Genomic DNA, 116,961 nt, shown 5'->3' with positions numbered 1-116,961 from the left:
GTAGCCGTTTTAATGTTGCCTTCTGTTAATGCTTTTCTTTCAGATTTTTTTTCCCCCATTTCAAGGTGGACCCTTGATTTTTACAGAGGGTGTTACAATCCTTGATTGGCTGGCATGGGATGATCGTCAGTTAATTCAGGTCACCTTTGACTTACTGGAAATAAAAGCTGGCCAAGATAAGTCTTCCGTCTATCTTCCATGCCACGTGACATCTATTTATTAGTGATCATTGTGTCTTGGTTATGTTATGTTAAATAAATAATTTTATATTCAAGTGTCTTTTAAGTGTAAAACAAACACATAAAGCCTTTCCTACTCTCTGTTTTGCTGCTGTCTTTTGCAGACTGATCTCTGCATTTGCAAAAACAAATGCAAGTACTAATTGCTATATTGTAATGTATTGTTTTACTGAATGTAATATTGAACAATATTACATTGAACAATATTACAATGTAACCATCTCCTGGTGGCTGCTTTCACCAGTATAAGTCACAAAAGTCTAATTGTCACAATCTAGTTTCTTGAAATGAAAGTGGGTTCACTGTACTGTGTGATGCTATCGTGTCAATGTGGCTCAAAATCTCTGAGGAATGTTTCTACCACCTTGTTAAATTTATCCCATAAAGAATTAAGGCAGATCTGAGTCAAAAGGGATCCAAAAATTGTGCCTAGTAACGTGTCTGCTGAGTGTATATTTAACTGTGTTCTAATATGTGGTGTAAAAAGTCTTCATTGGATCATTTTTCAATAAGAAAGACACTACAAATAAAGGAGGTTCTCTGGGATTTCAGAGTCAGGAGTGATGGAGTAAAGCTCCTCATAGTTATAATACATGTCTGCAGTCTTGTTCAAGGTTTCCAGGTTATTTAAAGTCTAACAGCAACTGTATCTCCAAGAACGTTGCATTATAAAACCAAACATCATTTAGGTATGAACTGTGTGTCAGTTACGACAATTACAACTGGCATCTAAAGTCAATAGAGTATCTTCAAAGAATGGAACAGTTTGTATTTACTTTACTAAACAGAGGTATGGTAACAAAGACAAATAATGTGAAATGACTCACTGGAAATTTCTGATTATCAAGTCAGTCCAGACTGTAAAAATAAAAACAACCACATAGCAAAAAGTAACAGAGTTCAACAGAGTAAAATCATACCAGACATGAGCAACAATATTCTAGGATAACAGATAACATGTAACAAATGTGTTAGGACCATGACCCATTTCTGACATTTTGGAATATTTATTCCATATTCTCTTTTTTTATTTATTTATTTTTTTTTCTTACAAATACTTTAAGGAATGTGTGCAAAATTACAGATATGCAAAATGGGATATCAAATCTGTAGAAGCTTCCCATCACTTCAATAACTCAAGTATTAGCAGTTTCAATCCCAGTATCTTTTTTTAAAACATGTATTTAGGTTAGGGTTTTGTTTTTTTTTTATAATCTGTCCAAAATAAAAGCATCACATTTTTTACTGTCGACTGACTTTATTTTTCTCATAAAGTTCTGGCAGCTTGCAACACAACATTTAACACTTTACAGACACATAAAACTGTGTTGATGCATTTCATCTCTGTATATACACACGTGACAGTGGCAGGATCACATGACAAGGTATTTGTTTATTCATGTGCGTACAAGCTGCTGTGGACAACATGCAGGATTAGTCCGTGAGTCTGCACTGGCTTTGCAAAGTAACATCACTGCACAGTTCAGGGCTTAGTGATGTGAACTTCACTGGTGCCACTACCATTTGTGGTTGTGGTGATGATGTACTGTGTGGTAGCTTGCTGATTCGTCGGCTGCTGCTCCAGTGGTTCGGTGTGTGTCTGGGTTGTGCTCTGAGGAAGAGTCTGTTTCGTCTCAAGCTCAGTCTGACCCTCAGAGATCACGTAGTGTGTCTGTTGGGATGATAACATTTCAAGTTATACAATAAATCTTTTTTCTTTTTCCTTTGACTAGGAAAAAGCAGGTTTCAAGTTTCCGCCTCCTATTTTTACCGCATATTTACGTAATCCAGCTTTTAACTGTAAATTATGAAGCATCATCTACTGTTAAGCAACACTTTCAAGTATGGAGCACTGAATATAAAAACATATGCTCATTGTGTAGTACAAAGCCAAATTCAACTGTCATTTTCATCTAACAAATATCAAATTCACTCACCGTTTTCACCTGGTTGCTGCTGACTCCAGATACAGGAGTGCTAGCCTCAGCTATCACATACTGTGCATGAGGTAGTGTCATCATCTGGATTTCAGACGCTGGAAGAACAGGAATATATGATTTTGACTGGTAATCACAGAGCACAGAAGCATCAAAACATACGGCACGTGACTGGTTATGGTACTTACAGTAGCCTCGGTAGTTCCAGTTTCCTGGAATGTAAGCGTGCTGCACCGTCCCCTGCTGCTGGGGGCTGCTTGTCTGGAGGGTGTGGCTCTGGGCTAAAGTGACAGGAGTCAGTTGGGCAGGGCTCAACTCTTGACTAGTCTGCTGGGAGGTGGGGCTGAGGGGCTGACCAGTAACCTGAAAATCAGAAAAAGAGATTCGCGATTAACATTATGGTGCTTACAGGGTTTCGCTAATATGCAGAAAGAAACCTTATTACCCAAATACACTTAAGTTTCAAAACGACTGTTTTAAATGAGTCCTCAAATACAATAACTAATTACTCTAGCTTAAAATTATCCCCAGAGTCAGTGTGGGTTCACCTGGGTGGCACCTTGTCCAGAGCTTGAGGGCTCAGTAACCTGAATGTGTTGCACCTGGATTGGGTGCTGACTGTAACCATGAGGGTCGTGTAGCTGGTTCACATCTACTGTCGGGTGCTGGGAATGTGGGGAAGAAGCCTGGAAAACAGATAATATTACTTATACATAACTGATACATAGCAAACACTGTAACTATTTTGCTTGCATAGTTTCACACACAAAGACTGAAAGGTTCTTTAGAAGCAAAAACTACAACTAAAAGCAGCAATTTTCCAGAATTTTCACAGTAGCTGGTAGTTTTGCAGCTCTAATTACAAACTCAAAAACCACAAAGAAAGTAACAAAAGCTTCAAAATTGCTAGTTTGAACCCTTAAATTAACAAGGTCAACTTAATTAGATAATGAGAGAAAATTCTTCTTTTGATCAGGTAACCATATATAAGCTTCATTTCTGGAACTAGACATGAGTTTACACCAGCATGTTGGCAGTTTATGGAACACCTGCATTCTTTTAGGCAGCATCCTATCGAGATTATCAGCTTCCTAAGCATCTATGAACTTTTTAAATAATGTAGATTAGACTTTCATGCTTACCGGCGCTACCTGGACCACCTGAAGTTGAATGTGCTGTGGCTGGGACAAAGTACCTCCTGCCTGGGAGACAGGAATGTACTGGATCCTCTGGTAATCCCCCTGAGCTGTTCTATAGTCTGTGGTTAGTGTTTGAGAAAGTTCTGTCATAGCCTGGGTCAACAGATCTGTGGTCTGTGAAGAAAAGAAAATCCATACATTGAATATTATGAAATTTCCTATAGGCAAACTTTTCATTTATCCATGTTAAGGCAATATCCTCCTTATGTTTTTGTTTTTTCTTTTCTTACCACTACAGCCTCCGCTGTGGTACCATCTGTACTGATGACTGCAGGAGTGCTACTGATCACTGCTGTAGTCGGGATGGTGTTGGCTAGCTGAGCAAACTCTGGATGCTTTTTCCTGATATGTTGAACCATCTTAGTCTAAGAGAAAAAAAAAGCACACCTTATTGTGATTTCTACAAACAATCTCTATGGTAACAAATTTCTTCTTTGATAAAACTTCACTTGCCTTGCTGCTGTACTGTTTGGAGCAGTGTGGACAGCAGACTGGTGCAGTAGCAATGGTACCTGTCAGCTGTGTGTGTGTGCTCAACATAGGGTCTGGCTCACCAGGAGCAGCTGGGCGTAACTTACGGATGCTGGGAGGCAATTCTGCCCCTGGATGGTTTTTCAGTATGTGAGCTTTTCTCTTACTGGCACTCTTGTACACCTGCAGAGATCAGTTCATTTGATAGATTTAGGTCCCTTTGACACTAAATACAAACAAACTGGCACCAATTAATATCTGGCGCTTGACCAAGTGGGACTTGGTACACCTGGCATGTACTCATTGATAAAACAAAGGCAATAATGAGGTGTAGTTATTGGCGTTAGCTCCAGTTAAGAGTGATTAAAAATGACACAGAGGTGGACGCATGAAGTTATTTTAGTTGTTGTTTCCCATGGCAACGCCTATTAAGCGCCAAACAAACATATTTAGACATGTAACCGATGATATATTGGAAAACTAAGAACATAAAACACCTCTGCTGGTAGTGAAAGAAGAATTATCCAATAATTTGTTGTTTTTGGTTTAAAAACTCAATTTATATGAGACTGAAAGCTGATTACTTGCCATCAGAAACAAACTGATGTGACCTGCCCTCTGACAACCCAGACAGGATCCAGCCCCTCCACAACCACGATTTGATAAATGCATAGATGGACAACAGGCTATACTTTAAAATAAACAAATCAGTCCATCCCCAAGCTCCCTGTGGACAGAAAGGGGGGGATTAACAAACCTTGTCACAGTACTGGCAGAAGTAGTCCCTGTTGGGCTTGATAATTGGCAGCGTTAGCTCAGGCACGTCATCAATACGCATCTCTGGATGACGCTTGGACAAATGATTAACCTGTAACCAGAAGAATAAGAGTCACGACCACTGGAATTCAATATCAGGTTAAAATCTCTCCGTGAGTTGTAGCTCACCAGCATTCCTCTGCGTCTGAATCCCATCATGCACACTCTGCATTTGAACATGAAGCTCTCAAAGTCAGTGGTGGGGACCTTTAGTTTGAGGGTTTTGGAGCGGTGGATCCGGTCAGCCTTCTTGGCCTCTCTGTCAGGATTGTGCATCCGCTGCATGTGCTCCCGCAGCTTATCTTTTCTCTTATTATGACAAAAAAAAATGTCAGATTAGAACACATAACTATAAACTAACCTTATCAAGTGTTATCTCTCAATGCTGTTCCTTTTAATCTTACCTTGAACTGTTTGCCACATGTTGAGCACAGGAAGTCCTTGCGGTCAGAGTGGCGCAACATGTGCAAACGCAGCTTGTCAGGTCGACAGAAGGCCTTGTCACAGTCTGGGCACTGGAAGTTCTTCTCTGAATGGAAGCAGCGGATGTGCTTCTTTACCTAAAGAAAGGCATAGTTTGTGGTCTGGAACTGAGTGTTGTTATGTCTGTAAAGACATCTGAAACCTCATAACAGCATTAAACGTTTTAGTCACAAAAACATCAATGTTCTTGGAAATGGGCCATCTTTAACCTTGACCTACTAATTGAAGAAAACATTCAGCTTTAAATCCACCTGTTTAGAGCTGCTTGTAAGGAGAATTAAAAAACAAAAAAACATGAGGCTATTTCAAATAGCTTTATAGACTAATATGGCTTAATTCATAAACCTTTTTTTTGTTTATTCTTTGCAAACCATAGACATGAAAGTAGGTCCGATCAACATGTTTAGTGACTATGCCCATGAAACCAAAAGCTGTACCTGATTTAAATTTGACTGCCCCCTTAAAGGTTTTCTCTTTCTGCAGCAACAACCTGCTCTGGATGCTCTACACTTGTATCAATACCTGAAGGTCTCATTCTGACACCTTGTAATTTCACTCAGGACCTCAAACTCAAGTAAAGGAACAATTATGAAATTCTCTGTCAAACCGACCCGACCTTCCTGTCGAAGAAAATCACCAGTGATGAGGTCTGAGTGTGAAAGCACAGACAAAACCACAGATTTCACGCCTAAAATGGGCTCAGGTAACTGGAATGAAACTTATATAGCACCTTTCTACATAATTTGAGCACTCAAAACACTTGCCGTCTTTGTACGGACCGGCATTGTTCTCCTTCGTTTTGTACATGACTTTTTGGGAGGCAAAGAAAAAGCAAGAATTTATTGGAACCGGAGAAAGAACGTTTTGCGGTGCTGCAAATGCTTGCATTTGATGCGGTACTTTGATTGTTTTGCCACGAGTTCCCGGCATGCAATGCACGAAAGTCACGTGGTCTGTCAATCTCTATTCAGTCAAACATCCATACAGCACTTTTATCTTTTTAAATCTAGCATTCACACACATGCACACACCGTGGGAGCGAATATTTAGTGAAAATAACCTTCTTTCTCTACCTTGTCTTCAAAATAAAATTCTAGCAGGAGCAAGTCGTAGGAACTGTAGCCAAAGTTAAAAGCAGGTGGAGTCTGATTTTTTTTTTTCCATCTTACCTTGTATGACAAAAGACTTTTTTAAACAAGAACAGAAAAATATTTCAGGTACAAGGTCAGAGCTGTACAACTGTTGGTCAGCTAAAATGTCACATGTTAGCTAAGGTCATGTCCAACAAATTCTGTTAGCCCTGAAGGCTAGCTGTTAGCTCATTTAAAAATCACTGTTTCACTAACCTGGATGAAATCACTAAATGTCTTCTTGCACGTAGGACAAGCAAAGAAGCCATCCACAGCATGGACGCCTACATGGTCTTTGAGGAGGTCCAGCCTTTCAAAAGTTTCTGGGCACAGGAGACAAGAATAGGAGCGATTCTCTGTGTGTACCAGGAGATGATCATCCAGGGCCGAATCAGTCGTGAAGCTCTTGCTGCAAATGTGGCAGGAAAAGGTGTAGGCTTCCCGACCATGGACTCGCAGGTGCTGTTCCAGCTTGTCTTTGTCCCGGAAGGCCTTCCCACAGTTTGTGCATTTAAAAGGACGGAAACTCTTCCTGATAAAAAGGTGCTGCAGCGCTGCATTCTGCAAAAGAGAGAGACAGAGATCTACTAGCAGATACCTCAGCAATGTTTTCTGAAATCAGCTAAGACACACAAAGAGGCTGACAGATGCAGTGGAGTGTGTCAAAGGAGGGTATCTCCTGAGAAAAACATTAAACTATGGAAAATGACAAAAGGAATCCCTGAACCTTGTGTTTTTCAGTCATCCTCCAGGTTCCACCTACCTGCACATCCATCTGTGAGGGAAGCAGGCATTGAGGAAGAGAGACACACTGTTGTAAAGCAAGCATGGGCACTATGGCACCACATAAGCTAAATGAAAAGGTAAATGTTGCCTTTAAGCAGACAGAATCTCCAGTTTTACCCGTATTCTCTTGGCACGACGCATGTCTTGCGATGTGAGATGAGCATCTGATTGGACACTCTGTGCCGGATCCTCCTTTAATGGAATAGGCAGGTCTGTACTGGGGGGCGGCGCTACAGACTCTGGAACGGGTTCCCCAGCAGGAGGTATAAGCTGACTCTCTGTCTCTATCCCGACCTCCCCTTCTGACTCTATCTCCACCACCTTGAGCCCATTCTGAGCTCCCTCTGCATGGTCTTCCACTGGTTTCTCTGTCAATTCGAGCATTTCCTAATAAAAAGATAAAGGGGATATTGTCATTTAGTCTTCCTACTCATCATTTCCCTATTTAGCATTTTTTGACTAATGTTATGATTTGATGAGTTAACATTTTAGTTCTTTTACTTTGCTCTAAGACAAAAGTACAAACGACTTTTCTCATCAAACAACTATTTTATGCATTAGGATTTCAAATGATTGCTTCATAATATCTTAATCTGTAACTTTCCAAAGAATCACTTTGTCTAAATTATCTCGAATCAGTGTTAAATCTTGACCTACTCCATTAATCAGCACAGCATGTATTAATGCGCCACTTACTGTTGTCTTCTCTCCACCAGTATCTACTGGTGGATCCAAACGTATAAATTTAGGTGGGCGTCCAGGTCGTCTTCCTGTCCCGAACCTCTTCCTGCCTCTTCCTCGGCCCCGGCCTCTAGACCTGTGCGATTTGAACAACAGTGAAGACGTGATCGGGGCTGAATGCATTAAAAATAAAAAGAACAATTTGAGATAAGGTGATAAAAAAAAAGTTTTACCTGGTAACAGAGTTTAATTTGTCATCGTGCATATTGAGATGTTGCTGCAGTTGTTCAGAGCTCACAAAGCGACGATTACACTCATAACAAGGCCAGTTCTTCTCTTGCTCCCGAAGCACTGTAGAAACAGGAGAAAGTGAGAAACAGAAGGAACCACGACAAAAACAATAACACATCACCTTTCTGATAGTTTAATACTTCAGATTAAAATAAGCAGGACAGAGGCATGGTGTTAATATTAAGAACAGTAAGGACGGAGTGCTGAGACAAACCTTTTCTCTCTTCTTCTGTAACATCATGAATTTTTTGATTTACAAACTCTGCATATGATGCTGCATACCAGACCTGCAATGGAAAATCTCATTAAAAAGACAGACTCCAGTGGTTTCTTTAGATATCCTTCATGTTTTTCACACTCTATTAGTTCTGGTTTGCGGCCTCTTAAAGCAGTTAAATCAAACTCAAATGAATGCATTCTGCTCTGAACAACACTGACCTTTAGCTCTTGCTTGGGTTGGATATTCTTGATAGTTGTGTAAAATATCTCTGAGCCATACTGGTAGGCCACCAAGTTCTGCTCTAGGTGATTCTGAGCAGGTCTCACAAACATCATCCAGTTGCAACTGTCCTCATCAGAAAGGTCCAACCACATGTCATTAGACTTCTCTCCATCCTTCTCTGCATCCAGCAGACACACCTTAGTAAAAAAAAGAAAGACAGATCACCAATCCAGTTTAAATCTCTGCTTAGGAGCTGTTTATATAGACATAAAAACTTTGTGGTATCCTGTATTTTCCCAGAATTCTCACTTACATTTTTTTCTTCCATAGAACAGTGCAAGAAAATACAATTAAATAAATATTGTAAATAGCAGTGCTGTGCAGCAATTACTTACTTTCAAGTGAATGTAGTGGTCCTGCAACTCACTCTGTGGAACCAGTGGCCCCTCCACAGGACCAAATTGTGTGCGCTTTGGGATGCGTCTCTTAGAAAACACTCCGCCCAGGAAGCGGTCAATGTACAGGACCAGAGGAAGACTGGCTCTTGCTTTGGACATCACCGGCCGGTTGGGGATGGGGTGGAGAGGACCGTGCTTCAGACAAACTGAGGGGTTTGCAATATTACACTCCTCGCACCCTGACAGAACACAATAAAAGAGCAAAGTCACCACTAATAGGTATAAAAAAATCTAACTGAAAACATTTTAAGGAAACTCACTTTCACTAAAATCTAAAAAGGCATTTTGGCAACCCGTATGAGGAAGCATAACCATAACATTGGACTTTTATTGACAACACTTAACTTACAGAGGTTGTGAGGGTTAAATGATTGAGGCTGATGCAGTTCCCAGTCGTCCATCTCAGAGTCTTCATCCTCATCTTCATCAGAATCGTCTGTTGAGTCTGTGGCCCCAAGAGGACTAGAAGGAGGGTCTGCGATGTCACCCATGGAGGTGAGAGAATTGGACACAGACAACTGCTCCTGTGGGAGGGGTGGAGGGGGGATTCCAAACAATGTAACAACATTCTTTGATCACGTAGTCATTTTAAAGTCAGGAAACATTTTTCTATATTCTTTTTGAGGGACTGATGCTGAAATGAAAATGTTAGCTAGTGAGATTTCTCAGGATGATTTTTGTTGCTAATCCATCATATGTCATTATTTATGCAGTGCAGTATGTCAGTAGAAAAAGAAAGACTGCATGCATCTGGTTACAGCAATAACTGGTAATGGAATTACAAAATAATGTTTCTGCTTGAATTTGTCAATTAGAAAGATGAAGCTCATCATTCATGAAACAGTTTGTGCTTGTGTTTCCCTACTTTGTACCTGAATGGATGTTAAAAACAAAAGCAGACAAAGGCTATTTACTTGTTTGAAAAGCTAAACAGCTCCACACAAACAATGCATCCTCACCTGGGAAACCGGCTCCAGGATAGCTTGTGGCGCATCTGCTACATTACTGAGAACATGCAGATTGGCTGCATTCATGTTCTGCCCGCCAGGCAGTAGCACTGTGACCTATAAACGACATTTAATTGGTTAAGGGTTCTCTAAAAACAATGTGGTGCAAAAGAGAGCAGGTAATTTGACAATAGCTGATAAACTCACCTGTTGAGTTGTACCGTCCTGCTGAATGTAAGCCACTTGTGGCTGATCAGCAAATACGGTCTGAAAGAACAATGAGGTGAGTATGTGGTACTTTGCAGTGAATAATGTTGTCAGCACATGACCTAAGTGAACAGGCCGCCATCCATCCACTGCCTGAAACCATCTGTTTTAGTTCCAGTTCCCCTCCTTTTATTTCAACCTTCTTTAACTTTAAACAGTTGGCTTGTTTGTCTGTTTTATCCATATTAGGAATATCTGTCCAAATTGACACCAGAGCCAAGACATGAAAAAAAATACCTGATACCTGAACTTTTGGCTCATAGAGAATATTTGGACATCAACAACATTACTTGAAACTTTGGCTATATCGAATGTGGCCAAAGTATAATTATAATTATTATTTTTTGCAAACTGTCTTATATAAGTCATGAAGAATCGCTCTCATAAAACAGGAGCCTAGTTAACACACAACACATTGTGTCCTGTTTGTATTAAACACCAAACACTGCCTGCCTAACAGGGCATATCGTCCTACTTACACATGGCATGTTCATGCCTAAAATGTCAGATAAAAATATCTCTCCTCTGAATAAGATCCCATCTTACCTGAGTGCCATCTGCAGGGTGTATGTAGACCAGTGTGTGCTCTGCAGACTCTACCGAGGTATAGGAGTTTCCATCTGCTGTATAAACCACCTGCTGCTGTCCTCTGTCTGCCTGATCCCCACTGTACACTATTTGGGCCACAGTGCCACCTTCAAAATGCACCTGCAACATGTGTATACATAACACAAAAGCTTTGAACCATCTGCAGCAATATTACATCCGATTTGATGAGCAGGAAACATTTATTTAGATGGGTCACTCTTTTCCATAAAAGTAAATGGTGAATTGACGATTTAGCAGCCACCTGTGCCAGCTGACAGAAAGTGGGTGTGTGCAAAAGATCAATTGTTAACATGCTTAAATTATTATTATTACACATCTTGCATCTTTTCAGTTTGTATGACTCTGCTGTAGCTGTTCAGACAAATCAAATAAGACGGTGGACCTGTGTGCCGTTGCTTGAGTCACTGTTAACAGTCTGACTCCACACTGCTGAGGGTTCCTGCTTGGTCTCCATGGCAGCAAGGTGCCAGGCCTTTCACCACAACGATAACTTCCCTCCTTAGACAGCCACGGTGTCTGCAATCCACAGAGATAAGAGGATTTGTGTTATTTTAATTAAAATAACAAAACATAACGATAAATAGAATAGCTAATACAGAAGGGGAGACGCTCATGTCATTGGTAGTTTGACGTCTAAAATCATAGACTAGCATTCAGAATTACATTTTTTGCAGTTTTTTTTTTTCTACAGAAATGTTAATATTGTTAAGTATATTTATGAATGGGTGTCTGTCACACCTTCATCGATGTCATATTATACTTGTTGTATTAGTAGCTGTGAAGCTGCAACAATGGAGTACTGCAGTAGCCACTTTTGGGCTACATGGAAAAAGATACGAGCCCATAGGCCGTTTGAAGCTGAAATTTTGGCTCGCCAGACAGCGTTTCGCTCGGGTGACAGAGCATGCAAGCCAAAATAAAGGCAGCATGTTTCTTCGTGCACAGAAAGGACACACAAGACTCTCAGCGGGGGTACGAGGGAAAAGGCGGTTTGCCGGCAAGGCCGCCCGGAAAACTGTGTCTAAATACAACCGCACATCGGCACAAAAACCACGGTGAAAAATCATGTCTCGGTAAAGTCATTCAGAAATCTACTTGGTATAATCAATATTAGATTCAATTCCCCCCTATTTTAACCCCGCAGGTTCTCAGTCCCAACCGGACCATACCACAAAAACCAGTGCTGTAGAAACCCGGGCATATACTGCACTGCTACATTAGCATTACGCTCATATAGTCCCAATGTAAGGCCGCACTTTGAGACAAACATAACTTGTCAAGCTGAATGACATGGACCACATTTTACATTTTTTAGGAACATTGGTTTTGAAGCGCTAAGGGCCTGAATTATTTGGGTAGACCCACCCGTCCCCCATTTCTAGTTGAGTCCAGCCCTTCAAGTCTACTGTGAACAAGGAAGAACAGGCTCCATTTTGGGTGGGACTAACAACAACGGCTACATCTGAAGAGGCCTACAGAAAAAAATACATTTTGTACCGATTTAGCTACGCTTAAACAATCCGCACATTTAATGTACAGTAACGGAGAGACTACGAAGCGATCGAGCTACAGAACGGGTCGTTAATCAGTCCCGGGTTTTCTTTAATTTTCTGGAAAACGTACAAGTTGTTCTTACCTCAGAATGGTAGCTGCAGAGATGGCCGCATTGCATATATTAACATAATCTGCCTGGTAACTCGCAAGCTCGTGGTTTCTGATTGGCAGTTAGTTACTTAAGAACAGGCGGGTGTGTTAGTTTAAGACGTTATTTTAACAAAATGTTTTTTGTATTCAGAGGACATATAAATTATTTTAAAATAAACACTGATGTTATAGTTGTAACTTCCTTTCGTTCTAGTTATAACATTTCAGTTTTAGCAGTTCATTTATAGCCAATCAAAAAATTATACCCTGTGGTCATCCAATTATATTTAATCACATCTACAGAGGCGATTCGCAACCTTTCAAAGTTGTGGTAACATTTTTACCACATCCATATGTGGAATATACAAATAAATCTCTTTATTTGTACATATAAATATTTTTTATGTCTATTAAAGAGTGGAGTTGTGACTTAAATACCACTGGAAGCACTACTGGTCGATTCCCTGTCGTGGACGCGTAGAAAGTAACGATCATCAAGTCAATTTAGCTGTAATACAGATTTATTTCCGGTACTTCCGGTTGTTACTGTTTTGGCCTGAAAAGGTCCGATGTCCACCTGCAACAGCGTATCTTTTCTATGTGCTAATTCTTAGTTTCACACAATTCTATTACTAATGTCTGAGTGTCTTTTGAAGCTGATTACCGGAACAATGAAATGCCTGTTTTTCTTGCAATGATGTTGCAGAATCAGAATACTTTATTTATTCCTACGTAAGTTATGTGATTACAGTTGCTGCAAAACAATAAGAACAGTAACAGATTAAATGAAGTTTAATAATACAATATAGTACAAAGTTAAATAATAATAAAAGAAATAGCTCTAATATATATAAATAGCTCAATTATAAGTATCCAGAATATTATAGGGATTGAATATGTATATTGCTCTTATAGTTGTAATGCTAGTGCCCTTAGATCTCCACTAGAGAGAGCCAAATACTCCTGGTAGAGGTTTTTCATGTTTATCTCGCTTTTAATGCAGTATTAAAATTATTTATTCTAGTATGATACTACTGGGTTTGCGATCCAGTAACGTTTGTAACCTTCAAGAAATTAGGCCACCACAGTGGTTGCTTTGTTTGATTGCTATAAAAGTAGATTTGCCATCACTTCAATCAAGTGCAATATAAACAATCATTGATTCTTGCACTTCAGTCTATGCTCAATCACCCACCATTTGTCATTTCCTGTTATTTTTTGTTTGTTTGTTTTACAAAACCATTAAGAGAACTTTGAGTGTTTGAACAGAAGGCCATCCATAATTGTGAAATGCAGCAATTTAGGAAAGACTTGAGCTCCTCATTCAGATAACAGCCTGGAGTAAGTATATGAGCAAGATTGTCAGTGGAATAACCTCACTGCAGAAAAATATTACGACTTTGCCTTTTATGGTGGAGCCGCTGCACAGAATAGACTGTAAAAGATATGTGAAACCCTGCTTTGTGTGTTTTGAAGAGCATTCAAATGACTTTTATTGAGGAAAACCATCTCGTACCTATTCGAAAAAGTACAGCAACAGGGAGATTGGCTAGAACTGATCTGAAGCAAGAAACTTCAAGATGAGTTTCTCACTGTCCTCAAGTGGTTTGGCTGAAACCCAGACTGAAACACTGAGTATCTGTGAATAAACCTGGTGATGCTTCCTAGTATGCTTAAGAGAATCTGCCAACAAGAATGAGAAATCATCTAAATCAAGGGTGTCAAACATAAAGCCCAGTGGCCAGAACGGAATCCAATTTAGTCCACTAGGTTGGCTTTAGGAAATGTGAAGCAAGGCATAAATGTTTAACTTTTAACTGTATTTTCATAAGTTTTACAGCTTTGGCTTCTGATAAACACTTCCCTCATTGCCATTCATACTATCCCAAAGTAAATGAGTAATATATAAACAGGGAAATCACAGAAAACTTCCTGTTTTTTCACATCTGTTATTTATATATATATATATATATATTCACTGGTTCAGGCCACTTAAAATCAAAGTGTATGTGACCCACAGTATGAAATGAGTTTGACATCCATGATCTAAATCTTACTTGTAATGCCTACCCAGGAAGTTATAATGACTGCTAGATTGACTTCATGGGTCTGATTATATTTGACATCAAGTCCACAACACAAACCCACTAGATCCTGCTGATTTCATGTAATGAATGAGTACTAAATACTTAACTGGGGGAAACTGACACTTTGTTGTGAGTTTGGTTACTTCATACTGAGACAATTCCTTAAACCTCTGAAATGTAACTCCACAGTTCACGTTGGATTTTGAATGCCTTCAGATAACTAATTAATTAACAGGTAGCATTACATTCAAGTGAACTTATTTTATACAGCCAAAGCAATTTTTTATTAAATAAATAATTTTAAAACAACAACAACAAAGTAAACATGTCATTTGTTGCATTCTCATTGGACTATATTAACTGGCAAGCCGAAACAGGAAATTAATTATCTCTCTTTTTTTCTGGATGTATTTTTACTCAGGTATCTGGGGATCAAACTGACACATACCAAAATTAATCTAAACATATGCAAATTAGAATTGCTCTGACACATCTAACAACTGATGTTATAAAAATTAATAACCGATCTGTGCATGCTGCCTGGAGCAAAAATCAAATTTACATGAGGCTTTTTTCAATAAACCATCAGAGAGAAATAGAACTGACACTCTAGTAAAACAAACTCAAGTCACAAAACACCCAAGCTGCATGTGTGTGCGACTGTGTGTTTATAATTACCTTATGTAAACAAAGAAAATCTAATTTTCTTCTGTGATGTTATGTTCAAAACTGAGGCATGCTGCTCACATCATTTGCAATCTTGTAAAATAGTCAAAGTCTATTCACTATGTTTGTATACAAATACTATGAACAAGACAAGTATCAACGGGTATCGTTTTAGTGAAAAGTGCTTTTTCCTGAACATGTTCTGTTTAGCTAACAGCCTAAATGAGTAAGTTTTGCCAAATGGACCGTTGAGGAAAGACAGAGATGCCCAAAAGAATCCTGAAAGCTTCTTCAGAGCTTTCAGGTTGAATGTCTCCATAGACCTGGCATCCAGACCTCCACATGTACAAGACTGTTTATTTGTTTGCCATATGATGATGTACTCCTAGCCATGCTCTCTTTCAGCTTCAGTCCCATTCACAACATTACAGCATAACTTTTCTGATTTAAAAAGCTAAAAAAGAAAGCTAAACAAACTAAAGTGATGTTCTTAAATTAGAAATCTAACTAGAAAACTGAACCTTTCATGTATTACTACAGTTCAAGGTTCTGAGATTGAGTTAGTATCTCAGTACAAGTACTTTGAAATTACAATTGATGACTCACTATTGTTTACACCTCACATTAAGCAGCTGGTCAAGAAATATAAACTGAAACTTGGGTTTTACTTTAGAAGAAAGTCCTTTTTCTCATTTGAGGCAAGACAGAGCGTTGTAGTTTCCACGTTTATTATTGGACTTGATTACAGTGATGTTACTTATATGCATGTGTCCAGGGAAGACCTACATATGCTAGTTTCCGTCTATCAAGCGCACTGAGGTTCGTTACAAGTTTTAAAACTCTTATTCACCGCTGAACATTGTATGCATGGGTTGGGTGGATTCAACCACTGGGATATTCTTATCTATAAGGTAATTGTTGGTTTGCCCCCAATTTATTTATACACTTATATTCATCAAAATGTGTGGGAGGTCTTAGGTCCTAAGAGTTATTCATTTTATCTGTTTCAAAGGTTTGCAAATTATATATGCATTATATACACCGTATATATGTGTAGTATTGTTGCATTGTTTTCTTTTAGTTAAGTATGTAAAAGCTTATTCCACTAATCTGTTAAAAATATTAAATCATTGGCATCAGTATGTCAGTAAATGTGTGTAAAAGAATGTGTGTAGAGATTATGTCAAATTATTATTATTATTATGTAAACATTTTAAAGCCAACTGTACTCCACATATGTGGTGCAGTAATAGTAATGCAAACCTGAAGATTCAGATGGGTTAAAATTATGCTTCGGGATTCTGCTCAAGCTTTTAAGACGAATAAAGTACAAGCCAAGTGGTTGTGACCAGTAATGCTGCTACCTTTCATGTTGTGTTCATAAATTTTATGTATACATTTATTATTATAAAAATGCAGCGGTACTGACTTTAAGTGACACATGAAAAAGAAACTCGCCCATATTCCTCGTTTCCGGAAACGTTGGCACAAAAGCTCACTGTCTGAAAAAAAAGTTCGTCTTTAAGTGAAGAAGTCTTATAGCCCACAGCTTACTGCAGATAAATATAGTTAGGTATATTTCATTTAGTAAATGACATTATTCCTCCAATAAGTGTCCCAATATTTTGCGTCAGCTGTTAATTCTAATGTGCTTTATATTTTTGGGTGGATGGTGTTTGCGCGCTAGCCGCCTGATGGCGCAGTGCGCACTGCTCTGGATCAGAGGAACCAGGGGAGGGAGGAGGCAGCAGGGGCAGATCAGCCGCGCCACAGACACACAATCCACATTTCCAGAGGAGAGCGACAGTCAGCCCCCCCTCCAACGTTTTCTGTCGAGCTCGGGTAACAAAACAAGCGAAGCAGGACTCGTCTCGCTCGTCGGGGTCTGATCATCAGATTGTTCCCTGGACTTGATTTGGTCTTTATTCTCTCGGAGGTCACCTTACAGAAATAGCTCACAGGATATAAGTTATTTACAGTAGCATTATCCGAGATCCTGGAAGATGGGTTCGGTCCCAGCGATATCTGTCCTTATTTTGGGCATTGTGGTTCCAACGTTGGCCGGCTACATTGAGGTATGTGAGAAGAAATGTTTCCTGATTTACTGTGTAGGCCTACCAGGTTAGTCTAAGATCCAAAGACCAATGTGGTAGCCTCAAGCAAAAGCTGATTATTTTGCCCTGTCCTCACATGAGGTACTTACGGCTAAGCTTTGCCGATCTTCTAATGAATACACTATGTTACCTTGGTTGATGTGAAATATACTGATAAGACTTTTTCTCTTCCACACTCGGATTCCCACAGGTAGCGGAATGAATTCAGCAGGGAGGAAAGGGTTTATGAAATTTTTGTTACCTGCTTTTTTTATAGTTGCAAATGCTTCGCCTTGTGTTCATACATATTAAAACTACTTAAATATTACTCAGTTTACTTCCTTTAATTCATTCTGATGCACTGATTGCAGTTTATTGGCGAGTTGACCAGCGTGGGGCTCAAATGTCCTATAACGAGAACTATAGCAGGATTTGGTGCAGAGATCAAACGAAAGACAATTGGTGCTTAGTCAGGCATTTAGGGAAACATAGAACCTCTGCACTGGATCACACACAGTCATGCAGCCTGCTGTACGTCATGAATGTATAGACGATATTACAGAAAGGGGTATCCTTTTACCTATGCAGTCTATTTTAATTGTAGCTTTTCCTGTGTCAACAGGATGTCCACCTTTTATAGCAGACTTGAGTTCCTGCTCTATAGAGTGGATAATATATTTAGAAGCACTGAATTACCTCTCAGTAGTTGATATGTTTGACACAAATGGTCCAATTGTTGGTCTCCTTGTTCAAGCACTCACGCTCTCACACTTGCACACTTATCTACGTGATGTCCTATTTTCCTGCTGGCTCACCAAAACTGTGATGCCTGCAGTGTCAGACGTGTGTGTCAGTGGATAACAATGCACCCATTTTCACAGCAAACAGCCCCACCACCCTCCTCCCCCTCAGAGGTTAAGCATAAGTATTGCTGCTTACTGTGGAAGCAGCCATGACAAAACATTTTAACGAGTTATCTTTTCCTGGCACTTGTATTTAGCAGGGAATGTTTCTCTCTCCTGTATTTGCGACCCCCAAAAAAAACCTCGGCCATTTTGAGGCGGTATTGGCTGGCATTGTGTGTGAGGAAATAATGGTTATTATGTCCCCAACAAAATCTATGCTGCTGCACACTCTACAAAGACCTCTCCCCTCTGCAATGATTGCCTCCTCAGTCAGCCTTACTAACCACACGGACGTGCTGATCGATACAGGACAGACTCTCCTGAGATGATTAATGGATGAAATCAATGAATTTCCTGATCAGTCACCCAGATTAAATTCAGAAATTTATGGAAGCTGCTCTGCATCTTGACTGTAATGCACATGCTGAGGATTCCTGTGGTTTAATCGATGGGTGTCCTGGAGGACGGGCCTTTTTTCTTTGTTGGATTATTGCAGTAAAACACTGCATGGACAGAATATGGATATTCATATTTGTTTTTGCACCTGCCTTCTTTGCAAATACACTTTCTTCACAAAGAAAAAGATTTGATATTGAACCAAACTATGCTGCTGTTAGGTAAAACAGAAATAAAAATGCCTTAGAGCTGAAGAAATAAGATGACAAACCCCAAGGGATAAATATTTTACAATGTATTTATTCAATTTATGATCTGACTATTCAGGATCAACATCAGCTCACAGCTCAATTTATTAAGGTAAAATACATATTCACAAAGGTTAGCTTTTTTCTAAGAATTGAGTTGAACACTGAGGTGTATCTAAACAGACACAATAATGAAGTCAAGCTGTTTTTCCCTTTCAATATAAATATCAGTAGTTTGAACCAAGCAGCCATCTTCCTCCTTTTCACTGCTGCTTTTGTTTGCTAGTGGAGTCGCTGGTGTGTGGAGATTGGGCAATGCTAATGAGGTTGTGGACGCACAGCTAAGGTAGCTGAAGCCACTGAGAGCTTCTAAGAATCACTCACTGTTGCTCAGACATGGTTGTTGCCCCTCTCATCCAATACTCACCTTCCATTGTTCCTCATTTCTTTTCAGTTGTGATTGTCAAGCTTCTAAGAATCACACTGACCATTTGTCAGACATGGTTTTCCCCTTTTATCCAGTATTCACCTTCCGTTGTTCCTCATTTTGTTTCTGCTGTGATTGCCAAACTGCTCTCTCATTTTGTAATTCCGCCTTTTCGTGTTTCGGGAGTAGCCTGCTGACTTCAGCTGTGCAAACAGTTTAGTTTTGTTGAATACCTGTGAGAGTGGCAGATTGTGAGCTTTTGTTTCTTCAGCTGTAGGTTAGCTTTCTCATCTGGCCATCTCTGTATTGCAGGGTTTACTGCAGTGAGGTTTGTTTTTTTGTGTGTGTGTGTTTTGTTTTGTTTTTTGACCGTTTCATTTCAGATCCAAAAAACAAGAATCTGGGTTTTTATTTAAATGTCACTCACTTGTGGAGAATCATGAGTGAACAGCTGCATCTTTTCTGGAGATAATTTGGAAATGAGAAGCAGGTTTACCCAGAGAATTACATCACACACAGGCATTCGCCAATATAGCTCCCACTGGATTAATAGAATACAGAATATCAGGAACAGCTATTACATTCAGTACATTTTATTCTCTACTTACTTAGCAAACAGTGATTATCACAACGCACACAGTGTAAAATGTAGTGTTATGCAACACCACATCACATTTTTGTGCCTGTCATTAAAAAATGTTAGTGTTTTCCTTCAAGCTGGCCTGTAGCATCAGATACATCATCATGTTTCTAAGCTCAAGGCAAGACAGAACTTGTATGGAAGAGACAGCAGTGCTAACTCATGCTAGTAGAGTGACTTTGGCAAAACTCTGTTTACAAACATGCATTAGTCAGAATAGCCTTAGAGGAATGGACGAGCAGAGGTAATCGAGAGAAGATTTTTTCCTCTTTCAACAATGTTTTCTCATAAGCCAAAGCCTGTGTGCGTGCTTATAGGCAAGCTGATATTAAAGTGTGCTTTCAAGTGTATTTGCTCTGGATATGGGCTGATAGTGAACAATTGCATGTGAATGACTGCCCCCACTTGGTTGTGATTGTTGGGGCGGGAGCTATGGAGCTGTCGGTTAGCAGGCTTGAATGATTTCCTATGAAGGCCTTTTGTGTGTCCTTGAATAGCCTGAGACAACCCAGGGTGTCCTTACCATACAGAGGGGATCTCGATGCCCAGCAGAAATAAGGACAAAGACTGCTGGCAATGTTTTATCTGGGAGCATTTGCATTTGATAATGATCTGTCAATATAACATAGTGGGTGGTGGAGCACAGTTAAAGCCTTCCATAGGCTGGTGCTTTTCTTTGCTCTGTAAGCTGTAAAGATTGCCTTTTTGACCTCCACGTTCAGCCATGTCAGTCAAGGTGAAGGCGGTGACATGTGCTCCATCAGCAGAGCATCAGCCTCACCCGCCCTTGAATTTGTAGATTAGCACCTAAAACCTTGCTTTCAATTGTTGGGACAGCCCCGTATCCCAAGAATCCTCTTAGTGACAAGAAACACTGGGTGCTTATAGATCTGCAAAGGGAACGGTACTAATCCCAGAAACCCTGTCCCAACACACACTCATACGCTCACTGATTTCACTCGCCCACACAGTGAGACCCTCATTTCCACACCCTGCAGAGGCAAACTGACTTCAAAGTGGCACAGAAAACAGTGAGTCACCTGTGTGTAATATCAGTGGCGTTCGCTCAACACTGAAGTCTGCTCTATGGCTAACAGTAGGAAGGTATGTCTGATTGAATCTAAGCCCTTAATCTCTAACCTTTCATTTCCTCAAAGATACCTTCCTGCCACTCGGTTCATCTAGACTTTTCTGTCTCCGTCTGTCTCTCCGTCTTTCTTTTCACTGCCTGATTCTTGGCTGATTCTTCCTCCAAGCTTGTGCATGTCTCCTGGAGCGATTCCATCGACAGACACACTCGCGGCTCATCCCGAGGATTTAAATAGAGAGGCCTCATCAGGCGAGCCTTGTTCTCACGATGCCAGGCTTTGTCTCCGAGGCTCTGCGTGCGCCCTAATTATCCAAAGTGAGCAGAGTTGTCTTTTTTTCTTTTTTGCAACTGGAAATGTGTCTGCGTGTGGGTGTGTGTTTGTGCACCCGAGTCCTCTTGCAGCTCTGCTCATCACATATTTAGTCAGTTTTTCTCGGTGAGAGATCCTGGGCGATGGGGACTTGGCTCAGAGTCAGTGGGTTCAAATCAAGACACCCATGGCTGCACATCACTTAAGTTGCATCAGGCCCTCTGCCATATGTAGGACAATCTGCACAGCCATAACAATCTACCCCATGTATATGCAGTCAAGGTGAACGGCACTACACCTGTGTCTGTGTATTCTCAACAATAGCCTGGCTCAGCACAGATGCCAAGATGTCAGTTTGTATGCCACAGTGCTCAGGAATGCATAGCCTGAAGTCCAAAGGCCTCACTTTATTGTGCTGTGAGCAGCTCTGTTCCTGTGATAGCACTGAAAGTAACTATACACTGTGGCGAGTTCAGCAGACAAACACATGCCTTTTAATCCGTTTTAAAGGAGCCCTGCCATTTCGGACTTTATTTTTTAATGTAGTTTCTGTTTGACAAAGAGAAGTCAGTCAGTGTGGGCTGGATAAACCCTGTCAACCCCCTACTCGGTTTGAACGTGGGTTTGTGTGTGTTTGTGTGTCCCCGCAGCTCAGTGAGTCACTCTTGCTGCTTGAAATTTTCTTCCCATGAATAAAATATCTGGTGTGCTATCTATGAGTTACAGTGCACTCGTGTCTGTGCTTATGGCCCCACCTGTCTCACCCTTAGTCCCTGCTTGTCCATATGAGAGGAGGACTTTGTCTACTGTCCCCTCCCCTCGCTCCTGGTCTTATTCAGGTGTGCAGATCAATGAGTCATGTGCAGGCGCGAGCGAGGCCTCTGCACTGATTTGTCTGGGGTTTTTTTTTTTCCTCTTTTCTTTTCTTTTTTTACTTGCACACAGTGGGATAAGATAGAGGCAGGCAGCAAAGAATCAAAGAGCCAGTTTAACTGTGTGCCAGGCATTGTTTCCTGCTGTTTGCATGTTCATTTGCATCACAACATGTAAAAGCAAAAATTACTCAAGGGGTGTGTGTTTTGTTTTTTTGGGGGGGTTTTTGCCCCCCCCCCCCCCCCCCCCCTCCCCCCCTCAATCTGTTTGAACCCATCTTCAACTGAGTTTCGTCTCTTGGCAAACAAGAGGAGTGAAATCAGACCTAGTTTTCCAAACTTCAATCATAATTGATGTCTTTTCTTGGATGCCATTTTTCGTTTCTTTATTTGTGTGTGAGAGAGCTTGTGGGCTGGTCTGTTTTTCTTTTTTTGTGTGTGGCTATATTTGTGTCTGTCATTATTTTCCACGGTGTGTGCTTGCAGCATGCTGGGAGGTCATATCTTTTGGTGTGTTGTGTCTTGGTGTCGCATTGAACGTGCTTTGGGGCATGATGGGGATGATCACAGACACAGTGACTGCTCTGTTGTTGTTTTGGGATGGCTTGGGTCCCATTTGATAAGGTTTTTCTCTTAACTTAAACTGCATGCACAGGTATAAGCACAGAGTGCCTTTTTTTGATTGGTTAATGGGGGAAAGGTGGTAGTCTTGTCTTGATAAGCAGGCTGAATGACTGGCAAGCTATTTTGCTGCCATAGTGCTCTGTTTTGCTGAGAGCACTGCACAAATGCTCCACCCGCTGCCAGGGAAAACAGAGCATGCTAGTTCCAGCTCCCTCCCTGTCCGTCTTCCTGCTTACTGGGCTTCCTACATATCTCTTCCCACTTTGCTTCTGTGCCTGTAGTAGAAATGCTATCATCCAAATTGAAACCAAGGACAGCACAGACTTCATCCTTTTCTTTTATCCTTTTTTTGCCCCCTCCCCTCCTCTGTGTGTGTAAAGAGATGAAAATGTCAGAACAGTAAGAGATAGAAGCATTGCAGTGTAACTATATACCCCCAGAGAGAGGCCTGCTTCGGGTGCTTCTGCTTCTGCTGCCGCCGTCGCCATCGCTGGTACTCGAGCTTTGTGACGGCCCTGTTAGCAACCAGTCTGATACAGCACTTTCTCAAGGAGAACGTGGCCAAGGACAAACAGCAGCCCTGTAGGATGCTCCCCTGGGGACTAAGACATAACAAGGGAAGATTGTACCCATAAAAGAGAGAAGGTGAAAAGGGAAAACCTGGCATTGAAGCATGAGATGTATTTTTTCTTTTGATCGAATACAGAAAAACATTTTTCCTTTGAGTTTTGCGCCCCCATAATTATGTGTTCTGCTCCTATATTCATGCACTGCAATTAATTCAGTAATAGTTCTTCATGCATGGTGGAGAGCTACAGGCTGCCGATCCCCTCCCTGCCCTGACAATGGGAATAAATGATAGATTTTTGTGTGTTGTATAGATTAAGGACAGGCTAAAACATGGGAATGTAGTGTAGTTTGGAAATAAGGGAGTATTTCAGGATATTTACATTTAAATATTTTTAGGAATATATGTTTATTTTACAGGGTCAGGTAGGCAAAAGGACAGACTTGTGAATGGGGATTATTTTTCAGTGTTTTTCAATTTTCATTTTGAAGGAATTGAACTTGTCTTTACAAATCATATTTCTTTCACAATGCCCCAATACAGAGGTCGGCAACCTGCGGCTCTTTAGTCCTTATAGTGCGGCTCCGCGTGGTTTGGGAAAATAAATCTGAAGTGTATTTTATTTATGTTAGTTATTTTTTAACTTGTAGTTCTAAATTGGAAGATTATTGTAATATTGAAATATAAAAATTAAATTATATTATATTATTTTTTTTCATCGCTCAAAATAAGCGTCACACTCGCGGAAGCCGGTATACCCGGCGAAACGCCGTGCCTTTATCGAGACTTTCAACCCCAGGTAGGCCAGTTACGGATCTTCGGATCCAAATTATGTCAGCAGCTATTCTCCACCGTGAACTATGTTAAAAACAGACACCGCTCACGTAGAGCTGGGCGATAGAACGATAACGATATGTATCGCGATATAACTTTTTCTCGATAGAAAAATTAACCTATCGCGATAGACCTCGCCGCTCTTGTCCTCTTAAAAAAACAAAAAAAAAAACCCAAAAAAAAACAGCCAATCCAAATTAAGTAGCGCAGAGCCGAACCAATCACAGCCGCAGCGTCACGTCACGTGACTTGTTACGTACAGCACAAGTGCCAAGCCGCACATGTGTATTTGTTTGGGAAGCAGCCAGCCACCGTACCGCCCGGGTAATGGAGGAAATTAGTGTGCCGACTAGAAAAATCAACCGAGCGTGACCGAAGGTTACCGAAGAGAAAACAGATGATGGTTCCAATGCCGGAGAGATTGTCGAACGGAAGAGCCATAGAAGTTCCGTAGTGTGAAGGTATTTCGGCTATTTCAAGTCTGACAAAAAACAGAGTAGCGTGCACTGTAAATTGTGCCGAAAGCAAGTCTGGAAATACAATAAACTGGTGCATGCGTCACACTGTGCGCCGCGTTATTGTTTCGGTGAAATGAATTTCTACAATACTGTTACTGTTAATTCTACTCTCTGCAGTGTTTAAATGCTTACATATACACACAGTTACTGTCCCTCCACACATACGACTCGGTTCTGCTTCTATGCCCCAGCTTTGTTTACTTTTTCCCACCGAGGCTTCTAGACTTCTGATTGGCCAACATTTCTGCACGGTTAGGAATCTAGCGCCACCTGCTGCTTTGGCATGTTCATAGCAGCGTTTTCCTTCATTTCTGCCTTTATGTGTGGACGGGATTATTTTTTAAAACGAAAACGGAAAATCTCCGTTTTCAAAAACACCCGTGTACGTGTGGACGTAGCCTCAGTCTCTGACTGGAAGCGCTAATTCGTCATTCGGCTTTTGTCAGACTAAAGTAACTGTTAAAACTGTTTGAAAAGCTAAGCTATACAACAAGGAGAGATTGAGAATTTCCTTTTAGTTCTCAGTTTATTTGATATTGACAAAAGTTAGTCAATTTTGTCTGTTCTTCTGTAAAACAAACTAAGATTTATTTTTAGAATTAATATTTTGTTTCTAAGTGGAATTGACAATTTAGTCTGTTTCATTTGTTCTATTTTGAAACTTAAACGCTTTAGCGGCTGCCTTTTGTGTATTTTGCAATATTTGCCTTTATTTATCTGAAAAAGTCTCATGTTCCTTAAGTACATCTACCCTGTTGAACTTATTATGGGAAATAAATATTTAAATAAAAACAAGCTGCTGATTATTTCACATTTTACTTGTGAGCAACGGCACATTTAAATCTTACAAATATAGTTATTTGGCTTATATCGTGATAGATATCGTTATCGCCTGAAATGAAAAAAACATATCGTGATATGAAAAAATCTTATATCGCCCAGCTCTACGCTCACGCCTCACAGATGACAGCTTACAGTCCTGCGTAAAGATGAAAGTGACTTCGTACAGCCCCGATTTGCAGACGCTGTGCGCAGAGGTTCAGGAACAGAAGTGTCGTTGTAAACATATCACGGCAGACCCGACGATGTTTGCATGAACATGCTTTTCAGCATCTCTTTATTGACCACTTTTCACACACGGTTGCTGTATGCACACAGCCGGCTGTAGCTTTGCAGCTCACAGCCCGACACATACCAACACAACAGCATAGATAGCACAGACGTTAAGGCGGCGAGGCGTGATTGCGGGTGCCGCTCAGGTGCGTCCATCTCCCCTGCAGCCGCGCTGCCGACCACGCCCCGCCACAACAGTTTTTGTTTGGATCATTTTAGTTCAGCTGGATGTCTTTCCTTTTGTTCTTTAGGAGTTCAAAATGTGTTAATTACATAAATAAAATGTAATTTTCTCTGTAGCACTTCATGGATTTCATAAGCAACACACCTTAGTTGTTCACACAAAGCATAAAGGTAAAAAACAATATATACAGTGTTATCTTCATTTTAGATGTCAAAAAGTATTTGCGGCTCCCAGTGTTTTCTTTTGCGTGGAAACCTGGTCCAAGTGGTTCTTTGGGTGTTAAAGGTTGCTGACCCCTGCCCTAATAAGATGCCTGTTCTGTCAAGCAGTATTCTAGTTTATTTATAATTAAACACAGAAAAGCAGCAGATCCTCATGTTGGTGAAGCTAGCCTTTTTAAACTAAAATTTGCAGTTCATATTCTGTTGGTAAGTTACTCAATTAATCAGCAAATTGTTCCTGCACTGAAAAGTCCCCTGAGCCTATTCATTGCTGCTCACAGTGTGTGTTACTGGGTATTGCTGCATGCTCTGGGCTTGATTTTTAGGAAGTATACTTAGCATTCGGTACCGAACTTTCATCCAGCCAGATCTGATATTAGCCAAGCTTTGACCCTCTTATCATCCTGGTAGTATTTGTCTTTTTAATTCTCCAACCAATGACCAGTATAGGTTTCCATTATCTGTTACAAGAGTTACTATCAGCCCACTGCGAAATGACTCTTGAAGCAACAATGACTGCGCATCAAGCCGTGAATTTAGAAGTGCTGTCAGATCACAAGTTGGAGGACTTTTGTTTGACATTATGTGTAAATTAAATTTTTTTTTGTTAGAGCCATTTCAATTTTATGCATTTCTGGCCTGAAATGGGACTTTTTTTCTTTTTCATTACAAAACTGCAGTTAATGAATGCTTCTGCTGCACACCTCAATCAGCCATTTTGATCTGAGATAAATCCCAATCAAGCACTCTAGAGAATTCCATTAGTTTGATGAGATATGAATATGGCTCCGAGCAGAAATCTGAAATAGTCTGCTGTTTTCAGACAAACCCATTAAAAGTCATTTGATCTTCTGCAGCTAATTATAGAGCCTTGTGAGCTGCTAGCTGCCTTCAGCAAACTCCACCTTCTCCATTCCCCACCTTCCCTCCAACCACTCCCCTCAGTGTTCATCACATCCCATCCTTATGTTTCATATTTAGAATCAGTGCGCTATTATTGAGGTGCTTGGAGCTGACAGGCAGGCTCTGCGGCCCAGTCATGTGAGGGCAAAGAGATTTGTCAGCCTCATACTATTTGTCATTGTGCTGATTTAGATTTGGGATCTCACCCAGACAAGTAGCAGGATACCGCAGCAGGGTTTGACGGGCCGTACACTGCAGGGAAAGGAACAGGAGGTGGCAAAGCAAGGTCAGACAGTTGACAAAAAGCGAGTAGTAGACAGGCTTGGAGATGGATGCTCCTGCTGTGAAGTATGTGCCTTCTCTATAGGGACATGACTGATTAGCTTTTGGCCTCAGCACGTCTCACTAGAGTTATAATCTTCACTAGTCTGATTGAAATCCCTTTGCTCTCCCCCTGCTGAGAGGCCGAGGGAGGGCAGAGCAGAGCTTAATGACAGATAAGCATATCTATATTACATCCATCATGTTCCCCTGGTAAAGATGGCCTCCCTTGCATTGCCTGGAGCTGCGCAGGCTAATACAGACGTGTGGGCTGTGTCTCTGCTCCACTGCTCAGGATCTGCAGGGGAGTAGGAGAGGCAGGGAGCTCTGCAATCAGAGCACAGATTCATTTAAAGTCAGCTTGGGTGGTCATGGGAGAGCGACACTGCATGCCGCGGCCAAAGTCAAACTCAGTCGCCATCCATAGCATGCCTCCAAATAGCAATCAGAGTTAGAGAGAAAAAGAATACAACTTCAGTAAGTGACGAAAAATGAATTTAATATAAAATGTAGGACTTTTAATATTTTCTTTCTCTTGAAAATCCATTTTAACATGAAATCCTCAGGGCTTATGGTACATGTAAATTTGTAATATGAGAATGATGAAGGCTGTCTCGCAGTTCATTGATGATAATGTTCCTGTGAGTAAGATTCAGACTGCTGGTCTGTCAGTGCTCCACATTTGGGAAAATGAACATTTGATATTTTGTATGATAAAATGACTTCATTTGAAAAGTTGTATTTTGTTCTCTAACTTTTGTGACAAAGTGATAGAGAGGAGTCCAATTAACTCAGATCTGGGATTTGCATTTGAACAGCAGTGCTAAAAGTCACAAACATTAAGCTGGTCAGTCTTCAAATACCTTCTGGGTGTCTTCAGGGAAAGTGCTGGAATTTTGTTGGTTGTAAAACCTCTTGGGCTGTTTCATTGTTGTTGACCAGCAACACAACCGCTTTCAGCACCACTGCGCTTGACTAATCAGTGACATTTTAGCATAGCCGACCTCTCCCTGAACTTTTCTGATCCTTTAGAAAGCATGGATGTTTTGGGGTGGTTAATCATTTAGACTTTATTTATAACCAGGTTTGTCAGCTGGAAAGGTCTCTTCTCCTGTGGGGGAGCTCCTGTAGTCAAAATGCTACCATTTGCTATTTACTGGATGTCAGAGTAAAACGGGGCAGGCTACTTGACGTTTGCATTTTTCATTTGGTTTCTTAATACTGAACCCCACAATGTTAAAACTGGCTGTGGCATCAGAGTCAAATCCCTGGTATCACTGGACAGGTCAACAACCGTCTCCTCATACACCGTGAATCTGTAAGCTGCTATCATTTCCTGTTGTCACACATTTTGGAAACATTGCTACATGCCCTTGATCTCCTCCTTTCTCCAGCAGTTTTCTGGCTGCACTCCCGCCCCAGGATGGCCTCACCGCAACTCATGGCTGCATTATAGCGAGCGAATGTGATATTTCCATGTTGCCCTTGAAGCTGCTTGCTGTCAAGGTCGGCTCATGCTGAGCACCGTTCCCCCCGCCAGCCCTCTGATTTAGACACTACACTATGTTCTTCCTCTGCTCTCTTCTCTACTGCACCGCACATTTTGGACAAATTGGCTATTTTATGTCTTACTTTGTTCACTAGAACAGTCCGTCCTTGTGCTTCCTTCACCCGGCTCTCCTCTCAATATACTACTCGTCAATTGCACCTCTCACCTCATAGCTGCTTTTTCCTCCTCACTTCCCCAGTTTCTCTTCTGCTTGCTCAACAATTACATGCTCATTAATTGAGGGAGTTCAGGCAGCTGAGAAAGACATCAGTGACAGGGCTGGAGGCCTTGCTGAGGTACCCTGTTACTGGTTCCTTTATTGACAAGTCTGCCTGCCTGTCTGCCAGCCTCCCTGGTTCTGAGGAGCAGCGGTGTGGTGCTGCATGCTGATGAGCATGAAGTCATCCAGCAGAAAAATGAAAAGGCAAGAGTGGGAGTGACGAAAGGAAGGAAGGATGCAAGGTAGGAAGGAAAGATCCAGTTGTGTTTTCACTCAACTTGGAGGACATGAAAAGAAGAGAAGCTAAAGAAAGTGAAGGAGCACAGGTCATTTTTCCAAAATCCCCTCTCCTCAGCATGAGAGATTAGGTGACTATGCTCTAGCAGACGAGAAGGAGGCACACTCCTGTGTCTAATCCTCCCCTTTTAAACTGCTGAGAGTGCAGTACAAAGTAGGGGAAGAGTCTGCATCCACATAAAGTGGCCTGTAGAAAACACAGGCACATAGTTCAAAACAAGCTGAGCCACGTCTAACAGTTGCCTAAGCTCCAAATCTCCCGTGAAGCCACTTCTGGAGTCCTCCCCACCACCTGCTTTTCCGTGCCTGGTTATCACTTTTAACTGAGCTATCACTTCATAACATGACTTCAAATCCCTCACAAAAAGCCTGCATTAACTCATTAACTTGTCCGCCTTGGTGCCACTAGGCTAACCACACACATGACACTTGCAAACACACAGCCCATCCATGTTTACTCAACTCACTGACTAAAAAGCACTTCCCACACAGGGGCTTTTAATAAATGCGCAGCCGATGGCCAGTTTAATCATGCTAATGTGTATGTTACACCGGACAGCGTGTCGGCTATTTGATCTCCACTGGTTCGCGAGAAAGAGCTGGGAGAAGAATATACAGGGGAGGAAGAATCTGAAGGGAAGGGAAAACATGAGAAAATGGTAAATTTAGCAGTAAGTAACAAGAAGGAAGCAGTTGTGAGGAAAGAAACATTTTTTTTTTTTAGTATAAATCGTATTATTAATGTTGTTATTATTACAACAGAGGAGCCTCCTGTCAAGCCAAGTATATATGCATTCTTTTGACTTAGTGGTGAGGTTAGATGTTATGTCTATTTTAGTCATAAACATCTGGCATAGTGATGTCAAGAATGTAATCCGCTCCAGGACACGTGGATCGTAAGCTGGGATAGAGAGGGCTGAGAGGGTCGCCAGCTCACATGCCTCAAAGAGGGAGTGAGACATACGGACAGAGCGGGAAAAACAGGCCGAGAGGTAAATGTATAGAGATGGCTGAGGGAAGAGGAGATAGGCTAGCAGAGAGTTGTCCAGAGCACTCAAAGTGAAAAGAGATGAAAGGAGGGGGATGAAGGATTGAAGGGATTGCTCATGCTGAGAGCTTTTAGTGGGCAGAAGAGAAGAATGGGTGATTGTGGTGACAGGAGCTCTGCAGAAGAGACACGCATGCTCAGCATACCGCGCAGCTGTGAAGATGCTGCAATAAATTCACCTGAAAATGGACCTCAATCATCGCAGTCCTTGAGTCATTAGTGCAAAAATGAAAAGCAATTATCTTCTTCCTGGAAGAAATGGTTTAAACTCCGGTACATTACTTATGCAATCATGCACCTGTTTAGCTCGCAGCTAAGCAACAAGCTGTGGGTAAAGCCCTCGGTGTAATTATCACTTGATCGTTGCAGCACCAGACTTATTTCCAGTAATTTCTCTAACTTATTTTAATCCATATGCCAACCTTCTGTGCACAAAACATCAAGGATCTTAGACTCTGAATTTTCAGCATGTTTTGCTGTTTTTCACAAAATGATAAATTCTTAAATTCAATTACCTATTTAAAAAAAAACTCAAAGTAAGAATTGTGACTCTTAAGTAGCAATCACCAATTTATAGTCTCTTTATTTCCCATTTTAAAGCTATTGTGACAGCTCATTGCTGTGCTTTACGAGCCAGCCCAGGAGAGACGCAGATCAATTTTTCATGATGGATAATTATTGAAATGGTTTTGCGATAGATGGCAGACTCTGTTTTATTCTCTAATAGTAGCATTCTTCAGCCCTGCCTCTGGCCTTCAGCACCTCTTTGTTGCTGTATTCCCTCCCCGACTTCTCTTGACAGTGATTGGACTAACAAGGAAGCTTTAGTCAGCCCCTTGCAATCACTTGACGTGTTTCTTCCCAAATTTGGCAGCATGCACTGCAAATTCTACTCCCCAAGCAGAATCAAAAGAAATTTGCTTCCTTCCTCCATCTACTGCTCCATTCACTGTGCTCGCTGCCTCCCGCTCATCCACCAGAGAAAAACCAATCTGCTCTGTATGTAGCTAATCTAACCAGGTAGGAGGGAAGACCAAATGCAATATTATGATGGTTGTGGATGGTCCTCAGGCAATGTTTGATAGGGCTGGAGAGGTGAACGGGTTGGAGAAATATTCCAGGGAGATGAATGCCGTCTGAAATCTATGTCAAGAGGGGCTGTGGTGGAAATGGCTCTTCATTTCCCTCCTGCTCTGCTCTGCTCGCCTCGCTTCAGCAGCAGCTCCTGCCCTCACAATGAAAGAATAATAAAACACAGGATGCAGCAGGAATCCTCATGTCAGCCATCAGTAACTGAACAAACGGGCATCTGAACAGCAGCTCAGTGTGTCTGACGTGCCACAGATAACAGCTGAGAGAAAGATGGTGTGACCACACAGCACTGACAGCACTCATGTGAGAAAATGTATTACAGGGGAAGCCTGCGTGAAGATTTAAATGGAGAGGAGTGAAAACCTTTTTCCTGTGATGTCACAGAGTGGACACGTTAATCGTATCCGTGGCCTTTTTTTTTTTCTTTTTTTTTGTCCCTTTGGTTAACCTGTTGGACTCAGGTTATGGATACATGATGCACACTTTGCATGGACTCGTGTTTTTGTCTCTGATACACTTGGACCATCTAACCATACTGTCCATCCATCCATCCATTCGCTTCCGCTTATCCTTTTCAGGGTCGCGGGGGGCGCTGGAGCCTATCCCAGCTGTCATAGGGCGAGAGGCGGGGTACACCCTGGACAGGTCGCCAGTCTGTCGCAGGGCTAACACACAGGGACAGACAACCATTCACGCTGACATTCACTCGCACATTCACACCTAGTGACAATTTAGATTAATCAATTAACCTATCCCCACAAGCTGCATGTCTTTGGACGGTGGGAGGAAGCCGGAGTACCCGGAGAGAACCCACGCAAACACGGGGAGAACATGCAAACTCCACACAGAAAGACCCCGGCCTGATGGAGGAATTGAACTCAGGACCTTCTTGCTGTGCGGCAACAGTGCTAACCACCGTGCCACCGTGCTGCCCATACTGTCTAAAGGCAAATTCTACCTTTGTATTAGTTATTAGTTATCAACTCATGTATGGTGTAGAGAGTCAGACTCAGCATTTCCATGAATGTATCGATCATGTTCATGTGTACAGTAAAGAAACAGGTTGATTTGCAGCAATGCACAATGCAGCCCTGTTATCGATTTCAGTTTGCCAGCACAGCTGGGGGTACTAACACTGTGGGCGTTGGCGATAAAAATTAAAAAAACCCACAAAAATTCATTCTGCATTCAGAAGGCCTTTCACCACGGATTCCCAAATGAATGCAGTGATAGGATAAAATCATCACAGCTGTGAGAACTTCTACAAACCCTTGGCAGTATTTTCTAATCTCAGAGGCACTCAAAGTCTTAGATCTGTTTCTTTAGCCATTTTCCCACATGAACACAGACAATATCAGGAGAATGAAGTCAGCACTTTGTCTGAAGTTGTCCTTTCTCACCTGTAGCACAGAGCAGAAGATAGATCGCTGCAAATAGATTTTCACTACTGCAATTACTTTGATTTAGTTGAGAGGGCTCCCTGGAAAGAGCGTGCAGGAGGCAACACATCATGTCTTCTTGAACCACATGATTACCTTTAGATAGCTGGCAGGATAACACCACAGAGTTTAACGCTGCTTATATTTCCATCCATCCACCTCCCCATATCCACTTAAGGGTTACAGGAGGGTGGAGCTTACCCCAGCTGCCATAGACCTGAGGAAAATGGACACAGAAACGGGGAAAACCCTGACTGTTTTGCAACCTTATTTCCCACAATCCTTCACCCAACCAGTTGGTGCATTCAAACCCAGGACCTTCTTGCTGTGAGGCTAACCACTATGCCACCATGCTGCCTACTCCCTATATTTATTGATGAAATGATGATGTAAATATCACACGGCTCTTACACTACCTACAATAACATCAGGTAACTCACTATATAAACCCACGTTACCTGCTTGTCCTGTAAACATGCCATTGCAGACTGGAATCACTTTGAATACCTTATTTGCAATGTAAATGTCACAGAAGCAGGTTTTTACCTGTTTTAATCAGCTTTCTGGTAGAATTCTTTATCAAGCGAATGAACCTTTAAATCTATTTCACCGTTGTAATCCCACTCTGAGCTCACTGTTGTAACACTTCATCGAATGAAATGCAGTCCTAATGAGGATCGTTTCTCTTGACAAAACAACAGACTCTCATCAAGTTTGTGAGTGTTTATTTTTTTTTCTCTGAATGAGCTCCATTGGTCAGGGCGAGCCTGCAAGACAAGACCCCACTGGCCCACCAACTGGAGCTGCATATAAATAGCCCAGACGCACCTTCTCCCCAGTGAAAAGACTGGAAGGAAAAAAGTACTTTGCTCTAATTAACAGTGTTTTTTTTTTCTTTCCTCTTGGCCTAGTATCTCTCCACTTTTAGCCTTTTAGTCGGCTCTTGTGTCCACAACCTCTTAAAATGAGACGTAGCATAATTACAAGGTAATGATAACAAGGAGCATACAGTTAGGAGTACAGAGATGAGAGTGACAGCACGCAGGCAATATTCTTGTGACAATACGGTGATCCTTTAAGAGAGGAGAGGAAAACAAACATGAGTGAAGTAGATGTCAGCCTTCTTTTTTTGTTAGAGCAGTTTATAGCAAGCAAAGGAGGGGAAAAAGAGAGATGGCATTTGTATGATTGAGCAGTGAGAGGCTGCCATGAAGTTCATCTTGAAGAGATGCATTTTCAGGCTTTGACTGAAAATGTGAAGTGACTATGAAGGCCTACTAATAGGGTCCCAGCTGCTTGACAGTGCTACATTTGGAAATGATATTGAGTGACTGTATATATTAGGAAGCTGCAAAAATGGTCAGAGTACCAGCTAAATCTTAAAATTGGCTGCTAAGCATACAGAGTCTGGGTGAAGCAATGTGGTGATGCTTTTGTGAAAGTCAGCCCGCCTGGGATCTTTTTAACTCTGTGAAAAGTTTAAAGCAGACTGCATTCAGACACAATGGGAATTTGAATTTGCTCTCACTTTGATGGCTGAAGCGATTTTGCAGTCATCGGCTTTTCACCACAAAAAGCCAACAGACAAATACTCTGACTTGCAGGTCCTCCATTTTCACACATGTTCGTCCAGACTAATTTAGTTTCATTCCTGTCAGGGAATCGTACATCAGCATGGAAAGATTTAAAAACATTCTCAACTGGAATGAACATCTGGTAAAAGTCAGATCTTTATGTGCATCCAAATATCTTTTTCCAGTTAAATCACCACATTTGTGGGCAGCTTGGAGGTTTGACAGGTGGTGGTAATGATGTTTTTAGTAAAGTTAATGAGCTAGTTATTCTTCCTTATTTGTATTTGCAACAGCCATTTAATTTAAAATACCCCAGTCCCCCCACGATCCTGAATTGGATAAGCAAAAGGTGGGTGGATGTTTGCTAATGTATGTGAATGTAGTCAAACTCAGCCCTGTTTTGCAACCTTATTTCCCATAATCCTTCACCTCTAAATCGTTTCACATATTGCAGAAATAGTATAACCACACTGTAAACTTGGATAAACACTGACTTTCCCACTGATGCTGCAGTTTTACCTAGAAATTTCTTTTTATATGATAAATAGCAGTGCAGTATATTCAGCACCTGACACAATCCTATACAGCTGTTGCATCGCTTCATTTTGAAGTGCTTGAATTATCAAATCCATTTGTATTTACACCTACTTGTGCTCTAAATGGGCTCTCCTCACAGTTTGACTTGCAGTATCTCAACATCATGACCTCTCATGCTAGAACTATAATAAAAACATTGAAAACACAAAAAAAAAAAAAACTAAATTCCTACCTTTTGCCTGTTTTGGGAGATTTATTCTTCTTCAGTTACCCAGATGGTGTTGATATGAGTGTTTAGTAATTTATTTGTTGTTGCGGCATCACTGTATCTTGTAACAGTGCTATCATGGGCAACATACTGTGACATCTCTAATTTATAAACTGCTTTTATTCGAGTCAGGATAGTTTGGGATTCATTTGTCTTGACAAATTGATCTTTGTCCCTCTAGCGCTACCTTATACTAAATGTAGAAGATTGATGTGGTTACTATGACATCACCAATTGTTTTTAAGGCTTGGAGTTTTTTGCACTTCCACCCTGGCTTTTTTTAAGCCCCCGATGTTGCCACTTGACCATTACTAATAATAACTAATAACTCAGCTAAGATCAATCACTTCATATGTTTGTTTTTTTACCTCTTGAAGTCACAGTGTATGTGGCATGCAGTTGTCCTGAAACTCTAGCACTGTTTAGTATTTACCTCCCCTGATCAGGATTCCTCCCATAAGTCAAGCCGTGACTCACTGTCTGGTAAGTATTTTAGAAGGAACCAGCAGCAGTTGGTGCAGTATTTGCTTGTGGCATTGCTGAACAGACTGACGCACACTGCCATGGCAATGAGTGCACTTTTTTGTTTTGTTTTGTTCAGGAGAGTCCCGAGCACAGATATAGCTTTGTTTACTGTACGTCTGCTCTGTATATGTGTGAACGCCAGGGAAAATGTGCAAAATCCTATAGAGCTGAGGGTCATTTTCATGTTTGCACACAAGGACAGAGTGTTGCTGAATGCACCAAACGGGGCAGAGCAGCTGTTATTGTTGTGTTATCCCCAGTGCCACTCACTCAGCCTTCGCAGCTCTTCTCCCTCTCTGCCACACTGGCTCATATGCCAGTCTCTTGTAACTGTGGCCTCATTCCCTCTTTATCCATTTTTTTTCTCTTTTTTTTTCTTCTGAACCACCCTCTTTTGTCTCTGTCCTGTCGTTCTGTCGCTTCTAATGATCTGTCTCCCTGCTTTCTTCTCCTCGCTCTCCCCTGCTCCACTTCTTCAATCTTTCACCCCATCATTTTCTCCCCTCTTTCTCTTTCTCCTTCTTTTCTTCTCTCTTTCCTCTTGCAGACCCAATGTTCGTCTGTGTGAATAGCTGGGATGCTTTTGTAGATCGTTTCCATAGTGACGAGACATTTGAACAAGTCGTTATTCACGTCCGTTTGCTGTAAGCTGGAGAGAGGCCATGTTATCTCCCCCTGGCATACAGGCAGACCCGCACAGCTCAATCACCACAACTGTTAGCCTGTAACCAGCGAAGTGCGCGTGCTTTAGCTAGAGTTTAATTACAAAAGAGTCTCATTGATGTTTATCTCCGTTAATCAAGCATATCAGCCTTACAGAGCAAGAGATCCGAGTTTCAGCTAAAATCTGGCTCGTTTCAGGAACTGTTAACTTTGTTTTAACATAGAACATGTGGAAGATTAACACCAGTGAACACTTTACTTTGCAGTTAAAAAATAACTTTAAAGTGTTTTGCTATAGTCCACAAAATCTTGGAAGTTGAGTACATCTTAGACCCCTCAAAGTTCTTATCAGTATAAAATATGATGTCATCATGTTTCCAAGAAAACACTCACCAATGAGCCATTAAAATGACACATTTGTAGCAACATATTATTTTAATTTCCCAATAAAAAAATTTATATCCAGAAAACGTGAATATTATGACGGGATATATTATGATCATGATGCCTGGTAGCCACCTACCAATAGACTAAAAATAACGTTGATATAGTAGAGCAGTGTTGCAGAAGGAAAACGGCTCTACTATATCAATGTGGTTTTCACACCCATATTTATTTTCTGTTTATTAATGTAACAAATGTGTAGTAACCCCCTATTTTTGCTAATATTTCATGTTTTGGAGAGTATCGCACTCTGAACAAAATCACTCATGTTGGTCAAAGAGAAGGGTACACTTTGGTCCTCAGTCCATTGCAGAGCTAAAGGCCAATTTAGAACCTCCAGTAAACCTAGCATGGATGTCTTTGGTCTGTGGGACTAAACCAGAGTTCTCAGAAGATCCACACATGCACACTCAAACATGAAAACATACACATCCCAGATGCAAAGCTAGCAGCCAGTCAGACTGCTCAAAATCAGAACCTAACAACTGATTTTGTTAACAACCTAACAACTACCAGAAGGTTCTGAGTTTGAACGTGCTGATCACCTGGGGTTTTTGTGTAGAGTTTGCATGTTGTTGTGGGTTTTTTCCTGTGTTCCACTTTCCTCCCACAGTCCAAAGACATGAATGTTATGGTATTCGGTGGCTTTTTGTGGGAATAACCAAGTTTTTTTTTTTTGTTTTTTTTTTTTTCTTCTTTCTTTCTTTTTTTTTTTATAAAGGATCCAATTCGAATTTCAGCAAGATAAAGGTCAGCAAGCACAAAACCGTCTTCTAGGCCTTTTTTTCCCCCTCTTTTTTTTTTTTTTTTTTTTTAAATCTCAACGCACATGAACCACATTTCTTCAACCTACTTTTACTCCTGTCTCACAGTTTTAAAAAAAAATACTGGGTTAAGTAGTGATTTTAAACTGACTGTAGATGTGAGTCTGTCTCTGTCTTAATCTTGTGCTGAACATATCCGGGCGGAAAGGCTCAGTCATAGTTGGACAAGCTGTTAGAAAATTGGATTGATGATACATCTTGAGTCAGAAAGGTAAAAATTTCCTTATTGCATCTCACTGAGATCAATCATCCTTTGAACTCTCCTTAATTGATCAACTCATTGTCAAATTTGAATCATTTTCCTGGCTCGAGAAATGAAATGCATATGGTTACACGACTGTATTTTTACTCTTTCACACTTTGAAGCAGTCCCACACAGTCTCATTATCAATGGCATGTTCAATCAAGCACAGGTGGAGCATAGAGAATTACTAATAAGCTGACTGTCTTATCTGAGGCTGGGGTTGGGGTTGGTGTGTCATGGATAATTCAAGGGTGTGGTAAGAGTATTTTTCCGCTCCCATGTGACAGTTTGAAGGAGAAGGAAGAGACTTTCCTCTCACGTCCGGTTCAGTCTGGCTGTGAATGATGGGAGGTTAATGAACCATACAGAGGTGACCGCTAGTGATTAGAAGCATTATGTTCGGTCCTCTGTGAAGTATCTCCCTGTCACCTTAAACTCTAACAAACACCGAAAGACACACTCAAGAGCAAAAAAACTTTCCTTGAAAACAATTGTACTTTAGTTTTTTTGTTTTCAAAGTATTTTTTGACTTTTTCAATGTTGAAGAAGAACTTTTTTTTTCACTCGCTCAAACACATGCAGACTTTGTAGTTGGACAAAAGGACACTCATAGAGGAAGATCACAGTGAGTAATGTTTCTGTGTAAGGAGGAGGAAGCAGAAGTGCAACTTTCACATGTTTAGGTTTTGACTTTAGAGGGGAGAATGTCATTAACTGGAATCAACTGTTCCCTGAAATGCAAATGCATTTTTTGCACTGTTGGTTTGGGGCAGTGACTCATAGGGCATTTCCTTCTAGGGTAGTCTCAGGACACTTTAGATGGTGAAGACAAAAGGCCATTTGGCTCAGACAGAGGAGCCAATTTGCATTGCAGTGAGGGTTTGCCCTTTGGATTCCAATTCTACAAACATGACACCTTTTTCCTTTTGTTATTCAGCTTTTACTGTCTACCCTTTGAGGGTGGGAGGTGGCAGAGGTGTTTGGTCAGTAGGAAAATGTCACTGTCACAGTGCTGCTGAAAGTCTCTCCCCCACCTCTCGTCTGTTATCTGTTGTTTGTGTAGTGATGGTGCCAGTGGCTCACGCCCAGCCTTCCCATGGGCTTCACGACTGGCAGGAATCACAGCTACATTTGTGTGTGTGTGTGTGTGTGTGTGTGTGTGTGTGTGTGTGTGTGTGTGTGTGTGTGTGTGTGTGTGTGTGTGTAATATAAATGTTACGTTCTTACTGAAAGAAGTTAGCTTATATATATATATATATATATTGATTTTGATTCCGTGGTTTACACTTCTCATAAAAAACTATTTCCTGTGTTTCTTATTGAATTAAACTTTTGGCAAAACATGACCATAAGACCGAGGGGAAATAGTTGCCAGCTTTTCGGTATAAATAATCAGTAAATTCCAGATAATAAATCAAAGTTTTGTCATTTGTTTTTAATCCCTGAACTGTCACCCACTTCCTGTTAAGTTGTCATATCCATTTTAATAATGTTTTCCTAATCTCAGACTTACTCCTCATGTATTCAGTTTCCTCTAAGCTGCCAACAGTAATTCCTATAACACATGTCATTATTTCTTTTTTATTGTGATAGTCACCTTACTCCAACACAGTGGGCTCAGGTAAACAGCTTAACCCCCCTTTTCTTTGCACACATTAAGCTCATAATCTAAATAGGCAAAACGTAAGCAGGCTGAATGCTCCTCCATACTTCAAATCACTGTCGGCATGAACACGTCTGTGTCCGTTACATTGATTCTTGTCTCGGTCCACAGCGGCACCCAAAGTGAATCGAATGAAGCGCTTTGTTTGGAAAAATATCTGCGTTTATGTCACCGCTGAAATTTCGATCTGTGCAGCATAAGTTGCTCCGTCGATACTTAAACGAGATAAAAATGCCAAAGTCTGTCTCCTTCCTCTTTTCTTCGAGCTAACATTATCCACAGATCCGTCTGTACGAGTGAAATTCTCTGAAAATGTTTTCTTTTCATTAGTCGTGTTCATGGGGGTGTTTTCATGTCTAAATCTGGACACCGAGCAAAGTATTTATTGATCAGTGACTCAAATCACTGCATATTGTTTAAAGGGAAATGAATTATGTTTGCCTTTCAAAGAAAATGCAGTTACAGAAGCAACAAACTAAAGAAACAATAAACAAGCCATACTAACGGCTGTTATAGAAACTAATACAGAAACGTGCTTTAATTGCTCCCCCACACACATTAGCACAATGAAACAATGGCTGCTCAGTCACACATTTTACTGCAAGCAATAAGACATCTCAAATCAATATTACATTTATTATGTTCCTGTATATTGTCCATGTAGGTTTTCCTCCTGTACATGTGAGTGCAGCTTTCTCACTACTGCATATCTTGTTTAAGTATTAAGTCACCAGAGGGAAGGATTATGTGGATTAACGATGCCAGGCATTTCTCTGCAGAGTCACATGGACGCTAAGCATTCTGTGAACATGAGAAATCCTGACTGGTGCCTCGTACTGGAGCTGCTTTTAAAAGGGGGCCAGACTGTGAGAATGGCTTCACCATACCTCTGCCAAAATTAGACCGGTTGCCACCGCTCAGTGAGGCCTGAAAAGTTTATAGAACAGTTGACACTGGAGCTGACTGCAGTGTAGCTGTTTTTATGCACAACATGGGCAGATTACCAGAAACTGTTTATGAGAGAAGCCAGGCTCCACCGTTTATTCGACTGTCTGGTCACGGAGGAAATTTGTGTACAGTTTGTTTTGGCACGTTCAGAGTTTGCACCTCTGTGACTGCTTTGGTGGATCACCTCTGAGGTGCGAACCCTGCTGTTTTGAAGATTATGACTCTTATGTATTCATCTCCCCTTTCCCACTGTTCTCTCAGTGTGTGTCCCAAGCTCACACGCTTTTCATGCATACTGGCCTGACAGGTCAACCTGAGACCACACAACCACACACATACACATACACACAGATTGGATTAGCTTCTTCTGGATTTTGCCCAGATGCTGTGTGGTAGGTCATGTAATAATTGACCCGCACTGGTCCTGCAGGGGCTTACTGAAGCCTCATTAAGGAATGTTTCTTTCTCTTTTCTTTTTTGGGGGGATGTTTTTGTGCCAGCTGTCTTAGCTACACCTTCCTTATTCTCTTATTTCTGCACACAATCTGCATTGTTACCGATATCGGGCTTTATTTAGTCCTTTTCAGAGCTTGCATGGAAAATCATTTTCTCCCTTTCATATCAAACAGTGGGAAAATGTCCTCCACAGACTTGATAATGGCCTGAACTTAAATAATCCATCTCAGTAAATGTAAAGCATTAATCCATTTAGACCGTTTCTGTGACTTGTTGTTATTTCATTTCATGTCATGTCGATTATTTTCAGCATTTCTTGTCATTACATGATAGAAATAGTGGGGCGAAACAGGAAATGTTGGTAAAAAGAGAAGGGAAATGACACAGAGCAAAGAAAATCACCATCAATTATCTTCTAATGACTTATCCTCTGGAGGACAGTTTTTCAGGGCTTTCAGCAAAGACAGTGGATGTCTTTATGTCTTTTCCCATATGCCACAAGTAAGTGCTTATGAATTCAGATACATTTTAAAATGCTACATTATGCATCATTATCAGAAAACACCCGATCATCCTTATTTTCTTCTCCACAGTCCCCGTAGAGAGCATGCTTCTGGTCCCAAAATCTTGTCCCTTGCAAATTTATGTTGATTCATCTTTTACAGAGATTTCACTGCACTTAGGTTCAGCATTTATCTTGTAAATATATTATTTTGAAGTAAAAAGAGAATTAGAAGTGTTTCTCTGTTTCTTTATATTTATGTAACAATACAGCAATAAATAAGTCAAATGTGTACACAATGTATAGCAAACAGTGGTTTAATGTAGACTAGATATAGATGCTTTAACTCGCTCATGTTTTACCCTTCAAACGACAAACACTCTGTTTGTGTAGCTTGGTTCTTAGAGGGCCAGGCTCTAATATCTGTGGTATATTTATCTGTTACGGGAATAAAAAGGAGCATTGTTTGTGTGTTCATTCAGTGTTTCATGCGTTACAGCACAACATGCCCTGCCATGTCTTAGCTTGTTTTATGTGGAACTTGGCTCGGCTCTCAGAGCAGACCAATAAAACATGTTTGTGTGTAGGAGGCGGACTGGGAAAGCGGTGGCACACACACTGGTGTGTGTTTGGAGTAAAGAGTGAAAACGAGCTGAATGATCCTCAACCCACACAGCTTTTGACAAGCGCCTGTCTCTCCTGCGTTCACGCCACCTTCTTTATTGCATTACAGTCTGCGTTGACTTGAGAATAATATTTGAAGCTGGGATATAAGCCAATCGGCGCATGTTTCCTGCTGCTGTTTACCCAATTTGCCTGAGCTTTCCTCTGTCTCACCGCCTCTCCCTTTTTCCAGCTTCCACTCCCTCTCGCCGTCTTTTGTCTCCCCTCTTGCTGAGCTTACGCACAGGAGCAGGTGTTCACACTTACACGATATAACATCTCACGGTGAGTCAGTAATGAGAGATGAGAGGGCTCGATGACTTTTTAGGCGCGGTGGCTTATTTGTCCGTGAGGTGTGTGCCTCAGCAGTTAAAATTACATTCAGATTGTTTTTGTATTTTAGCAGCATAGAGATACACACACACACACACACACACACACACACACACACACACACACACACACACACAATGGTGGTAACGCATGACAAAGAAAATATTTTGTATCGAAGCATATTTCTGTATGCCAACAAAATCTCAAAAGACAGCATGATTTTCAGTGCAGTCCCGTTTGCTCTTCAAAATATGCTGAAGGCTCATCTTTTTTTAATCCCACTTATTAATCTATTATTTCATGTCTCCAGGCAATCTAATCTGTTTTTTCTGTTTGTATAAAGCCTTCAGGTCTAGCGAGCTGAATTAGCAATAACATTACATGAGGATTTTTTTACACCCTGATCATAAATATCAGCAAAAATAATTGACAGTCAAAGGGCTGCTGTACTGTAAAAATTAAAAAATGAAATAGTGGCCTGATCTTCTATTTCATGTTGAATCACATCGAGATTGAAGAACGTAATTAAATATTATTGCATATAACCTCCATTTCGCTGGCCCTCGTGGGTTGACAGAGCACATCGTTCTTGAATGACATAAAGAACTGGAACAATGACACTCCAGTTGTGTGCTTGACTGCTCTGGAAATGACATTCAGATGAGCGACTGTCCAAGGCTGAGTCGCAACCAAACAAAAATTGTCTGTTTCAAAGTTGGACCAAAATGTGCGACATGTTGAATCAAGAACAAAGGAATCTACGTCTCCTGTAGCAGTGTGCATTTCGCCGTGTGTTTTCTAAAGGTGACACGGAAAAGACAGGAACCACAAAGGAGCTAGTTTTCTGTGTGTCACTTCTCGCGCTCTCAGACGCCCTCCATTGCACTGCTCTTTGTGCAGGTCTGGCTCCTAAACTGGCATGTGACTGCAGATTTACCACAGTGGTATTAACTGCCTCCACTCTTCCTACAGTGCTATTGTTGTCTTTGAAGAATTAAATATAAAGTGGGAGTCAAAGGGGTGTCGAGACACACCCAACACTTGTTTTTCAACGGCAACCTTGTAGTTGTAGTCAGGCTGTCACTATCCCCTCTACACCTCTCTGCTCCTGAGGCACTCTGAGAATACCTGAGAAAGCAGGTGGAGAGCAAACAGGCTTAAATTTTTTGTTCAGGTCAATCCTCGCTAGTTGCTGTCTTTTCAACAATTAACAGTTTGTTGGATTTAACAGCGTAAAAATATACATAGTTCACCATGCAAAGTCTACAAAATTTTTCAAATAGAAGAATTTGTTAGGCCAGCAGGTAAAACATTATTATATGTGTGTATAAGTAAACAAAGTGGAAGTAAATTCAAAGAAAAGAAAATGTATATAGTATACAGTACTGTATTTGTTTTTGTAAGCCTCTATCTAGCTACAGTTCAATAACTGTAATAATAACCTAAATCTTAGTGTTCAGTTTTTAACCGTTTGAGATTTGCTGCCGTTTTATTCCTTGTTTGATTGCCTATTTTAGTTCAGAGAGGGAGTATTGGAGCAGGGTAAAGGCATAATCAGGTAGTCTGTGTGGACGGACATGTTTTGAGGATGTGCTTGTTGCTAAATGTGCACGTGTATACTTATGTAGGTATGTGTTGGGCTGGAGCTTTATTCAGTTGATGTGTGTTTGTCTGTGTGCAAGCAGACTGAGCTCTGGTTAACTCTGCAGCTCATCACGCAGCACAGCCAACTGCTGATTACACAGCACTTGTTTTGTCCTCACTCTACTCTGTTCTGCATCCATTGTCAGCCTGGGAGCCTGCACAGAATTAAACAGAGAGCTTTGTCTAACACGCTGTTACTCAAGCGTTGCTCTTCAGCTGTTTTGTCCTTGGCTCAGTGCTACAGCGGCGATACCTCTGCCCACATCTTCTCTGTGTTGAGAACCCAGCAAATGGTCAGAAATGTGTCGCCACTCATTGCCTTGATCTCCCTCTGGGGCTGAAGCGTGTTTACTCAGTCTGATGATATTATGACAATCAAGTGGGCATCAGTTCTGTTCCACTCCCTGTCTGGGGACTCCCTAGTGTCTGCTTTGGGACAGTTTGGCATGCAGACCTACATCGCTTCACTGATTAATATGAGATGCCTGTGCAGTAGCACCACTAGCATCACGTGAACATTAGCAGGATGTGACTTATTGTTTCAATGAGGAGCCGATGACACGACCCATGCTAAACACACACCGAGCCACATGAAAGCCAATTGTGCAACAGATGACTGCACAGTAGCTTTGAATGTGTCCATTTGATATCATAAGAGCTGTTTAGTTATCAAATGAAGGACATGCATCTGGGTGTTTGTGCTTCCTGCTTGCTTAAAGAGGAACTACAGTATATTGTTTAGGAAATCATAACAGAGAAGAGTATACAAAGATAGCAGAAGCTAACAGTTAAGATCAAAGGGTGTGCAAGTAAACAAAGATGGGGAATGGCGTTAGAAGAAAGAAATATTATGGATATATTTCCAGAATATCTTGAAAAACCTGCTTATCTTGTTCTAATATGTCTGCACAGCTGACCTGATGATGCAGAGTGTGTGGATTGTTTACTCTGAAGAATAAATGATCTCTACTTTGTAGAAAGACTTTGGTCCCGGGAGGTCTAGACAATCAAAGCTCTGCCTTCAACTAGGAATGTCCTGGTTTGTGAGGCGTGACGGACTGCAGTTTTTTTCCCCGTCTGATCTCCTGCTCTCTGTGTGAAGCCTCTTAGTTACTCAGTGCACATCAGAGCTAAAAATGTTGTGCACAAATCCAATCAAACCTCCACTTGTTTAACCATCCACCCTGCCAAATATTCCCCAGGTGCAATTAATTTGTCTCCTGTCTGAATCCCTCTGCTCTCTCAGCACTGCAGCAGAGAGTTGGCAGCAGCCAAGACATGCAATACTTCATGTCTTATAAGTTCTGTATTACAGCACATAATCCAAATCTGGTTTATCCGATCAGACTCCATAATGCAGAATGGTGTTTATGAGAGATGGGAGTGGGGCAGACAGCTTCTCAAGTCTGTCAACCAGCTTATTCCCCAGCTTTTATGGGCTTTATGATGACTGAGTGTTTTAACCCTTATTTCTCTCTTTGCTCTTGTCCTTCTGCAGGCACTGGCAGCAAACGCAGGCACAGGGTTTGCCGTGGCCGAGCCACAGGTGGCGATGTTCTGTGGAAAGCTCAACATGCACATCAACATTCAAACCGGCCGCTGGGAACCAGACCCATCTGGGACTAAGAGCTGTGTAAGAACCAAAGACGGTATACTGCAGTACTGCCAGGAGGTAAGACATTGTGACACAGACACGTCTTTATCCTGTCAGTCTCACAGACTTGATGAAACTCATTTACTACTTAGAACGCTCAGTAGCTTCATGAGTTGTCAGTTCATTAAATTAGATGGCTAGGGATGCAACTGTGTGAAAGTGCAAGAAACGTGTTTGAAGTAACAATTGCACGGATTTTTATTTTATTATTATTTTTTTGGATAGTTGTTTTTATATGACTGCAATTAATCAAATTTAATTTCAGAACCACTTTCGGCTTTGAATGATTATTAAAGCTAGATAATCGAGATAAAGCAATTATTTTGCTGCGTTCTGTTTTGCAGTAATTGTTTTGCTTTCCTTTCCATTTACCTCTCAATGAATGTGCCAGACCGTGGCATATTTGGTTTCTTTATTTATTTCTAGCAGTTATTTAGTTGTTTAATTTGAATTATAATTAAAGTTCAGAGAAGTTTTAACAAATTAAGCTTTGCCTGTTAAGTAAAGTCTTTGAGTAGTTGTGTTAAACAATCCTGGTCTCAACACTGACCAAAACAACTGTGATGATGACTTTTGTGATAACTGAGCATGACATTACGTTGCCATTTATCCCCCATTTGTGCCATAGAAACAAGGAAATTTTCTTAAATTCGTGTATTTTTGAACATATATTTTGTCACATTTTCTTTATACTTTTTATACCTAAATAATAAAATAATAATTTCATCATGTCTGGTTGATTTTAAGAGTTTTCGGGTGGCACATGTGTGATGGCTAAACCTGCAGTCTACTGTGTGCTTTTATTCATTTTTCTTGTTCCATTTAGCAGCTTATTGGTGCTGCTGTCAGGAAATATATTAAATGTCATTTACTGAGAGTTAACTGAGAAGAATACTTTGACATTTTTGGATACACGCCTGTTTTCTGTCTGGTGGGGAGTTAGATGAGAGGATCAAACCGATCTCATGTCTGTACAAAAATAAAAAAGCAGTGAATTGGAAAAAAAAACAAGATATCCGGTTTAATAAGTGAACTTTAGAGCTGCTTTCAGGCAGATTTTTGGACAGAGCCAGGCTATTTTCTTTTTTCAGCCTTCTTGCTAAACTAAGATAACCTGCTCGTGGCAAATGAAAATGGTGTCTGTTCAAAACAGCTGGGTTTGCTTCACAGTAGGTTCACAATGAAATAACAAACTTTTGCACAACTTTAGATTATTAAGTATAAATTATTTGTTGAGGACATTTTAGGTTAGGTGGGTGGCATTGAAGACTAAATTGATGTGTACTGAGGGAAATTAGCTACTGTGGTGAGGGGAAAAGCCAATTTTCATTTTTCTGTGATTTGTCACTAGAGAGGCTATAAGGTGTTATTTACACTATGGTGGGTGGCTTTTAAATTCCCAGATCTTGTGACTGTCATTTTCTCAAGCTGCCTCTAAAACGAAGTTTTACACAACATGGATATCCTCACTCTTATTTACTCAGTACTCCTACTATACCTGCTAACCCAGGAGGCTTCTGGAAATGGTGTCATGGTTTATTATGCAGCCATCCAAGGGAAGAAAAAAAAAGCAGGGCTGTACATTTTCAAGCAACCTATCTCAAAAGCTTCAGTTGCATTTACCAATGACATTTTGTTGGCATTTGGGGAAAGTGTAAATCATATGCTCTTTCACGGATGAACAGATGGCATCTAGAGAGTATAAAGTGTGGATTAAAGGATCCTACTGAAGCTCCACTTATCTCACCTTCTCTCTCTCTTTCACACACATCTACACACGGACACACACGTACACAAATGTACGTTCTCTCAGTGCTTAATATTAATTTGGGTCTTCTTCTTCCTGCAGATGTATCCAGAACTCCAGATTACAAATGTGGTGGAAGCCAACCAGCCCATTCGCATTGAGAACTGGTGCAAGAAAGAGAAGAAAGTGTGCAAAGGGCACGCCCATGTTGTAGTGCCTTACAAATGCTTAGGTAAGCTTGTGCACTTATGAGTGGTTCAAGGGTCGGGAGAAATCACTTAGGTGGTAAATAACCCTTCAAATCTAGATGTTCTTCATTTTCCCCCTTTGTCTGTATTATCCATCAGGGTGGAGAAAGATTAGAGTATGATACATCTTAGCCACAGGCAGAGGTGACATAGAGCAATATTGGAGTCTGATTCAGTTGACTAATTCTGGCCTTGAGCTGCAGATTGAGCAGATCCAGGCTGGATGGGAGCTAATGTGTTTCAGAATGGATGGCTTAGGGCCATGAGCCTTTTATTGCTGGGGAGGCTTGTTGAGCAATAAACTGCAATCTTATCCCCCCCTTCCTCAGACAGTGGCCATAAACTCACACAGACACACAGGGTCAGCAAGAGAGGGGTCTGTGAGGAGGCCTACTTTATTACTCCCCATTTCGCCATTCGCCTGCACTGTCATAGACAATGCTCTCTCTCCTCTGTCTCCTGCAGAATCTCTGTAATCAGCAGTGGCAACATGGCTATATTCTGGTTTATTAAATGTCAGATATAGCCCCAGACTATGCAGGCCACATGCCTCTGTGGCCCCTGACTTACAAAAACACAGTACACTCCTGCTACCGCTGAGGATTGCAATAAGATAGAAATGGAGTCTTGAAACTCCTCCCTGTATTTGTCCAGCCATGTCAGGAAGAAAAAATATCTTCCTTCATGCTGCTAACACTTTCCGACATTCTTCCTCTGTCCAAAGGCCTCTTGCTGATTGAGTTGTGCCGCTTTCCAGGATGAAAAAGCCATTAGCACTTGCACTGGACTGTGAAATAGGCTACCATTCAAGAGCATTTTTGGCAAATGCAGAGAGGTGGTTTTGGGGTACTCCATGGGACAGCAAACACACATCCAGAGCGGCTACTTGGTGGCTGAGACGTGAATACAGATGAGAGATTTAGAGGCGGAATCATTTTCCAAAATTTCACTATGGCTTCCTCTCATCTGACATCCAGAGGCTACAATACTTAATAGGACTGTACTTTCACTACAGCTGACTGTTGCACCTGAACTCTTTAAGCATAGTTCAACAGCAGTGAAACTACTTCCATTTGATTAGGCCAATTTCATTACCTCTTCTAGAATAATTAAGGATTCACTCTTGCACATTTTTCGTCATCATTGTTAAAGGGGTGACACTCATGCCCTATCAATTTACAGAGCCCTCTCTGCTGCTCTGCTAAGCTCCAAATGAGGAGCCTCAACTGAGAAAGCAGAGGACAGATGGAGAAGGAGAGATAAACATAAGGTGTTGGTGAGAAGAAGGCTGTTCAGAGGGTTACTGCTTAATTATGTATCAGAATCAGAATCAGAATCAGAATACTTTATTGATCCCTGGGGGAAATTATTTTTTGTTACAGTGCTCCATTTTAAACCAACATTAAGACAAGACAGACAATACGCTAACTAAGAATAGTACAATATATACATATATATACATACATACATACATACATAAGTCACTTATAAATAAATATTTGGAAAAGAAACATGTGTAGTTGTAGCAGCAAACAGTGTGTTAAGTGGATGCGTTGTACAGGGAGATGGCCACAGGCAGGAATGATTTCCTGTGTCGTTCAGTGGTGCTTTTCGGTAATCTCAGTCTCTCACTGAACGAGCTCCTGTGACTGACCAACATGTCATGGAGTGGGTGGGAGGTGTTATCCAACATTGTCTTTATCTTGGACAGCATCCGCCTCTCCGACACCACCTTGAGGGAGTCCAGCTCCATCCCCACAACATTGCTGGCCTTACGGATCAGTTTATTAAGTCTGTTGGCATCTGCGACCCTCAGCCTGCTCCCCCAGCATGCAACAGCATAGAGGATCGCACTGGCCACCACAGACTCATAGAAAATCCTCAGCATTTTCTGGCAGATGTTGAAGGACCTCAGTCGCCTCAAAAAATAGAGACGACTCTGGCCCTTCCTGTAAAGTGCTGTGGTGTTTTTAGCCCAGTCCAGTTTATTGTCAATGTGTACTCCAAGGTATTTATAGTCCTCCACAATGTCAACACTGACCCCCTGGATTGAAACAGGGGTCAAGTGTTTGTATGTAATGGAGCATTTTAGGGGGATTAGTTGGAGGGCTCTGATCATACGCTTCATGACATGCCATGCTTCTGCCACTTCACCGTGGCTCCTCTCTGCAGTCCATTACTTGTCAGGCCTCTCTATCATATCAAATGCAGTAACAAGTGCTTTTAAATTATTCATTGTTTGCAATGTCTGCATAATGTTTCAGAGAAATGGACATCAGAGGTTCCGCCTTTTGTTTGTCAGTGTACTTTAATTATACTAGATTCAAAAAGAAATGAAATGCTCCAAAGGGAGCTGGGCTTTAGCTGGAAGGATTCGATTAAAAGGGCTAGACCTGCACCCATGTCAAATTAATAGGTTTATATGAATAATGCAAGTGCTAAGGAAGAAGCTCAGTGTAAAAGGAGAGAGATGGGTTGTGCTGTAGTCCATCTCTCTCCATGCAAAGGCTCAGAGCCACAATCCCTCCATGTTTCCTGTCCTCAAACAATGGCTCTGCAAATGAATGCGATTTTTGTTCCATGGCGCTTTAATCCCTGCAGCATGATGTCTTTGTCAGACGAGTCAGGATTATTTTAGAGACTTTTTTATTATTATGTCTAGAATGGTAAAAACGGTTATTGCACATGTGTGACTCTGGTGTTTGTTGGCGTGTCTGTTACATAGTGATTAAATTGACTGCAGACTGCATGTTATTGGAGAAAAATATAGGTGCACTCTTTGTATTTGCAAACACTGATTTATTGAGACAACTTTACATTTGCATTTTGGTTTTATAGAACTAGGGGCTTAAATTCTGCTGCCCCTGGTAGCTGTCTCCAATATGGCATCATTTATTTGAGGCATATTAAAGCCTTTTTAAGATACTTTGTAGACTTTTCAGGAGGCATTTTAAAGCGATGTTTAGGTGGGTGGGAAATGTACATAATTGCATAACATTTATGCACATGGCACATTCTTTGCTTTTCCTGTTGACTAAGTCTATTGGTGGAACAAAGGGCAGGATACACAGTGACAAGTTCAGTTGTCGTAACAGATGCTGAGTTGTGCTATTGTGAATACACTGAAAATGTGTACAAAAAAAGCTTGGTGCGCTATCTGTTAGTATTCCATTATGGCTTGAAAAATGTTTTGCAGAGTCAGAAATAAGTCTTCAGGCCATCACAAAACATTTTCTAGGGTCTAAAACCAGTAGTTAAATGAAGTGTTCTTTCCATTATGTGTCATCGAACTCCAGCTACTTCCTGATTTTAGAAATGTCTGGTTCCCTCCCCAAAAAAGCACAATCCAAATGTAAATGACAGGTTAGCCAAGAAATCAAAAATAACTTCACATTAAACGAGCTATATGGCTTAAAATCAGACAAAGCAACAGGTGCATGCATGTATTAATAATATTCCTCTAATTTATTTTAAAATTATGTATTTCAAACTATTTTTGTCCAGGAAACACTCATTTTTTCCATCCATATTTATATTTGAATTTAGGGTGTAGAAATTATCACTGAAATTAATGACAGCAGGTTTCACCTTGAGAGTCCTTGAAACACAAAAGCTATGCGCTATGATTTAGCACCTTGCAGCAGTGAGAGGATCTTCAGTACATGCCTTATATGCATTCGGTGCAGCCAGACCAGGAATTTGACAGTGTTAGCAAGGGCATCTGATAGATGGCAGGTTAAAGGAAAAGTGGATGAATAGAGTATGTGGAGAGGAGGTCACCGAAATAGAAGAGTATGCTCTTATGCTCACACTTGCAACTACACAAACTGATAATGCACAGAAAACACACGGTGCTGGGTTTCTTGCAGTGAGCAAGGCACAGCTGCTCACCGAACACCATCATCCATCACCCACTGCAGTGTGACTGCATACGGCATCTGCTTGAAACCCACTCCACCTCACAACCAGAGAAGCCTCTGAGAGTGAGTGGACGAAATGAAAGCATAAGTAAATGAATCGCTTAGCATCCGGTGGAGAATATATGGAGCTGAGGGTTACAGGGAGTCATATTCGTCCTTGAGCTTCTCAGTTTCTCTGGAAAGGAGGCCAGAGTTAGTAAAGCGGAAGGCAATTTAAATCATTAGCAGCAATGAAATAAAATAAAAGTTGTTCTCCTACAAAGTGAGCAAATGTCATTGTTAGAGCTCTACTTGCTTAAAAGTGGAGGACAGAAATATCAGCAGCAAATCCATAAAAATGAAGGGAGTAATCATGCAGAATGGCCACTTCAAGTGTTTATTTTATAATAATTTTGTTATATTATTGGGCTTGGCTGTTCTATTATTCTACTGTAATGCCCTGTGGAGTCATGACAGAGCTAATTTTTACCCGTTAACAATATATAGAATTGCAGATATATGGGACAGAAATTGAGCTATAAAATGTGGTGAAATAGAAGTAGTGCAAGAACAAGTAATGAGAATAAAGGGTGTAAAATGTTCACAGTGACAGAAGTGTCAAACAAAGCCATGAATCATATCTTCATTGAAAGCCAGAAGACAGATAAAATGTTAAATCAGATGCATTCAGTATTCTGTTGAATAATTTTGTGCCAACCAGCAATTGCACAATTACTTAGATGCAATTGATGTGTCTAAGTAGAGAACCTGGATAAATCTGCTTAATGTGGCTAACCTTAACCATTGGTGGGTATAAAGCAGACGGGGGTCTGAAGGGGGGGTGGTGAGAAGCAGCTGCTGAGTCCTCTACTATTTCAGGCTCTCTTCTCTTCCTATCCTACCCTCTCATTTTCCAAAACACTGCTTTTTCGCCCTCTACCCGCCTGCCTCGCCTCGCCTGTGCTCCAGCAGCCCTGCCTGAGGCCGAGTTTAGGGCGAACCACTAAATGAGCAGTTATAGGACAGCTCCCAGCCCTCATCGTGAAACCTCTAGACCCTGATTTGTGTGCTTTCAGCCCGCGCTCTAAACCTTCTATTCATTGGGCCCTCTTTTTCTTTCCCTGCCTGGCTGCCTGGCTTTCCATCTGTTTCTGGTGGCCATGGCTCTACCTGAGCAACTTGTCACACTGCCAACATGTGAGCAGTCACTGTCCTTTTTAATCTTTCTTATGACCCCTGCACCATTTTCTCAGACGTGCATGTTTTTCTTTTTTCATCTTAAATCTATTCATAGGAACTCACAAGAAACCTTTCAAGCCATTTATTTCTTCCAGATCCTCTTTCTGTCAGCTCGCTCTATGAATAAAACATCGCTGAATTGAATTCATCAAGCAAATGATGTCATTTTCTTGCAGGAAGAGCCTGGACTACCTTAAAAGAGTCACAGTGTGAAACCTGATTTTCTCCACTGCCATTTTGATTGCAGATGGGTAACAGATGCAGCTATAGAAGGGAGATGAATCCCTCTCAGGTTCTGAGGCAGCTACAAGTGTTAAAGTGCCAAATGCCCTCTCTGTTATACCGCTGGAATGAAGTATCTAGGACCAGGCAGCTATGAATTATTGAATCTTGGCCCCCTTTTTTGCTCTTCATCTATTCCTTTTTAGTCCGACTATGAGATATTTTTATAAACCCTGGCAGTGCTGTTAGGCAGTGATTAGGCTTTTTTTGGACAGATTGGTGGTGTGAATAACAGGCATATTGGTCCATTTTCTGTTTTGCTGTTACAGTGGGCGAGTTTGTGAGTGACGTCCTTCTGGTTCCTGAAAAGTGCAAGTTCTTTCACAAGGAGCGTATGGACATGTGCGTCAGCCACCAGCAATGGCACAGTGTGGCCAAAGAGGTAAGGAAGGAATCACCTCACAGGAAATGGTGGGAGGCTGTGTATCCTGTGGGAAGACGTTGTTAGCTTTAACTCGCAGATTAAACAAGTCTCTTCTTCCTGTCATACGGATCGTTCTTATATTACTTGCCCGTATTTCCACTCTAATGTCTTTCCACCTGTCTCTGAGAGTCTCTGAGGTCCTCTGATCATAGACGGATGGGGAGTCCTCACATTTCAGCTGTTAATCAGATTAGTGTTGTGGCTGTAATGCAGCTAATCCCACAGGGCGGCTCCAGAGCCACCCCTTTGGGGCCAGTATGACCACGGCTCACAGAGCCAATCATGTCACTCCCTGCCTCATGCTCCCTCAGTCCTACAGTCCAAAAAAAAATAGGCCAAAGACTGAGTATCATCTTCAGCCTTAGTTTGTGGGGCATCCAAAACAACCTGTAGTCGATAACAAATATGTTACACCTAAGCACGGATAAATCTTGGCAGAGGGAATAAGTGAGTAAGAAAAATGCTTCAAAAACAATCTCTCCCTCACCACCTGCCACTGGGATGTTCTTAAGCAGGGCGGCAAATTCAGTGGAGTTTCTCAGCCGCCATCAATTAGAGCGAGCTTGCACTCAGTGCTTGCATCAGCATTGTTGAAAAATAGCTTGGCAGTTGAAGGACTACATGACTTTTTATCATTCCAGTCAGTATGTGGCTGAAGAATGAGCTCTATCCTGCTGGTGGAGAAACCTCCTCTGCGCAGCACTATTCTTGAAGTTAGAATAAACAATGAAATTCAGCTTACATATAAATGTTCTTACAGTGCTGGGAAAAAGTATTTCCCCTTTTCTGAATTGCTTTCTCTTTTGCATATTTGCTACACTTGTATATTTCAGATTCTTCAGACATATTTAGCAAATGTGAGAGCAGCCTTTTTGTTCTTCTTAGTCAGCAGTGATGTTTACATTGGAGCTCTCCTATGAATGCCATTGTTGCCTAGTCTCTTACTTATTGTTGAGATTCACCAATATTGACTAATCTTGATTGAATGGGCTTGGTTGCACCTTTGTAAACAGTCACTTGGAATAGCAAATAACCTTGTTATCAAAGATCAGTGAAAGAAACAGGAAGCCTTGTCCTTGGCATTCTACACTGGAAGTCCTGGTGGTTGTGTCCTGAGGCTCTTAAGATGATTGCTTCTTCCATAACTCACATACTCCTTTATCAGGCCAGGCTTTCGTTGATGCTGAGGTCTTTTAAAATTGTCTCGATTAATAAAAGTTCAACAAATATCACTTTGTCAAAGTTAAAGCTGGTAAATTGGAGAGTGACCGACCCCGTGCCACGTGCCCTTTTCTTTCACCCCCCAGGCCTGCGGCAAGAGCTCCATGGTGCTGCACAGCTATGGCATGCTGCTGCCCTGTGGCATTGATAAGTTCCAAGGCACAGAATACGTGTGCTGCCCCGCCTCTCGCACAGAGTCCACCCAACCTTCCCTCCCCTCCCAGGAGGATGACGAAGATGAAGAGGTAGAGGATGAGGAGATTGACGAGATGGACCTGGATGAAGAGGAGGCTGTCGAGGACAGGTGAGCAATTGCGAAGGTGGAGGGCAGACTGCATCTGGATGTGTTCATGAAATATTGCAAGCAAAATAAGCGCTGCGTTGGGAAGGGCGGATGTAACTGGCCATCTGGATGAATTAAAGTTTTGTGACATTGATCCATGGCAGCTGCTCTGTCTCTCTTGATAAATCACTCCTTTCAATGGCTTACACCTCTTCACTTAACCGACTCTTTCCCTCATCAGCGAGACACCAGCTGACGAGCAGCCCACACAGAAGGAGGAATTGGTAGATGAGGATGAAGATGAGGAGGTGGAGGACGAGGAGGAGTACCACTATGTCTATGAGGACGAGGAGGCTGACAAGGAGGACCAGGATGAGAAGAAAGAAAGCAAAATGTCTGACAACCAGGATGAGGACAAGATTCTACAAGAAGTGAAAGGTTTGTAATGTGCTGTTAGATGCTTTCATATCATCCACTCAGCCCCCTCCCTCTAACTCTCCCTTTATATGCACTTGCCACTACCTACATCTTAAATATAATCAAACCTTTTCAACCTTTCAGCTAGATCCAGTTATACCTAAATCCCCACCGGTCTGTAATTAGATAAGCTGAGCTCACACCAGATACTGTGATGAACTGTTCTTCTTGTATCAGACTGAAGGGACATATCACCCTTTCTCATTCTTAGATAAGTCCAGCTCAGGCTGAACAGAAAGGAGGTTATGAACATGTTATTATCTAGTTTCTGTAGTTTTCTGAGTGTTTGTAATTGAGACTGCTGCCCAAAATGGCTGGTTGATCTAACAAGCTGTACTCTGGCAGCGGTGTGCACCCTGGAGGCTGAGACCGGCCCCTGTCGTGCCTCCATGCCCCGCTGGCACTTCGACATGAGCCAGAGGAAGTGTGTGCGCTTCATTTACGGTGGCTGTGCCGGCAACCGCAACAATTTCGACTCAGAGGAGTACTGCATGGCCGTGTGCAAACGTCTGAGTAAGTCTCACGTGACAGAGGCCGCTTTAACAAACCCTCCGCTCTCTTTATCTGTTTGTGTCTTTGCTGCAAACTTCCCACTGAAAGCCTTCAAGGAAATTATAGATGTAGTAAACAGAACACCTGTTCTGCAGTCGTTCTTTCCACGTTATTTCACAGCCACGTCCTCCTGAATATACTCTAAGCTGTTCTCTTTTGCTTTATTTTTCCAAACAATTATTTTTATTAATTATTTCAGTTTAAAAAATCATATCAAAAGTGACAGAATCTTCTTGGTGCAAAGAAGGTATTTTTTTTATCATCAGTTAAATTAGTTGAAATCTGTTTAAATGTGAGTCAGATTTTGTTTGATATTTAAATGATGATGTAAACCAATTCTTCAAATTACCATTTATTTGCTACTTCTTAATCCGTCAGATTTCATCCTTGCATCACTACACATAATGACATTTTTCATTTACTTTTTTTATGAAATAGTTTATTTGTAAAGACAAGATATAGCAGGTTCATTACTTTAGTGAAACGCTCTACTAATTTTGAACTGCAGACATTTTCCATATTAGTATTATCTAGTAGAAAGAAATCACATTTTCATTAGGTTTCATTTGAATATAAAATTATTTGAATAAAAGATTAAATACTGGAAATGTTATTTTCTTCCAGTCTTCTGCCTGACTGTCAAATCGGAGTTCTCTGTAGCAGTAAAAGAGAAAACTGTAAAACGCATTTAAAATTTAAACTAAATTTCAATTTAAAAAAAAAACACTCATACTTTCCCCTCAGTAGTGTTCCTCTTTCTTCTTCTTTGACGGTCAATGTTTGCTCCCGGCATGAGTTTGTTTCTGTCTGTCTATCAGCAACCTGTCTCTTCTGATCACAGAGCACTGCAACTATTTTTGTTAGAAACCACCAGCATATGTCAGTCAGTAGCCCCTTTTTTTGCACCTGCAGTGATTTACTTCCCATCAGGTTAGACATAGTTCACAGTTGTAACCAACTGAATTTTTTTCTTCATTTTTAAGGACTGAAGCTGCTAAATTTAGGAATTAGAAAATAAAGGTCCTTATTTTTAACCCATTCCTCTTTTTTAAGATGACGGGGCCAAAGTGCTTGAGGTGTCTTTCTATTTGCCAGCCTGAAGCAGGACTGTTTTTGCAAGTTGCAGGGATATGAGGAGGGAGCGGTGCGTGACTGTATAGAACAGAGCCCTCTGGCTTCACCCCCTGTGACCCAGTTGTCAAATACGGAGATATTTCTATTAGTGTCGGAGATGCGACCTGTCAGCAGAAAGCCGATTGGAAGATGAAAAGAACTGAAATGGAAAGACTGTCAGATTCTCTTAAATTTATCAGACTTACTGAGGGTGGAAGAACGCCAATGAGAGGAGTGCATCTGTGAGGATTTAGGTCCGGCGTCAATCTCCTTTCGCCTTTCAGCTCTTTCTCTCTGTGCCCAGTTGTCTGCCTGTGTGTCTGTCTTGCTGCCTACCTGTTTCTGCCAGGATCGGCTGGTCTGCTAGCCCGTCTCTCTATGTGTGTCAGTCTGTCCGGTTGTCAGTTTGCTGCCCTGACCTCTCGCCATCTGTGTCTGACTTTGCAGCCATGCCCCCGACTCCTCAGCCCACCGATGATGTCGACATCTACTTTGAAACCCCCGCCGACGACAAGGAGCACAGTCGTTTCCAGAGAGCCAAGGAGCAGCTGGAGATCAGACACCGTAACCGCATGGAGAGGGTGAGTTTACCAGCAAGAATCAGGACGCTGATTCCTGAGAGGCAATATGTAAGGATCTTTCCACTCAGCTGCACTGTGTGACCACATTGTACATGATCGCAGATGCTTTGAAGAGATTTATTTCAGTAAAGCTGGTAGCTTTTTTGTTGCATCATTGGCAGTCAAATAGATATTTGTAGGAGGAAAAGGAGCAAGTGTATTATCTATGTTGTTTTTAAAAAAAATAAGTTAGAAGTCACATAAATCATTTGAATTTGAGATAACAACAAGAAACAAAGTCGTACTTTATCAGTTTCTTACCTACCTGGTATTGTTTTCCCAACAAAATAGCAGTTTTCTGAGTCATCGTAGGACTGCCTTTTATCTCCATTTCACTTCCTTCCCTCTCTATGCACTTCTCTCTCCAGGTAAGAAAAGAGTGGGAAGAAGCTGATCGCCAGGCTAAGAACCTGCCCAAGGCTGAACGGCAGACATTGATCCAGGTAAGACACTGATCCTTTCCCATGGGAGTCGCCCCTCCCCTCGGTTTGTCCCTTTGTTTGAATGAGGGATGATGGCTTGGGTCCCTCACTCCCTGTACCATTAAAGATCCCGTTTCCCTGGCTGTTCCATCTTTATCACTGGAGGCTAAATGAGGACATTGTTTGAACGGGAAACCTTCTAAATGAGTCCCCAAGTCCCTTAACAAGCCTGGAAGGCGACATGAATGAAATTGAGACTTGTGTTTTTCTGTTAGTAGAAACTGAAAGAGTGCTATGCAGTTTAGTGTGCATATGTAAGATTTTGAACTGGTTTACAGCACTTCCAAGCTATGGTGGAGTCCCTGGAGGAGGAAGCAGCCAGCGAGAAGCAACAGCTGGTGGAGACTCACCTCGCCCGGGTAGAGGCCATGCTGAATGACCGACGCCGTCTGGCCTTGGAGAACTACCTGGCTGCCCTGCAGGCTGACCCCCCCAGGGTAAATGGCACACACCTGCTTCTCAGAGCAACTTTGTCATCCTTACCTTTCTCCATCTGGATGTTTCTTTTTCCTTTCCGTAGTCAATTTGAAAATAAATCTACGCGTATATTTCTGTCAGGCCACATTTACCACCAATTGCAGCTAATCTCATATCCTGCTAAAAAGAGCCTCTGACAACTTGCAGTCTATCATGAAGAGAATGGATTACTGCACCCATAAAAACACATATCCCCAAATCCCCCAAAGCACAAAGTCAATCACATTTCACCCTACAGCTATAATCCTTGTGTCAAGTTATTTTTAATTCCTTTTATCTAATAGACTTTTGATGCTTTTTGCCAGCACACAGTTTGGCACTCTGTTAGAAGGTGCTGGTCACCTTTCCAATACCACTAATGTTGGGTTTATCAGCAAAAAGGGAATTGATTTAATGCCTTCATTTGTTCTCATTTCAAGTTTAATGACGTTGCCAGATTTAAGAGCACAGCTTTCGTTACACCTCCAAAACTGTTAATTGCGTCATCTGTAGTCTGATGCTATTTCTGTAAGTGCTGCAGAAGATTTTATGTTATGTTTTATGTGAAGTTAATCATTTTGCATTTCAAGCCAGCATTCTCATTGTTCTTCTCCTCGGATATATGACGAGCAAGAGAAAAATAATTTTCACTTATTTTATGTCTAACATAAAGCTAAATGGGTCATTTTTAATGAGAGTCTAAGGAGCTTGGAAAGAAAAGCGTTTGGACTAGCTCCTTAGACTACGATGACCTGGATGACTGAGAACCTTCACAGACTTTTTAATGAGAGGCACATAACAACAAAAGGGCTTGTCATTTTGAGGATTGGTTTCTTAAATAAACTTAAATCTGATTAAATTTGAATCCTATGAATGAAACATTTGGCTGAATGAAAACAATGAATATCACTTTTTGGTTGATAATTAAAAATTAAAAGGGAAATGCATTACAATGCATGTCAATTATACTCTCACGAAACAGGAATATTCAATCATGCAACAGCCAGTGTTATACAGAAATGTTTCCAAGGCCATATTGTACTATTTGACCCAACTGATCACCCTGCCCCATTTTTCCGCAGCCCCACCGCATCCTGCAAGCCCTGAGAAGGTACGTCCGTGCTGAAAACAAGGACCGCCAGCACACCATCCGCCACTACCAGCATGTTCTGGCTGTTGATCCTGAGAAGGCTGCTCAGATGAAGTCACAGGTCAGTGGGTTTGTTCCTGATAATTATCACTAATACCTCATTTGATTTAGGTTAAGAATTGTCAGGGCCCAGAGGTAATGACATAAAATCCCCACATTATGAACGTGTGATTCAGGAAATGTTTATCTTTTTTTGTTAGAATTAATTAGATTAAAACAGCTAATCATTTATCAATGCGTAATATTTTGCATTTGTACAGTTCAATTTTCTTAATTGGTCCCTGCAGCTGGTTTTGACAATGAAGATGTAATGTATTGGACACCGTCTCAATAAATCTGAAACCTCATGCCGAGCCAATCTAAGATCATATACTCCTATTCCTGCTCAGACAAGGCAGGGATAATGATGTCTCCTGCTCATTTCTGCCCTGTTTGTAAGTGTGTAGGAGGTAGAAAGAGTGTCTGTTGCTCTTAGCTGAAGCCCAGGAGGAGTGAGTAGGCTTGCCTGATGGAGGGAGGGCGAGTGCTTCATTCACTTAAGCCTCAGCCGAAGATTAACATTGCGCAGGTCTTGTGTAATGCTGGACTCTGAGCGGCTGCACGGGGATTTGGCTAGAAGCTCCTCTATTAGATGTACTCGTCTCTGTGTGTGTTTGTGTGTGTGTGTCAGTGCCCTTCGACACCATTTATCCTCCACCATGACTGATCATGCAGCAGATGGATGAAAAACACAGAGAACAGAGGAACGGAAGAGACTTTCTTTTAAGATAAATAGTTGGATCTGGGAAATGGTGAAGAAAAAACAATCTATGCTGTTGTGCCCTGACAATTTATGTATTTATTTATTTTTTTTGCCAAGCCTAGAGCCTCTGTCTTCCTAGACTTATTTTCAGTTTTACCCTCACCTGTCTGACTTTAGTAAGGTTGCTTGATGCATCAAAATTGCTTTTTCCAACATGGGGACAATGTAGTTTCCTTAATCAGAAATGCTTCTTAGACACAGACAGGAAGGTGCCAGCGGGCTGCAGAGCACCTTTAATAGGGAAAGGTGCATCATTGCCATCTGTTGCTGGCGCTGGTGCACTGCAGCCATGTGCTGGGAGATTAAAGCAGTCAATCATCATAGTTGGAAATAAACACCGGTTACCTGCCAAAAGCTGGTCAGCTTTGTCTGTAGGGGCTTTTTATTTCCTGCCAACCATTTTGGCAGCAAGAATACTGAAATATTTCTCCTCTTCAAACATGTTGTTTATAGAAATAGTGGTAGTGACTGGAAATGTTTTTGGACATGCCACATTTTTTTAAAAATCTTTTCCATCAAACGAGTTGCTTTTATTTTTGCAACACTGTGATATGGTGGCGATCATTGGGGCCGACAGGCTGCAGATCCTGTCAGAGCGGCTCGGAGCTTCAAGACTAATTTGAATATTACACGCAGCAACTTGTTTTATGTTTGGAAGTCAGCTGGCTGTGAGCGAGTCTGGATTCATCTCAGGGAATATGCACACTTCCTGAAAGTGCAATTCTTCTCTGAGGCGGCTCTGTTTAAATGTGTGGTCATGAAAAGCTCTCTTTAGTTTAGTACATAAATATGCTAGTTGGAGAACAGAGAGCTGTCTGCCCTCAAGTTTGTACTGTATAGTGATTCATTACATTTGGGGAAAATTTTAAGTCAGTTTCCAACTTTTCCCTTTTCTTTTTTGTCATTATTTTCCTTCAGATTTCAGTTAGATTCGACCTCCTTTTCCTGCTGACACCAATATCTGAAGATTAATTTTAATCGTTTCACACACAGTGACCTCGTGTCACTGTGAACAGCTTCTCTGTGCAAATTTCCAAACATGAAAAGTCAATGCTGTGATCTGAGATATTATTAGGTGACAAAAGGTAACCAGTGGCAACAAAGAGGGATTTTCTGGGATAATCATGTTTGGGGTTTTTTTGTTTGTTTGTTTTGTTTGTTTTTTTCACTGGTGTATATTCACTGGTTTAATGTTACAGTAATTGAAATGTGTTAAATACCATAAAATTGGCCATTTAAACTAATGTTTCATGATCCAGAAACATAATCCTTCTTGATCATTATTAAGGATTTTTAGGTTTCCTATAAAATTATAAATTGAATTCAATTATGTGTCTTAAATGGGGAAACTCTTTTGGGGGTCTTTGGGAACTGATGCTGAATTTGAATTATCAAAGCGCTTGTCTCCAATTGGTGGATTGGTTTTAATTAAACTAAATAGAATCATGTGCTAATTTCTTTTGTCACGTGATACCCTGTTTATTTTTTCTAATTCAGGTGATGACTCACCTGCGAGTGATCGAGGAGAGGATGAACCAGAGTCTGTCACTGCTCTACAAAGTGCCATATGTGGCCGAAGAGATTCAGGATGAAATTGGTGAGTCCTGTTCAATGAAAGATCCCTGGGCAACTTGATGAAATCAGATTAAAAACAGCAATGGAAATGTGCCAGAAAGAAGTCAGTACGTCACATTTTCTCTGGCTCATTTGGGACTCATTTGTATCCTTTGCCATTAGTTTCTTTGTGCAGAAGGAAATACAAACACTAAAAGAAACCAGATGGAAGGTTTTAGCACTCCAATTATTAAAAACAGAGAAAAGGCTGAGTTGTGGAAAATTGAATACAGCTATGCAGCTGTACATACAGCTATTACTGTGTTTTTAAGGCGCCTCTGCTCACAACCCCTCATTTTTCCAATTAGACCTGTTGGGACGTAGTGGTGCAATTTAAAGCAGACAGTGTCCACTCATTAAAATATTTTTTCTTTTGTTTCCTTTGCTCCGTTAAAGGAACCATAATATAGTGATGCAGCACACGTTAAAGTGGAGTGGGTGCAGTGACAGAACTGGGTCACAGCTTTCGCCGTGCAGTGTTCTGTTGGGAGTTGTGCAGATTTACACGGAAAATAGCTCTCAGAAAAATAATAATTGGTAGTTAGCAGAAATGGGAACAGACGTTTCTTGCAGCAGTTCTGACTGCTGGGGAAAAATATGCTAACAGTAATCAATGAAGCTTATTTTAGAAACCGCTGCTGCTGCCATGTCCCCAGTTTACAGGTGTCGGCATGCCCCAGGTTTATACTCTGTCATTTGCCCTTTTCTGCAGATGAGCTACTCCAAGAGCAGAAAGCTGACATGGACCAGTTCCTGTCATCCATCTCAGAATCACAGCCAGATGTCACCGTCTCATCAGAGGAGAGCGTGGAAGTTCCTTTGTCTGAGGGCAAACCCTACCGGCCCATCCAGGTCACATCCTTGGGGTCCCGTCCAGATCCAGAGGGTGAGCAGACACAGTCACGAGCAAGATCGTGAACAACGCTGTGGCTGTGAGGAGAACAATAGGCCTTACGCATAAGTCTTTCTGAAGGGCAGTGGTGACGAAGCATGTTGCACAGTGAAAGAGAATAGGTTTACATTGTGTTTTGAGCCAAGCAAATGTGCACTGTAGTCCACGGTTGAGACTTATCTGCGCCTGCATATTTCCCACTGGCTTAGCCTTCAACACAGAACTGCTAAGATTTTTTTTTTTTAAAGTCACAAAGCCTCAGGGTCTGCTACTAAGCTTGAGCCAAAAGCAAGAGGGAAAGAAACAAGCAGTTATGGTTCTATTCTTTTTTACATCTGCGCCAATCAAAAGATTGAATCCTCAAGGAGAGAAAAAATGATGGATGGAACGCTTCCAGCGAGAAGGAAGGCAAATTACTAGTAAAGCCCCAAGCAACATTTAGTATCCAAACCAACAGCCCAGAGACAGAGCTAGCCAATTCTAAAATGGCTCCCTTTCTGGAGTTTAGTTATCTTTATCATTTATTTTTGGATTCTTCCCTGCTGAACTCTTCCTAATCAATTAACACAGCTTGATAATCCTGCCTTTTCTCTTCTTACCTGAGTTCTTTTCTCTTCTCTCCTTTCCCTTTTCTGACCTTCTTTTTTTCTGTTGCTCATTTCAAATGCCAAGGCGATCTATCAGACTCCCCACGTGCCTTCAAGAAAGGTTGGTGCCTCTGTTGCATCTTGTTTTTCTGCCCCCACTCATCTCCCCAAGCCATTCCCATCTACTATTTTGTTTCACTCTGCTCCTTCTCCTCTTCCTTTCGGTATTCTTACTGTTTCTGTTTTATCAGAAGCCGTCTGGTTGTTTTCTACTTTTTTTTTCCGTTGGCCCCCAGCTATGTTTTGTGCTTTTTGTCATACTAGGATTATCACTTCATGGTAAATAACACATTCAGTGGCTTTGAAATCAGATAGAGCTAGGTCACAATCAGCCCCGCGTCAGAGACACTGTTGTGTGTTCGTTGTCATCCTGTTCTCAGTGCATTTGTCAAAATACCGTAATTATTTCACCTCCCACAAACTCATTTTCCTCCTCAGTTTCCTACTTCCTGATAGAAGTTGGTAGATTTAGTGTCCCTGTTTGAGGCTCAGTGTTTCCTCTGCTGACCCACAGCCTGAAATACTCTGTTTAATCTGTTGATAAATGACTTAAATTCTTTTTTTTTTTAGCAAAATAGGAAAACTGCTTCAGGACTTATCAAATCTATATACATGAGTGGTCCCATTGTTCCCATGCTGCTGTGACTGTTATAGCTGGATATAAGATTATGCTCAGCCTGCAGTACAATCTGATAACCTGCCCTGCCACAGAGTGATTGGCACCACTGCTCAACGAGGCTTGCAAACGTGCATACTTGTCCCACACTGAATCAGAAGACAGTTTTATTATTCTTAATTGTTTGGTACTGACTAGATTGGAGCACCCGCCGAAGGCAATAAGCTGATACTGAATGTTACTCTCGTTACCTTTTCTGATGTGTTTGTCCCTGGTATGAAACTGTAAGTGTGGCATATATTTTTGAAGATTTGTATGAGTTGAACTACAGTGATACGGTTATGTGAGGGATACAAAATACCAGGATATTCACAGTCGTTTAGTGGGGTCTCGTTCAGTGACTCACTGCATGTTTACAGAGAAATTGCAGATAAATGCAAAGCACCACTTCGAGGGGGCCTTTGTAGAAGGTCAGTGTCATGCTCACAGTGCTCGCTCTGTGCTGAAGGGAAGAAAGGTCTTTGTTGTTACCAGTGAACTAAGGAGACTGATGCAACGGGTGCAAGGACAGTAGCTGTATATCTATGTGCAGCTATCCACCACCGATACCGCCATCCCAGTTTGGTTGTTTGCTTGTGCTAACTTACTGTTATTGACTGTGCTCCTTTACCTCCTCCAGGGTCTGCCATGTCTGGCTTAGATGGTTTAATTGGTGCTGAGGAGAGAATCATCAACAGCAAACCAAAGGTCAGCGAGAATGTGGTAAGAGCTCTATTGTCAGTTTGTGATTGTGTTCGTGCCTCAAAACATATTTTTCTTTCTGACTTGAGAGAAGCATTGTTAAAGCAAAACACAGGACACGAACAGTTAGATATCATTCCAGCAACCCCAATTTGATACAGTTGTGCTGATGAGACAGATTAATGAGTACACTGTGCTTTCACATAGCTCTTAAGTTCAGCATTTAACGAGACAGATTATTCCAGTAACTATGTTGTCATAGTTACAGCTAACTAACACTGAGCTATTTGCGTGTCGGCGTTTGGCTTCTGCCAACCGACCCTCATTCAGATCAACTCCACACTTTGTTCAGCAGTCATTGCATGTTACTTTCCTTTGCCAAGCGCAGCAGTCTTCTTCATGGATTTCAAATTATGCTTGGCAGCTGTGTGCGCGAGTGTTATGTTTGCTGTTTCGCATGCTAATCCAACATCAACTGTAAAGCTGCGTGTACTTTTACGTGTCTGTGTTAATGTGAGTTGTGCAAGTTTTTTGAGTGCATGCATGTATTTTTTTGGAAATGCTAGTGGGTTGTTTTTTGTTTTTGTTTTTTGAAAGCGAAGCAAACTGGAAAAAAATGTAAAAATGGTGGTGACAGCTAAAATGTTCGTCGTGGTTATGTTCTGTGACAAACAGACTCTGGAGTGCTCTGTCTCTACAAACAGCAGATTTAGTTTCTGCCTCCTGAACGCACCCACTCCACTCATCGTGCTTATTCTTCAGACCGGGGCTCTCAGTAATGAGAGGCTGACAGTCTGCTTAGAAAGACTTGTTAACTGTGTTCCTAGAAGAAAGTCTGTTGTTGATGCTTGCAACCCCCTTCCCTCTCTCCTTCCAGTTTGAACAAGACAGCTCCAAATGTATCATCACCCAAACACAGATAATCCTTAACAGTTTACTGCGTTGCACATTCACACCCTCTCACTCTCCCCCGCCTCTCTCTTCCTATTTCTCTCTGTCGTACATGCACGATCTCACACACACGTTGTGGTGAGTGTAACCTGGGCTCCCCTGTCTGTGTTGACAGGTGATTGATGAGTCACTGGATGTTAAAGAAGTGGTTTACAGTGCAGAGAGAGTCAGCGTTATGCATGATGATGAGCTGGTGAGTACAGCAGCACCCTCCAAAGGGCTCTCTGGGGAACTGTAGTTATCAGTAGTGGGAGAAGATGAAAGAAGGAGGGAGTGTGGGAGTGTGCAAAGACACCAGTTCTGCAGCTGATGGTTGTGTAAATAAAAAGAACAGAATTTATTTTTTTAAAAACAACAACTGCACTGAAACAGACCCCTGAACCCCTCACTTTTATCACCATATTTTGTTGAGGCTAACTTGTTTTGGTTATTTCTGCATGGGTGCATGCTTGTTATGTGACTGTATTTGAATGTACACATTGAAAATCTCAGTTCATATGATGGATGTGAATCCACACAAACTGGGCGTGCTCAGCTTATGTGTGAGACCGAGCGGTGAAATCCCCTCCCCCCCCTTACCCCAGTGGCTGTCCACATATGATTAGTTTGTGTCATATGTGTCAGGTTAGATTGTGAAGATGAGCGGAGGTGACTGCGATTGTGTGCATATATCGAACTAGCCAAGATACTACACAATCCTCCACAAAGATACCTGGCATGCATGTGCACACACTATTCACGAGTCAATCGTGTCCCAAAGAACAAAAAAACTGATTTGTCTCTATGGTTTCGTAACGTAGCTTAAAGAGTCTGCTCTTTTCCACTTAATTTATTTTCTAATTTTAAAGCAACTTTGAAGGATGGCTGAAATCTCATTTCAGTTCACTCTTGTTAATAATTTACTGTCTCGGGTTTTAAAGGGAAATTCTTACATGAATTACATTATGACTATTGATCGTGATAACAAATTACACCTCATGTCACAGTTGCAATTGATCTGATTTTATTGATTTAGCAGTGAACCACCTACAAAACTTCCCCAAAAAACGATCACTGCCAACAGTTCTCTTTAAAGGGACAGAGAGTAAGCAAAGGCAGTAGTGCCTTGGGAATCTGTGCAGCTTTGGAGGCAAACTGCACAGCATAGCAGATCTACTTTCAAATGATACGTTCATATTCATGTTTCCACTCATTATATGCATATCACAGAAGTAGCAGCTACTACAAGATTCCTCTGTACCCTAAACATAAAAAGGTCCAGGGGAATCTTGTGTTCAGAATGGCTAAATAGAACGAGGTAGGATGAGGTAGCTAGTACGCACATGCAGTGTCTTCATTATTGCAGAAAAACAACTTCGCTGTTTCTTTTCATTGCTTCAGTGGTCTGCTGTGTTTGCATTTGTTGTCTCCTGACTGCTCTCCCTGTCTTTCCCTGACTCATTCTTCCTGTTAGGAGTCCTACCGCCCTCTGGGAGAAGACTTCAGCTTCGGTAGCAGTGCACTGATTGGCTTGCTGGTGATCGCAGTGGCCATAGCAACTGTGATTGTGACCAGCCTGGTGCTTTTGAGGAAAAGGCAATATGGCACAATCAGTCATGGCATTGTGGAGGTAAGCCACCTGTTATTTGGAGGGCGCATAACCACACAGCAGAGCTCTCTAATGAACTGTGGCTCTTCTTATTCCAAGTATCAGCTAGCTATTAAATTATCAGAATAGAGCTGGATATGGAAATGCAAATTAGATTATTGTCCCCCTGCAGCATTTATGTATGCCACAGCATGAAGAGTTGTCATATGTAGGCCTTTGTAGTGGTCTTATTTTTTTAAAAGTGCATCTGTCTATCTATCTCTCTATCTTGCAGGTTGACCCCATGCTGACACCAGAGGAACGACACCTGAACAAGATGCAGAACCACGGCTATGAAAACCCCACCTACAAATACCTAGAGCAGATGCAAATCTAACCAGAGCCTACATGGGGTGCTGTAGAGTCTGATAAGAGGATGGCAACCGAGGGGAGCATACTACTGACCAACATGATGCTATTGTTAAAATCATTTGCATACATCCAAACTCCATTTACTGGTTTGTTCAAAACAATCCTTAAGTAATGCTACTACTTCTACTACTGCTACTATTGTACTATAGTGCTCTTTTTGATCATGTTTCTTTTTAAAAGGTGATGTATTTGCCAGTTTGCATAATGGAAAATGTGATTCTGCAGATTTATCTGTAATTATCATACAGCTATCTCAGATCAAGATGTATAACTTTTTTTTTTCCGGACATTTCTTTTTTGTTTTTTTTTGTTTTTTTTTTGAAAGGCGAATCATATTAAATTTTATTATTTTTGAGCAGCCATCAATAAACCCGCTTACTAGACACTATGCTTTTGTTTCCCCATCATGCAAAGTGTCATTCATGCAGTTTCTGATGGTATTCTCAAAACTAATTGACGTTTTGTTCTTTTTCCTCTCGATAGATTGCTTGTATATGAAGGTTCTTTGTACCAATTAAAACGTTTAGTGAAACAACAACTGAGAAAAAAGTGAAATCATGAATTATTTACTTTCTGTTCTTTGTTATGATAACAAAATGCTGTATACATATACAACTGAAATATATATAAGAATAGATGTTTTTATTCCACCTTTTTTCCCCCAGGGGAGATGTTATGAGTTGGCTTAGGGTTCTTAGCTTTGTCGTCGTGAATGTTTGCAGGCACACAATAAGAAAGCTTCAGGAAAGGTGTGCACAGGCCCCCAGCTCAAATACATCTCACAAACCCTGCTCCAAACCCCTTACTAAGTGAATGTGATGATGTATTACCTTCTGCCCACACAAATATTTTATCATTAGGGAAGTTCAGTAAATAAAAAGACTTACTGATATGTGTTACATAGTTGAATGTATTATGGAAGCCATTTCCATGCTATGTATTTCACAGACGCCCTTTAGGTTTTAATTTCAGTGTAGTGTCACATAGACTGAGGTGTGCAAAGACATACCACAAACAGACAATGCTTTGTTTTTAAAGGGGGTTCTTAAGTGTTGAAGTAAAAACACAGTATAAGTGAGGCTACTCTGAATACAAATTTAGGAATGATGTGCATTCATATTCTAGCTAGCTTTGCTGGTCATAAAGTAAAGAATAGTATGGAAACTTATAGCAGTGCTAGTCCAGAGGCACAAATAAAACAATATGCGTAGTATGGAACAAGAAATCTAGGAAATGACTCAGTCTACCTTTTTGTGGGAAAAAAAAAAAGTATGAATTTTGGCTGGTAATAAAATTTTGCTTTTTTTATTGGGATGTGTAACAAATTTTGCAGTGTTGATTTTAGGATTTTGGCACTGGGACATGCTTGGGCCGGCCATACATCAAAGCCACCTGAAAACAGTTTGGAGCTGGAGGGCTGTGCAGGCAGACAGAGACACACAGAAAGTTGAAGCTTGGAGAACTGGTTTCTGGAAGAAAGATTTTAAAAAAGCAAACTTGTGTAATTTTACAGCTTAGAGATCGACACAAACAAGTAAACTGAATCCTAGGATCCTCTTTTCTCTCTCTCTTTATCTTAGTATTGTCTTTGTATGCCTGTATAGTTGATGTTGCAATCATGGCTTTTTTCCAGAGGATTCCATGTGGTGTGCATTGTTCTTATATGAAAAAAAAAATATATATATATATATTTGAGTTTTTTTTCTTGTTTTCTATTTTTCTTTCTCTTCCTGTGACAGTATCTCTGTATGTGACTGTCTCACTATGCACCCAAACGGCTTCAATCTTGTAATAGCCTGCTTGATTGTGGAGGGGACTGGGAACTAATATATTATGCATATTAGTGATTTAAAACATTTTGATTGACACCAGTGGAAACAGATTTATGGTTACAAGGGGGATACACATCAATAAACTCACAACTTACATATGGGTGTGTTGTTTTGTTTTTTCATAAATAGCTTTTTTTTTGTAGTGGGAGCAAAAGTTAATACTTAAGAAGTGCTTTAATTGGACTTTCAAAGTAATCTACACATAAAAACTCAAGGTAGAAATAATAATAACACTAATTTCTGTTTGATCGGCTGTCCAAAATGTAATCATGTTTAGTTTAATGAAAACCAGAAAATATAAATTTAAGAAAACGGAACAGCCTATTTATTTTTCATTGCACTAAAATAATCACTTCAATACGGAAGAGCGTTAGGGCCACTGGAAAAAAAAATCTTCAGAATTCAAGAAAAGAAGAAAAAAAAGACGTGTCCACTTCTCCCCCCCCCCCCCCCCAGTGGCCCTAATCCTCTTCCGTACTTCAACTAGTTCAAAGAGTTCTCATTCATTTTCTGTTTCAGACGGATTCATCAGCTTATATCAATCCGCCATGTTCTGCGGTTTGATACTCTGGTTGAATGAAATACGTCTCGCGGACTTGTTTCTGTTTGGCGGCATAACAAAACCGTTTCACTATAAGAAAAAAAAAAACGCAGGTGATTCAGAAGTGATTCATCACTGTTTCACGAATAAGCCCACGCAATCACATGACTGATACTAACTATAAGTGAAGCTTTAACATAATTATAAAAATCACACAATTAAATCATTGTCCTACTTTAATTATGCTGATATTTGTAGAAATCCCAAATATAAGATCACAATAAAGCGTTTTTCCAAGAACTGGAAGCGCAGTTCACCTGAATGAATACCTGAACTCTAGCCCCACCTCGTAAACAGGTGTATCCTCTCCTTTACAGTGAAACCTAAAACAGCCACCATTAAAGAAAAGACAGTTCTCGCGCTATCTATATCTAATCTAATAGATTTCCCATTATTTTTATTTCATATGTTTCGCCCGTGTCAAGTAAACAGGAAGTCGTTACAGGTGTGTGGGGTGGAGACAGAAACCTGAAGCTGCCGGAAAAAGTTTTTTTTCCCTAGGTTGTTTGGTCTGGTAGTCACCTGTTGTCACGAAGGTAGGGGACGCGTTCTCGTCAGGGAGACATTTGCGAACCCCTCGACTGAGAGGAGCCTTTTTTTAAAGGACAAAAACACATTTTTCTTTTGTTTTTTGTTTTTATTTGTCGAATTAACACATTTAAAAACAAAGAAAAAGGAAAAAAAAACAAGGCCTGCAGGTTCACCTCGGAAATTGGCTTTTAGAAGGAGTGGTAGGGCGAAGAGGAGGAGGAGGAGGAGAAATTCAGACGTTTGAAGTCGTTTTCCATTTGATTAGTGACCCCAAGATGGATCACTTAAGCAGTGGGCCGCGATACACCCCAGCGTCGGTAAGTCACTTGCTTCTTTTTGTTCAGTGATGGGGCTTCACATTGTTTTTACTTATTTCCTGATACTCATGCATAGACGAAGTCAACCAAATTGCCGTAGAAATACAGTGAAAGACGTGTGGGTAGAAACATCTCCACTCAGCAAATTTTTCGGACTTAAAGTATGAGGCTACTTGTGTTTGTGTTACACACACACACACACACACACACACACACACACACTTACTTGATGTCAGTGTATTAAGCTGTGCTATCTTGACTGACTCACTCAGCAAAAACTGGTTTGCCTACAGACAAACAAGTTAGTGAGTGGAAAAGAACTTCAATACTCAGAAACAGTTTTCAGTTTCATGTACAGACGAGAGCAGTTGATTGAGCAACCCACACTCCCTATTCAGCTTTTCACCTTTTTAAATCACCAAAATTAGTAATTAATAGCTAAAGAGTATTTAATGAGCATCTAGACATCGATTAATGCACACACTGAGACAATCAGTGCCACATAGCCACACAGTTATTTGTGCATCTGTTTATTGAGACTCAATAACAAGTTACTCAGTATTTGTGTAAATTGTATTCTAATATAGTAACATGCATGTGCTATACTTCTAAAATCTTACAAATGTAATCAGTATATCATAATATCGTATCATAATGGCCAAAAACAAACCTTTACAAGGAAATTAATAAAAGCTGGTGGTGGTTTGCACTGCTCCCTAACAGCAAGAAGATCCTGAGTTCGTCTGGTCAGGGACTTTCTGTGTGAAGTTTGCATGTTCTCACTGGGTCTGTGTGGGTTTGTTCCAGGTACTCCGGCTTCTTCCCGTGATCCAAAGAATGGCACTTTGCGGGGTTAGGTTAATTAGTGATTCTAAATAGCCCGTAGAGGTGAATGTGACAGTGTCTGTCTCTCAGGGCGTACCCCACCTCTCGCCTTATGGCAGCTGCTGGGATAGGGTCCAGCCCCCTGCAACCCAGGAATTAAATAAGTGGAAGCGGATGGGTGGATGTATGGAAAACTCTAATAATTCTGCTTATGTGGTTGCATTCCCAAAGCTCATTAATTACACTCAACAAAATGAGCTATGGAATCTTCCAATCTGCAAAATGCCAGAAATTATTGTTTCAGAACCTGTCGACAAAAAGTACTCAAAACTCTAGATAACCTTCTTTTCATCAAGTAACTTCGACATATATTTTTGAGGGGTTTGGACATAAAAACATCCAGGAACCTTCACAGTTCCCAGAGCAGCTGGCCCTCCCAAGGTTGCTGTCTGAATTCCTCCACCTTGTTTCAACTTGTTCACTCTAGTCATTCTCCTTTGTAGATTATTATCTATCCAAGAATACTCTACGTCGTAACATTGTGTCGATAAATAAAACGTGTTATTGTGTGATTAGTCCCTTATAGAGCTGGGCGATAGAACGATAATGATATGTATCGCGATATAACTTTTTCTCGATAGAAAAATTAACCTATCGCGATAGACCTCGCCGCTCTTGTCCTCTTAAAAAAACAAAACAAAAACAAAAAAACAGCCAATCCAAATTAGGTAGCGCAGAGCCGAACCAATCACAGCCGCAGCGTCACGTCACGTGACTTGTTACGTACAGCACAAGTGCCAAGCCGCACATGTGTATTTGTTTGGGAAGCAGCCAGCCACCGTACCGCCCGGGTAATGGAGGAAATGAGTGTGCCGACTAGAAAAATCAACCGAGCGTGACCGAAGAGAAAACAGATGATGGTTCCAATGCCGGAGAGATTGTCAAACGGAAGAGCCATAGAAGCTCCGTAGTGTGGAGGTATTTCGGCTATTTCAAGTCTGACAAAAAACTGAGTAGCGTGCACTGTAAATTGTGCCGAAAGCAAGTCTGGAAATACAATAAACTGGTGCGTGCGCTACGTCCACAGGTACCCGGGTATTTTTGAAAATGCAGATTTTTCTATGCGTTTGCACCTTTCGTCCACACGTAAACGGCGTTTTTGGTCACTGAAAACGAAGATTTTTAAAAACTCCGGCCAGGGTGGATATTTTTGAAAACTCCGTTTTTGCATTTAAGTGTGGACTAGAAAAACTGAGAAAACGCAGTGTCAAAGGTGTGCGCATTTTTTGACGTCACACTGTGCGCCGCGTTATTGTTTCGGTGAAATGAATTTCTACAATACTGTTACTGTTAATTCTACTCTCTGCAGTGTTTAAATGCTTACATATACACACAGTTACTGTCCCTCCACACATATGACTCGGTTCTGCTTCTATGCCCCAGCTTTGTTTACTTTTTCCCACCAAGGCTTCTAGACTTCTGATTGGCCAACGTTTCTGCACGGTTAGGAATCTAGCGCCACCTGCTGCTTTGGCATGTTCATAGCAGCGTTTTCCTTCATTTCTGCCTTTATGTGTGGACGGGATTATTTTTTAAAACGAAAACGGAAAATCTCCGTTTTCAAAAATACCCGTGTACGTGTGGACGTAGCCTCAGTCTCTGACTGGAAGCGCTAATTCGTCATTCGGCTTTTGTCAGACTAAAGTAACTGTTAAAACTGTTTGAAAAGCTCAGCTATACAACAAGGAGAGATTGAGAATTTCCTTTTAGTTCTCAGTTTATTTGATATTGACAAAAGTTAGTCAGTTTTGTCTGTTCTTCTGTAAAACAAACTAAGATTTATTTTTAGAATTAATATTTTGTTTCTAAGTGGAATTGACAATTTAGTCGTCTGTTTCGTTTGTTCTATTTTGAAACTTAAACGCTTTAGCGGCTGCCTTTTGTGTAGTTTGCAATATTTGCCTTTATTTATCTGAAAAAGTCTCATGTTCCTTAAGTACATCTACCCTGTTGAACTTATTATGGGAAATAAATATTTAAATAAAAACAAGCTGCTGATTATTTCACATTTTACTTGTGAGCAACGGCACATTTAAATCTTACAAATATAGTTATTTGGCTTATATTGTGATAGATATCGTTATCGCCTGAAATGAAAAAAAAACATATCGTGATATGAAAAAATCTTATATCGCCCAGCTCTAGTCCCTTATAGTGTCAAGATTTTGCACAGTGGAGCAGGTGTGAATGGTATTTGACTTCTACGTTGCTTTGCTGTACCGTGCATGTCGTGGTTGTTGATAGAGAGGCTGGGGCTGATTGTATGTGTTCTTCAAGTATAATTAGCAATTTTCTGTTAAAACCTGACATTTTAGATGTTGGGCCATTTAAAGAAATTTTCTCTAACAGTTTAACCTAACACTAAGACTTACATTTTGAGCTTCACGAAGAGTTTAAATACACTGTTTTTACATATATGAATGGATCTTAGTACTATATCTTTGTTGCAAAGGCAACCACAGTAGTAGTAGGTAGATGGGGCTCTATGAGATATATTCTTCCTTTTATTAACCTAGACCCTTTATGTTGCAACTTGATCAGTGAATCCGCACATGAGAACAATGAAGTGGATATAGATTGCATAAACTCTTCAGTTAGCATTTAACATTATGATTAATTGTGACAAATATAAAGCTTGCTCTTTACAAATAACTATTCTGCCAAAGCAGCACATTTATATGCTTGAGTCATGACCTCATCAATGGAAAATAATATATTATTTAATTATATAATGAGCTTCAAGTTTAAACAGACAGAAAGAAAGCCTTTCCAGTGGTTTATAAAGCAAAAAAAAGGCTAAAGCATGTCGTAGTCTTTTATTTCTTTTATTAATGTTACGCTACACAAAGCACTTACAGAAACATGTTGTTTGTGAGTAGTTGCCGCCAAGCAGGTTTGACAGGATTTTACATGCTGAAACCTTTGTACTCCCTCCCCCCCAGTCTCACCTCTGAAAGGTAACAGCAGAGCATGAGTCATGGCATGAAGTTCTCGTTTCATTCATTAACAGCACAAGACAGTGAATCTCTCTTTTCTGTTGCTCACGAGCCAATTTTTTGCTCACAGATTTTTTTAATGTCTCTTTCAGTTGGAAAATTATTTCAAAAGAAAACTATTATAACATTTCAAGCTTCAATGTGTCACACTTCTTGTATCTGAGAACAGTTATGTAGGTCACCAATAGCAGGGACATTCCTTAAATACGCAAGTGTTGGCTTGCTGTCTGCTGCTGTTGCTTATCTTTATGATCATATTTTCATGAGGGCGTGAGATGCTTTGCTTTGCTCTCCTTTGCACCTTTATCTGCACAAGTCTAAACCTTTGTAATTTTGATTAATATTTAGAGCTGGCTGATATTAATGCACCTGAGTTTTACATGTTGATCTTTCTCTCATCTGTTCAACTGTCTGTCTTTCATCAAGGAGAAAGACTGGGATAATGATTTCCACTTACAAGCATCGGACATCAAAAGGCTTGAGAAGAAAAAGCACCCAGGGAAAATTGGGGTTGTGATTGGCGTGGTGATCTTGGCCGCTCTTGTAGCTCTTATGGCTGGAATACTAGTCTGGCATTTCCACTGTAAGTACATCTCTGTTTAATAGGCAAATGTACTGCACGTACATTTTGTTCAAAACCTGCAGCGTTGAACGAATGGTACACACTCTGCTACAGATAAACAATGAAAAAATGTCATAAAAACAAAATTAAATTTACAGTAAAAAAACACAAGGTTGAAAGCTTATTGCTAAAGATTAAGTAACTAAATCATTCCTATATTTGTGGCATGCATGAGTCATCTCTACCCATCTGTAATTCTCTAACAGTTTCAATCTGTTGCATCAAATTTCACCGAAATCTGACAAGCTTCAAGAAACAAATGCAGTCCCAAGTTTATTTCTATAAATGTGTAAAAATATATAAGCATACGTGGTTTTCAAAAGTTCAAAAATAACTTTTTATTCTGCTTGTATGTTTGCACATGGAAACCTACACAAGTTTAGACAGTTTTAAAGCTCGTGATTTAAAAGAGCTAGAATCGAGGGTTTACTGAAGGGATAGTTAAATCTCAATGAGAGAAAGAAACATTTGAAAGCCACAAGAAGTAACAGCAGTAACACTTGGCATAGGAGAAGAAGCAGTAGTGAATACTAAGCATGTTTCTTGTGCCGTGGTTCACATTGAGTCTTTTGTTATCCTATAGTCCGTAAACACCAGCGGGTCAAGAGGATGTACAGCGGGTCCATGCGGATCACCAACCAGGCATTTATCAACGACTATGAGAACTCCAACACTCCAGAGTTTAAGGCTTTAGCAAAGCAGGTGATTTCACAGGTAAGAATGCCACCAACTTCTGTGTGTCAACACTATTTTCATTTTTCATTTCATTTCATTTTTTATGATTTTGCTTCAATCTCTTTTCAGCTTAAAGTCGTCTATTCCAAAAGTCCTCTATTGTCAAAATACTACCGCGAGTCTACAGTTCAGGCCTTCAGGTAAGCTCATGAAGTGTGAAGGAATAAATCCTTCACACTTGCCGTGTGTGTGTGTGTGTGTGTGTGTAATGGTCATGTGTTTGTTGTTTCTAACCCTGCTGTCATTGCTCTTAGTGAGGGCAGCGTCATTGCCTACTACCTGTCTGAGTTCAACATCCCCGTGGGGCAAGAAAGAGCAGTCGACAACGAAATGACTTCAGTAGATAAGCTAGTGAAAAAAATGCGCATGTCTATCAGTGAATTGACTTTTGAAAATGTGGTCACTTCAGGTACAGTGAAAGCAACTGCTTGTCATTCTATATCAAACATACACTTTTGTTTGTTATATTGTCAGTTGTCACGTTCTATCTGGTTGTGATTGTTTTTCAGTCAGTCCTAACCTTGTGTCTTTTTACTTCTCTTTTTTTTTTTTTTTTTTCAACTTTACAGCTCTGGATGATCGCATGTTTTTAAGATCCTTTAAGGGTAAGTGTTCAAGTTTTGTTTTTTTGTTTTTAACATTTCAGTAGAAGTGCTACTAACAAATCCTCTACATAGACCGAAAATAGTAAACCACATATACCTTACACTATAGAACATGTTACCAGGGACGACACCTTTCTTCACTATTGTTAGTCTCTTTTTAGAGTAGAACATTTTTCTGCCATGGAGTTGAGTAGAAACCAAAAGGGCGCTTGTTTACTACTTTTTTCCATACCAAATGTTTTTTTTTTTTTTTTTAATAAATAACCATTTTTTTATTCAGTTTCACTTACATCAAAAAATGGAAAAAGCTTACTGCAGAATGGTCATGACCACTAACGAAACTACATTTCATTTGCATACTTATAGTAATATTAATATTAATATATCTGTCTTAAAATGTGTGACAGTGATTCACAAGCTTAAATTCTAAATCTTAATGTTTCTCTTTCAGATAATCTGCAGTTTGCAGAGCATGCCAAGGTTGATTATGTAGGACAGATCGAGTCACCGGGTTTTCCCAACAGTCCATATCCTCCTAACACCTTCATCCAGTGGCAGCTGAGAGCTGACCACGGCTATGTAGTCAAGCTGGTATTTGAAACATTTGAACTGGAAGAGAGCTGCGAGAATGATTTTATCAAAATCTACGATTCCCTGGTGCCCATCGAGAGTCTGGTTATGCAAGAGTGAGTTAGCCCTTTAAAACATCAGTTTCAAGATTCCTTCAGATAAAAAAACATTGCTACATCTGGTATTATTATTATAATTTTTATTATTATTATTATTATGTTAATATTTATCATCGTGATCATCACACCAATTTTTTACATGTTTTTATTTTTATTGCGCTTCATTGAGCTCATTTTTTTTTTCTGTAAAACAATGAAATACTACTGATCTCACTGAAGGATTACAGTAAAATATGAAAGCATGTACCTGCTGATGCTTTTGCATTGACATTTCTTTTACTAAAGTTTAAATTTGGTACTTTTTGACTGCTAACAATCTGCTAGTAAACTCTGGAGTGCAGCTTAAAAATTTTAGGAAATTATCTAATTGTTATTTTTCTGGCCGATATTTCGTTTCCAATTCGATTCATGAGTTTCTTCAAATTAAGCTTCAGGAAAAAATTCAAAATGTACAGTAATATTTATAAAGATGATAGAAAATGACATAATCATCTTTTTAAGTAAAATTGAAAAGTAATGGTAACAAAATTAAACTTAATGAAATAAAGATGAAGCCAACAGAAACCTCTCATCTGCGAAAAGCAGAGATTCTGAGACCACCCGAGTAAAAGCCACTTGGCTACACCTAGAAATTCTGTCCATAAAATTCTGAACAGAATCGGTGACAAAGGTCGGCTCTGGTGGAGTCCATCACTCATCAGAAACCAGTTCAAAAGTAGTGTTTTATGGCATTAGTCATCTCCCAATGTCTTTTGCTGCTCTTGTCTAACGGAGTTAAACTGGCAAAAGATGCAGTAATTGCAGGCTGTTTGTGACCATGAGCCTGAGCACCACTTTCACTTGACTCTTCGCCAGACTTTTTTTGTCATGCACTCTTCATGCAAAAGCCTGTGGTGATTTTTCAAGTGCCGGTATAAGTTGGTTGCGTTTCTGCTAGATGTTACAACTTTAGTGCAACAGGTTTTGCAGTACCTGTTTCTGGTGCACGTCTCCAGTCTCAAACACAAAATATTCACAAATTACTGATGTGCTGTTTTTCTTAGGTATTAAATCTCCTAACTGCCCTTCCTGTTCTCCATATGTGCAGTGAACACAGTATATGGTTACTGTTCACTGTTGTGAGATCAAGCAACCCCTTTATCACAATCTGTAGCAGCAGACACTTTTCACTCAGTTCCCTGTTTGCTGAAAACATGTTTAGTTATTATGGTACAATTTTAAGTGGTGCATATTTTGCTTTTAAGTTTGGAGGAGTTACTTATTAAGAAACTCTCGTCGAACTGTACATAATGGTGCGGTTATGTTGGTTAAACCTCATTTTAGATTAATAGCACTTGCAAATAATTTGTTCAGAATTTGTTGAGCACTTTGACTGAAGCTGTAAATGTAACTGTTAGTTATAACCAAGACTACATGTAATCAGAAAACAGAAAGCTTTCCGCAGGAAGGACTTACGAGTGTGTGGGTAGTGGTTTTTCTGCCCTGATGAGATAAGTGCAATAGCAAAACACTTTTCTGTAAACATTTTTCTGTAGAGAAGCTAAATATAACCTCTGCTGAAAAATGAGTCACTTTCAGAGGTAATGCACTGTTACATTTTCTTATTATGTGTAAAGAAATTCTGCCAAGAAGCTGATTTTTAAGTGTTTTATACATAACATTGAACGATAGTGAAAAGTAATTTAACCACACGTGAAGGAAGGCAGGGGATGAATCCATGTCACGAAAGAGTGAAATATGTGCTTTTTAAAGGACCAAATCTTCCTTGTGTATCAGTCTGTTAGCAGTGTGTTCAGAGCGTTATTGTTTTCTCTTTGCTTTCTACAGGTTGTGTGGCAAATATTTACCTAGTAAACGTTTGAGCTTTCTGTCCTCTGGCAATGTAATGTTGGTGACAATGGCCACTCATGACCAGTCCTTCCCAGGTTTTAGAGCACAAGTCTCACAAGTTCAAACAGGAAATAGAGGTAGGAGTTAAAGTTTACCTGCAGTTTTTTAAGGAACAACTTAAGTGTTTGACATTTGTGCTGATGCATCTTTTTCTTTTTCTTTTTTCTTTTTTTTGAACAGCTATAGCATGTGGTGAGAAGCTGATAGGTTCAAAAGGCAACTTTACTTCTCCCAACTACCCAAATTACTACCCTCCTAAAACTACATGTGAGTGGTTAATAGAGGTGAGTGGTCAGTCCCTTAAATGGCGTACTACTCAACAATATGACATGTTTCATGCATATTTCTGCTCTGTACCACCCCTGAAGATCACATCCCATTGTGGGATGTAGTTTTAATCTTTTTTTTTTATTGTCATTAAGGTCCCTACTGGGAAGGTAGTGAAGCTCGTATTCAAAAGGTTACTCTTGTCCCAGCTGGGAAAGAAAAACCCAAACTGTGACAAAGACTATGTGGAGGTCAACGGAAAGAAGTGAGTCCTTGTTGTGCTTTAAAAAAACGGGAATGCCAGAACAAAGCAGGTGTGTCATTGCTAGTACATTTCATTTTTTCAGATGGTGTGGAGAAAAACCTGATGGGTCAGTGACAGAAACCAGCAGCACCAACAAAATGACTGTGGTGTTTTATTCTGATGAGTCTCGTGTGGACCAGGGCTTTTTGGCACAATATGAGGCCATTGACATCCAAAATCGTAAGCAATTTAGTTTTTCAAATAATGAGTATTCTTTGACATTAGGACAGTGTTTCTCATGTTAACCATGCCATTCACAGCTTGTCCAGACAAGTTCCAGTGCAGAAATAACAACTGCATTAAGCCGGCACTAAGATGTGATGGTTGGAATGATTGTGGAGACATGAGTGATGAGGCGGAATGCAGTAAGTACCATTTAGTCGTGATGCTAAGACTACACATTTTTTTTAATTGCTCTCTTTATTCTTATGAGAGGATTTGTCACATCCTGAGAATCATTTTAATGTTTAATGTTCATTATCCCCCCTTCCCAGGCTGCAGTCCCACTGATATTAGTTGTAGAAATGGATTCTGTAAGCCCAAGTTCTGGAAATGTGATGGCGTGAATGACTGTGGAGACAACACAGATGAGCTGGATTGTAAGGCCTTGTAACATTGATGGAGTATGTTTCATATCAGCACTGGAAATGCTTAAACATGCCTGTTACTTTTTGTATTAGGTGGGTGTGAATCTGGGCAAATAACGTGTAAGAATGGCAAATGTGTTTCTGAGAAGCTGAAATGTGATGGAACGGACGACTGTGGGGATGGAACAGATGAACAAGACTGTACAAAAGCCACAGGAGGTACAACAGATAAGCCCAACTTTGCTATACATATAGATAGATGGTGGGAGAGAGCGAGAGAGAAATGGCTAGAGATGGATTGAATTAGCTTTGGATTGATTTTTCTCCTTTTCTTCTCTCCTTAGGTTTAACTGTAGGCTGCACAGATTTTACATACAAATGTAAAGACAATAAATGCATCAGTAAAGTGAATCCAGAATGCGACGGGACGCCGGACTGTGGTGATGGATCTGATGAGGAGAACTGCAGTATGTCACAAAAAAATCACATTTAAATTAATCATTCATCCTTCACCTGTGCAGTTTAGGTTGTCTTATCCAAACAGGTGTGGAGCTCCACCCAGTTCACAATAAGCTGCAGCGCACCAGCCCTTTGACTGATTTGTTGTTTACTTTGCAGACTGTGGGACACGTGGGAGGGCCCAACGTATTGTAGGTGGTCAGAATGCAGAACAAGGGGAGTTTCCTTGGCAGGTCAGCCTCCATGCCAAAAAATACGGTCACGTCTGTGGCGCATCCCTCATCAGTCCGAAATGGCTGGTCACTGCTGCCCATTGTGTGCAAGATGAAAACTCTTTAAAGTAACTTCTTATCCTATTCTTTGTCTCTCTTTGACACAGTACATTGATTTTTGTGAAAAATACGATCTTATATTGTCTCTGTGTAAAATGAGAGCTATTTGTCTCTGCTTGTTGTTCCTATTTTACATATTTAGAAGATCTTATAATCCAGATGAATGAAAATGAGTACCATTGGCGTATAACAGATTTAATATTTGTCCTCAGTACATTATTTTTAAGTCTACTTTAGAAAAATCAAAGTTGTTTACAAATTCTGTGTGACTTCAGTTAATTTATCCTTTTTTCAAGACTTTAAATATCTTTACATAGAGTAGAGTATGGTACGCAGTCAGTATAACAACAACTCTGTTATACACTTTAATAAAACTAAGAAAAGCCTCAGGTACTGCTTAAATTATTTCAATAATAAAGCTAAAATAAGCAAATCATGAATTTAATAGTTTCACTTGAAAGATGTAAATTGAACGTTTTTTAAATTGCAACAAAATCCTTGAATGTGGTGAAAAATAATTCGGCCCTTGCCATTTTGCAAGCAGTTATCACAGCCAGACTTGCATCTTATTATATTCAACAAGCACTGAGAAATCAGACTTAAAGTATATTTTAAAAATGCCATATAATGGGAATTATATATAGTGCCACATAATATGCTAATTATTATAAGTTCATTAATAATTGAGACCGTGAATAAAATCCTTCATCTGTTTTGTTGCTTACTTCCTCAGACTCTCCCAGCCTGGCTCTTGGGAAATTTACCTCGGCGTTCATACACAGAAAATGTTAGAAAGTCCAGTTCAAAAGAGGAATCTGAAGCAGGTCATACCTCACCCTAACTACAACCACTACACCTTTGACAATGACATCGCCCTGATGGAGCTGGACAGTCCTGTCACCTACAGTGACTACATAAAACCCATCTGCTTGCCAGCTGCGCAACATGAGTTTCCACCTGGCCAGGATGTGTGGATCACTGGGTGGGGTGCCACACGAGAAGGAGGTGAGTAAATGATTTGTCACTTTAACAAATATTTGTAGCCACCAAAACTAAAAATATAAAAGCCTGAACTTGAGCTCAACATTACACATTAAATCAGCATAAAATGAAATAATTTCTCTTGTTTTTCTGTGTTTTAGATTTAGTTTTAGTAATTATTCTTTGGGTTTGTACACACCTTGTAAATCAGCCAATGTAAACTACTATATGTCTTTATATAAACACCACTTGTAATACAAGCATTTTCAACTTTTTAAAGATGCCCAGTGATGTGACTTCCTCTTTGTGTGTGTGTGTGTGTGTTTGTTTCAGGATCTGCTGCAGTGGTGCTCCAAAAGGCTTCAGTCAGAATCATAAACCAAGCTGTGTGTGACGATTTGATGGGGGGCCAGATCACATCTCGGATGTTTTGTGCTGGTGTTCTAAGTGGAGGAGTTGATGCTTGTCAGGTACTTTGATATTCTTTTTTTCTTCTTTCTTGTTTTTTTGGGGAAAAACACAAAAAACCCTGCTTGTGCTGCAGACAGTGGCATGATGTAGATGGAGGAATTAATTGATTGAACTAAATCTGTAAATGTCATGAGAGAACATGTACAGTTTTAGGTCGTCTTGGATATATTGATGAATAGTATATGAATAGAATGTGACATGCATTCATACAATGGGGTAAGCAGAGGAATTTCACCTTAGAAAGTAGAATTAATGTGTTTGTTTTGATTTTCATTTTTGGCCCGCTGCAGAAGTCAAGAGGATAATTGGATATTCATAATATCCCCACACCATCCCCATGTATTGCCTCTATGCTAACATGTCTACCTGTGTTCCTGTGCATTTTTCTGCTTTAGGGAGACTCTGGGGGTCCTTTGTCCTGTCCTTCCGGCAATCGTATGTTCCTGGCTGGAGTGGTCAGTTGGGGTGATGGCTGTGCTCGCAGAAACAAACCAGGCATCTATACAACAGTTACCAAATTCCGTGGCTGGATCAAAGAAAAGACAGGAGTTTAGTTTGTATTGTCAAATAAGGCCAAAGGCATGGACATAAATGAGGACTGAGGAGGAGTGCCACAGTTTAAAAAAAAACAAAAAACAAAACACTCTGATTATCCATGAAGTGGCTTTTACTCTCAATAGTAGCTGCAGTGAGGAACATGCTTTAAGAGCAGTTACAACACAATTTAGGTGCACTGTGATTTGGGGCTTGATGAAATATTTTTGAATGTAAATAAATGTTTTATTTTTGTGTATTTTTATCATGTTTTAATGGAGAATAATGTTATTTCCTGCACAGTAGATTCCAGTGTGATTGTTACCTATTTCATACATGTAACTCTATATCTTAAGAAATTCCCAACACTGTTTTTGTTTGTTTTGTTTTTTGTTTTTGTTTTTTTTATATTTTTCCTCCCTGACTTCTGAATTAAAAGCTCTGAGGCAGCAAGCTCATTGCAGCTTACCTCCTATGGATCAGTTCACAAGTTCAGCTGAAATCTCTGAAAAAAAACCTCATTTCCCTTTTCTAAACACAAAATGGTCAAACACAGGTTTAGTTTAAATTTTCTCTTCTGCTGTAACATGTCACCACGCTTCAATTCTCCACAATATTAGTACTAGCTGCAAAGTTAAATTGTTTCCAAATATTTGTAAATGTGTGTTTTATTGCAGATATTTTTAAATAAAAATATTTCTTATCTCCTGCACAGTCATTCACCTACTCTTTGTTTCAGGACGCTTATGTATTGCATCGAGCTTGACCCTCAACATACATGCCCGATTTTTTTTTCTTTTCTTTTTTTTTTTCCCCTCTGGCACAGTTGGTGTGGAGCACCCATACTTTTATTGTACATGTACAATGACAATAAAGCTCTATTCCATTCTAATCTTCAAACGAGAGTGGATGAAAGTTTTCAGTATCATTGGTTAAAACAACTGTATGCAAGTACATGTTGTTTGGTTACATCACCAGTTTACCAAGGTCTGAAGGAGGACCTCAACTGTCGCCCTCAGGAAAGAGAAAAATGTTTAAGATGTTCAGGAACCACCAAGACTAAAGCCTGGCATGAACTGGAAATTTAAAGAACATCAGTGTCACTGTTCACAGTGGAGCAAGTTTTACTTTGCCATGGACTGAGAGGGTTCCAACCAAGAAAGAAGCTCCTAATTCAAAGACTGAATTATTAAGCCGCATTGACAAGAGGTGGAGTAAAGGTGAAGCTTTCAAACATAAGAACACCAAATTTTGTAGCATAAGGGTGCCAGAATGATACTAGAAGTTTGTTGATGGGTACCAAAATGATCTGGTTGAGGTGCAACTTGCAAAGGAACATGTTTACAACTAATAGTGGGGGTGTAAGTATATATTTGACCCTTTGTGGATTTGCGGAAATCTCAAATAATTGTCCACCCAATTCTTGTCCCCCCCTTTTTTTTTCTTTTTTTTTTTTTTTAGTAATTAAAGATATACTTTACGATCATTCTACCATGGACAAAGGCAAATTCAAATTAATCATGTGAGGAGCAGGTTTAGGGCGTGACATCTCTTCAAATCACCATTTCTTTTTTTAAACGCTGGCTTTCACCGGAAGATCGGAAGATTTTAAAGGATGGAACGGAAGTTGTCCACCCGTATTATTGTCCCCTATTTAGACTTTCCAGTTTTCCCACCGGCTTTTATTTTTTAATATACAGTTGTCTGTATTTAGCATTTTAAAGCAGTATTAAAGATTCGTGTCATTCAGGCAAATGTAAACCTTTAGGGTTTGAAATGCGCTCTCTAGTTTATCTAGTATAGATGTAACATAAGGCTGCTACGAGCCTGGAAAGGCGAGTACATGTGGAAGTTGTGTATTATATGGGGGGGTTAACCCGCCTCCTGCTTAATTCTGGTGGAGGTAAGTAACGCTGTTTTTTGCTAGTAACGCTATGGCTTCAGAGAAGAGGAGTTGGGACTGGGGCAGCTCGCAATGCCGAGCCCAGCTGGACGAAATCTTTTTCCGGGAGCATGACTACATCCAGGTTGGCAGCTCTGAACATAAAGAGTTCTGGGCTTTCTTTGAGCGCTTCCAGAGGTTTAAAACGAAGAGAGACATGTCAGGCGCGGAAATCAGAAAGGAGGACAAAGACAAAGGGAGGGACAGGGGCAAGGTGGATCTTGGCCTTCCCAAAGAGTACGATGCTCGCTACCGGATTAACGTATCTGTGTGCACCAGGGACATCGAGGAGCGCATGGGAAAATCAGAGCATAGAAGCAGACAGAGGTCCTCCGGACCAGGGGCTCAACAGGTCTCCGACTGCCGCCTAGCGCTCCTGCATTTCCTGGATTTTAGCCAGAAACAGAGTTTTGGAAAAATTGCCAAACTTCGCCGGGAGCAGAAGAACCTGCCCATCTTCCAGTACCGGGATCGGATAGTGGAGCTGGTGCGACTTCACCCAGTGGTTGTAGTGGCAGGGGACACGGGCTGTGGAAAATCAACCCAAGTCCCTCAGTACCTTCTCTCTGCTGGCTTCAATAACATCGCCTGCACCCAGCCTCGGCGCATTGCCTGTATATCCCTCGCAAAGAGAGTCAGCTTTGAGAGCCTCAATCAGTATGGATCAAAGGTTTGTCAGGACAGATTGTTACATTTGTTGAATTCAATCCCAACCTTTTATCCAAAACAGTTAAAAGTACAAAGTAAAATGACTTTATGGAAACTTTAGGAAACTCTAAAAACTTACTTTATAATTCGGGTCCATCTGTTGACCGAAAAAATATCAGCTGGAATTTTGCTCATCGGTTAACTAAAAGGAGGGGAAAAAGGAAATAGAAAAAGAATATAATCAATATTTGAGCAGAATAAATACAATTTTAACATATGGTGGAGTAAATAGTTATTTGATCCCTTGCTGAGTTTGTAAGTTTGCCTACGTCCAAAGAAATGAATGGTCTCTCATTTTTATACTACCGCTAGTTTTATTTTAATGGAGATACACATAATATTAACCAAAAATCTTAAAAACAGACTAAAAAAAAACCCTCCACCATTTTAGATAAAAGTTATAAATTGATTTGCATGCCACTGAGTGAAATAAGTGTTTGATCCCCAAGTAAAACATGACTTAGTACCCTGACCCTTGTGGGCACGCATGATGGTAAGACATTGTAGTTGGTCACCAGGTTTGCACACATCTCAGGGGGGATTTTGGCCCTCTTGTCTTTACATAAATCTCTAAATTCTTTAAGTTTCTTGGCTGCTGCTTGGCATCTCAAAACTGATTCCCTGACATCCTTTGATAGAGGTTGAAATGAAAGAAACTGATTCTGTGGACAGGTATGCTTTATATACATAACTCAGAAAGCAGAAGTATCTGTAATTGATTTATTGATTGTAAATTGTTTGTTACGTGGATACACAGCCAATCTGTGGAAGCCAGAATTCTGCCGGCTTTGTAGGGAATCAAATCGTTATTTCACTCAGTAACATGCAAATGAATTTAAAATTTTTATGGACTGTTTTTTGTTCCTGATTATTGGTTGATATTCTGTCTTGCTCTATTAAAATGAAACTACCATAAAAGTTAGAGGCTGTTTGCTTCTTTATAAGTGAGCAAACTGACTAATTCAGATGAGGATCAAATACTTATTCACCCAACTGTATTATTTTCCGGCTAGATGAGGATAACTACAGCAAGTAGAATAAAATCCATATTTAATTTAGTGAAATATATTATAGAAATTTGCTTAAAACACTGACTTCATTATAACTGCATTAAATATATGATATTTTTCAGTTTCTTGGAGCTCACAAATGTTATTGGTCTTTTTCAGGTGGGGTACCAGATCCGCTTTGAGACAAGTCGAACCGCAGCAACCAAGCTGCTGTTCCTTACAGAGGGGCTGCTGCTTCGACAGATCCAGCAGGACAGTACGCTGGCTCGGTACCAGGTTGTGATTGTTGACGAGGTCCATGAGAGACACCTCCATTGTGACTTTCTTCTCGGGGTCCTGCGTTCTCTGCTGGCTGACCGCCCAGACCTACGTCTCATCCTCATGTCAGCCACCATCAACATCAAACTGTTCTCTAACTATTTCAGCGGTGCTCCTGTACTGCAGGTCCCAGGCAGGCTGTTTCCTATTCAGGTAACCAGAGGCAAACCCTAAACACAGGTGTAAATATGCATTTTACTCAAGATGATGTGATTTTTAAAACTTTGCCTCTTGCATCTAGTAGGCAAAAAACATGCACTGGAAAGATACTGGCCCAAAACATTTTCATTCTTTATATATATATTTGTAATTTAGGATAAAATGCAAACAACGAGTCAAATGATTGAAGTTTTAAGAAAGCCACTTTTTAAAAAATGATTGTATTTGCTGTATTTGTTTTAAGTGCACAATGCAAATTTTGGTAGTCTAGATGTTGGTTTCTATTTACAAATTTAAATGGTAAAATTTTGTATCAAAGTAGCAGACATGTCTGAGAGTTGTTTTTGTTTAATGTCCTGTTTTTCCCCTCTGGCATGGTACTTAGGTTATTTACCAGCCCATTCCTCCTGAGGAGCAGTCCTCAAAGTCTGAGAAACTGGATCCTAGACCGTATCTGCGCATCCTGCAGGGCATCGATCAGCGTTACCCCCCAGAGGAGCGTGGTGACCTGCTGCTCTTTCTTAGCGGTGTGGCAGAGATCTCCACCATCCAGGAGGCCTGTCAGATTTATGCCACACACACACGTCGCTGGATAATCTTAACACTGCACAGCACCCTCTCAATTGCTCAGCAGGATAAGGTACAGTCAGCTTTTAAGCTGTTATTTAGAGTTACGATTTTCTAATTCTAATTGTGCCTCTGTTACTGTGTTACTCTTCAGGTGTTTGATATTGCTCCTCCTGGGGTGAGAAAGTGCATCATCTCTACCAATATTGCAGAGACATCAGTCACAATAGATGGAGTGCGCTTTGTTGTTGATTCAGGTATGGAACGAGTGGTACATTTATTCTCACCCCCTAGAGTTTGATGGTCCATCCTTGAAATTTAAATTTTGCAGCAAAGCTTTGTTTTAAATGACAAAACGTAATTAAATGAGGACGTACAGTAAAAGGCTTCAGAGAAGTTGAATGTGCAAAGCTACATTTTCTTGTTTAGCTTTTTAAAATAGAGAATGCTATAGTGTTAACGACAGCAAAATAATGCACTACTTAAAAGTAGAACGGCAACTATAAAAATTGTTGTTGCTTTATAGGAAAGGTGAAAGAAATGAGTTTTGACCCTAAAGCCAAGATGCAACGCCTACAAGAGTTCTGGATCAGCCGAGCCAGCTCTGAGCAGAGAAAAGGTCGAGCTGGTCGTACGGGTCCGGGCGTTTGCTACCGGCTCTACTCAGAGTCTGACTACAATGCTTTCGCACCTTATCCTGTGCCTGAAATCCACAGAGTTGCTCTGGACTCCCTCATTCTTCAGGTAATAAGATTCTGTGAATAGCAGGTTAGTAGAATAGTAATAGATTTTTTTTAAACTCTTCTGCATAAGTTTTAACTTCATCTATTCATTTCTGTTCTTGCAGATGAAGAGCATGTCTCTTGGAGATCCACTCTCCTTTGTTTTTATTGATCCACCCCCGGCTGCAAGTATCCAGAATGCTGTTTTTTATCTAAAGGAACAGGGGGCGCTAGACAGTCGTGGTGAACTGACGTCTATTGGTAGTTTGCTGGCACAGCTTCCCGTTGATGTGGTCATAGGTAAGATTTCATACAGCAGAACCATGTTGGAGTTTGTTTGTTTGTTTGTTTTTGTTTTTTCCTAAGTCACTATTAGGATGCTTGCAAGAGAGTGAAATAAAGTGGAAGAAATAACAAGAACGTTTTTAAAACGTTAAAATACGTAATATACATAATTTAAGGCTTTTCTTTCATTAAAAAGTAATTATACAAAGTTTCACATGGATTGACAGTGACACAGTGGTGGTCTTGTGATCATCCATCAGCTGGATTCAGGTTAAGCATGTTTGTGTCTGTTTAGGGAAGATGCTGGTGCTGGGCTGTTTGTTTAACTTGGTGGAGCCCGTGCTGACGGTGGCAGCAGCCCTCAGCGTTCAGTCACCTTTCCTCCGTAGTTCACAGCACAATCCAGATTGTGCCACTGCCCGGCAGCCCCTGCATAGCAACCAAGGAGACCCCTTTACCCTCCTCAACACTTTCAATGCCTGGGTGGAGGTCAGTAAAACAAGCATCATGTTGTGTTGGATGTTTAATATTATGAGAATCAACACTGGAGCAGTTAGGTCATAAAATGGTCTTCACTGGACGCAAAACTGATTTCGAAAACAGGTAAAAGGGGAGAGAGGTGGTGGATCAAGAAAATGGTGCAGAAGGAGAGGCTTGGAGGAGCAGCGGCTGTATGAGATGGTGAACCTACGCAGACAGTTCAAGGCAGGCTCCTCACAAAGCATTTCATACATTCATAAAACATTTTCAGGCTTTTTAGCGATTGACAACGAGTATTGAAATCCCTCTCATTATTAGGACTTGCTGAGGAGCCACAGCCTGCTGGAATCAGAAGATAGCACTCCCTCTGGTGGTGACCGTGTGCAACGCAGGGAGAGGCTAACTGAGAGAAGAAAGCTGCATCAGCTGAAGAGAGATCATGAACAGCAGGAGGGAAGCAAACGTAAAGTCCTGAGGCTGGAGGAGGGTCAGGAAGGAGACTCTTCAGGATCAGACACAGAGGAAACAGGAAGGTCTAAGAGGAACAAGGAGGGGTCTGGACAGAACTTGGACATACAGGTATCTTAGAAGATGTAACAGAAAAAAATATCACTATAAACTTGTTCTTAATTTTATCACATCCCATCCCAAGTTTTGTTTTGCCTAGTTTTTATTAAAAATATGATCTATTCCTGTTTTTCAAACTAGTAAGTTCAACTTTCAAATAAAGCAGCAAGTATAGCAGGCTCTGGTGAAAAGCTGAAGTCAGTTTTGTTATTATTAATATTTTTTTTTCCCATGGTGCTGTTTGGTTTGCAATAGGAGGTGAAGTTCAAGTTACGGCATAATGTGTCAGAGCTGCAGGAGGCTGTCAGTCAGGACTTGTCCTCACACCAGCAGGCTTTGCTCAAGCTCCTGCTTTGCAGAGGCCTGTACCCTCAGCTGGCACTGCCCGATGAACACAACTCCACCCGCAAAGACTCTGACCAGGTCAGGCTTCCTTCTACACTGAATTTCCTTTTATAACGTATGAATATACAGTAATCTGATTATTTCTATGGTGACTGAAAAAAATTAAGTAAGGAGAAAAATGAAACTTCCATTTTGTGATCTTATGTTGTGTAGGTGTTTCACACAAGGAATAAGCAAGGAGTGGTGATTCACCCAACCAGTGTGTTTGCCAGTGACCCAGAAGTGTTACAGGTGCCTGAGGGTGACACTGGAGAAATGGGTACAACCTACCTTCACATTCTTATTTTTTATTTTATTTTTTGTACAGAAGATGTAAAATAAAAGCCGTTACACAGTTGATCTGATGATACCTCTTGTCCAAAGTTCCCAACAGTGTACAAACTTTCACCTTCCTTTCTCTGTTGAGACTGATGCTAACCTTTTTCTTATAAGAGCTTTCTTACTGGCTATCAGAAAATACTGAACAAATATTTATTTTTATTTCATTCTTCTAATATATCTAGTCTCAAACCTTAACAGAAAGGGGCACTTTTACATTGGATATTTATTCCATGCTCGTCTTACACCTTACACCAGTATTGCTGTAGTAGTGTACAACACCAAAAAAATGGGGGAATAAAACCCCTCCAGCAACAATTTCCTCGAGAAATTTCAAAAACTGCTTTGTGCAGGTGAAGAATCTCATCACGTTCTTTCATCGAAACTCTCTCCAAGACAGAGTTAATATACTTTTTCATTGTTATGTATTTAATTTTCCCCATGTTTTCAGCTACAGTATGAAATTCCCTCTTTTTCTAATTTTCCTTTATGCGTATTATGCCTTCTTCTTTCATTCTGTTAATCCACTGTATCATTTAGGAAAACATCTAAACCTTGGCATTGATTTATAAGCTTTTATAAAGATCCTCGGAACAACAGACTACGTCTTATCCAAAGAGTTACCACCTCTATGTGATGTCTAATTTGTAAAAATCTTAATCTGTCCCTCATAAAAAGAGTCACTGTATTTGTATTTGTTTGATTCTCTTTGACCATCAGTTCACGCTTAGATGCTTGGTTGATTCTGATATTTTGAATTTTTCTTTGACAAATTAGATTGGATTGTAAATAAAAGTATTTTTGATATTTGTACAAATTTGGCTTGTAATTAGATAATGCTTTTACATTGGTGGGTTAATCTGGTCAGAATTATATTTTAAGATATTTAAACACAGCATTTCACAGATTTTCCTAAACAATTTTACATTTCACAGCCTAAATTCTCAATCAGATACCAAGGAGGAGCATTTCTTTTTCAAGGTTACTTTAAAACTAGCAAAAACAACATCTTCACTAATCTGATTTATTATATGAAACCACATTTCCTGTCATATAAAGTCCAACTTTATATGACAAAGAGAAACCGTAACCTGCTCAAGGCAATAAAGGGTCAGCAGTGCTTTCATTTGTTTCCAGTTAAACAAAATCTCTCTTTTTCCGCCCTCTGATCACTGAGTTTACCTTTGATCTTCTATTGAATATCTCACATGTCATCTGTGTTTCCTGCCTGCAGGGCCTGATAGGAGAGACAGCACCAAACACCAGCTGTTAGCCTTCGTCACTCTGTTGGAGACCAACAAACCCTATTTGTCAAACTGTGTGCGGGTTCCAGCGCTACAAGTTAGTACCTGATGTGGGATATCCCTATTTCCTCCACAAACCACTACATTTAAACAAAAAAACATGTTGGATAATAATGCTCTGTATTATCTTAAAGACACCTGATATTGTGAATGTAAACAAAACGAATCCAGTTCGATGCTATTACCGATTCAGAGTAGGACAAATACTTAACATAGTAATATTTTCTTGAAATCCATTAATGCACTCGCTCCAGTGTTGCACCAAGTTGCATGCTTTAAATTAAACTAACCTGGATTACATGGAATTCTCTTTGTATTACGATGTGCTATTTGGGTACGCACCACACATGGGACAGTAAATTAAACTGGACGGTGTATTCCTTTCTTCCAGTTTAGTTTATTTTTTTCACTTAGTAACATATTAAGTAGCAAGAACTGTGGCACAATGTTGTCAGTGTGCAGGTTTAATAAAGAGAGGAACATCAGAATATACGGATGAATAATGGCTGTGGGAAAGAAAACTTTTTGGGGGATTCTGTGTCAGGTTATGGTTTTATTTCATCGTCTCTTCCATTACTTCCAGTTTTTGCCAGTTCATATATGATGTATTAATCATTTCTAATTTGTTCACCAGGCGCTGCTGCTGGTAGCAAACTCAGTGGACACTAACGCTGACTGTGCGCGACTAGTGGTGGACGGCTGGCTGGAGTTGGAGCTGAAGGAGCCAGAGGAGGCTCTGAAGGTGCTGTCCACAGCGCTTACTCTCAGGGCTGAGTGGGAGCGCCTGCTGCAGGCCCAGCTGGGACAGAACTCAACAGGGGGAGCAGCAGTCGGGCAGGGGGTGTCCCGCAGAGTTGTGCAAAAGCTGAGTGAAAGCCTGGTCCGCTTTCTGCTCTACACTGAGGTACTGATGTGCCAGCTTGGTTGTTACTGTATAATGGCCATCACTTGATGATCCTAGAACACAGAGAAGCAGAACGATAAAGTTAGAAGAATCGCCCATTTGTTCCAGAAACAATTTAACACATCACTAAACAGCTGATAAAATGTAAACAATGTACATAAGACCAATACGTTAATAGTCAAAATGTTTTTTTGTGTATTTTTTACTTTCCCTGACAGGTCACTTATAGCCTTCGGCGACTCTCAGCTTTCCAGACCCAGAACCTGTACATTGGTCCTCAGTCTGAGTCTGTGTCGTCGAACACTAAAGCTGGAGATTTAAACCCGCTGTTTCCAGGAGCCGAGGCCAAGCCAGACCCCATTAAAGGAGGCCTACGTGTCACCAACTTTTTCACCTACAACTGTCTGGCTGTGAGTTTGTCTAAAAACAGCAGCAATTCAGAAATGCATTGAGTTAAAGTTTCAAAGAAATTATTGTTTCAGCTCTTAGGGCTGTATTTACATATTACATTCCCTATATAGCAATGGAAGTTGAAAGAAGGACAATTCTAGAGTTTTACATATCAGAACATAATTTAAAAAAATCATCTGGTCTCTAAAACATCCTAAAAACATCCCAAAATTAAGAAAATGAAACATATATATAAATATAATAAAAGTAATAATTACCCAAATTGCTTTCATGTGAATTAAGATGGAAAGTAGCAGCCAGTTGTTAATCAAATGCACTTGATTAATTGAACATCTGCAAGTGTGACCACCTGTGTTAAAGTAGGTTTGGATGTTTGCTGGTCTGGAGTCTTCCTGTGTATAACAAAGTATACTGGAGTCAGATGTGACGCCATCTATCTGACAGCTAAAGCTTGGCTAACTGATCATCTACAGCAGACTGGCTGAATAAGAAAAGAATCAAGGTGCTGGAATAGCCCTGCCAAAGTTCAGACCTCAGCCCACTTGAAATGCTGGCAGGACCTTAAGGGGCTATGCTTAAACCTCTCATGAGAAAGAATATAGTTAGGACCAGGTGATTTTTTTTTTTAATATGTCCTGATATTTGAAACCACAGAAATGAAAGACATTGGAAATTTCTTTTTCATGACTGTAAGTTTGTCTGGGGTTTTTAAAAAGTTATTTGAGAGTTCTTTATATATTGTTTCACTTATCAACCTCCAAAATCAAAAGCTATGCCAGAAATTTAATCTCTTCCAAAGTAATACAAGTGACAAAATGCATTTTTTTGAAATACTTTTACCTTGTACGTGGAATCCATAACTTTTTAGACAATGACCCTCAAAATTACTGTTATATACTAGACTGTCCCTCTCAATGTTATTCATATCGATGCAGAGTGTACGTAAGAACCAGGATTTTAACCTAACTGCATCAACAGAGACATCAGACAAAAAATAGTTAAAGACCTGCAGTTTGGCTGTATATGGATTATAACGTGCCATTTCCTCAACCAAGTTATAATGAAAAAATACAATTAAAAATTAAAACAATAGATGGTCAGTTCTAGGTTTAATGTCTCGAGTATTTTGTTCATGCATGAAAACAGATCATTTTGGAATGAAACCGCGCAGCTTGTCTTATTAAATCTACGCATTATTTTAGTATTTCTAAATTATGATTCGCAGGATTCAAAAGACCTCTACAGTGAGTGCTTACGTACTTTCTGGAGCTGTCCCAACTGTGACCTGTACATGCCTCTAACTCCACTGGAAAGAATGCATCATGAAGCTTCCTGCAGGCCGGCTGGAGAACAGCAGCAGCCTGAGGAAGGTCAGGAATTTCTTTTGTACTCTGATTGGTTTAACACATTAAGCGTTAGGCCACATACTTTATTTTAGAAGAGCTAAAGAATTTGATACGAAGTGTGCGTGCGTTTGCCAACTGTGTGTGTTTTTATTTTGTATTTTATTTCAGAGCCAGAGGGTGGAAAAGCAAGCTCTTCATCAAGCCTTACCAGAGTTTATCACTGTGATGTGTGCAATCAAGAACTGACCCTCACCTCCACTGAGATCCTCAAACATAAAAGGCAGCACATGTATTCTGCAAAGTAATGGACCCCAGCATCCAAAGGATAACAGCTAATCACAGTTTTGGTGGTGGTTGTGGGGGGTGTTGTTTTGTTTTTATTTTAATGGAAAATTTGTGTCTTCTTCCTCCCTTTTTAATACTTGTGGATCTTTTTTTAAGGCAATGTTCCTGCCCTCTAGTGGTCACTTGTTATATTCTGTTGTAGCTTACTGTAAAGTCCTGTTCCTGTAGGAGAGATGCAGATTTAGAAAACTAGTCTCCTTAATTTTTTTTTTTTTTTTTACAAAATATAATATAAATATTTGAGTAATAATCAAAGGCAAGAAATAAATGTGTGTTTAACAAAAGAATACATTTATAGGCTTTTTTCTTTAAAAAAAAAAAAAAAGATTCCTTCCACAGCTCTATGGAACAGTTATAAAGCAATTTGAACCAGTGTTTGGGAAACGGCACAGTGAGTTTTATACATGCACACATGAGAAAGAAGAAAACGCTTTTAAAATATAGAGTGAGGGTTTAATAATGATACAAACCCACGATATGTAACACCTCAAAGCAGCACATTGGCACAAAGTCAGAAGTAAGACAGCACAGAAGATAAAAACCTGTCTCAAAAAAATAAAGAATCAGAATAAATATCTCAATAAATAAATAAACAGGTAATATCTCATTAATTACTTTGAAACTAATAAATACGTACATTTGAAAATATGCACATTGGCAGAAATTAATAATCAAAAAAGGAAATAGTACTTAATACAGAGTTACTTAGAAATCATAAGTTATTGATTACTCAAATCAAAAGGCACATTTATTAAGATGTAAGAATGGGGCCTGCAATTGTGATCGCATGACTGTCAGTACTGTACTCTAACACCATTTCTGAACCAGAAGCAGCAAACTGTGTGCAATGGCTTTACTAGTTCTGCACCATCGAGTGAACACGTGTGTCTGTGTGTGAGGATCTATCAGATTTGTGGAGAGAGTGTGTGTGAGTGTGTGTGTGTGTGAGAGAGAAAGACAAAGGTTTTGAATCAGGGGATGGCAGTCTTGTGACTGGGTTTGGATTTCCTGCCGTTGTGACAGGGCGTCTTTAAAAAAATTAAAAAATTAAGAGGACCAACAATGTTGGCAGGCTGGCCTAGTAGTAAAGACAATGTCCCATAACCAAGAGATCGAGGCTTGTGTTCATCAGCAGTTGCATGTCCTGACTCTGAACCCTACTGTCTCTTCACTCACTTTAAGTCACTTTGGATAAAAATTCTTGGCTAAACTTAAAATGTAAATAACATGGTGAAGCTTCTGAAAGGTTCATTCTGCCATAATTTAAAGTCCACCCAGGTGATGCTGCATTTGAGACAACGAAACTCGGTCAGCACTGGTTTCCTTATACAAAAAAAGGTATATCCATCACTTACACTTGTATTACCTTTCTGGGATTCTCAGTACATTCCATGTGTTATTTAAATTTGTTGACTTTTGTTTTTTTTAAAGCTGCAAAATCAACAACAATCAACTTTTTTTACTTTGTGATGATTTTTTTTAATGACTTAAAGCTTATTGCATTTAATACATATTATATAACCATTATGGCCTTATTTAAGTTTTTTCACTTAACAGAAAAAGCCCAAATTTTCTTGTTGTATTTAATTTTGGAAGTGACGCACCTTTCTATAGTGGAACTGGTGTGCTTTTATGCAATGTGGCAATTTGTAAGGTGAAACAAAAAGACATACTGTAAACAAATATCCCTGTACCTGTATTCTAAGGAATTCCTACAAAAATGAAAGGATTTTTTTTGTCCATTTCTTGGTCTAAATGAACTATTAATGCACCTTTAACTGGTTATTAACTGGAAGTAGAAATGTATCCTGCCAATCAGCAAAATAAAACATAGAAATGCAAGGTACATCACCAGCAACATTTTTAAAAATGTCTCAGGGCAAATTCATCTTTAATGCCAGCTTTAAATTTACAAAATCTTCCGCACCCTGGGTGGAACAGAAACTTGGAGCTTTGTTTCTAAATCACGCAACCACTCCAGTTGACAACAGGCAGTGGGAACGTTTGAATAGAATAGCGTAAAAATAGCAGCTTTTTTGACCTTCCACTTAAAGCAATATAAAAACCGCATCGCCTGTTTCGTTCAGTGTTTTCAAGTTAATGTGTCTTTTTCTAATCACAGCGTCAACAGTCTGCAGCAGACGCGTTCGAATGTCGCACCTGCGAGCTACGTGCTGCTGCTCAAAGACAACTTTGTGTTCCTGTTTTTCTGTTATGCTTGATGTTGAGCACAGCAACACACTACAGTATTCAGTTTCAACACTTTTCCATTACTGCTTAGTGTATACTAACATGACTAACCAGTACAAAAATAAATTTTGAAACATTGTTCATTGCACTTAAATTTTTGGTGGTGTCTCACACAGAGGCCGAGACACATCAACAGATTGGTTACCATGGGGTCCTGTTTTGTTTTTCTTTGGGGACAGTGCAGTCACTGTGTACATTAGGTAGAATAGACTCGCTCAGAGGCCTCAGTTGTAAGCACCTTGACTGATTCAACAAGTACAGTGGTGGGATATGAGGATTTCTATGATATATATTGAAAATACTTGGGAATATGGGAAAAATACATGTATGTGCAAATGTGAGGGTGCTGAATGCTAGACACATATTCTCCTTTTTTCTTTTTGGAAACAAAAAAGTAACCATGTGTTTGGTTACAAAGGATCATTATGAATCATGTTATGACTTTTAAGTCTTGGTGGTCATCATTGCAACTTCCCTTAACAATAATTGTCTCTTTGCATTTGATAACCTTTCTCCCATTGTGGTATAATGCGGTATAATCAAAGGACAACACTAGTGGTCTCAGATGCTTGTACTCTCTTGAAGACTGCATGCACCATGTGCTCATTCACACCAAACATCTCTCCTTTTTTTCTTTCCTTGTTTTTAGTAACATCTGAGGTAAAATTAGAGGTAAAGGGTGACATCTGTTCATCTGACTGATAAACAGGCCAACATGGAACAAATAACTTCCCCAAGATCTCATGTTTGTGAGTACGTGAATGTGTGTGCCATTTGGGGATTCTGTCAATATGTTTTACATTTAATAAAATATACCAATTAAAATTATAACAATCATATATATAAACATCTTTTGTTTTTTGAGTTTTTTTTCCTTTCTAAATTAAAAAAAAACGGACATTTGAAACAGTGTACACTTCACTGTTGCCTCTGCCACCTTCTTTCTGTGATAAAGTCACTGACAGCTAACTCTAGATCAGCCACTCCTCAATAAATCCACTATAACTCCCACAGAGCCTGGTCTGAGTGCAATGCACCTACAGCAGGCATGGACCAGTGAGGAAGGCCCCAGGTTGAAAAGAGAAAGAGCCGAATGCAGCGGAAGGCTGTTGGGCTTTGGCGGGCCAGAGGTCTGGGTCTACTGAGAGCACTGTTCCTATTTAGGGCCAACCTTCTGCGTCCTAACGGATGCTCTCTTCTCTCAATACCCAAACCCCCTCGGTCCAGGAAACCCCTCCCTCCCAAAAGCCTGGCTTCATCGGACTGCCTTGTGCTTTCCCCCACAGCAGCCACACCTCTCCCCACATCGCAGGCAGGCGCGCAAAGGCAGGTAGCAGCACATGCAGGGCACAAAGAGAGACAGGGCCAGGAGGGCCAACCAGCGGGCACAGCAGAGGGGATGCGGGTGGCCCCCCATTGAGTCATCACATGAACAAGGCTCCCAGAACTCTCCCTCAGAGTCCGACATGCAGTGGTAGAGCAGACTCTCTGCGCACCACACACAGGTCCACTGGCGCAGGCAGTGCAGGGCCGGGTCTGGGGCATCTCTGCATCGGCCCCGCCCATTCTCTGAAGCACTGAAAACAGAGCGGCAGTACACACAGCGAGACGAGCATGACGATGAAGCCTGAGGGCACGGGCTGTCATCATCGGGAGAGATTGCTCCTGGGTCACCACTACTACTGGCCCCTCCTCCTCTCTTACGAGTCCGCGACCGGGGAGTGGCCAGCGATGTGTGGATGCAGCAGGGCGACGGCGAGCCTTTACCCGTCTCCTGGGGTGAACCGGCACCTGAGGACACGCCGGATACAGCATTGGGCATGGACATACAGATGGGTGACGATGAGGATAAACGCTGGGAGGCTTTACTGTCCAGGCTCACAGTCACATCACAGCCCGCCGAACCCACTCCCGCCAGCTCCTTCTCAAAGCGAACCACGCACAGCTCTGACTTGTCCTGCAGGCTTCCTCCACCACCAACAACCACACCGCCAGTCAGCCCCCCAACCATAGTCCTTGTGGCCCCTGCCCGTCTGTAATCCTCATAACCTCGAGAACCCCACAGGTCTTTGCAAGGGTCCACACTGTGCAGGTCTCCCTCCTCCAGCAATGAAATAGTGGGTGAGAGGGGGGACAGGGGAGATGAGGCTGGGGGACCTACAGGAGGAGTAGGTGGAGCAGGAGGTGGGGGCGGGGGCGCCGGGGGATTCAACACAGCCGTCATTTGTGAGAGTTGGTGCTGGCCCGACCTGGTGTGGATCTGTGGAGAGGGTGTAGGATTACAGAGTGAGTCAGGAACATTGTGTACTATGGCAGTGGTTATAGAAGGTTTTCATTTCTCAGATATCCCACATCCATACACAAGAAATAGAAAAGGCCACACCTGTTAAAATCTCACTTTATGCATTCTCAATGTAGAACAAATAAACTTGCATGGACTTAACAGTGGGGACAGAGGGGGGAAAAATCAACCAAAACAGTTGATGGGGGTTTTTTTTTGGGGGGGGGGGGGGGGGGATCTAAAACAGCTCACAAACCTCTTTCTAGGTTGTCTGCAGAAATCATTACTCAGCTTTTAAAGTGTTTATTGACGAGAAATAACTGCAAATAAGTGCAAATAACTGAAAAATCAGTTACAAATGCACATATCAAGATGTGCACATTATTCTCAGTGCAGTGGTATGGTCTAGTCAGTAAACTACAGCTAGAGCAGGAGGTGGTGTGCTACCTGAGCAGGTGTTTGCGTGGTTACAGCATGGCTGGATCCAAAACTAAACTCTTCCGACCGCACGAAGCAAGTAGACGATGACTCGCTTGTCACTATGGTGATGGGTTTGGGAAGCATCTCCTTTCTGCTGTTGGATGACGACTCACTTCCTGTATGAGACTGATAGAGGTTGCATGCCACCCCGCAAATCAAAAATCAACAATGACTGCATTTGGGTCAGGTGACAGAATACACAAACCCATTTTATTCAATATGTGGTCAAACAATGACCTGTTCGGTTACTCACAGCTTGTCCGTCATCCTCAGTGTCGGCCTCTTCTGGCGTGGAGGATGAGGGCGAGTCAGAGCCTTGTAAACGTAAAAAGAGATGACTTAGGTTTTCCTGCATATTTTCTATGAATCATATTTTATACGCAGCTCATGTCTACCTCTGTCGAGCTTGTCTATGACAGTCTGAAGCCCTTTCTCAAAGGAGATGGCATCGGCAGGGCTCTGGAATGTAAGGCCAAACTTTCGATCCTCTACTCGCCAGTGATGGAAGATGGGGTTCACCTTGTTGTACACTAACCCTTTTTGCACTGCACACTCCAGCACCGGCTAGACAGAAACATCATTCCAGACAATTTAAGAAGTTAGTTAACCAATTAAGATCTAGTCCTTCCTTAAGTTTTAAGACAGCATATATCTACAGTCTTTGGATGGTGTTGACAAGCAACGTGTCACCAAAGACAGGCATAACACACGCACACACTCACTGCTCGATCTCGCAGCCGTTCTCCACGTATGATGTACTCCCTCCGTCCCCTGCCATCATGACTCCGCCCCTTACATATGACCACATGACTGAGGCCACCACCTCCAAGGGGCACCCAACCGCCACTGGAGTCATCACGTGTCATCACCACCGCACGAACACGCACACTGTCAGGGAAACCAAGAGTGAGCCGAGGCCATGGCTGATTAACCAGTGTATCCTAATGTCTTGATGCATGCTCAATCATCCAGGTTAGGAAATCCCAAAATGTCTATTCTCTTCATCTGGCTGTAGCCTTTTCAGTGGGAGAAAGACTTTGTCACTCATCCAAGTGACTTTTTCTCTTCACCCTGAGACTAAAAAGCTCTAAGTCCAGATGAACAGAATAAACTTATTGGTATGCACTATAATAATAAACACACACTGGCACACACATGTGCACAAATACCTGCAGCAACTGATATGCACAGTCATTCAAGTGAAAACAGGTAAAGCCAGATCAACTTTCAGAACACAAAAATTCAGTACAGTGTGAGGATTTCAGGGTCAGGATTGATGCCAGCACACATGTTTCCATAAAGAAATTCACACAAAAACCACAAAACTGACAGCTTAGTTGGACTATGAGTCGTGGCTATGCAACATGACCACTCAAAGGTATATCATACAGTAACTCATAGCTAAGGCAATTACTCATGTGACCGGTAAATCTAATTTTAAGTATCAGTCTGGCTTGGTGTTAGCATTTCCTAAGCATTTCTGCTGCTAGTGTTTGAAAGCTAGAATGTTAAGCTATAGTGTGAGCTATATGGGCTCAAAATTAAGGGGCTATGGAGCAAATTGATAGAAAGAACGCCAAGGTTGAGGAGGAGAGAAATGGCCAAATGGGAGGAGGGAGGAAGAATGAGTGTTTCCAAGATAGACGTATCAATGAACGCACCCATCGCCATCAGAGGCCCGGCATTCTTACAAAAAGAAGAAGAAGAAGAAGCTGCTCTCGCCAAATCGGCTGAATAATTCAGCACTGCAGTTCGACATGTGTTTGTAATGCATGCACAGCTGCATCTTTTTGTCATTTTTCAAAGCACACTGAATTTTAATTGTTGCAATTATTTTTCTTAAGACGCTCCCTGTCTCCATTCCGCCCCTGCTGCACGCACTCATTAACACACCCCGATATTATGTTATATTTTTTTATGAATGGGATGGAGCGAGACTGGATTTGACACTGCACTGCGCGTTATACATTTCGCCGCAAAAAACGTTTTAGGCCCAAATACAATGCAATCGCGTGTGAAAAGGGAAGAATGAAGATGAAGAAGATGAAGAAGAAGAAGAAGAAGAAGAAGAAGAAGAAGAAGAAGAAGGAAAAAACGAACGAGTGGGTGAGAGGATGGAGAGGAAACGAGAGATGGGGGGAGGGGGCCCGATTAGAAAAGGGAAGAAGGAGAGGAGGGGTGAGAATGAGGGAGAGCGAGGGAGAGAGAAAAATCACATTTCATTCATAAAGTTTGGCTTTAAAAAATCATAATGAAACCCCGAGACACGTTGATAAAAATCACAACGCCTCCATCCCTCCCTCGTTTTACTGTAGCCATGTCTTGAATGACGCGATGCTGGCCCCAAACTCGCCATATTTCGCCTCCCCCCTCCATACATTTTACACACTGACTGATTTCGTGCTTGTTTTTACCAATCACTAACCACGCATTTCGTTTTTGAATTGCTGCATAGCACCCGATGTTTGCTCAGTACAATAATTGTTGTTATTTCGTTAATTTTGTGCGTGCATGCCGTGTGCCAGTCATCCAAAAAGCACAGGTCCACATGTAGGTGGCTTGACATTTATCACAATTTGGCGTGGATATATCGGAAATGGGGTGTATGCTGTTGATTCAAAACTACGTAATGGTGTTTTTATTCTCGGCAGCCTGCTAAACTGTAGAGCACCGAATGTGATAACAGTGCATGATACTGGTGTAACACTGAGGGTGGTGGCGTTCTTTCCTATCCGGTTTTTTTTTTTTTTTTTTTTTGGCGGACGATTGAATATATATGTGCAATGTTAAAAATGAAAATGTAAGGACTTACTCGCCCTCCATGGCTCGGTGTTGCCCGCCGCTTGCAGCAGCCCACCCCAGGGTCTCCTCTCTCTCTCTCTCTCTCTCTCCCTCTCTCTCTCTTTTTATCCTCCTTTCAGGAAACACTCAGGCTCGCTCACATTCTCTCTCCATCTGCTCTCATTTTCCTAATCTTTCTCTCTCTTGCTCTCGCTCTCTCTCTCCACCTTGATGTCGTTTCGGTGTATCAGGATAGGCTTGAGGTTGCAGCAGCCATTTTCCGCTGGCAGCATCCTCCCTCTCTCTCTTTCTCTCTCTCCCTCCCTCCCTCATTCTCTCTCTCTCTCTCTCTCTCTCGCTCCAAATCACTCCCTCTCTTATTCCTTTTCTCACTCTACCTGCCCTGTGCCAGCACATCCACACTAATCATTGACAGCATCGCGGCTTTAGCTAGCCTATAGGGTTTTTCACCATGTGATTTTAAATGGCTGATAATGATACCGAGTTGCTGATACATGCAGTGACGTGGGTGGTGAATGAAAAGCTCGGTAAAACCATCAATGACCTCTGGTTGATCCGTGATAACTGTGGAGAAAACTAAATTCTATGAAATTCTATGAAATGCAGGTAAAATAAAATCCGACTGCATAGTTCCTTTAAAGTATAAGCCCGGCACAGTAATATGCGTCTGTATTAATTACATTTTAACTGTTTATATATACAGTTTATATGCAACCAAAAGCAGGGCAAAAATACTATTTAGTCCACTACAAGGTCCATAGTTTGGGCGAATCCACAAAGGTTTCAGCACCATGGACAGCAATTCACCTTAGCAAATGGTACATCCCCAATGTGAAGGCATTTGGGGTTAAACGCTGTGTTTCAATACACTCTGGTGACTTTTTACTTTATGACCATTTTTGTTACTTTTTAAACAACGAATATACTGTATACTACCTCACTGCGGCTATTCATATAGGCCGTATATTTACCGCTAGTGTTTTCTAAGAGAAATAAATGCAGGTAAAATAAAATTAGAATGCATATTTACTATTTTAGTATAAGCCAGTGTATATATATATATATATATATATATATATATATATATATATATATATATATATATATATATATATATATATATATATATATATATGTCACTGTTTACTACAGGGAAAAAAAGTTTGCTACTGGCACATAACACTGTGTATCAATGGCACTGTGACAACCTTTTATTTTGTGGTAATTTATTACTTTCTTCTGCCATAAATATACCAGCCTACTGTTTGAACTTGGAAAAAAATATATATCACTATGGATGTTCCTATAAGTTACATAATATCCATATTTTTTAATGTACAATTTACCCCATGTGAATAGATGACACTCTGGCCACTAATCATTTTAGTTTTCAACTCTAAGGCCATAAATACACCAAATGCACTTGTAAAAATTATGCTGCACTGTAGCTATTCATAAAGACTGCTTTCTCACGACGTTTGAGAAAAGTAGCCCAGCTATGTTTTGTCTCTTTCCGTTAAAATTCCTGCAATTCTTCACAATGTCCTTGGACTGCTTTGAGTTAAAGCAGAAATACCACAATGAGAACTGTAATGTAAAGCGGCAATGATAGGCATTGCTGCCACGTGTTTTTAATGTCTCTTTAATGAAAATTATAGCGTGAGCCTATTCCATGTCCATCAAATTCACTTATTATAAATTAACTTTCTACTGTCCGTTCAGTCCCTCTAATCCATTTAGCATTTTAATTTAAAAGAAAAAAAGTAAGTGTGAATTAACAACAACATACCAGACAATGGAGATTCTTGGAAATCAAGCGTGAAAAGAAATTTTTTCTTAAGTTGAGAAAGAGATTACTTTTTCATTCATCCCTGAAGCTCAGTTATGTTACATCAGAAAAATAACCTGATTTAAACACACAGGTTCTCACAACTTTAACATGTACAATTCTTTTAAATGCAAAAAACATAATCTCACGGCACTTTACAAGATAAAGGACTTACACTATTAGAGTAACCAAACTAATCCCTTTAAGCCAACTCTCTTGGTGATAGTGGTCTGTCTCGCTCTTGTAGTTCTGTAGAAGATGTTGTGTTTAAATACCCAAGGTTAGTTTTCAGCACCACGGACAGTCCCTTAATAAACGGCTCAGACGCAATCACAAACGAATCTATGTTTTATGTGTCTTCATCACTTTTAAGTTAGTTTAGAAAAAATATTTCATGAAGGCTAACCCAAAACATATTTAATGTTAAACCTTGACATAATTTACTAATTTTAGTAACAATAACCTACTACTAACAACAACAACAATATGAGCTCGTTATTCGCCAAAATGTCAGGTATTAACAGTGCAGAGACAGGTATTTAAGATATTATAATTTTGGGGGGGGGGTGGATCAATTCAATTCAATTTAATTTATACAGCGCCAAATCACAACAACAGTCGCCTCAAGGCGCTTTATATTGTAAAGTAGATCCTACAATAATAGATACAGAGAAAAAACCAACAATCATATGACCCCCTATGAGCGAGCACTATGGCGACAGTGGGGAGGAAAAACTCCATTTTAACAGGAAGAAACTTCCGGCAGAACCAGGCTCAGGGAGGGGCGGGGCCATCTGCTGCAACCGGTTGGGCTGAGAGAAGGAAAACAGGATAAATACATGCTGTGGAAGAGAGACAGAGATTAATAGCAGGTACAATTCAATGCAGAGAGGTCTATTAACACATAGTGAGTGAGAAAGGTGACTGGAAAGGAAAAACTCAATGCATCATGGGAATCCCCTGGCAGCCTACGTCTATTGCAGCATAACTAAGGGAGGATTCAGGGTCACCTGATCCAGCCCTAACTATATGCTATATCACATACTGCATTTTTCCAAACTACGTCCAGCACCATGTCATGATCTCTATGTGTTTGGAGGCACACCACAATTTCACTTTAATTCATTCATGGAATAGCATTGCAGTTTTATCAGATGCAATATGCATCATGTAGATCTCCCTTTTCCACCACTTCTCAAAGATTCTCTGTTGGATTGAGGTCAGGTGACTGTGGAGTTCATTTCAACACAGTGAACCTGACATTGATATGGTCAGCAAACCAATGTGATATATTTTAAGCTCGTGAAAGCAGCTAAGATGGGCACACTTTAGTAACAAAGAGGTGGACAGCAACAATATTAAGACCGACTATAGTGTTTGAAAGATGTTCAGTTGGTACTAAAGGGGCCAAGGTGTGTCAAGAAGATATCACCCACGCTATTAAACCACTAGAAGCAGTCTAAGCTACTGATTCAATGCAGGATGAATCCACACTTCATGTCCTTTATGCTAAATTCTGACCCCAAATGTTGCAGCAGAAATTGAGACTCATCAGACCACAAAATATTTTTTGACTCTTGGATTATCCTATTGGCGACTTGTGGAATTAGAACCGTTTCGTTCTTAGCTGACCAAAGTGGTACCCTGTGTGGTCTTCTACTGCTGTAGCCCATTTGCTGTTTCGCATACCTTGGTTGCAACTGGTTATTTTAGTTACTGTTTCCTTCCTTAAAAAAATGTTTCCTTTCTTCACAGTTTGAAGGAGTCTTGCCATTTTCCTGTGACCAGGAGATGGATGTGAGAATTTCCCAGTAGATCAGCAGTTTCTAAGACACTCACCAACAGCAAGAACCATACCTAACCACTCAAGTTAATTAAAGGTGAGTTAAATCACCTTTCCTCCCCATACTGATGCTCATTTTGAACTTCAGCAAGTCATCTTAACCATGCCTAAAGGATTGAACAGATTGATTGTTAATACAAATGTCGAATCATTCAAACCGGTGTAACTTAAAAAGTGGCCGGTAAGTGTAAGGCAATGACAAAACATGGCAGCGTCATTACACATCCAAGTACTCAAAAAACTAAACTTCCACCGTGAAACCAGTTTATTTTTGTTTTGTTTTTTGGTTAATCTGTCATTTTAAGGTTATTTGAATACACAAAATATTACTAATGATTCAAAACTTACATATCTTATTCACAATGCTCTTACAAACCTCTACCTGGCCACATAACACCTTAATTTGCTTAAATGGCCTACAAATTAATACAATCAGGAAAATAAGTATAAATCAAATGAAACCCAGCAATGGCAGTGAAACAATACACAGATTGATGGACTCAATTCCTGAGCGATTGTGGCTCAAGAGTTGGGAGTTTGCCTTGTTATCAGAAGGTTGCCGGTTTGAGTCCCGGCTTGGACAGTCTCGGTCGTTGTGTCCTTGGGCAAGACATTTCACCCGTTGCCTACTGGTGGTGGTCAGAGGGCCCGGTGGTGCCAGTGTCCGGCAGCCTCGCCTCTGTCAGTGCGCCCCAGAGTGGCTGTGGCTACAATGTAGCTTGCCATCACCAGCGTGTGAATGTATGGGTGGATGACTGGTTGTGTAAAGCGCTATACAAATACAGGCCATTTAACATTTAGTTTGCCCCTCTGAAGCAATGAAAAGATTCACAAGACTGTGACCCAGTAACACAAATCCCACAAGCTGCATCAGCTCCAAGTGCAATTCACATCTCTTAAAAACAAGCAACCAAAAAAACCCAACAATCGTGGATTAAAGGAGTTGTACAATGAAACTAAAACAACATACCACAAATAAAAGAAAAATAGTCTGTTTTAAATCTTTTTTCATAATTGCAGAAAGGGATAATGAATAACTGAATGGATATTTATTTCAATTGCATCATCACCAGTTGCTGGGTGCTCTGAAGTCAGATATCCAACACCACCTCTGGCATGTCAGAATAACCAAAACATGCTTAGCACCCAAAGAAAAAGAAGTGCACAGGAGACATGTGGTATGGTATGGTATAGTATACGTTCAACATAAGGAATCTGGCTATCATTAATAAAATCTGAATAACTATGTGATCGTAACTAGGACCCAATCTTACCCTTAAGATGAAAGTTCAAGCATTTCACCCTTCCTTATATTTTCCTTTGTACCATTGGTTAATAATCAGTAATTCTATTTTTGATTCCACTTCCAAATGCACCAGCTGCATCCAGCTTACTCAACATTGAAAGAGACTAGAAAAGACACTGACCAATGAAAGAAGGCATTACTATTGAGCTGCTATCAGTGGCTTAATTCTGGGGAAAGTTAGAAATGTATAAAGAACACAACACTAACATGCAAAAAGTTTGTTTTATGAATCATTTATTGTAGATCAATGTGTTTACAAAATGTCTAGTGAGGAAGAGTCAAACACAAACTTCAGTGGCAATTTTAGATACAAGGCAAGGGCAATACATTTATTTTTGTTCTACCCAGGAGAGAAAACTTTGATACAAAAAGAATTTGAAGTTCAGGGAAAAAAATGGTGAGTTTATTGACAGTTGTTTGACACTGAATACCAAAATTAGGGTGATGACTTTAAATTTTCTTACAGTTGAAAAAGAAGAGACCCAGTGTTTAAAAGAAATATCTGGGAATGACTAAAGAAAACTAAAGTTTAACGTTGGACAGATGGTATTTTGAATAAAAGAACCGGCTTTAAACACTCAGACTCTCACATGTCTGCAATATAGATATTTATATAGCAACTGCTAATTAGACCAAAGGTGATATTTTCAGTGGGGGGTTTTGTATTAAAATAAAAACCAATCTGTCAGACTTCCAGGTAGATTTGGGAAAACAGGAATAATGGATGCCAGTTGATTTGTGAGGCATAGGAAACAAATAAACCACTCTGGCAATAAAGGAAGTCATATCCCTTAGTGAAACTGTGTTTGAGCTGACTGGATGTATACTGGACCAGTGGCGTGTTTGTCTGAGTGCATCTGTACATGGTTGAGTGTGTTCCTGGGGGCGGATTACACAATCATTTCCAGCTGTCGTGCGTATTCGATGACCTGTTGTGCCAGCTCAGTAGAAGGGATGTTCACCTCTTCTGTCCGCTGTTGCTGATTGGTGAAAGAGTAATAGCCATCTGCACTCAAATTCCATCCTCTCTGAAATGGGGGAAAATGTATTCATTTAAACAAATAAAAAATAAAATGAAAATCAACAGTTACAGATTGCTTATGTAGTTATTTGACTTATTACATGCAATAATCTAGGAAGGATTTTTATTTTAATTATAGACAACTTGTTAAGGAACATCTGAAAACAAACAGTAAAATGTATCTTTTCCATCTGATGTTATGAATATTACTTATTTTTCAGGTTCTGCCTATGCACAAATTTTATCTAACATCTGGAGGGACATTTTCCTGTATATTAACAAGCCAGTTTCTGACAACTCCCCTTCCTATATCCAATCATAATGACATCTACAACATAACACGTTGATTAAGAACCAACTTAGACTTTACATAAATATTTCAGGCACCAAGGCCACCTGACAGCCAGTGTTTACCTAATAAATCTTAATAAGCATTTGCATAAGCAGAAGCAACAGAGTTAAGCAGGAACTTAATTTCTTTAAATCATGTTATCACAGCAGGAATCTAATGTCTCCTCCTCATAATATCTGGATTTGACTACAGGCTTGATTCCCAAATGAAAACAGACTTACCTTCTTGGCATAATCTGTCATCTTTTTGGGGGAACTGAAGAAAAGCACACGGGTAGCTTCACTGAACTGGATCTGCTCATACGCCTTCTCTATGCAACCTGCAATCTCGTCGCTGCAATTGAAAAGGTCAGCTTTAGTTAAAGTCATCTTCAAAGGACAGAGTTGTATTTTTAATGACGTTTTATACATTTCTACATTATTATGGCACAACACAGTGAAATGAAGTTGTTTCCCCCCCCAGAGTTCACAGTACAAATTAAGAAAACATTAAAAATTAGACAAAGACAGGAAAGATATTGTTTAAAAAGGTGTTTAAACTGCCATCTATTTCACATTTGCTCAGGTTAAAGTATTGGTACAACTATGAGAGTAAAATAAATCATTGTGTTTGTTGTGTTGAGTTGTCTTTACACTATTCACTGCAACTATGTAAAATGGATTAAAATAGCTTTTGCACACCTAACTGTTGTTATGTGGTTGTAGGCTACTGATAAATATTTTAAAATTCACAACGAATGCAGAATGTGTAAAAGGCATAGAAATCATTATGGTCCTTACCGAATTGTGTCCAGAAGAATATCTATAAAAAAGGTGTAGCTCTCAGCAGGGATGTTGCCTTTGGCTAGGAATACTTTGTTGTAGCTTCCCTCCATCAAGTACTGAAATTAGCAGAGAGAGAATAAAATATTAAGATTGCATTTACATCAAAGTTACTATAACAGGACTTAAATTATTGTGTATAAGTAAAACTCCAATAAGCCAAGCATTTGTCCAAATAAATATTTAGTTTGTGTAAATTAATATATATACACCTTTAAATACATAATGGGTATAAAATATCAGAGCACACATCAATCTACCTCAGGCCAAAAGCAATCTATTAAATCTTAGTGAAGCATATAAAGGAATTACTGCAAATAGCAGTCAAACATAACCCTCTGATGCAACATCTATTGTAGGATCAAAACTATTTTACAAATGTAGCTTCTATAATTTCAAGTTAACACTAATGCTAGCATGCATGCATATATATATCACTAATTTTGAGCAATTTACGGGTACAAATTTCCAATTGGACACACAAATTTTTTTTTTCTTTAACACCTGATATTACACAATAAAAATCATCCAAATCAAAATCAGGCATTGTCCATAAGTAAGCTATAGCACCTGCTCTAGAGACACTGGGTGTCTGATGTACACGTTGGTCTGAATATCTCTAGCACTCAATCTTTCGAGTTCTGTGTGAAACTCAGACACGCGATTCTGCGAAAGCAGGAAGAGCAGGTTCAGTCCAAGTAACTGATGCATGTAAGCAGCTTCAGGCAGCTCTTCCCTAAAAAAGAAAAAGATGTAAATAATTACTTCAGTTACAAAAAGACCTCAATCTTGGGCAACAAATTCTCTAAGAGAAAGTGGCATTTACTTGTAATCAAAGTAGTAACATTTTAGCTGGGCCATGTATCGCTCAAAGGATGGGATGTCCTTCTTGAGGATGCTCCATAAGGCTCCTATTTCAAGTACATCACCTAAAATACAAACATAAATTGTACTTAGAAATTATTTTGCAAGTAACTTAAAAAGCTGTTGTGTTAACTTGTGGCAGCTTGATTTGCAGGTACTCACGAGCTAAAATGAGCTGCTGCTTGGTGAGAGAGGATCCACTGGTAGGTAAAAAGTTCAGATCCAACAATGAAATCTGTTTAAAAAGAAAAGATAAATGTAACAATGTAAATCTAAATTACAACACATCATTTGTAACAGAACAAACCCCAAAGTTGGTTTTCATTGAGTTCTAACAACCTAGACAACCTTATAAAACATTTATTTTGATGTCAGACTCCTGTTGAAACTTTTTTCCTTCGTTTCTCAGTCAAACTCTGTTTTAAAAAAATAACAATTACATATACAGAGCATCTCAATGCCAGGGTTATATCACAAGAAAAAAGGAAGAAACAAGGAAGAACACAAGATACAGAGGAAAAAGCTGTAACAAGCATTAACAATCTAATTTATCAAAGTTATATTTTATTGTAACAGTTTTTTTCCCTTTTCAAGATCTTAACTATAGTGCCGTGTTGTAATAGTAATAGTTCCTAATTTAAAAAATGAATAAAGCTTGACTTGGAGATGGTCCACCTTGTTTTGTGAATGTGAAATTTCCCCAACATTATCATTTATACCCACCAGAAGGCAGTTGTCCAATAGGATGTCCTTAGTAAACAAGGACAGCAAACTGGTGACATGATGAACCAAACCAAAGATATCAAGAACCCTTTTTGTTTTTAAGCATCGAAGAGAATGCTAGTTGTGTATAGTTAGGGGGGACGTTTCAGATTCCCCTTGGAATGCACTTGGTTATTACATTTGTATTTTTTGTCATTTAACAAGAAGCTGCAATGAGCTCTTTATCTCCAAGTGGCTGTACCAAACGTGGAATTGATTGAATTGAATAGGTGTATTTTATATATAGGCTAATATAACTTTCATAATGGTTGCTTCTTAATAGAAATATAACAGATTTGACTGACTTTGCCTTGCAAAACTGGTTGTATATACGAACAATTTTTGAATACGAAAAACATCTTTGCTGATGTCCTTATCACGAGTCACTTTAAAAAAAAAGCAAAGAAAAAAAGGTTCTTCTTTTTAGTGATACCTCTTTCAACTCGGCTTAAACTTGCCAAACAGAAAACTGAGCTAACGAAAGGTACAGTGACGTTAGCTTTCATTGACTAAATTAATCATTTGTTTCATCATTATCCTAAAATGATGATATTGTTCGATCCCTCTCCAAACATTGGTTTGTAGTTAGCAAGTGAAAACTCTACACTATTCAACCAAAATTAATTTAATTATCGGTGTTTATCCAGTTACTGACGTTAACGTACAGCGTTAGCTGGGCTAGCGTAAGTTAGCAATCTGTTTGCTAACAGTGCTAACGTTTACAAATAGAAAGACTTCCTTCCTACAATCAACCCTGGACAAGCAAATGTGCGACTTTACCTTAAGCTTGCTCAGAAGGTCTCCACATTTGTTTAGGTTTGGATTTTTCTTGTTCCACTCCGCTTTAAGTGTCTCATACAGCCCAGCGGTCTCTTTCAGCGCCATGGTGATTCTGCAAAATACACGACACCGGCCACCGTAACACGTTAAATGACTGTCGTGAAAAAAAACCAAAACACGTTACTGCTTCCTTCAGAAATCAGACAGTTGATCAAGATGGCGGCACTCAATTCAGAACGGTGGCTCAATGACTTACCGAATCACACGATATTCAAAATAATACGCGAGAAGTTGGATTTGGAGTGCACCTCGAGTGAAAGAGGGATCGCTAAGAACCTCACGTTTTGTTTGGGAGCGGATTTGTTCGTGTGGGACGATTCAGACCGCGTGTTTTACACAACCAACCTGCGGCACTTAAACTCAGAGGAGAGCTCCGGTAGCGGGAAGTATCAGACCTTGCTGTGCATCAACCCGCCGCTCTTTGAAGTGTGCCAGGTGCTGGTGAGCCCGACACAGCACCATGTCGCGCTGGTCGGTCAACGAGGCGTCTCGGTCCTGGAGCTTCCTCTGCGGTGGGGCAAGAGGTCCGAGTTTGAAGGCGGACGCAGCAAAATCAACTGCAAGACCATCCCGGTGGCGGAGCGCTTCTTCACCAGCTCACCGTCGGTCAGTCTGCGACAGGCTGCTTGGTACCCTAGCGAGACTGACGAGCCACATATGGTGCTGCTCACTTCAGACAACACGATCAGATTTTACAGCTTGAAGTCTCCGCAGACACCGGCCAAAATCCTGCCAGTGTCGCAGTCAGAAGACGAGAGCAGCCTCGACCCTCCGGTGCATTCGTACGCAGCTTCTCTGGGAGAGATAGCAGTGGCGTTTGACTTTGGGCCGATTTCATCCCCTCCTCGGCAGCTGGCAGGACAGGTCTCCAAAGACCAGCTGGTCTACCCTCTCTATATTCTTTACGAAAATGGGGAGACCTATGTGAACTACACGAGCCAGGTAAACGGTATAAGTCTGAGTAAACCCGTTGGACCTCTCCCCATGTATCCAGCAGCAGAGGATAACTATGGCTATGATGCTTGTGCCATTCTGTGCCTGCCATGTGTTCCGAGTATCTTGGTCATCGCCACAGAAACTGGCACACTGTATCACTGTGTCGTGCTGGAGTCTGAAGAAGAGGATGACACGGGGGCAGTGGAAAAGTGGATCCGAGGCACAGAGACAGTGCCAGCTCTTTATGTGTTTGAGTGTGTTGAGCTAGAGCTCATACTTAAAGTGGCAACGGGAGAGGACGAGGAGCCGCAAGAGTTTGATTTCACCTGTCCAATCAAACTGCACAGAGACCCTCTCTGTCAGCACCGGTATCATTGCACCCATGAAGCAGGAGTGCACAGCGTGGGGCTAATCTGGGTCAACAAGCTGCAGAGGTTCCTTAAATCAGATGAGGAGGATAAGGACAGTCTCCAGGAGCTGGCTGCTGAGAAGCGCTGCATTGTAGAGCACATTCTTTGCACCAGACCGCTCCTGACCAGTCAGTCGGCTCCAATTCGTGGTTTTTTGATTGTGTCTGACCTTGCCTTGGGCGCCACCATGATCTGCATCACCAGCACTTACGAGTGCATTCTGTTACCCCTTCTGAGCTCCATTCGCCCTCCTTCCCCTCCCCTGCTTTGCTCCCACCCAGGTCTGGGCTCTGCCAGCTCCCCTCTGCGTGGGCTGGCCGAAGACTCCTTTGAGCAGCACATTCGCAACATCCTGGCACGGAGCTCCACCAATCCTCTTGTACTTAAAGCTGGAGACAAGGACACATCACCACCACCTCCAGAGTGTCTGGAGCTCCTCAGCAGAGCCACACAGGTGTTCCGCGAGGAGTACATTCTCAAGCAGGACATGGCTCGTGAAGAGATGCAGAGGAGGGTGAAACTCCTGACAGGCCAGAAGAACAAGCAGCTGGAGGATTTGTCTCTGTGCAGGGAGGAGAGGAAGAGTTTGAGAGAAGCAGCAGAAAGGTTGGCTGATAAATACGAAGATGCAAAGTATCGCCAAGAAACCATTATGAACAGGGTTAAGAAAGTGTTGTGTAGCCTGCAAAGCCAGCTACCCATACTGTCAAACAGTGAAAAGGAAATGAAGAAGGAGCTGCAGACCATCAATGATCAACTGAAACACCTGGAAAACTGCATCAGACAGGTGAACATGAAGATGGAGTACCAGAAGACACAAGTGGGCAAGGATATGCCTGGAACTAGGGCAACAGTTTCCCTCAACGCTCCCCAGAAGAAGGTTGTTCAGGATGTCCTCAAAGAACAAGGACAGCAAATTGGTGACATGATGAAGCAGATCAAAGACATCAAAAATCATTTTAGTTTCTAAGCACTGCAGAAAAATGCTAGTTTTTTTTCTGTATAGTTGGGAAAATATTTCAAATTTTCCATGGAATGCACCGTTATTACATTTCCGTTTTTCTGACATTTGATAAGAAGCTGTAATGAGTTCTTGAGCTCTAAGTGGTTGTGCTATCTTCTTATATGCTATATCTTATATGTGCTAGTGTAACTTTGCCTTTCATACTAAATGTTTTTCCTTAATACAGAATACAGAAATACAAAAGGTTGGATTTTCTCTTACAAAAAGTTGTATATTTCTACATCAATATTTTTGACATGTTAATGATTGAATCACTAACATACTCAGTTTAATGTCCCGTGTATAGGCAGGAAAAATTAAAAGTAATTTGTGCTAAACTAACCTTATACAGCTGTTTTCAATTTTGTTTGCTCACCTTTTTGCATAAAAATAAATAAATGAACTTGAAATTATTAAACTTGTTTGTGTCTCAATGTAGGATAGCTACAAAAAGCAGAAATATTAAGAGACAAATCCAAGTTAACAGTTTTATATTGACATGCATTAACTGACACGTTCACAGCTGCTGGTTGCTGTATTTGCCAGAGTACTTGGAGAAAACCTGTGTAAACAGGGGGAAGATGCAAACATCACAACGAAAGTCCCAGTTAGTAATTTAACTGCGAAAAAACAAACAAATGTGAACTGAACTAAATATTCCACGTCCTGGCAAGATGTTTGAACTTCTAAAGGAGGCTAAAATCATGTGAGTGTTTGGTTTGATATGGATGTTTAGCATAGATGCAATACATAGCATGCCCCCAGTAAGAGACACAGCAAGAGCATAACTCCTAAACAGAAGGCAGGAAATTATTTGTTTTGTCTTGGTTATTGTCTTAATAAACATTGCAAGCCAAAATTGTAAACAATGTTAAAATTCAAGTAGGGCTTCCTACACACTAGGGATTCACTTTTTCTCCCGTGTCTGAACATGTCCTTCAATGTGCACAGCTGCATGCCTCCAGTCTGCCATCTACAGCTGGGAACTCCAGTGAACAATTTCAGCATAAGATTGCCAAGAATCCTGTATCCACCAGGTGTCACCCCATCTCCAGAGCTGACGGCCTCAGTTTTTCTTCCACCACAGGTTTCCTAGTGAGGAATTCCCCACATAAACAATCAGTGACGTATAAGGAGACCCCAGTTTTGTTGAGTAAGCTTCATTGTTGGGGATCTTTGTCGTCGCTGGGGTCATCAACTGTAATTTAGGCTGCTTGCAGGGTTGCAGTGGTAGCTTGATTTGAATACCAAATATTTGAGATGGTTTATGA

At 40.5% G+C, this 116,961-nt stretch overlaps 7 protein-coding genes across 16 annotated transcripts; 4 read left to right on the top strand and 3 right to left on the bottom strand.

The window, feature by feature from the left end:
• Positions 1 to 1,477: 1,477 nt before the first annotated feature.
• On the bottom strand, positions 1,478 to 12,922 carry prdm10 (PR domain containing 10). Of its 5 annotated transcripts, none has more exons than XM_026192874.1 (24): positions 12,839 to 12,922; positions 11,139 to 11,272; positions 10,694 to 10,855; positions 10,088 to 10,147; positions 9,893 to 9,997; positions 9,283 to 9,457; positions 8,871 to 9,112; positions 8,472 to 8,672; positions 8,248 to 8,320; positions 7,976 to 8,093; positions 7,758 to 7,878; positions 7,179 to 7,448; positions 7,039 to 7,050; positions 6,492 to 6,836; positions 5,067 to 5,222; positions 4,792 to 4,971; positions 4,604 to 4,714; positions 3,829 to 4,029; positions 3,606 to 3,740; positions 3,319 to 3,489; positions 2,725 to 2,862; positions 2,365 to 2,539; positions 2,177 to 2,274; positions 1,478 to 1,911 (listed from the first exon to the last, which is right to left on the bottom strand). In XM_026192874.1, exons 2-24 carry the CDS (start codon positions 11,208 to 11,210, stop codon positions 1,723 to 1,725), a joined length of 3,510 nt encoding a protein of 1,169 aa, XP_026048659.1. In that variant the 5' UTR covers positions 11,211 to 11,272; positions 12,839 to 12,922; the 3' UTR covers positions 1,478 to 1,722. The 5 variants fall into 5 exon arrangements, with proteins under 5 accessions (XP_026048659.1, XP_026048657.1, XP_026048658.1 ...); XM_026192872.1 differs by lacking the exon at positions 12,839 to 12,922 and adding an exon at positions 12,393 to 12,809; XM_026192873.1 differs by lacking the exon at positions 12,839 to 12,922 and adding an exon at positions 12,122 to 12,349.
• A 3,947-nt stretch (positions 12,923 to 16,869) lies between these two features.
• Positions 16,870 to 70,390, top strand: aplp2 (amyloid beta (A4) precursor-like protein 2). Of its 6 annotated transcripts, none has more exons than XM_026191429.1 (18): positions 16,871 to 17,228; positions 45,852 to 46,025; positions 47,857 to 47,986; positions 53,692 to 53,804; positions 55,154 to 55,371; positions 55,592 to 55,788; positions 56,173 to 56,340; positions 57,940 to 58,073; positions 58,481 to 58,555; positions 58,873 to 59,031; positions 60,133 to 60,261; positions 62,500 to 62,599; positions 63,329 to 63,502; positions 64,181 to 64,216; positions 65,451 to 65,518; positions 66,579 to 66,656; positions 67,917 to 68,072; positions 68,326 to 70,390. In XM_026191429.1, exons 1-18 carry the CDS (start codon positions 17,157 to 17,159, stop codon positions 68,425 to 68,427), a joined length of 2,283 nt encoding a protein of 760 aa, XP_026047214.1. In that variant the 5' UTR covers positions 16,871 to 17,156; the 3' UTR covers positions 68,428 to 70,390. The 6 variants fall into 6 exon arrangements, with proteins under 6 accessions (XP_026047218.1, XP_026047214.1, XP_026047217.1 ...); XM_026191428.1 differs by having other exon boundaries at positions 16,872 to 17,228; positions 65,451 to 65,533; XM_026191433.1 differs by lacking the exon at positions 56,173 to 56,340 and having other exon boundaries at positions 16,870 to 17,228; positions 65,451 to 65,533.
• Positions 70,391 to 71,535: 1,145 nt separating this feature from the next.
• st14a (ST14 transmembrane serine protease matriptase a) lies at positions 71,536 to 84,782 on the top strand. The gene is made up of 19 exons (XM_026192867.1): positions 71,536 to 71,743; positions 76,051 to 76,207; positions 76,830 to 76,960; positions 77,051 to 77,121; positions 77,236 to 77,390; positions 77,551 to 77,586; positions 78,038 to 78,272; positions 80,103 to 80,242; positions 80,346 to 80,449; positions 80,588 to 80,697; positions 80,780 to 80,916; positions 80,997 to 81,101; positions 81,231 to 81,335; positions 81,417 to 81,542; positions 81,668 to 81,790; positions 81,942 to 82,122; positions 82,848 to 83,119; positions 83,429 to 83,565; positions 83,962 to 84,782. The coding sequence occupies exons 1-19, from the start codon at positions 71,702 to 71,704 to the stop codon at positions 84,118 to 84,120; spliced, it is 2,526 nt and encodes an 841-aa protein (XP_026048652.1). The 5' UTR covers positions 71,536 to 71,701; the 3' UTR covers positions 84,121 to 84,782.
• An 885-nt stretch (positions 84,783 to 85,667) lies between these two features.
• Positions 85,668 to 96,135, top strand: dhx34 (DEAH (Asp-Glu-Ala-His) box polypeptide 34). Its single transcript, XM_026193190.1, has 16 exons — positions 85,668 to 86,712; positions 87,920 to 88,231; positions 88,623 to 88,877; positions 88,959 to 89,061; positions 89,331 to 89,548; positions 89,652 to 89,826; positions 90,107 to 90,300; positions 90,415 to 90,516; positions 90,610 to 90,870; positions 91,114 to 91,281; positions 91,417 to 91,522; positions 92,816 to 92,922; positions 93,520 to 93,789; positions 94,008 to 94,199; positions 95,426 to 95,570; positions 95,715 to 96,135. Exons 1-16 carry the CDS (start codon positions 86,035 to 86,037, stop codon positions 95,849 to 95,851), a joined length of 3,423 nt encoding a protein of 1,140 aa, XP_026048975.1. The 5' UTR covers positions 85,668 to 86,034; the 3' UTR covers positions 95,852 to 96,135.
• A 1,195-nt stretch (positions 96,136 to 97,330) lies between these two features.
• On the bottom strand, positions 97,331 to 104,086 carry spred3 (sprouty related EVH1 domain containing 3). Its single transcript, XM_026193341.1, has 6 exons — positions 103,715 to 104,086; positions 101,625 to 101,790; positions 101,298 to 101,466; positions 101,156 to 101,217; positions 100,870 to 101,028; positions 97,331 to 100,401 (listed from the first exon to the last, which is right to left on the bottom strand). Exons 1-6 carry the CDS (start codon positions 103,723 to 103,725, stop codon positions 99,397 to 99,399), a joined length of 1,572 nt encoding a protein of 523 aa, XP_026049126.1. The 5' UTR covers positions 103,726 to 104,086; the 3' UTR covers positions 97,331 to 99,396.
• Positions 104,087 to 108,982: 4,896 nt separating this feature from the next.
• psmd8 (proteasome 26S subunit, non-ATPase 8) lies at positions 108,983 to 113,598 on the bottom strand. Its single transcript, XM_026193017.1, has 8 exons — positions 113,538 to 113,598; positions 113,282 to 113,393; positions 111,902 to 111,974; positions 111,702 to 111,804; positions 111,446 to 111,611; positions 110,834 to 110,934; positions 110,276 to 110,387; positions 108,983 to 109,709 (listed from the first exon to the last, which is right to left on the bottom strand). The coding sequence occupies exons 2-8, from the start codon at positions 113,384 to 113,386 to the stop codon at positions 109,572 to 109,574; spliced, it is 798 nt and encodes a 265-aa protein (XP_026048802.1). The 5' UTR covers positions 113,387 to 113,393; positions 113,538 to 113,598; the 3' UTR covers positions 108,983 to 109,571.
• On the top strand, positions 113,414 to 116,103 carry nup88 (nucleoporin 88). Its single transcript, XM_026193016.1, has one exon. The coding sequence runs from the start codon at positions 113,432 to 113,434 to the stop codon at positions 115,655 to 115,657; it is 2,226 nt and encodes a 741-aa protein (XP_026048801.1). The 5' UTR covers positions 113,414 to 113,431; the 3' UTR covers positions 115,658 to 116,103.
• Positions 116,104 to 116,961: the final 858 nt, after the last annotated feature.

This window comes from Astatotilapia calliptera, chromosome 14 (genome assembly GCF_900246225.1).
Source record: "Astatotilapia calliptera chromosome 14, fAstCal1.2, whole genome shotgun sequence".
NCBI classification, from domain to species: domain Eukaryota; kingdom Metazoa; phylum Chordata; class Actinopteri; order Cichliformes; family Cichlidae; genus Astatotilapia; species Astatotilapia calliptera.
This window is presented reverse-complemented; position numbering and strand designations above follow the sequence as displayed.

Bases quoted from the DNA above. Each gene is read 5' to 3' on its own strand.
- nup88 (XM_026193016.1), top strand. From the start codon at position 113,432: ATGACTGTCGTGAAAAAAAACCAAAACACGTTACTGCTTCCTTCAGAA.
- aplp2 (XM_026191428.1), top strand. From the start codon at position 17,157: ATGGGTTCGGTCCCAGCGATATCTGTCCTTATTTTGGGCATTGTGGTT. The intron at 46,026-47,856 runs GTAAGACATTGT...TTCTTCCTGCAG, and splicing joins TACTGCAGTACTGCCAGGAG to ATGTATCCAGAACTCCAGAT. The intron at 53,805-55,153 runs GTAAGGAAGGAA...TTCACCCCCCAG, and splicing joins GGCACAGTGTGGCCAAAGAG to GCCTGCGGCAAGAGCTCCAT.
- st14a (XM_026192867.1), top strand. From the start codon at position 71,702: ATGGATCACTTAAGCAGTGGGCCGCGATACACCCCAGCGTCG. The intron at 76,961-77,050 runs GTAAGAATGCCA...ATCTCTTTTCAG, and splicing joins CAAAGCAGGTGATTTCACAG to CTTAAAGTCGTCTATTCCAA. The intron at 77,122-77,235 runs GTAAGCTCATGA...CATTGCTCTTAG, and splicing joins TCTACAGTTCAGGCCTTCAG to TGAGGGCAGCGTCATTGCCT.
- dhx34 (XM_026193190.1), top strand. From the start codon at position 86,035: ATGGCTTCAGAGAAGAGGAGTTGGGACTGGGGCAGCTCGCAATGCCGA. The intron at 89,827-90,106 runs GTAAGATTTCAT...GTGTCTGTTTAG, and splicing joins TCCCGTTGATGTGGTCATAG to GGAAGATGCTGGTGCTGGGC. The intron at 90,871-91,113 runs GTATCTTAGAAG...GGTTTGCAATAG, and splicing joins GACAGAACTTGGACATACAG to GAGGTGAAGTTCAAGTTACG.
- psmd8 (XM_026193017.1), bottom strand. From the start codon at position 113,386: ATGGCGCTGAAAGAGACCGCTGGGCTGTATGAGACACTTAAAGCGGAG. The intron at 111,975-113,281 runs GTAAAGTCGCAC...CTTTTTAAACAG, and splicing joins ACCTTCTGAGCAAGCTTAAG to ATTTCATTGTTGGATCTGAA. The intron at 109,710-110,275 runs GTAAGTCTGTTT...CCCCCATTTCAG, and splicing joins TGACAGATTATGCCAAGAAG to AGAGGATGGAATTTGAGTGC.
- spred3 (XM_026193341.1), bottom strand. The intron at 101,467-101,624 runs GTGAGTGTGTGC...GTTTCTGTCTAG, and splicing joins AACGGCTGCGAGATCGAGCA to CCGGTGCTGGAGTGTGCAGT. The intron at 101,029-101,155 runs GTGAGTAACCGA...AACCTCTATCAG, and splicing joins CTGAGGATGACGGACAAGCT to TCTCATACAGGAAGTGAGTC.
- prdm10 (XM_026192874.1), bottom strand. From the start codon at position 11,210: ATGGAGACCAAGCAGGAACCCTCAGCAGTGTGGAGTCAGACTGTTAAC. The intron at 8,673-8,870 runs GTAAGTAATTGC...TTTTTTACTAAG, and splicing joins ACCACTACATTCACTTGAAA to GTGTGTCTGCTGGATGCAGA. The intron at 3,490-3,605 runs GTAAGAAAAGAA...TTTTCTTCACAG, and splicing joins CCACAGCGGAGGCTGTAGTG to ACCACAGATCTGTTGACCCA.